The sequence below is a fragment of the Amphibalanus amphitrite genome, unplaced genomic scaffold (assembly GCF_019059575.1).
Source record: "Amphibalanus amphitrite isolate SeventyFive unplaced genomic scaffold, NRLGWU_Aamphi_draft 001244F_arrow, whole genome shotgun sequence".
NCBI lineage: Eukaryota > Metazoa > Arthropoda > Thecostraca > Balanomorpha > Balanidae > Amphibalanus > Amphibalanus amphitrite.
Genome location: NW_024882737.1, coordinates 76,877 through 207,014, shown reverse-complemented (window position 1 = coordinate 207,014; position 130,138 = coordinate 76,877). Strand labels below are relative to the sequence as shown.

Genomic DNA, 130,138 nt, shown 5'->3' with positions numbered 1-130,138 from the left:
GAGAGAGAGAGAGAGAGAGAGAGAGGAGAGAGAGAGAGAGAGAGAGAGAGAGAGAGAGAGAGAGAGAGAGAGAGAGAGAGAGGAGAGAGAGAGAGAGAGAGAGAGAGAGAGAGAGAGAGAGAGAGAGAGAGAGAGAGAGAGAAAGTTTGGGTACCGTGGCCTTTGTTGACCTCTCTAGACCACTCTAGTAGTTTGGTGTCATTTTCACTCGGTGGCTAGAGGTGCCAGCGAATGGTTCTTTCTTACGGTCATTTATTGTTTACCGTAAGAACCCTGTTGTGCGAGAGTTTTAACCCGCGCACCGACGGGGGTCTGCGCCAACTTCGCACCGACGGGGGGGGGGGGCGGATGACCGCCCCCCCCTGAGATCTCGAGAACGAAGCAAGATAGCGACAAGCGGTAAACGGCATCGGATACGCACGGACATGGTCTACAATTTTTACTAAGGTCATTTTCAGGTCAGGTCAAAGATGACGTCACAGGGGTCGAAAAAGTCAAAATGGCGGCGCTAGATTTGGAGAGTTTTTCTCGAATAACTTTCGAATTAGTCAAGATAGGAACAAACTAAGGGCATCATCGTGATCCTCTCGTCAATCCGCATCGAATGATATATATGTTGACCTCGAAAGGTCAAGGTCAAAGGTTGACCTCAGGTCACGTGACCTCGAGGTCATCATGGATAGGGGAGAGTGGGGAAAGATGCCCAGGGTTTTGCTATGTCATATGTTATTCGAAAATGACGATCGGAAAGCATAAACTCGGAGTTTCAACGGAAGCCGACATCATTTTTCTCGAAAAATATCACACTTTCGTGCCTGAAATATGATAACTTTTTTGCTATTAACCCGCGCCCTGCTGGGGGTCCTGGATTTCCACGCCCTGCTGGGGGGGGGGGGGGGTGTTTGAACACCCCCCCTTCTAACTCGGCTCCTGGGCCACGTAGCGATACGCGGAAGGCGGCGTTCGAAAGAGCGTCAAAAATAATGACGAAATCACTTCGGTCAATTTTTTGGTCAGGTCAAAGGTCAGGTCACCAGAGGTCATTGAAGGCAAAATTTCGCCGATTTCCAGGTCGAATGTCGAAAATTTCCAAGAAGCCAACGCATAACTCGGGAACCAATAGAGCTACAGCGCCGCGGAAAAGCGCATTCGATAGCCCTATTAACGCCCTTTCTGAGTAATTTGCTCAGATTTGACCTAACGTCAACGGTTTTGCCTGCAGGGGGCAAAAACTGCAAAAATAGCCGATTTTTTCGGAAACAGTTTTTCTGCAATAACTTTTGACCCAAGCATTGTACGAGCTTACTTTTACCGGCATCGTGTTCCTCTCGTCAAGACGCATCGAACGAACTATAATTTGACCTTGAAAGGTCAACTTGAAAATTTGACCTCAGGTCAAGGTCATGACCTGACCGGAAAGGGTCATGTTGCATATCAGTCGATCCGTATCGTCGAGCTGAACACATCTAAGGCGTTTTCATCGCTCTAGCATGCCTCTATCAAAAGTTATTTGCGAAAAACTGTTAGATACCATTCGTGACCTAAGATGACCTCAGGGCATAAACAGGGGTCACAGACACCATTTTCATGTTCATTGTGTCTAAACCACTTGTAATTCACTGTTTGGGAGTGTTTATAATGTCTTTCGTCCAAAACAGGCGCATTTCAATTTTCTCCCATTGACTTATAATGGTGAGGTCGCAAAATTGACCTGACCTTAGGTCATCGATATCAAAATTCTGAGATATACATTTTGTACATGCTAATGCTCTTAGCAATCGCTGAAAGTTTCAAAGCGATCGGTCACTCGGTGTAGCTATGACAGACATTGAAACTTTTTATGAGGTGAGGTCACTTCGAGTGACCTGGTGACCTGACCTTGAATGACCTTGGTCTGAAATTTTCACAACATGTGTAGAATTGATGTATGATAAGGTGTACCAAAAACGGTGGCGCTCCGCGCCGCCGTTTTTGAGATATTCGCGAAAAACCACAGGGGGGGGGTGTTCAAACACCCTCCCCCAGCAGGGCGCGGGTTAAGCATTTTCCTGAATAAGTGAAAGGGGGCATCTTACCCCACAGGGTGGGAAAGACGCCCCCTGGGGTTGGGGAAGATGCCCCCTTGCACTATAAGTGACAAATGGGCACCTGCATCGCCTGAACGAATCAGTAGTCCCTTCGAGCTTGCAGTAGACACCAAACGTCATCGTAAGGGCCCTCAAAAGTAGTCGTAAGGGGCTTCAGAGGTCATCCATCATACTGCCATCATATACGGCCATCATAGTCCAGCGCGGCCAAACAAGCCTCCGTGGTGGCGTTCGGAGACCACTGTGGGGCCCTTTTAGGTCTTCATGATTCTTAAGGGCCCTCGAGCCCATCGTGGGGACCTCAGATGCCAGCGCGGCCCGTGGAGCCAACGTGGGAGCCCTCAAAGGATGTCGTGAGGGGCCCTGGAGCCAATAATGGGGCCCAAAGAGGCCGTCGTGAGGGCTCTCAGAGTCAGATGCCGCCCAAAAAGTCGCTGTGTGGGCCGAGAGACCGGCATGGGGAGCACCCGACCGTATGTACTGGACTCTCAATAGTCCCACATCGGCTTTTGTCTCTCATCACAAGTATGTAATAAATGATTTGACGGGCTGCTTGAAGGACAGACTACGGATTTAGGGGGGGGGGGGGCGTCTTTCCCCATCAGGACAGGGGGCATCTTACCCCAAGGTACCGAAGTAACATTAAATCAGTACAATTTGTTAGCCATAAAACTACACCCTGAAACAAACTGTTTGGAACACAGTACATGCATGTTAATGTATCACGACTATAGCAAGGGACGTAACAATTATCTACCTTCTTTGATATTTACAATGTTTTGACACAAAAATATTTTTTGAAAGCAGCAAATAAAAAACATACAATCACCAGCCAGCCGTTGCCCAACTGAGCTTCGCAAATTTTTGTGCAGTTAACAAGGCAGGCTTCCGCTTTACGCTAAGAACATTAATTTCCAGGTTCGATTCTTTGTTTCCCCGCTAGAGGGGGTGGGGCGTCTTTCCCACCCTGGGCATCTTACCCCACTCTCCCCTATCATTCGATGCGTCTTGACGAGCTGAACACAATGAGACCATCCGCGCGGCTGTATCTTGTTCCTGTACGGAGTTATTGGCAAAAAAACCTTTGGTGACCTTTGATGACGTCACATGACCTTACAGCTGCCCAACAGCAAAACAGACCTCAAGGTAGTGAAGGTTGATCGTATATGAAGTCATGTATGGTATATGGGGCCATTCCGACCCGTTTTAGTGGTAAAAACAGGGAGTTGATTTTTCCCCCATTGACTTATAATGGGGAGGTCGCGAAATTGACCTGACCTTAGGTCACCGACATCAAAATTCCGAGATATACAAATTGTAGCTACTAATGACCTTATAACATCCTGCGACTTTCAAAGGCCTCCGACATCTACTGTAGCTCTGGCACGGTGACAAAGTTGCAAAAAAGTGACTTGAGGTTGCGTCATTCAAAGTGACCTGGTGACCTGACCTTCAAAGTCAGGAGGTTCAAACTTGCACACCATGTGTAAAATTGATGAGAGAATAGTCGTACCAAATTTCGCGGCGCTACGCGCTGCGGTTTTCCCGCTATCCGCGAAAAACCTCAGGGGGGGGGGCGGATTTCCGCCCCCCCCCCGTCGGTGCGCGGGTTAAGTTGATCTGAGGCGTCCCGAGTCTGTGCTTAATCTGGCCTGGGGCTTACAGTGTGCCGATTTTTAATCCTCGCCCGGCAAGGGGGCTTGATGCAACACCCGTATAAAGGTTGTTCGTAGAACGTAAAAATGGCGGTGATAGCGTCACCAAATTTGGCACATTCTGAAGCATCCTATCGGTACATTCCCTGAAAATTTCAGTTCCTAGTAATTTTATATCAGTTCACCGGGTCACAAAAACCGACGCAAGGTCAGGGTATGAAAAGCCCGCGTTTTGAAGAAGGCCCTCGCCTGACGCTCACGTCGGTTAATATTTCACGGTGACCAGGTCGAACGAAGTCCCATATTCACATATTCACACATTTACACATGCTCACATACCTATTCGAAGAGGGCTTTCAAATGATGTGCTTTGGATCGCAAATATTGAAGCTTGTGTATTCAAAAACTACTATGCAAGTGTTTTGATTTCAGTCTGGACCGTAAATGATATTTGTTCATCACGTGTCGTTTACCTTAACCCGCGCCCCGCTGGGCTATTCAGCCATATGCGCCCTGTTGGGGGGAGGGCAGATTCTGCTCCCCCCCCCTGTTTAACTTCCAAACCAATGGTCGTAGGAAGATGGGGAAAACGGCACTCGAAAGCTCTCAACGAGGCGGATCTTAACAGCTGATTTTTTTGTTTAAGCTGATCAGAGGTCAGGTCAAGGTCAGGTCAAGGGTACAAAATGCAAGTTTCTACAGTATCGGCCTTGCGCCGTAGTTGCCGAAGAATGGACCGAGATGTATTGCCCAAAACGTGTTCTTAGGCTACCAAGACAAGATTCGCTGCATACAATGTCATGCAAAGGTCAAGGTCAAGGTCAGGTCAGGTCGCCAAATACAAAATATAGAAGAGGACATGTGCGACACATGTTTTATGGGTTATTTTATTGATAGAATTCAATGGGCACACTTAATTAGTGATATGGACCACATCTGGATGAATTTCAGGTGAAGGCCAGGTCAAGGTCAGGTCAAGTGAGGTCAAATTTTGAAGTTGATTGTTAAGACCTAAAGAGGTGTCTATCTGATGCAGTCTTTCACGGCAAATCGAGTGGTGCTATTTTTGTTTCCGTTTGAGGTCTAGAAGTTGAAAAAAATCATTTTAAAAAATGTGTTTCGTGACGTCATAAAATTTGAATAACTCCCACATTTTTGAACGGATTCTTCTAAAAACTGGTATGTAGGTGCACATAGACCACGTCTCTAACAAGTATTCCGTTTTTTGATAAACACTACATTTTGGATTTTAATTTTGGGCCAAAATAAAAAAAAATCAATAATCAAGATAGCCATTTGATAGACAAAGTAGAATCACGTATAACCTTTGTGTTGCGTCTTAATTCCTTTAAAAATGAAGATGCTAGCGGCGTTTGACGTTTTGCAGTTTTTGAAGCGAAAATGGCGTGACATGACGTCACTTAAACGTCAATTTCTCAAAAAAAAATAACTCCGACGGATTTCGCTCAAATTTTCAGGGAACTTGTTAAATTTATGTGTGATAAGGCACTGAAAGTTTGACGTCGCTGGCCTAACGCGTTTAGAAATTAATAAGTATTGGCGAAAAACGGGGGGAGGGTCAGATTCTGCCCCCCTCCCCCAGCGGGGCGCGGATTAAGAGCAATATTGATAGCGGCAAAGTAGCCAGGTCATGACGGTGCGAAGTTTTTCACAAACGGAATTTGCATGTGTCTTGTTTTTCAGTAACTATAGGCAGCATGGGTAGCCGCTTTTAGGCACCCTAGTGTTCGTTCAGACGTCACGCTCATTTGGATAACAATACCTGCACAAATGCCCACACGTATTCGCCGCACCGCAACCTGTTACCACTGGCAGTATGATGTTATAATGAACCCTCGCCGGACCTATTGGTTTTCTACATACGCGCCGGCCGAGGGGGGGGGTGGGGTGGGTACGACCCCCCCCTCGCCGTTTCGCCCCTGGTGGAGCTAGCGCGTTGCGGAAAAAAACGAGCGTGTGCGCCGTTACGAGACGCAGAGATTGGTACCCGATTTTAAGGTCCTAGGTCAACCAGTGACCTCTGAGGTCAGGTCAAGTGCCCCAAGGTACGGTTCAGTTTTTGGTGAATAACTTCGCAAAAAACGGCCGCAGAGCGCCGATTTTGGCAGCATCGTGTTCGCCTCGCTCAGGCGCGTCGAATGATATACTTTTTGTCCGGGTCAGGTCAACTTGGGGTGTTGACCTCAGGTCAAGGTCAGGTCAGCACTCCCAGGTCACGAAGTTGGTCGAAAGAGGTCATGTCGCATATCATTCGATTCGGCAGGCCTTCCTGAGTCCATTGGTGCCTTCCCCGACTCGCTAGCTCAATTTGATCAAGAGTTATTGACGAAAAACTAATTTGACCTTGATGACGTCATAAATGACGTCACGAAAGGTCAACATTGCAAAAGTGACGCATCTAACCTGGCAAGGAGTGCATCAAATCACGATTCTGTGTGCTTGAGATAGTTGGAGATCGTTCCCGGCGCCAGAATAGCAGTTTTCATTTTTCCCCATTGACTTATAATGGTGAGGTCACGAAAATGACCTGACCTCATATGACCTTTAGGAAAAATCCGAGATATACAAGTTGTGGGACTCATAATGGATACTAGATCCTGCAAGTTTCATTTCCCTGTGACATCTCCTCTGGCAGTGAGGGCGTTGCGAAGTTGCGACATCTGAAGACCGTGCAGAGGTTCACTTATGACGTCATAGGTCAGTGACCTGACCTGACCCAAAAATGCGGTTGGTGTCAAAAGATGCGGCTTGGATCAAAGGTCAGGTATGCCAAGTTTCAGCTCTCTATCGCCAGCGTGTTCGGAGCTATCGCGAAAAAACCCTATGGGGGGGGCGGCACCCGCCCCCCCCCCCCTCGGCCGGCGAGGGTTTTAAATCATGCTGTGCTTAAGAATGATTAAGAATTTACTTCGGTCAATTTTTAGGTCAGGTCAAAGTTCAGGTCACCAAAGTCATGGAAAGTAGACCTTTGTCAATTTCCAGGTCAAACTTAGACACTTTTTTACTTAAACCGGCGCTTAGCTCAGGAACTGATAAAGCTTCAGCGCCGCGGAAAAACGTTCGATAGCTCTTCTGACCGGCTCTTTCAGGGAACCTGCTCTCAGATTTGATCCAGGATAAACGGTTTAGCCTGCAGTGGCCGTATTCACAATCATGGGTTAAGGGTAGGGGTAGGAGTAACGGGTATCGGATTGTTTTTGTGGCCGTATTCACAATCGAAGTTGACCACTGATGGTTGCCCGGAGCCACGCAGACGGCACCTGGCCTGCGTGGTGCCGTCTGCGTTGCTCCGGGCGACCATCAAGGGTAAACTTCGATTGTGAATACGGCCACAAAAACAGCCCGTTATCCGTTACTCATATACCCCTACCCTTAACCCGTGATTGTGTGAGTACGGCCACCGGGGCAAAAAGTAAAACTGCCATAATAGACATTTTTGCGTAAGCAGTTTTTTCCGAAATAACGTTTGACTCCACGAGTTCACTTTTACCCCCATTTTGCTCCTTTCATCGATACGCATCGAATGGGCTATAAGTCGACCTCAGGTCAAAGTCATGAACTGACCGGAAAAGGTCGATATCGGAAATCGGTCGGTCTACGTATCGGTCGATCTGTATGATCAAGCTGAACACATCTAAGGCGTTTCTATCGCTCTAGCATGCCTCTCTTAAAAGTTATTAGCGAAAAGCTGTTAAATATCATCCGTGACCTGAGATGACCTCTGGAACATAAGGAGGGGTCACGGGTGCCTATGCCATTTTCCGGTTCATTTTGTCATGCTTTATGCTTACGTGTAATTCGGTGTTTGAGAGTGTTTAGAATAACGTTCATCTAAAAGAGGTGCCTTTCAATTTTCGCCCATTGCTGAGTTACAATGGACATGGCGCGAAACTGACGCCTTAGGTCACCAATATCAAAATTCCGATATACACATTTTGTACATAATGTTGCTCCCATCAGTTGCTAAAAGTTTCAAAACAATCCATCACTCGGTGGAGCTATCGCAGGCATTTAAACTTCTTCTGATGTGAGGTCACTTGACGTGACCTGGTGACCTGACCTTGAGAAACCTTGTTCTAATAGTTTCACAACATGTGCAGAAAGGCTATATAATAAGGTATGTATGTATATAAAAAACGGTGGCACCCTGCGGGCCATTTTTAGATATTCACGAAAAACCGCAGGGGGTGTTCAAACATCCCCTCCCCACACCAACCGGGCGCGGCCTAACATTATGTGTAACTGTGTGCCTGCTTTCAACTCAGGGAGGCCCATGCTGCAGCAGCAACAATGGTAATAATAATTTTCGCCGGGGAATATAGCCCGCGCCCTGCTGGGGGAGGGGGGGAGGGGGGCAGCTCACACTTTTCGCTAATAACTTCTAAGCGCGTTAAGCTATAGCGACGCCAAATTTTCAGTATCTCATTATCCAGAATTGGAAGATCAAAAGCATGCGATAGCATGCTTTTGCATCCGGAAATTCCCATTGGTGGGTCGCTGAAAAAAAGTTCGGCTGAACCTGTTTGTCAGTGAGTGAGTGAGTATGTGAGTTTGTCCAAGCTTTTTTGGACCTAAGGCCTCTTGCACCAAAATCCTCTTTTACTGTATGCCTGGCCTATTCAAATACATTAGCCTGAGGGGTGTGGTAATAACTGGTGTAAGCAAATTGACCACGGTCAAAAATGCATTACCAGAATGCACTAAAGCCAACATTTTGGGATGGTCTCGTTCCTAAGTCGGCTAAGAGCTTCGGTCCAGAAAATAAATTTATCGTTGGCATACAGTAAAATACATACCAAACTCGGCCGGTGATAAATTTTCAAGACCTCAGTCCTTACTGATTTTTGAACTCGGCCTTCGGCCTCGTTCAAAAATCCAGTAAGGACCTCGGTCTTGAAAATTTATTTACACCGGCCTCGTTCAGTATTATATAGCACCAATGCTTGGATTATTTTGCATCGTATACCCAATCCAAGACTCAAATGTGACAATTTGCGTGTAAAATTTACCAAACACCTGTAGGATTATGTATTGGGCTATTGCAAACAAATTTACCACCGTTTGATTAGCTTATTCTGAAACCATTTTTTCGATTTTACCTAGCTAGGTAGTTTGGTGCAAGAGGCCTCTGGAGTCAAAATGGGTGGACCGATCGGGACGAAAGTGGGACCGTTTGATTCGTCTCCGGCGAGGTAAACTTTTGATGCTGGCCTCGGTTCGCTCGGTGCTTCGTGGTACATGCTATTCCGCTTCAAAGTTTCGGTGACACGAAATTTTTTGTTAAGGCTTCAGGTCAACCCGAGGTCACGGGCAAAGCCATACTGGCGGGACACATCGGTAACACCTTGAACCAGTTTCCAGGGGGGTCACCGTCTGCGAGGGGTGCAGGCTGCACGTGCTGGGGTCGGAAAACCGTTTTGACGTGAGGTCCTCTGGCTCAAAGAAATTTTAAGCTATCAACCTCAAAATCGGTTCAATGGTAGTCCCAGGCAAGGCCTCCAAAATAATGCACATTTGGTTGAGCTAAACTCTGTGGTGCATGAGCTATGCACGTGCAAGCCGATTGCACCCCTTCGTACGTTGCCACGCCTGCAGGATAAACGGCAGCTCTAACTGGTTCAAAACTTGCAGGTCATAAGAAGAATACATTTGATCACGACATTCCGGCGAGATAATATCCGAGGGGTGCAAGCTGCGCGTGCGGGGGGCGGATAACGGTTTTGACGAGGGATCCTCTGATCCCGGGAAACGTCGATCTAGCGACACAAAAGTCGGTTTTTAATGAAGTCATTGGGCTATGGATCCTCCAATTCTGGCCCAAGGCAACGCACGAGCGCTGCCGGCATCTAGTATGTACATCGATGATTCGATCTGATATACTCCCTGAAAATTTGAGTGAAATGCGCGGGAAAATTGTTGAGAAATGACGTTTTAGTGACGTCGTGTCACTGCAGGGCGTGTTTAGCTGAATAGCACAGCGGGGCACTGGGTAACGGTCATTGTTCGTTCTGCGTCGCAATTCACAATGCACGGCAGTAAAACTCCCAGGGGGTGCCAACTTCCAACATAACTATATGTACGTACTGCTGCCGTTGGCTACGCCACATTTCCCATGTTTGGGCCATGGGTATTGGGTGGTTTAATGTCGTGCGATTAATATTGCATGATATATGTTGGTATGTAGGTGCCAAGTTACAGGTCAAGTCGACGTGACCTTTTCAAAGGATTGCTGTACAATGGTGGGCCATTTCTTGGATGCCCATGTGTTGATTGTCTTGGTTAATAAGTAACTACGGAAGAGCGTACAATATAGGTATGTGTAATGTACCTACATTGTACAATGCCTGGGTGCTGTATAATATATATCCGAATGCATTGCTGGTTAGTGAATACCTTGGCGAGCAGTGAGTACGTTTACCAACTACCTAGCCCGGCCTTTACCAGTCGCCCGTCCGTATAATCTATAAAAGGCACGGCAAGACTGATCGCCGGCCCCACGGCACGGCTGTCTGTGGAACCGGGCCTTACCTGACCGAGTCCATGTGTCTAAGACTTGAGTTCAACTTCAGACTGACCGGGTCCCGTAACAGCGCAATAGTGTAGCAAACTTTGTGGCCGATTTTCCCGGGTCAATGTATAACGCCCGATATTACGGTTCCGAACACGCCCCATCCCTCAGTGTGTCAGTAGTCACAGTCCCAGACTCGTTGGTGAATCCGAGTTCTGCCCGAACTCCAGTCGGGCCCCTGTGACTCATGAGTCATGGAGTACATAAAACATTGTGCACAGATTCCGTACAACCGTGTACCTATACAAATGCCCTGGCCCCCGGATCTCTGTTACGTAATATACATCAACGACGGGAGTGCTCATGTTACTCGGCATTTACATATAAGAACCGGGGCCCGTCTGAGCTGGTGAGTGCGGACTAACAAGCAAGTCCTTTCTGACTCGGCCCCACGGCGCGTTAGTGGAGCCGGGCGGCGGGCCCCGTGGTCAGTCTGTACACGTTTCGTGGCCTTCATTAGAAACGGGTCCCGTCCGACCGGCCCCACGCTCTGCTATATGTCTCCTGTTATCGGTGGACGGGCTGAGCTCCGACCTCCGTCTGGCCGGGTAACTTGCGCCTAAACTTAAACATTTATTAGAATCTTTCCCATCTGACTGACTTCTGCTTCTAGCTCTCAAAACACGAGTACCTACGGGTTTGGGACGATAGGACGTTGGGGTTTGCCGTTTGGGACACTATGCATTCTTAGAACCGGGCCCGTCCGACCAAGATTACTTTACTACGCGTCCGACCGTGCTCCTGTGTTTGAGCCCTTGAACCAGGGGCGCGGGAACTACTTTCCGACTGGGGGGGGGGGGGGGGCACACCATAATAGAGATTAACCTAGGGTACCCCCAAATCTAGTTTTCTCACCGGTTTTAGGCCACTTATTTTTCACCCCTCGGCTTTTTCAACAAAAAAAGAAAACATTTGCAAAAAAAGTGTGGTATTCCGTCTCAAAGCTGTGGGGGCACCGCCCCCACGGCCCCAGAGTTGGGGGGGCAGGCTGCCCCCACTGCCCCCCCGGCTCCCGCGCCTATGCCTTGAACATTGAACATTTCTCAGAATTGGGTCGCATCAGCACCAAACTGGGAATATTTTGCCAGTATATGATATTTTGAAATGTGTTAGGTATGTTTTTTTTCTGTTGTCTTATCCACAGATTAATCAGCATTTTCAGTTAGAGTCCATATTTTTCCGCCACATATAATTTACTATACGACTCTCTATCAAAGTGCGAGCTTTGATAGCGCACGGCAGACAAAACATGGCGCAATGCCGTTTCCAGGCCGCCGTTTCTTCACGTCTATCAATTCAGCAGCAACGAATATCAGCCTCACAGCAGCATATTTCGGGGTCTTTCGATTTGGCTGAAAATCGGTATACAGGGCCTCCTCGATGCGCTGATTCCGAAAATGTATCTCTTTGTGGTGGTATTTTGCACCGTTAACGAGTTAACGACCAATTAACATTTTAACGGGAAACGGCGGGGTCTTTCGATTTGGCTGAAAAGCGGTGTACAGAGCCTTCTCGATGCGCTGATTCCGAAAATGTACCTCTTTGGGGTGGTATTTTGCACCGTTAACGAGTTAACGGCCAATTAACATTTTAACGGGAAACGGCGGGGTCTTTCGATTTGGCTGAAAAGCGGTGTACAGAGCCTTCTCGATGCGCTGATTCCGAAAATGTACCTCTTTGGGGTGGTATTTTGCACCGTTAACGAGTTAACGGCCAATTAACATTTTAACGGGAAACGGCGGGGTCTTTCGATTTGGCTGAAAAGCGGTGTACAGAGCCTTCTCGATGCGCTGATTCCGAAAATGTACCTCTTTAGGTTGGTATTTTGCACCGTTAACCAGTTAACGACCAAATAACATTTTAACGGGAAACGGCGGGGTCTTTCGATTTGGCTGAAAACCGGTATACAGGGCCTGCTCGATGTGTTGATTTCGAAAATGTGCCTCTTTGGGGTGGTATTTTGCACTGTTAACGAGTTAACGATCCGTTAACATTTCAGCAGCATATATCGATTTCATCAGCAAATTTTCGGGGTCTTTCGATTTGGCTGAAAATCGGTATACAGGGCCTCCTCGATGCGCTGATTCCGAAAATGTACCTCTTTGGGGTGGTATTTTGCATCGGTAACGAGTTAACGGCCACTTAACATTTTAACGGGAAACGGCGGGGTCTTTCGATTTGGCTGAAAAGCGGTGTACAGAGCCTTCTCGATGCGCTGATTCCGAAAATGTACCTCTTTAGGTTTGTATTTTGCACCGTTAACCAGTTAACGACCAAATAACATTTTAACGGGAAACGGCGGGGTCTTTCGATTTGGCTGAAAACCGGTATACAGGGCCTGCTCGATGCGTTGATTTCGAAAATGTGCCTCTTTGGGGTGGTATTTTGCACTGTTAACGAGTTAACGATCCGTTAACATTTCAGCAGCATATATCGATTTCATCAGCAAATTTTCCGGGTCTTTCGATTTGGCTGAAAATCGGTATACAGGGCCTCCTCGATGCGCTGATTCCGAAAATGTACCTCTTTGGGGTGGTATTTTGCATCGGTAACGAGTTAACGGCCACTTAACATTTTAACGGGAAACGGCGGGGTCTTTCGATTTGGCTGAAAATCGGTATAAAGGGCCTCCTCGATGCGCTGATTCCGAAAATGTACCTCTTTGGGGTGGTATTTTGCACCGTTAACGAGTTAACGACCAATTAACATTTTAACGGGATACGGCGGGGTCTTTCGATTTGCCTGAAAAACGGTTTACAGGGCCTCCTCGATGCGCTGATTCCGCAAATGTGCCTCTTTGGGGTGGTATTTTGCATCGTTAACGAGTTAACGGCCAATTAACATTTTAACGGGAAACGGTGGGGTCTTTAGATTTGGATGAAAATCGGTATACAGGGCCTCCTGGCTCCTAGATGCGCTGATTCCAAAAATGTACCTCTTTGGGGTGGTATTTTGCACCGTTAACGAGTTAACGGCCAATTAACATTTTAACGGGAAACGACGGGGTCTTTCGATTTGGCTAAAAATCGGTATACAGGGCCACCTCGATGCGCTGATTCCGAAAATGTACCTCTTTGGGGTGGTATTTTGCATCGTTAACGAGTTAACGGCTAATTAACCTTTCAACGGGAAACGGCGGGGTCTTTCGATTTGGCTGAAAATCGGTATACAGGGCCTCCTGGATGCGCTGATTCCGAAAATGTACCTCTTTGGGGTGGTATTTTGCACCGTTAATGAGTTAACGGCAAATTAACATTTTAACGGGAAACGGCGGGGTCTTTCGATTTGGCTGAAAACCGGTATACAGGGCCTCCTCGATGCGTTGATTTCGAAAATGTACCTCTTTGGGGTGGTATTTTGCAGCGTTAACGAGTTAACGATCCGTTAACATTTCAGCAGCATATATCGATTTCAGCAGCAAATTTTCGGGGTCTTTCGATTTGGCTGAAAATCGGTATATAGGGCCTCCTCGATGCGCTGATTCCGAAAATGTACCTCTTTGGGGTGGTATTTTGCACCGTTAACGAGTTAACGACCAATTAACATTTAAACGGGAAACGGCGGGGGTCTTTCGATTTGCCTGAAAATCGGTATAAAGGGCCTCCTCGATACGCTCATTCCGAAAATGTACCTCTTTGGGGTGGTATTGTGCATCGTTAACGAGTTAACGACCAAATAACATTTTAACGGGAAACGGCGGGGTCTTTCGATTTGGCTGAAAATCGGTATACAGGGCCTCCTCGATGCGCTGATTCCGAAAATGTACCTCTTTGGGGTGGTATTTTGCACCGTTAACGACCAATTAACACCCAGTAAACATGCCGACGTCGGCCCAACGTCGGTTCAACCTCGGCCCGACATCGGCTGGACGTCGGATATGCCCGCATGTTCTGACGTCCAGCCGAAGTCCAGCCGATGTCGAGCCGACGTCGGGCCGAGGTCGTTTGCCGAGGTTGACAAGATCGTTTGTCGTTGGACCGACGGGGCCGACGTCGGCATGCCGATGCCGAGTTGCCGATGTCACCCCGACGTCGGCCGACGTCGGGCCGACGTCGGCATGTTTACTGGGCATTTTATCGGGAAACGGCAGGGTCTTTCGATTTACCTGAAAATCGGTATACAGGGCCTCCTCGATGCGCTGATTCCGAAAATGTACCTCTTTGGGGTGGTATTTTGCACCGTTAACGACCAATTAACACCCAGTAAACATGCCGACGTCGGCCCAACGTCGGTTCAACCTCGGCCCGACATCGGCTGGACGTCGGATATGCCCGCATGTTCTGACGTCCAGCCGAAGTCCAGCCGATGTCGAGCCGACGTCGGGCCGAGGTCGTTTGCCGAGGTTGACAAGATCGTTTGTCGTTGGACCGACGGGGCCGACGTCGGCATGCCGATGCCGAGTTGCCGATGTCACCCCGACGTCGGCCGACGTCGGGCCGACGTCGGCATGTTTACTGGGCATTTTATCGGGAAACGGCAGGGTCTTTCGATTTACCTGAAAATCGGTATACAGAGCCTCCTCGATGCGCTGATTCCGAAAATGTACCTCTTTGGGGTGGTATTTTGCACCGTTAACGAGTTAACGACCAATTAACACCTTAACGGGAAACGGCGGGGTCTTTCGATTTGCCTGAAAATCGGTATACAGGGCCTCTTCCATACGCTGATTTTGGAAATATACCTCTTTGGGGTGGTATTTTGCATCGTTAACGAGTTAACGGCCAATTAACATTTTAACGGGAAACGGCGGAGTCTTTCAATTTGGCTGAAAATCGGTAAACAGGGCCTCCTCGATGCGCTAATTCCGAAAATGTACCTCTTAAGGGTGGTATTTTGCACCGTTAACGAGTTAACGGCCAATTAACATTTTAACGGGAAACGGCGGGGTCTTTCGATTTGGCTGAAAATCGGTGTACAGGGCCTTCTCGATGCGCTGATTCCGAAAATGTACCTTTTCAGGGTGGTATTTTGCACCGTTAACGAGTTAATGACCAAATAGCATTTAACGGGAAACGGCGGGGTCTTTCGATTTGGCTGAAAACCGGTATACAGGGCCTCCTCGATGCGCTGATTCCGAAACTGTACCTCTTTGGGGCGGTATTTTGCATCGTTAACGAGTTAACGGCCAATTAACATTTTAACGGGAAACGGCGGGGTCTTTCGATTTGCCTGAAAATCGGTATAAAGGGCCTCCTTCATACGCTGATTCCGAAAATGTACCTCTTTGGGGTGGTATTTTGCATCGATAACGAGTTAACGACCAAATGACATTTTAACGGGAAGCGGCGGGGTCATTCGATTTGGCTGAAAGCCGGTTTACAGGGCCTCCTCCATGCGCTGATTTCGAAAATGTGCCTCTTTGGGGTGGTATTTTGCACCGTTAACTTAACATTTCAGCAGCATATATCGATTTCAGCAACAAATTTTCGGGGTCTTTTAATTTGGCTGAAAATCGGTATACAGGGCCTCCACTGTTTCCCGTTAAAATGTTAATTGGCCGTTAACTCGTTAACGGTGCAAAATACCATCCTAAAGAGGTACATTTTCGGAATCAGCGCATCGAGAAGGCCCTGTACAGTAGGTCTACTAAAAAAGTCCCCCGCTCCAGAGGCGGCCGGCCGGCCGAACCCCCGGATTCCAGCCCCGACTCTATTGCGCAGGCCGCGGCAGTGACACGGGTCAGGTCGCGGCGCCCGGCGAGTGGGTCAGTTGGCGGCGGCCGGCCGTGGAGTGAGGACGCCGTGTGTGGGGCGCAGAGATGCCGCAGTGCAGAGGAGGGGAAGATAATGGCTCTGCACGATGCCGGAAATGATGCCTTTGTGATCTAAATTAAACACCTGCACTGCAGTGCATATCCTCCCTTGCCCCATTCCTATTATATCATAATACTTCAATAATCCGTAATGACCATTCAACGCAAGCAAGCAAACAAAACAACCCGTTTAGCGGCGACATCATCTTGGATAAAAAAGCGACGGTGATGATTAGAATTGACTTAGCGCGAGGGCAAATCGTGGGGTATATATGTATCATATGCCGAGTATTTTATTCCCATCTAGCAAATTAAGATTGGGGATCTTGTCCAACAAGTCAGCGGCCGTTCTAGACACAGATAAATGCTTTGTTTTCGGTCGCATCATTATCTGCAATAATTCGAAGCGAGGTTTAACCCTCGCCGGCCGAGAAGAGGGGATGGATGCCGCCACCATGTATTTTTTGCGGTAGCTCAAAGCACACTGATGATAGAAGGCTGACATTTCATATGCCTTACATTTGATTCAAGCCGGATCATTTGAAATCAACCACGTTTCCATGTCAGGTCACTTAACTATGACGTCTTAAGTAAACCTCTGCAGACTGCACGGTTGTCGGTTATAAAATGATGCAAATCCGTAACGCACTTAGTGTCATATAAGCATAATGGGAAAATATGGAAACTGTTAATTTGGCGTCGGAAATGACCTAAAAACTATACCTCAAGCACATGAAATCGTGACTTCATACATTCTTGGCAAGGTTTAATGCTTCACTTTTGCATTGTTCACCTTGCGTGACGGAGTGCTCGTCAATAGGAGTGCTTCGTCAATAACTCCCGATCAAAATGAGCTAGCCAGTCGGGACAGCCATCAATGGACTCTGCAAGACTTGCCGAATCAAATGTTATGCAACATGTCCTCCTTTCAACAGCTTCGTGACCTGTGTTGCCCTAACATGACATTGACCTAAGCATCCTAAATTGCTTCACCTAAGCAAAAAAGCATATAAATCGACGCGTCTGAGAACAGAAAACACGATTGTATCGAAATGACGATAATACGACCATTTTTTGGCGAAGTTATTCACCAAAAACCGATCCAATGCCTTGGGGCCCTTGACCTGCCCTAAGAGGTCACTGCTATTTTAAAATGGGGTAACAGTCGCTGCGTCACGTAACGACGCAAGCGCTCGTTTTTTCCGCGAGGCTCTAGCAGTTAGCTCAATTATAGGAGCTAAACATGGGGTTGGGGAATCGCTCCCTTCTCACTCACTATTTGGCCGGGATAGTGCTTGCAATTATTGTTAAAATCTAACATTTTAAGATTTCAAATGACCCATTTTTTTCCGCCCAAGTCAAGTCATTCAAGGTCATAGCACCAGGTCACGTTAAGTGACCTTACCTCAAGGAAAGTTCTTGTGCTCATCATATCTAAATACATCGACTAACCGATCGCTTTAGAACCTTCAGCGATTTCAATGGGCAACAGTATATGTATTTGAAACGTTTTTTTTGCAAGTTTGACATTGCTGACAGAAAGGTCGGGTCAATTTTGAGATCGCTGAAGTCAATGGGAGAAAGTTGAACTGCGCTTTTTTTGGACGGAACGCATAATAAACACTCTGAAAACATTTGGTGCCTGATGAGATGCAAAACTGAATGCTAAAATTGTTTGTTTTGTTGGGAGCCATCTTTTTTGGTCTGAGAAGGCCCTTGCAGAGCTCTATGACATAACTATGCTCTGGTGTAGTAATTTGGTTGTGCGAGCCAGCGACAGTGATCTGCGGAAGCGTGACTGTTCCCGTGGGACGATTGCCCTGTCGGGGCGGTCCAGCCGTCTCCCCAACGGTCACCCGAAGAGGATTATGTGTCCTGGAATGGAACCGACATCAACTACAGGTTGGCTGGTGGGGTGACCTCCAGTCCAGAGAGGGAAGCATGAAGACTAGGGGCGATGCGGATTGGTTTTTCCTGAGGATAGCGAGGACGGAAGGAATCTAGCACCCTTGACCCCGGGTAACTTTTAAAGGGGGGAAAAGCGGAATTTCCCCCCTTCAAAAATTCCGCTCCCCTTTCAAATTGTGCGTGAACGGCTAGGGAGGGAAGGGGGAATTTCCCCCTTTCAAATTTATTTTTGAGCCCATTTTCAATCAATTCGCTACTCAGATTCTATAATCATCGTTGATCAGACTCTAGTCACCAATCAACGTTGCTGGCGCTTAGATAATTTTCAATTTGAGGTTCCATCCAACCATTTTACGTTCAGTGCGCAGCGGGAACTACAGATTTGACCCGACACCGATCGGATGGTCGGTGGGACCGTCTCTTGTCTTGTCTCTTCCGTCTCTTCGCAATCACTGACATATCGCTACAGGCGTCGGCGTAGAAACTGGCGAGGGACGGGGGTCATGACCTCTTACATTAACACGCATAACACGCTGCGAACCAGGGGTCTTCCTTCGAACCAGGGTCCTTCAATCGGTCTTGGCCTAGCAAAAATAGTCACGTGTTAACCTCTCTCTATTTAGAAAGGCGCTAATTGATGTTTGGCCAGGGTAATAGGTTGATACTACTGATTGACATTTGCAAGGGCGCAGTCAAGTTGGGACCTCCCCCGCCCCTTACCGCCAAGGTTACCTACGTATATTTTTTAGCTAATTTTTTTTTTTTGCAACCTAACAATATAAAGTGGCCAGAATCCGGGGAGAGAGTAGGATTTGGGGGTAGGTAAGGTTCTGCAGGTGCCATCCTAACAAAAACCTAATGGCATTGGGCCCCCCTTTCAGATGCCCCTGGATCCGCCCTTGCCCCGAACTTAATTCCCCCTCTCGAGTTTTCCTGTAAAAGTAACCCTAGACTTGACCCTTCCTTATACTGAATGTATCTCAGGCTGTTAAATCTCCTAAGCGTTTTTTTTCTCGACATCGTCAGGGTGTCATTAATAAAAATATGAAATCCGGGAGGATAAATTAAATATAGAAATTGTGGCCAACAGAACATTATCAGTTGCGTTCAACATACTCGTAAGCATGATCACACACCCAGCTTACACATGAGTCATGTAATAAACATTTTGATAGACATGCTTAAGTTATGAAATCATCTAAAGTGTTTGTAAAGTTCCACGATACGGATCTAATATCCTGCTATGCATCATGACCATTTCTAGTCAGGTCATGTCTTTGAACATAGGCCAAATTATTCAAATGACCTTTAAAGATCAACTTTTGATTCATTCGAAGCGTTTTGATCAAGTTTTGATAAGAGGAACACGAGGCTGGTAAAATTAATTTCATGCAAGTTTAGCTTAAAACTTTTAGTGTTTGTGGAAAAGCAATTGGTTTTCTCATAATACCGATGGTGGCAGACGGCAGTTGCTGTTATTTACGTGCTAAGCCGTTGACCTTAATTAAATCTGACAATATTATTCAGACATAGCGGTAAACAAGCTGCTTGTTGTGTAAGGTTAGGCTTTTTCGGTCGATTTCAGAGTGGGAAGGATGACAGGAATTAGGGGGAGACAGGGGGCCTGGGCGGGAGTTCTGGGCCTCATGCTCCGCTGGGGCCGAGCCCATCACGTGGGTTGGATTGCCCTGACACATGGATAGCCCTGGGCGATGTTTCACGGCCCCGCTCTGCAGCACGCTGCGCTGCGCTGCCATGCATTGTTGCGGCGGTTGATATGAATTCGGCTCCACGCTAGCGTTACGAGCTTCCGAGTCTGTTGATGTTTCCATGGAAATTGGAAACCCAATGCACCGGTGCGCGCAACGCACCCTGTCCAAGCAAAATTTTACCATCGATGACCTCTGGTGACATGATCTTTTGCTCCGACCCGATCTAAAATTGGCTGAAGTATTTTTTTCTGCTTTTTGCTACTTTTGACGCTACTTCGAATACCACTTAAATGCCCAAAGCTGAGTTATAAGAATGATGCTCAATCCCCATTTCCCCTCCAACAGGGCGTGACAGTCTAGGCATTCCTGTGGGCACGGGCTAACAATGACTATACCATAATCATTGTGGCCATGAATGATTATTCTTTAACACCGGTAACACTGCCATTCTTTAACACCGGTTTCGCTGCGCTGAGCGGTGGCCGTCCCGTTTGTTGGATTCTACGGCTGGCTGGCGGAAAGCGTTACCGGCCGCCCGTCCACCGCCCGCGGGCCGGACCGAGCGGTCCCGCTGACCCTACCTGACCTGAGCCCGGCGCGATATGGGACGGGCAGACGGGGGTTCGGCTCAGCGAATGCAGCGCCCACTGGTGCTGGGGACTTTTTTAATAGACCTACTGTACACCGATTTTCAGCCAAATCGAAATACCCGCCGTTTCCCGTTAAAATGTTAATTTGCCGTTAACTCGTTAACGGTGCAAAATACCACCCCAAAGAGGTACAGTCCACAGCAGAAGTAATGTGCGGTTTAAGTCATGGGTATGTTCTGCTTCTGAAGCTTAGGAACGATTAACCAGACTACAATGAAACTTTGAATGTAGCTTATATGTATCGTCACCCTTGCAGTTGCAACTTTAGCTATTGACATCTCAGATGTTCCGATCACTCCGCATTAAACAATCGCCAGTCAAAGCCAACCGTTGAGATTGGTAAAACCCTACATTACTTTAGCGGTGGGCTGTACATTTTCGGAATCAGCGTATCGAGGAGGCCCTGCATACCGATTTTCAGGCAAATCGAAAGACCCCGCCGTTTCCCGTTAAAATGTTATTTGGTCGTTAACTCGTTAACGGTGCAAAATACCACCCTAAAGAGGCACATTATCGGAATCAGCGCATCGAGAAGGCCCTGTACACCGATTTTCAGCCAAATCGAAAGACCCTGCCGTTTCCCGTTAAAATATTAATTGGCCGTTAACTCGTTAACGATGCAAAATACCGCCCCAAAGAGGCACATTTTCGGAATCAGCGCATCGAGGAGGCCCTGTTTACCGATTTTCAGCCAAATCGAAAGACCCCGCCGTTTCCCGTTAAAATGTTAATTGGTCGTTAACTCGTTAACGATGCAAAATACCACCCTACAGAGGTACATTTTCGGAATCAGCATATCGAGGAGGCCCTTTATACCGATTTTCAGGCAAATCGAAAGACCCCGCCGTTTCCCGTTTAAATGTTAATCGTTAACTCGTTCACGGTGCAAAATACCACCCCAAAGAGGTACATTTTCGGAATCAACGCATCGAGGAGGCCATGTACACCGATTTTCAGCCAAATCGAAAGACCCCGAAAATTTGCTGCTGAAATCGATATATGCTGCTGAAATGTTAACGGATCGTTAACTCGTTAACGGTGCAAAATACCAACCCAAAGAGGCATATTTTCGAAATCAACGCATCGAGGAGGCCCTGTTTACCGGTTTTCAGCCAAATCGAAAGACCCCGCCGTTTCCCGTTAAAATGTTAATTGGTCGTTAACTCGTTAACGGTGCAAAATACCACCCAAAAGAGGTACATTTTCGGAATCAGCGCATCGAGGAGGCCCTGTTTACCGATTTGCAGCCAAATCAAAAGACCCCGCCGTTTCCCGTTAAAATGTTAATTGGCCGTTAACTCGTTAACGATGCAAAATACTCCCCAAAGAGGTACATTTTCGGAATCAGCGTATCGAGGAGGCCCTTTATACCGATTTTCAGGCAAATCGAAAGACCCCGCCGTTTCCCGTTTAAATGTTAATTGGTCGTTAACTCGTTAACAGTGCAAAATACCACCCCAAAGAGGTACATGTTCGGAATCAGCGCATCGAGGAGGCCCTGTATACCGATTGTCAGCCAAATCGAAAGACCCCGAAAATTTGCTGCTGAAATCGATTATATATGCTGCTGAAATGTCAACGGATCGTTAACTCGTTAACGTTGCAAAATACCACCCCAAAGAGGCATATTTTCTAAATCAACGCCTCGAGGAGGCCCTGTATACCGGTTTTCAGCCAAATCGAAAGACCCCGCCGTTTCCCGTTAAAATGTTATTTGGTCGTTAACTCGTTAACGGTGCAAAATACCACCCCAAAGAGGTACATTTTCGGAATCAGCGCATCGAGAAGGCTCTGTACACCGATTTTCAGCCAAATCGAAAGACCCCGCCGTTTCGCGTTAAAATGTTAATTGGCCGTTAACTCGTTAACGGTGCAAAATACCACCCCAAAGAGGTACATTTTCGGAATCAGCGCATCCAGGAGGCCCTGTATACCGATTTTCAGCCAAATCGAAAGACCGCGCCGTTTCCCGTTAAAATGTTAATTGGCCGTTAACTCGTTAACGATGCAAAATACCACCACAAAGAGGTACATTTTCGGAATCAGCGCATCAAGGAGGCCCTGTATACCGATTTTCAGCCAAATCGAAAGACCCCGCCATTTCCCGTTAAAATGTTAATTGGTCGTTAACTCGTTAACGGTGCAAAATACCACCCCAAAGAGGTACATTTTCGGAATCAGCGCATCGAGGAGGCCCTGTATACCGATTTTCAGCCAAATCGAAAGACCCCGAAATATACTGCTGTGAGGCTGATATTCGTTGCTGCTGAATTGATAGACGTCGTTTCTTCGCATGTGCAAAACCAAAAAATATTTTTGACAATTTTGGGATGGTGGATGATGCGGTTTTCTGTTTTCGCTTAATCATTTTAAATAAACCCATCAACTGGTGATTTTGAAGAAGAAATTTAATGTCAAATTCTACTTTGATTAGTGATTGGTATCAGCCATTTTTGATAGCTTCTTGAGTAATGAATTTGAATTGGCATCACAATCAGCATTGCTGTCGTCGTTCATGTTCGTGTTGTGCTTTTCAAAATTGAAATAGGCTGGCAGCATTCGATATTTATTAAGATTGTAGGGTTGTGGGTATTTGTTTACTTGAGGTCCGCAAAACAGACGGATAAATAAAAGCCATTCACAAGATATTCTAAGACGGTCTTAGAATAAAAGAACTAATAGTATACTAATCTTACTAAGACTTAGCAAGATTAGTAAGGTCTTAGTAAGACCTGATTTCATTTTGATTTCTGATACTTATTCTGTCTACAAACAAATTCAAAAGCACCAGTACACTATTTACTCAAGGCCATAGGTACTAGGTAGCGACACTGAGCGATTTGTTTACAGCCAGTTTTGATCCCGATGACACAAATGTGTCGTCACAAGACAAAACAGTATGGCCACCTCTAATCAGAACCAAGTGCAAGCAGTTCCTAGATGTAGACAGCACTGACGTCACCAGGATTGAAACCAATGGCATCAGTACTGGACCTATGGCGAAGCAAAGTAGACCCCCCTTCAGAAGGCATGTCATGTTTGGTTGTTAATGGGTGTGGTTTCTTGTTTTACAGGTATCAAGCTACTAACACACTGCATTGATTGCAATATTGCATAGTGCAAACTGCACATTTTAGAGTTAAGGACCATATATTTACCCAAATCAGTTGGGGAAACTACGAGGCGAACGTCAAAAAATGGATTGGTCAATAAATGGACTTTTGATGACCATATATGGGCATAAATGCAGCCCCGCTACTAGGGGTGAAAAACGGTATAACGAGCCGTACTTGCGGTATCGCGTCCACTTAATGGAGAGAAAAGGCTTCCATTTTTCACTAGGAATTGGTGTGATTTGATTAAATTCGGCGAATTGACTCGAAAATGGCGATAGGAAAACGGCTTTTCTGCAGGTTCTGGGCGTCGCAATCAGCTGGCCATTCAATAAATGGATTGGTTTTATGAAAGAAAACTGTTAAAAAGATTTAATTTAATTACAATAAACAAAAATATTTAATTCTAAACAGTGGCGGCGCCACGAATTTTCGCCAGTGGGGGCAAGCTTGAGACTGACCCGACTGTTGTCTGATAACGCCGATCTGCAAAATCCATGAGCACCTTGTCCCTAGATGTTGTCATTCAAAATTATTTTGGTTTCAGGTTTCATGCATAGACGTATTGAGTTTAACCATGCATTAACCCTCGCGGGCCCGGAAGGGGGGACATGCCTAAGAGCTGGACTTTTTGCACGCGTTCCCCGCCAGGGGGCGCCACTGAGGAAGCACCCTCTGACGTCACGATAAAACTGCGCGCACTGTGCGCACGGTTCTGTAAGCAAGTAATATAGTGGTGGTTTCATGGTGGAAATTGGAATAAGTATTTTGACGTTGTAAAATTTCAAGCCGTTTTTGTGAAATGAATTAGTAAATGCATTTTAAAAGTATTTATTAAAAGCGTGGAAGGAGAATAATTAGAAGAAGATGCATATTTTTGTTCCAATAGCTTATTATGTGAGACATGATCGGTAATAACGGGTACTTCTAAGAAATAGTGAACAAGTACCAAACAGCCTACTCGGCTACGATCGTCAGCTGTCCTTTGGAGCTGGACTTCAACGCTGTAAAAAAAATGTGTGCTGAATTAATTTTTAGTTTCACCAAAATATAAGCAATTTATCATCTCCTTTTCACTTTTGTAATTATTGTTGAGTGAAGAGACATGTTGCTAGTTCTGACAATACAAATTATTAAATAAATAAAAAAACGAAATGCGACGGTAAGTATCTGCTACTAAATTATCACTTAAACTAAATACATGGAGAATCTTGCTACCATTGCTTATAAAACGTGCTTATCAATACACAAATGTTTTATTTCAGACAAGAAGGATTTATTTGCCTGAAGTCTTGCGTCATGTGCTACTGCTTTGATTCCAAAGACGCTCTCCGGGTCGGGGTAATTTAGTTCTTCATCGATCGATAAGAGATTTTGATTCCATTGATATCCAAATTGATAAGCTCGGCACCATGGAGTAAGGGCGTCCCCACAGGGGTGACGCAGGAAATATGAATGGCGTTTACACCGACAGTAGTTTCCCACAGCCGGCAATGGGAATCTCCTGTCGGTGTAAACGCTACTAGGTATAGTCCCATCCAACTCAAACACTGGGGAATATCCCCGCACTTTTGAGGACGGAAATATATGGACCTGCTCGAAAAATAGCGGACAAAATACGGCGAGCTTTCAGTTTTATGGTTAGGTCTCCCTTCCGAGGCACATATTTACGAGGGTCATATTCCCCCGGCGTCCTGATGATCGGCGCCCAGCTCAACGTCGAAGGCGCCCTGATACGCGGCACTGCATCTGTGAAGGTGCCCAGGCTGCTGCTGGTCGAATTTTGGTCGCCTACTTAACAAAACCTCCGTTGGTGCCATCTCAGTTTCCTCGAGGTCAGGCAACCTTCCCACGCCGTTGGCTACCTTGGCTGGCCGGCGACTCGTTCCCCTCGTGGCGACGCTCTTGACATCCAGTCAAAAGTTGGAGTGGCTGGCGCCCCCAGTGGGGGCCGGGGAAGGGGCAGTGGGCCTCCACGTTGCTCTCTTCCCGAGCCTATGGTGACTTGGCTCAACTCTCCTCAATAGAATCTGGATTCTGCACGCTGTATGAACATGGGCGTATTGTATTTTATTGTATTGAACAATCATGAGCGATCCACATTCTGAAAGTGCGTGGCGATTACTGCTCAGACACCACTACGGACAATACGGACAGTGGCCGGGTGTGACAATCAGTAGTGCCATTCATATAGAGGGTGTCATATATGAGCGGAGAGGCAACAGCACAGCTGAGCGGAGAGACAACATTAAAACAACAGTACAGCTGACGTTGCATGGAGCTGCAGGCAACCGGACAGCGGAAGCTTGCGAAAAATAAACAATTTGTCACTTCAACGTATAAACAATAGTAAAAGCAACATAAACACATATTCTCATGGTCGAACCCATGCACTAGCGGCTCACGGCGGGCACAGGCGCGCAGAGCGGTAGCGGCACCGGATCACACGTCATGGGCGTTGTCTCAGCATAGGTTGTTATGAGCGGAGAGGCAACAGCACAGCTGAGCGGAGAGACAACATTAAAACAACAGTACAGCTGGCGTTGCAATGGAGCTGCAGGCAACTGGACAGCGGAGGCTTGCGAAAAATAAACAATTCGTCACTTCAACGTATAAACAATAGTAAAAGCAACATAAACACATATTCTGATGGTCGAACCCATGCACTAGCGGCTCACGGCGGGCACAGGCACGCAGTGCGGTAGCGGTACCGGATCACACGTCATGGGCGTTGTCTCAGCATAGGTTGTTCGCAATCTAGTTGAAGCCTAAGAAGACGGCCAGTGGGGTCTCACTGCTGCTGAGGCGACCTCGGAGACGATGCGTCGCCCCTCCTGTCGGCGACCTGCGGTGAGCAGGACTCCAGATAGCTGTCTGGCACGTTGCCGACACTGCCAGACGCTGTCAGCAGGCCTCACTGCTGCAAGTGATGTGCAGATGGACGCCAGGTGACTTCGTCTGCAGGCGATTCCGGAGACCGCGGCCTCACCAGGCAGCGCCACCTGCATCGCCATGTCGGTGTTTCTAGAAATGGAAAAATAACAGTATCGGTGAAGGACAAGCAATACAATGTATTCTGTTTTCCTCTCTTGCAGGTATACGTAATCTACAATTATCATTGTTCCTATTTCATTCAACTGAACCTGAAAATTCCATATTGGCACATTGTTTGACTAAATTTGTGTAGTTGGGAACAGGGGCGACGCCACGGTGCGACGACTGGAGGGGACATTGACCATTTTGGAGGGGACGAGGACCATTTCAAGTCGATTCTTTCCATGCAACGCCATAGGCGAAATGTTAAAATTTTAAAAAGTGGAGGGGACGAGATCCCCTCCGTCCCCCCCCCCTGTGGCGACGCCCTCGGTTGGGAAGCAGATTGTTTGAAATACATGTTTGGCTGAACAATGCGGAAAATATTTCATTGATCACTATAGCTGCAACAAAAATACTGAGACAGAAAACATTTGCGCTTACCTGGCTCCTTAGTCAGTCCCGCACAACGGAAGTGGTACCATTTATCGCAGCCGTCGCATCCGACCATCGGTGCTGCACTGATGCTGCTGCACTCCCCACATTCCCAGTACCTTAGGAGCGTCTTGGCTGTGAAAAGATTACATGAGTCATGGCGCATACATGAATAGTAAGATGTTTTATATGTTTAACATCGCATAGCAAAGACACAACAGCTGGGAGTCAAGTGTAAGCCAAAGTGTAAGCCCTGCCATGTTTTGCAGACTGGATTTTAAGCAAGAAAAGCGTTGCTAAAAATGACGCTTGACGAAGCCTCATCCTACTGGGCTGTCTGACATGTCTCCCTGTAAAAAGCATGTGGCCCTTATATTGTATATATGATGAATATGTTAATAATGCAGAGAAAACACAGTATAAATTATACCCAACATTTCATCTTAATCGACTTTGTCAAGGGTGTTTGAACAGCTTGAGATGAGTGAAGTGTAAGGGTACCTAGGTACATCTGAAAATAAACTGAATCTGCGTTCAATAAACATTGATTTTGATAATACATTTCACAAAACAACTGCTAATAACAATCATACTAAAATAGCACGACAGATAACTAACAATCGCATGAAGAACTTCTTGATTCGCCTTGACATCAACATTTGTCGTCCGAACGAATGTTGTGAAGTTACACATTTGTCTTTTCTGCGCAGCATTTGTGTTTGCCATTTACCGCACCAATGTTCGCCAGCGGTGGTGACTTTTCCTTACCTGCTCACGAAACGTCACACACGACATGACGTCACCTGAAGACGTCATCAAAAAGTCCAGCTCTTAGGCGTGTCCGGAAGGGGGGGGGGGCGTTTTTCGCCTCCCCTGACGAATATTTGCGATACCTCACGAACGCTTCGGGATAGAAAGACGAAGGGTGCGTTCGGAGAGGCAGATTCCCGGGGAATATTCCACGCCGGCATGAAATTTCCGCCGAATGTGCCGTTCGGAGAGCGATTCCCGGGGAAAGTTCCACGGAACGGACGCGGAAAGCGCGGAATCTAAAAAGCATCTCACGCGTCGTTCCCGTCAAGATGGCGGCGCCCATCGGTATGCTCGAGTGAGTATATTATTGAATATACCTAAATGGATATTTCTTGCGTTTGTTTCCACCCTGATCAGTTTTATTGCAAATCCAACAATTGATAATGCTTACTCAGTTGTGTGATTGTCCTCTGAAGCAATGAAAACGATAATTTGAAGTGTTGTGTTGTGTGTGTTTGGGGTGGGCGGGGAGGGGGGGGGGGCACGGTACAGATATGGGACTTTTTGAAAATAATTGTGATTTTTCTTAGTTGTTCTTTCTTCAAGAGCTTCATTCTTATTACATCTTGCCAAAGATGTAGCGTTCCAAATAACCAAATAACCCAAATAACCCAAACAAAATCCCACGAACTCAACTTGGCGCAGTAGCGGCGATCCTTGAAATTGGCGGTATGGAATGTCCCTCTCCGAACGCAACACGGGGAATTTTCACGATGACGGGGAATATTCTGCGCTCTCCGAACGCACCCGACACTTGCTGTACCTTATCCCCCCATTAATTTGACATCTTTTGAAGCAAAAAATTTGCACCTAGCCTCCTTGATAATGTCTCAGGGCCGATTTTTCTAGACTCCTGCACGGCAAACTTCGGCGTCACAGACGTGAACTTCAACCAGGTGCCAAAAATTGAGTTTTAGAGATAAAGACAAATTACGAGCACGGTTGTGTAGCATTTGACCTAGAAAAAAAATATTTAAGTAACTTTGGTGACCTGAGGTCAGAGGTCAGGGCAACGACCCCGAGCTGGGGCTTTAGTTTCTTTTTTCGCAAATAACTTCAACAAAAATGGTCCTGGAGCTACGGCAGTGGTACCTTCACATTAGTCTTGTCGAGACGCGTCGAATGACATATATTGTTTGGAAAAGGTCAAGTTTTATGTTGACCTCATGTGACCTCGAATGACATTTGGTTGATTTTTTACACATGGAAGGTCATTTGTGATGATTTCGTAGCCGCTGATCACGATTCTGGGCCTCTGGCATCCATTTTGCTGTAAGCATTCATTTAGAGCCTCAGTATGGCAAACATGGCTTAATTATTATGCCTGACTTGAATAGTGAAATAGCCTCCAGCAAGGATACTCTCTTGTGACTTTGACCTTGTAGCAGCCTTGTATCGTAAGCTAAAGCACAAATAGGGGTCCGCTAAGCTTGAAAACATATTAAAACATCTCGGAATTTAGTATACAAGATATAAGAAAAAGTGCAAAGTTTGTGGTCAATTTTGAGCATGATCGTGACCTTGAATTTGAATGTTATGCACATCATCGGAATCCACGGATTCTCTTCTTTTGTCCAACATCCCTTTTAGCCGATTTTATGCACCATGCCGTCCTCTGGAACACGTACTTTGAGACCACTACATAAATGCCGGTTTTTGCCTTTGACCTTGAACTCTGACCTTGAAAACTGACCTGAGGTCAAAAAGTTTAGGTGCTTTAGAATCTTCTCATAGATACTTTTCGTTTGGTACCATTTTTGTTTCCGTAGCTGCCTTATTAACCCGCGCCCCACTGGGGTCTGTGTATAACACGCCCTACTGGGGGGGGGGGGCTATTCATAGCCCCCCCTCCTAACTCCAAAACTACTGGGCCGATCGTCAAAATTCAAACGGCGTCTGATAGCCCCGGAAAAACTGTCGAGCAAAACCTAATTTCATTGACCTCGAGGTCACCGATGACGTCACAGGTCAGGTCAAAGTAAAAATTATTAGCATTTTGGCTTGTTCACATTTTGGGCTCTGGCCGCCGTCTTACAAGTCAGATCAGGCTAATTTTTGATTTCCACACTCGTGAACAGATGTTCTAGATACCTTGAGGGTGCCGAACTTGTACTTTGATTTTCAGGTCAGGGTCAGGTCATCACAGGTCACGAAAATATTATATCATGCGCCGGTCACGTGACACATGTTTTATGGTCCATTTAGGCCATAGATTTCGAATTTGATGTCGTCTGTGTCATTCGAGGTCATTTTGAGTCGAATTTAGCTTAGGTCAGGTCACTTTCAGGTCAAAAAAGGTCAAATTTTGAAGGTAAAATTTTCAACAATAAAGGTGTCTATTGGATGCAGTTTGAGCTCAGGAACACGATGGTGCCATTTATATTGGTGTACGATGTCAAATACGTACTGAAAAATTGATTTGAAAAATTAATAATTGTGAATTTTTTGCAATAATGCGTATAACTTGGCCATTTTTGAAGATATTTAGCTAAAACTTGCTAGAGTTAGTCATGAACATGCGTTCTGTCACATATATTCCGTTTTTTTTCGAAAAGTCAAAAACGTTTTGAAAAAAAAAAATATAAAAATATAAATTTTGAATATTATTATATACAATTTTCGAAATTTTCAAAATTTTGAAAATCCGAGATAGCAGTTTGATAGCGCGGTCAATTCTGAGTCCTTTCATGCAAGGAAATTGGATCTAGCTTAAAAACTGAGCTCTTGGGAGCGATTGCCGTGGTTCAATGTTTTGCGTCGAAATCGGACGAACATGACGTCACTCTGACGTCATTTCCGGCCAGCCTATGGTAGCTACGAAGTTCAAATTTTGACACAAGGTGTCAAATTGATGCAGCCGAAGGTACCGAAAGTTTCGCGTCGATCCGTCAAGCGGTTTGGAAGTTATTGCAGAAAAACGGGAGGAGGGGCTATAAATAGCCCCCCCCCAGTGGGGCGCGGGTTAACGGAGTTAAATAGGGGGGGGGGAGGGCTACCCCTGGCTGCGGTGGTTAGGATTACCCCCGGGCCCGGCCGAAATAAAACTATAAAACTAGATTGCGAGACACAAAACTGTGAAAACGTTATGTTGTTCGTTGAGATGTAAAATGGTGTGTTCCTCAAAACTATAGTCAGTGCCTATTTCTCCTTTTCCCCATAGTACGTATATATGTGCGATTCTCTCACATACGATTGATATAGGTACGAGAATAAGCTCCATTAGGGCGACCCACATACAATTCCAGATAACCCGGGAGATACATACCTATCACATTTTGTCATACCTCTCTGAGCTCAGTCTCAGTCTAAGGGTTCCCAAAAGAGGGTGATCTCTTCTCTGGCCGACTTTTGATAAACTGCTTCTCAACCTCCTCGAGATCAAGCTCGAGGGCAGCCTTTTGGTGAATGAAAATGAGTAGGAGAATGAGTGGGAGTATAGGAGATATGCGACAGACGATCCGAGAACGAACGTTCTGCTGACGCACTTGATACGAGGACCGTCAAAAACAGGCGTACTACCATAACCGCCTATAATGAATGTTGCACCGGTCTTCTGTTCCCATACATCAGCCAAACTTTGTGGGGGCAAAAACATAGTCTTGCCCCCACGGCCTCCTGCCAGTGGGGGCAGTCTGCCCCCACTGCCCCCACGGTGGCGCCGCCCTTGATTCTAAAATAATAACTTAACTACAATTAGAAAAACCATAAACAAAATAATAAAAATAATGACATTTTTAAACCACGGTACTGCTTACATTTTTTTGGCGCGTGTGTTTCAATCCGCCATATTTGCCAATCACGGTTTGACCTTGCGTTGTAACTCTGCGATTTAGAGCCGCCAATTAATTATGCACCGGGTGAGTGTAGGCCTTGTGTGGTTAAAAAACATCCTTATGCCTTATTTTTTCATTTGAATGCTAAAATTCATTGAAAAGATGAAGTTGTCTGATTTTATGACCATATATGGTCATCGCCCCGCCCACTCCAGACGCTGATTGGCTAATCCAATTTTTGTTTGGCTCCTCGTAGTTTCCCCAACTGAAATATGCCAAATATGGCAGAGATGTCTACTGAGTCAATGTCGGTTCCCATCACTTGTCTTCATGTCATTGATAACTTTCTACTTGTTGGTGAGTATGCACATGTATATTTTCTTTTATTCATGCTTTCTTCTAAGCTGTCCCACTCTTTTCTAACTCTGTTCTTGTCGTCTCCACACATTTTGTTTTGACATCTATTTATCAGTTTTTGCAATGTTAGCTATGATATTGAACTGACTGCAGTTTTGTATGTTTTGTCATTTGTGCAGCCACATATGGAGCATTATTGAAACAAATTCGTCCTGTCATAGCCCATTAGGGGAAGGATAGTAATTAAGGTAAACGTGTATTACCTAGTTAGAATAAATCATGGGTGTTATTACATATTAATTAAACTATAACTTGTCAAAGTTGCTATTACTTGTCAAAGTTGCTAGCAACCTTAATCCTCTGAAAAGATTCCCCTTTCCTTCAAAGTTCAAAGGCACCATGTTCATTCTGAGCTCAGCTGATGTAAGTCCCTTGTCTCTGTCTCACAGGGGAGGGTGGCTGCGTTCGCTGCTATCAGCTGGAGAATGGCCAGGAGCTGAGTCAGCTGACTGTGTTTACCGGTGCTCGGGTGCACGGCGTCACCGAACTGCCAGTGCACAATGCTGACGACAGCGGAGCTCCGCCCGAACACCGTCAGCTGATTGTCTATGGTGGCAAACAGCTATGCCAGGTGTCCCTGGACACGGGAGGATGGTGAGAGTGAAGGGCCAGGGGGCTGCACAGCCGGGGTTTGGAGGCTGCTAGATCATGAGAAAACAAACTGATCATTCGGCGCTACTTTTCACATATTTGATCATTTGATCTTGTGCAATGTGCATCATTAGTAGTTCCATGATTTATTTTAACTAGGTAATAAACATTTACCTCAATTAGCCCTCCCCTATGGGCTATGGCAGAACGAATCATATCATGTGCATCATTAGTAGTCCCGATACACAAATCCGGCAGTGTTACCGACCCATGTAATTACCGCCCGGTGTCCGTCTTACCCGTAGTCGCAAAGTTAGCGGAGAGTGTAGTGTGCGTTCAGCTGCTCCGATACTTGCTGTCACATTCGATTCTGACCGATGTGCAACACGGTTTCCGGCCTGGCCGACATACCGAGTCGGCGATGTTAGATGCGGTTAGCCACTTCATGGATTGTTTAGATAAGGGTCAAATTGCGTGCTTAACAACAGCTGACACCAGTAAAGCTTTCGATAGTGTTCAGCATCAGCGGCTAATTGAGAAAATGGGATGGTATGGTATCCATGATCACTGGTTCAGAGATTGGTTAGAAGGGAGAAGTCAGAGGGTAAAGGGGGGCAAAAATTTACTACCCATCACCCATGGCGTGGTACAGGGGTCTTTGCTCGGACCCGTTCTTTTCACAATTTTTAGTAACGATTTGCCGTGTTATGTAGATGACTGTAAACTTGTAATTTACGCAGATGACGTGCAATTCGGTCATAGAGGTGAACTGCAGCAAGTGTCGGAGCTCGAGAATAGGGTAGAGAACACTTTCAATTCTGCTCAGTGGTGGTTCATAGCCAACAGCCTCAAAATTAATCCCACGAAAACGGATCTCGTACTAATTAAATCTAGCAGAAGGAATGTAAATTACCCATTTGCACTAAAAATTGGGAACGTAAGAATTGAACCTTCTTTGTCAACGAAGGTTTTGGGAATGGTAGTGGATAACAACCTTACTTTTGAAGCCCACATTTCAACAGTCATTAAACGTTGCTACGCGACGATAGGTGGTCTCGCCAAGTTTTCCCGATCGTTGCCAGACAGTGTCAAGAAAATGTTAGTGGAAACTCTTGTCATCCCCCATCTGAGTTATTGTATGACCGTCTGGGCAGGTTGCGGGAAAGGTCAAAAACGGCGTTTGCAAAAAGTTTTGAACCACCGTGCACAAATTGTAAAGGGTGTTCGTCGATCCGCTCATGTGACCCCGTTGCTACGCGAATTAGAGTGGCCGAGCATCAATGACCTGATCGCGGAGCGAGACATGGGAATGCTGCACTGGCTGATGACAAACCAGCACGCGCCTGTCAGTTTGCGAGAGAATGTGGTACTCCGTGAGAGAGTATCAGTGCGCAGTACCCGAGCAACCGAGGCTGGCCAGTTGCAGCTGCCGAGGGTGCGCACGGAGCACGCCCGCCGCTATTTCAATTTCCGGGCAGTATCTCTATGGAACGAGGCTCCAGCCGCAGTAAAAGAAACAACAAGCACTGCACTTTGCCGTAAGAGAACTAGGAAATGGCGCCTCGAGGCTCGAACTAGACGATAGGTAGACAGGGGATATGGAGCCATGGTTAACGCAAGCTTGTTTTTAGCTATGTAATAGGTGTATTATGTCTTTTGTTTTTATTAGATTAGATTTGTAGTTGATGTTTTAATGAGTGTATGATCCTGTAACAATGACACAAAGCTAGAAAAGCCGCGCAGTGCGGAAAGCTTTAAGAAATAAATGATGATGATGATGATGATGATTAAATAAGCTTATCAAAGTTTTGCTCGAGTTGTCGCTGTCGGAAGATTATGTTGCATTGACGTGGTCAGCAGAGTCCTGTCTACCTTCCAACTTCATAACACTCAACCCCCAGAGTTGTCACCCCATTGCGCGCTCTGACCCGCCTCACTCCCACCTCTCCTCCCCCAGTCTGCACGTGGTCCGGCCGGCGGTGCACCTCACCAGCTGGCTCCTGGACATCGCTCCCCTCCCTGAGGGCGCTCTGGCCGCCCTGGACACACACGGTCGACTTCTGCGGCTGGCCAGTGACCTGAGCGGCCAGGTGGTGCCACCGGTTCGCTGCCCCGACAGGTGTATTCTGTATAGTGGAGCGCTGATGCCTCCGGCCACATGTGCGGATAGTCTGCTGGCCTTTTGTGGTACAGTATTCTGTCAGGTCAGTGAAGTGAGGGGGAGGTATGCTTAGGTTTGGCTATGGTTACACGTATTAGACTATAGACTGTAGCGGTAATTTTTTTTACAGAATTTTAATCTGAGGTTGGTCATGATAGAACCGTTTGGTCCGTTTTTTTCCCAGTCTTTGATTGGATTTCTTAGGTGGTTGCGGGCTGCTAGCAACAATTTCCTTACTTCAGTCCTTGCAGTGTGCTGTATCGTTTATCCATCGAAGGGCTTTTTTGACCGACGTCCACCGTTGCCGGCAGGTGCTGATTTGGGAGCCTGGTAACGGCGACTGTGACGGGCCGATCCTCCACCGTCTGACCGGTCACACGGGGGTCATTTTCCGACTGACGCTCTCCCCAGCGCGCGACTCTCTGCTCTCCTGCTCTGACGACCGGTCGGTGCGGCAGTGGCGGCGCGTCGGCGGCGATTGGCTGCGCGCCGCGCCCGCCGCCGCCGGCGCCCTGTTCGGTCACGAGGCACGCGTCTGGTCGGCGCTGCCCGTGGGCTCCGGTCGTGTCGTCAGTGTGGGTGAGGACTCGCGGGTGTGTCTGTGGTCGCCGGAGGGCCGGCTGGTGCGGAGGTGGCGCGCTCACGCCGGTGCCAGCGTGCGTGCAGCCGCGGCGGACCCGGCCGGCCGCTGGCTGGTCACCGGCGGCGGTGACGGCGCGGTGCTGGTATGGCCGCTGGTGGGTCCGCCGGCGCCGGCCAGCCTGCTCGCGGCGCCCGCCGGGGACAGAGCCCGCACGCTGCGGTCGCTGGACGGACACAGACAACTGCTCGTCACGGACGCCGGCCGGTTGCTGCTGCTGAGACGGGGCGGAGACGGAGGGGTGACCAGTGAGCTGGTGCTGCACGACCCGCGACTGGCCAGCTACGCTCTGCTGGCGGTCAGCCCGGACGGAGAGCGGGTGGCACTGGCTGGGATGCAAGGACACGTCATCACACTCAGAACAGGTCAGTGGAATTGCGGATTTGGTTTGGAGAGCTGCCTTACTGATGTGTCAATGATCAAGGCCACTTCAATAGTTTGTGCTTTCTTGTAAGAGGCTGTAATCTTTTGATTTGAAGCACTAAAACGAAAAAAAAATGATGGATATATTACAATGTCTGGTTTATTTATCTCTTGACGACGGCAATCAACGTCATTCCTACAAATTTTATTTGACGCTCCGCCTGTATCACGCCTGTATTTATGCAACGCCAGCTGCACTTGTCGCTATTCTCCTTGACCTATGGACCTGTCCCACTGACCCCTTGTGTTGTGCCGACCACAGACGGAGACCGCCTGGTACCGGCCGCCGACCGTCAGGTGCTGGACGGAAAGGTGTACAGTCTCCACTGGGTGGACGCGGGGCAACTACTGGTCTGTGACGGCGCCGGACAGCTGCACGTTCTCACAGGTGAGGTGGGTAGGACTGGGTTGGAGCTCAAAGCTTATGCCACTTATTATGGTGATTGGTGAAGGCCAGGATGAAGTACAGGGCCCTATGTATGGGATTGTAGAGAAATTAAGTGATAAGGTGGCTGGAATACAAAAGCTATTTTGGAGTTCAGCGGATTCTCGACAAATTTCGTCAGCTGCTGTAACTGCAGCTTCGCCCGTTTTCCGACAGATGTCGGTGGTGCGCTGTGTGTGAGCCGCCGGCACCAGCTGCCGCCCAGCAGACAGCGCTGGGTGACGGCCGCTGCCCTCTGTCCACCCGGGACACTGGTGGCAGCCGACAGAGACGGCTGGTTGTACGTCTTCCTCCCGGACAGGGTGAGAGAGTGTGGGAGATAGGCTGATGGACGATCAAGCATCTAGTACTCACCTTCGGGTCCAGTCGACGCACAGTTTTTGGCTCGTGGGCACATGCTTGCCTTACGACCCTTGCCACAAGGTTTGTGTGCTCCCTTTTGTTCCTATCGAGTCAGGTAAGTTACATGCTCTCTTCTCAGCATGCGTATATTGTTGGCTGCGCCTATACCAATTGCGGAGCTCGTTGTAAAGCTATAGCCTAATTCCATTTGTTTGCGAGCCTGGGCCTAGAATCTATAGTCAGCGCAAGACCTATCACCTACAGTACAAAAATTCTGTTTCGCAGCCATTTGCGAACCAGTGAGGTATCGGTCGTTGACCCCAATTCACGTTTCCTTCACAGATGGAGCCAATTCAAACCCTGCGGCGACTCGTCGGGCGCTACGGAGCTACCTCCATCACCCACCTCTCTGGTTCTGGACCAGATGTCGCTACCTGTCCCGGCCCGTCCGACTCCGGTCCAGATGTCGCCACCAGTCCCGGCCCGTCCGACTCGGGTCGTACGCTGCTGGTGACAGCTCGGGACGGTACTGCCCGCCGGCTGAGGGTCGCCGAGGACGGCCTGCTCCGTCAGACCGGCTGTCTGCGACTGCCCTGGGACTGGGCGGCGGCGGCTGTTCAGCTAGACGGTCAGCAGGCGGTCGTCGGATTCCATGGCGTGAGTTTGGGCAAGGCACTGATACTTTTTGTCTCGTTTTTCGTCTTGTCCGAGTTCGAGTAGGAGAGAATGGCTGGTGTGATTGTTAAGTGGTAGCTATCGCTTCATGGTAATCATTGCTGCACTGGATTTTTTTTTCGCTCGCAGAGTTATTGAAGAAGCAAAAAATGGAGAAGTGAACTCTAGATGGTCTGTTCAAAGAAATCCAGTCAGGCCATCTGCACTTTCCTGAGTGAAATTCGAGCCTTGCTAGCACTTTCCCCATCCCCTACTTTCATACACTATTCTGACACTCTTCATCTTCATCTCCCTCCTTCAGAATCAGCTGGTGTTGTGGTCGGTATCTGCCGAGCGGGAGCTCTGGCGAGTGGACTGCGGCGGCGGACACCGCTCCTGGGCACTCTCCGTCTCTCAGCGCCACTGCTGGCTCAGCTGGGTGACTGAGGGCAGCGTGCGGCACGTGACCTGTCCCCTGGCGCACCTTCGCACCACAGTCGTCATGGTAAGAAACAGGCAAGGTGTGTGGGGTGGGACAGACGACACGTGACCTGTCCTCTGGAGCACCTCCGCACCACAGTCGTCACGGTGAGAGACAGGCGGGGTGGGACAGACGGCACGTGACCTGTCCCCTGGCGCACCTTCGCACCACAGTCGTCATGGTAAGAAACAGGCAAGGTGTGTGGGGTGGGACAGACGACACGTGACCTGTCCTCTGGAGCACCTCCGCACCACAGTCGTCACGGTGAGAGACAGGCGGGGTGGGACACACGGCACGTGACCTGTCCTTTTGAGCATCTCCGCACTACTGGGCCCTGTTCATGAACCCCGGCGGTCGCTGCGGCCGCTGCGGTCGCTGCGGTCAGCCGGGTTATTACGTCACGGAAAGGGGCGGGGCTCATGTAGTATGACGAATGTATGACGTCACCTTGCTGCGGCCGCTGCGATCTCTGCGGCCGCAATCCAGCGACCGCCGAGCCGCAAGAAAACTAATTGCACTGAACTTGGCGCACTGAAGTCAAATAGGCGCAAGCCGTATTGCCATAGAGACGATTTTGTAAACAAATTATCTAGCGGTGTGCTTCAGTTGTAAACAATTGTCGGAAACTATTTCGGCAGCAGACGCTGTTCATAGAACGCTGCCGCGGCCGAGTGAGTGATGACGTTTCAAAAATGGGCGGAGCTTAGAGCCTGCGGCCGGCCGCAGCGGCCGAAGGGTTCATGAACAGGGCCAAGATGTGTGGGGTGGGACAGACGGCACGTGACCTGTCCCCTGGAGCACCTCCGCACTACAGTTGTCACGGCGAGAGATAGGCAGGGTGTGTGGGTGGGGGCGGTAGGGCAGTATTGTTGGATGCAGTGTACTGTATATTATTCTTAATCGTTCTTTCTTGCGGTGTCCCATAGAGTAACGTTCAGTGCAGTGGTACCTCTGACTCGTTTGTCCATGTCTTTCAGGCCGATATTCAGGGTAGCACAGTACCATAAGGTGGGGCTATTTGAGACAGTGGGGCTATTTGAGACAGTATTTAAAATCGCTATAAAATGAAGATCGTTTGATTTTTGTGTGATATTTTCGCTCAGGGAGGTGTGGAATTGAGCAGTAAATCGCCTGAGCAAAAATTAAGCATAAATATCAAATGGTTTTTATTTCATAACAATTTTAAATACTGTCTCAAATAGCCCCACTGTCTCAAATAGCCCCACCTTACGGTACTCTTACCTGCCTATGTCCCTACAAATGTTGGCATTCAGTTTAGCGGTACTTCTGGGCTCTGACCTGTCTGTTCTGCCTCCCCAGGCCGGTATTCAGGGCGGCGGCACGCTGTCGGCGGCGCTGCTCGGCTCCGCTCCAGACGGCGGCTCTCTGGTGGCTCTATCCGGTCAGGACGGCACAGTCCGCCTCATTTCCGCCGGCCCTGCGCTCTCTCCGTCCCTCCCACCCCTCTCTCCGTCTCTCCGTCCGCTCTGCACTCTGCGCGGTCACATTAGCGCCGTGCGAGCGGTGTGTGCCGCCGGTTCTTCCCACCTAGTATCGGCCGGCGGCCGAGGTCAGGTGCTCCTCTGGGGACTCACAGACGGCGGCACGGCGGCACTCCAACTCAGCGAGCGCAGGGTCAAACCGGAGAGTCGGCGCCGGGTCGAGGATACACCAGAGACCCGGTACATGGACCTGGCGGCACGTGTGGACGGCGGGACGGTGACTGTGGCCGCCGCCGGCTCCGACGGAATGGTCAGGTACGGATGAGAGGGAGAGGGAATGCTGCTTTTGGCTTTAGAATCATGCACAATGCTCCAATTTCTTACTCTATCATAAAAACATCGGATTTTTGTAACTTTTATGCGCTAGAGCGTGACATACGAGTATTTAGTCGCTGACCACGTGGCTGTATGCCCGCCACTTTGCAACCCCATGCTGTTCACTGTTCATGCTTAGTAACTACCTACTTCCCATTCTGTTCGCTGACCTGCCCATGCCCTCGGACTGTTCTCCGTACCGACTCCCCCAGGCTGGCTCATGCTCCTTGCTGACTCCCTGTCCGCACCCCCCAGGCTGTTCGCGCTCCGAGCTGACTGAGTGCGATTCTCACCCCCAGGCTGTTCGGGTTCCGTGCCGACTCCCCAATCCGTCCGTACTCCGTGCTGACTCCCTGTCCGCACCCCCAGGCTGTTCGGGTTCCGTGCCGACTCCCCAATCCGTCCGTACTCCGTGCTGACTCCCTGTCCGCACCCCCAGACTGTTCGGGTTCCGTGCCGACTCTCCGGCGCCACGCCTCTCGCTGCTGGCCTCTGTGCCCGTGGCCGACCGGTGCCTGCTGAGACTGCGGTGGCTGGGCTCGGAGCGGCTGGCGGTCGCAGGCACTGATGGCGCCCTCTGGCTGTGGGATACGCCGGTGATGACTCCAGGAGAGGAAGTGAGCGGGGTCGGGCGGGCAGGAACGGGGTCGGAAGAGTCTGATACGGAGTCAAGACTCAACTCTGGATTCGAACGAGGGTCGACACATGAGCTGGAAAGAGTGATGAAGGAAGTGAGACAAAAGTCTGTGGAAGAGTCGGCACTGGATTCAGAGGAGAAATCAGAATCTGTTCGGAATTCAGTACCAGACCCTCGCCATGATAGCAGCGAACCATCAGGCGCTATGGACCTCAGGTCTCACCCATCACACCCTGCACAGTCGCCCAGCGATCCTGTGGATCCTGTGCGTCTTCCATCGCTGCACCAGTCGGGCATTAACGCTCTGGAGGTGGCGTCCGACGGCGCGGGCTGCGCCACAGTTGTCACTGGTGGCGATGACGGCGCGGTCCGGCTGAGCGAGCTTTCTTCAGACGGGCGGCTGACGCGCCGAGCGGAGCTGGCTCCGGCGCATGGATCACAGGTCACTGGTGAGTTGGGTTGGGTGAGAAAAGGGTCTCGAGGGAGTTGGAGAGACTGCAAACTGTATAACAGAGTTACACCCCACACCCCTCAGTGTGAGGTGTAACTCCGGCTGTAGCAAGTTATTTTAGTTGTCTTTTATTGGTGTTCGCTTACTTTCCGGCTAGTGATCGATTGAAAGTGTTTGAATTTTACGGACGGAATCAGTCGTATAAAGGCAATTTACGACACGGCTGTATTCTTCTTTCATCGTCCGTTTGTTCCAACATAACATCTCTTGACCCATCGTACTTATGCCGCACACCCTGCACCGCATTGTGCCTTGTTTATAAAACAGTGAAGCGACTGACGTAGTACGACTACATGTTTATGTTTATGCACACAATTACAGAGCTAGACCGCCCCAGCCCGATGCCCTACTCTGTCGCAGATCTCCGTTAGAGGTGTACGTTACACCCCACCCTGTCCCCTCTGCGTCCAGGCGTGGCCATGCTGCCCGGCGGCAGTGTCCTCTCTGTCGCTATCGACCAGCGTCTCTGCGTGTGGCGGCGCCCGGCCGGCTCCGATATCCTAACGATGGAGGCCTGTCATCTCACACCGGTGGCCGACGTCAAGGGACTCCTGCACTGGACCGATCGACAAGGGTCAGTTCAGGCGCGACGCCGGGCTGGGGAAACGTGGTGGCGGTGGGGTGCTTTGTGCGCGTGGCTTTTATCATTTCTTTTATGGGCTTCCTGTTAATAAATAAATAATTTTGTAATCAAAACATCGCATTTATGTAGCAAAATATCTCCACTTTTTATATCCACTGCTACAATTTCCAATAGCACTTTGTTTCATTCTATTTTTACTCGTTAAATCATCCTAAAAGTTAATCATTGTGGCTGAAGTTCTTCACGTTCCCTGCGGTGCTGTGCATCTACTGATAGTATCGCTGACATCCGTCCGTGCCTGGTCCCGTTTCAGCCGCGACCTGGTACTGGTGTATGGGGAGGGTGTGGAGCTGGTGCGTCTCGAACTGACCGGGTCTGACCGGTCCCCCAACATCTCAGGAAGCCAACACCGGTAACACTTAGTGTGCTCTGTCCTGAAAGTGGCCTGTGAGCGTTCGGGAAAACACCTCCGGTAACACATTATAGTGTGCTCCGTCCTTGGGCGCAGTAGAGGAGGTGCCGGTGCCCTTTGTTAAGTGGCGTCCGCTCAGAGTCAAAGCTCAATGCACTATGCTAGTCAGTCACGACGTTACCATCATAACACTGCCAGAATGAGTCGCACTTGCGGTTCATTATTTGTCTGAATCATCAACTACAGTGTTGTGATATTGCTGACAATAGTTGTTAGTGTGTTACGACTTGTGAGTACCGGGCTGACCACATTAAGGCTGTGTCATTGTTCGTGGGTGTTTGGAATTGTTAGGGCCGTGAAGGGTGGATGTTGGTTGCTGTTGCCTTTTTGTGAACTTTGTACAGATAATTTGAGTGATAAATTTACTGATAAGGGACCAGCTGAGCTTGAGATGATTTTCCACGCATTTTTGTGCAACGGAAAGGAGATTTGTCACGGTTTTAAGCAGTACCTGACACCTGTCGCTCCTGATGTTTAGGTGCGAGGCGCGTGTGTTGTGTTTTGTATTTGTGTGACAAAATTGCTAATAATCACCATTGAAATTTTACCTGACATTTCCCTACGCAGTATAAACGAGCGGCTACCGTTTGCTTACGCTGAGGCGTCAACGATGAACCGATGAGCTCCAAACAAAAGCATGCCTACCACATCAAGTAATGAACGGAGATAGTTAAAATATGACAATCAGCGAGAGTTCATCTGCAGTTGTTCAAGGGATATTTGGGAGGAAGGTAATACAGGACGTAGAAAGATCGCGAGGCCTCTGTATTTGACGGATTTTTGGTAAGTCTCATCTGAGGTCAGATTTGTGACATGATCTCGGTATTAAAAATCAACGGGGAAACGTCTAAACTGTTAGTTTGGCGCCGGAAACGATCAAAGACCACCTGAAGGATATGGAACCGTGCTTTCATACAGTGTGCTTGGAAGGTCTAATGTTTACGTTTTGCATTGCACACCTGGCGTGACGCCATATATAACGTCACCGGTCATTCATGTCGCTTGAAGTCCTTTCACTTTTCATTAAAAAATGTTCGTTCAAATTGGGCAAGCAAGTCGGGGGAAGCCACCGTAGTACTGAGAAAGACATGCCAATAGTCAGCATGCAATGTGACATCCCTAGGCTAATTTTGTGACTTGAGCGGCTTTGACCTGTGATTGATCTGAGGTCAACACCAAGTTGACCTTTTCAAAAAAGTATCATTCGACGCGCTATACGAACATGGTGATGCCAAAGTTGCCGTTCTGCGACCATCGTCGGCCGAAAGCGAACCCCTAGTCCCTACATTTAGGAACTTACCTGACCTCCGATGTCACCGGTTGACCTGATGCATTAAATTGGGTACTAGCCGCCGCGTCTCTTAGCGGCAGTTTGGCTCATTTCTTTCCGCGAAGCTCTAACTCACTAAGGGGCGAAATGGCGACGGAGCTTGCACCTCTCCAGCCCCACACCTTGGCCGGGATGTACAATGTACATAAGTAGAGAAGCGAATGGTCCTAGGATGTTGAACACTTTTTTTCAAACACCTTTTAATTATTACGGAGTTAACACTCTGAAATCAGTTCCAAGACCATATCCTCGCCGCCGCCTGCCCGTATGTAAAGCTTCCGGTCTCGCCGTAATGGTGGCAGTCTACCCTCAGCACTGTTTCTGTGTCGGTGTGTCCACCAGGAGGGCCGGGCGGCGACGGACCGTATCTATGGGACCGGGCGGGGGGGGGGGGCAATTACCCCCGATCGGTGACCATGAGTGTAATCCCCCCCCCCCTCCGACTGCGCATCGCTCCTCGACTACGGGCTGATCGCCGGTGCGCCGTCACGGCCGGGTATTGAGTGGCATGTGAATGGATCCTGAGCTCTGCGTAATGCTCAGGGGGGCCGCCGTCATTGTCACTGCTGATTGGCGGTTTGAGAAATGACTGTGGCGCTGGTAATTATTCGCTGAGGTTTGTGTCGAATGGAATCCAATGAAATTGGATTTGGATGAATATCCAATGGATGTCTGATAGGGTTGATGATGGACGGTGATTATTTAGCGGAACGAAACACAACGCCATTTCTTATATAAGGAAATTGTAAAAATATCCATAGTAACGAAAAAGTGCGAGGAGGCGTAGCCCCCTCCGGCCTCCCATGTGGCGTTCTTATGACGTTCGGAAGTCACTGGCGGATCTAAAGGGGTTGGGAGTATGCCTCACCCGCAGCAAGCACCTAATTTTGACCCGCAGAGTCTGAGACCGTCTTTCTAGATCCTCTCGATCCTTCTATGTCCGCAGTTGGCTTATCCCTCATATGCAGCTGATAAATAACGTAAATATGACGTCATGATCGGTGGATGCGCCAGTTTCGACACTCCATGGCACAATCAGGCCGGGAAGTAATACGTCATACAACCATGAGTTTGAGGGTACCGTGAGAAGCGAGCACATGTCTGATCGAGTGCTGCCATGGGCTGGCACCGGGAACTGACGTCCGTCCCTCTCACCATGGGCATTCGGCTGGCTGATCTGATCAGTGGCCACGGATATTTTATATATGTGTATGCCTCTGAACACCTTCATGGCTCTGACGGTTTTGATTTGAAACGGCCGGCGCAGTTTGAGATTCTGGTCGCAGTTCAGAAATGCATACGTGTATGATAATTTGATAAATCGCTCCTTCCAATATGTTAACTTGAATCGTAAAAAAAACATTGAAAATTTTAGGAGGCCCATAGAAGACATAAAGGAGTATTCAATATCTGCAATAAACTCCACACAATGAGCTATCGTATGAACGCCCTCGCCCAGTAAAAGTGTGCGAATTCAAATTGCAGCTGAAGAATAATGAATTAAATGAATTGTATTGCCCTTTGACTTTGATGTATTGAGCGCGGTACAAGACGTTTGTAGGAAGCGACTATTTTTTTTTTCAACCGCCTGCCAATATGAGACTAAATTGTTGGCTTTCTGGGGTGGCGTCTACTACCGTTTTGTCAAAAAATATGTCTACCGTCTATCAGATGATCTATGTATAGGATGACCCAAAATGACCTGGGGACTCCCTGTGCCGGCGAGGACTAAAGACAAAGACACTGTTGGTTTGCGCTTCTCTCTGCTCAGTCTCAGTTTATCGTGACACTATCTCAGCTGTAGCCTGTAGGGGTTATCGATTGGACGGTTTTTCGAGACTCCGACCGCTACTCTGGCTTTAAAAAAAAATAGACTCTTCCGAATCCAATGCAGAATCCGGGTCTTGCATTCTCTGAATATCCGTTCACAGTAAATATGTCTGTGATGCTCTTGATTTTACTTTTGCATGCCTTTGCGCATTCCAAAAGGCACCACTGCAATAGCGGATAGGTACCAGCGTAGCCCCCGTGTTCTGTCTTTCACACTCCCCCAATCCTCTGGAGCACGAGCAGGGCTTTAGCTTCAGCCTTCAACAAGGTCTGCCCTGGGCCCAATCTTACCAAATGCCGTAAATGCGCATTCACGGCATTTGGTAACATTCATAACTATTCAACAATCATTTATCCATTCATTCAGGCAACATTCATAATCATTCGCACCATCAAACGGGTCCACGTCAAAACAGCTAGTGACATTTGAGCTAGTGACTTTTGAGCTAGTACAGATCAGCTAGTGCCTCAAAACAGCTAGCGACAAAATCGCTAGCGTCAAAATAGCCAGTGAAACAAAATAGCTAGTACTTCAAAACAGCTAGTGCTATAATCGCTAGCGTCAAAATAGCTAATGAAGCAAAATAGCTAGTGCCTACGAAGTGCGAGCAGCTAGTGTGAATTCTTTGCCGACGGGTCCTTTAAGAAGATTGTGACATGAACATTGGCATTGAGGTGCAGGCCATGGCGCCAAAACGCGCGAACATTTCTTTAAGGCTTCAAAGGAAAAGAAGAAGGCTCGAAGGCTATGCACCAGAACCGGTTACTAGAGCAGGAATCCAAACGCCACAAAAAAAGAATTGTTAGGCTAGGAGAAGCAGTTGTAAGTACGACCTAATGACCGAATCATACTTTTGCGACCGATCAGATGCTTGACGAATTGGTGAAGAAGAATGCATGGATGCTCGAAGGTACTTTCAAAATCTGACCAGTAACTTTCAGTTTCAGTCAAATATGCAAGATTAACGTGGTTGTGCGCGGTGCTTTAGAGGGGCGCAAGTGGTCTCAGAGGGGCGTTTACGTCTTCTGGGAAAAACCTTTGGCAACATAGGTACCTACCGAAAATCTACGAAACTAAGTCATTTACGACAACGCACGTGTATACTTGACTTTGAATTTGGCCAACCTAGGGCCCTCCGCGATGTCTTTCCTACCATCTCAGTAGAGGGATTTTTTTCATTTGACTCAAGCCATTCTGCCACTAGCTATTTTGATCCACTAGCTATTTTGCTTCACTAGCTATTTCGACTCTAGTGATTTTGTCACTAGCTGTTTTGAAGCACTAGCTATTTTGCTTCACTAGGTATTTTGACGCTAGCGATTTTGTCACTAGCTGTTTTGAGGCACTAGCTGCTTTGCACTAGCTGAAAAGTCACTAGCTCAAATGTCACTAGCTATTCTGACGTGCACCCCCATCAAACACATTCGGCGGTATTAGTTGGGCACGAATAAAAAGAGAACATTCTATATTATTGCCGGTAACTTCGGCCAGTGCTGCCAAATCCTATTCACGGCATTGGTAAGATTAGGCCCTGGAACGGCCAAGGAGAGTAAGACTTTCCGACAAGCAACTTAGAGCACAAATTAGAGGAGATAAATGTCGACTCCGATTTTGGAAACAGAGTGGGAAAGATTTTGGCGACTCCGCCGACTTAAACTGTCAACTCTCACCTTCTCCGACTCCGACTCCACAGCATTGCCTAGAAGTTGAGTCAATTTCCATTTACCACTGATTAGAATATTGATCTTCTCTCCGTCAATATCATTCGAAGAAACACAATGCTGGAAACTTTTGCGAAGCATAGTGGCTCGAGTCGGGAAATTCTTCCAGTTGCAACCCTCTCTTTCCCCATGCAAAGCAGTGTGTCCAAGATTGTAATGTTGCGGGGAAATCCACCCATAACGAAAAGTATAATGACATCCTAAAAATGTAAATCAAAACATCCATACGGCAGTCACGACTCATAATAATAACCTCAAACCCAAACGTCTAGGAGCAAGAGAAACACAAACCTCGCAAACTCTCACAACACGCCAAGACAACCATTCGAATAGGTAACCAAAATGTTCAAATATATGAACCGACTTTAAAACCTCATTTAACATCCCGAATATCAGAATGCCTTCAAAGTTTTATCAGCATTTAATATTTCTACATCATTGTCTAGTGACATATATATAAAAACAGTGCTTAAAAATGGTCGAAGTAAGTTTTATGTAAATAACGACATCCTTTTCGGTCTTTTTTTACATCCTCCCCCTAACGTAAAATGAATTTAACCACACTGATGCAAAGTATTCGTTCCTAAGGAGATTCTTTTCCCGGTCGAGAACTCTGCTATAGCCGGCATTCTCCGCACTTCAAAAACCCTATGGTCGGGTGTGTCCCAATCGGTACCCGGTGGTTTTTGTTTGCGGCTCCCCTGCAGCCCGCCGTCTGCGGTCGGCCGGAGCCAGGGGCGCTCCCATCCTTTGTCCCCGGGCCGCGCGCGCCCTCGGGCGGCTCCGGCGGCCATCGGACGTCCTTGCCCACCGCGCCTCCCTCCTGATGACGCGACCTGCGGCCTCCCCGGCGGCCTTGTCCAGCGCGCATCACTGAACACGGCCGGACACAAATTGGGCCGGCAAATGACCGAACGTCAATGCCGCCGCCGCCGCCGCCGCTGTGTCGTCTGATGGACTGCGTAATGAACAGGACGAGCGGCGCGGCGCGGAGCCGTAATGCAGCCCGTGCGCTGGGTGGCCGAGGACACTACTGTGGGTCCGCCGGTGACCTCTCGTCACGGACTGTGACGGTCGCTGGTCACGGGCGTGACGCCGGCGGACGCTGCTACCGCCCAGTGACGACTACAGCCGTGAGTCTGAGTAATCACGGACTGCATATCGACCCCTTCCCGTGCGCGGTTGGCTGGGCCGCCCAATACTGATCGATCGCTGGAATGTGGTAATGGACCGTGGGAGTCTGTGGGCAGACGGAGCGTCGAGTGGGGAGGGGGGGGGGAGCTGAAGGGTGGCAGCGGCAGACGGTGGTCGCTGGGCAGTCCTGGCTGTGGGTCGTCCAATGTCCTGCGGCAGGGAAGGGGTTGGCAGGTGATGTCTGAGGACCACCGCAATTAGGGCGGCGGATAAAAAACTGCTTATTAGGTGGATATGCAGCTAGATTTGTGATATCTGACCAGTGACCTAGTCTGAGCGATAGCCAAATACCTATAATAATCATCAATGCAGATGATGGTGAAGAACATTTTTTTCAAGAACATATTTGTAAAACACATGTGTAGGTGATGATGTGAGAGGGCTTTTGGAGTGCGATGCCACTCTATCATACCATTTAAATTTAATAAAACCTTGTAAAGGCACTTCCCCATTTTTTAGTTTCATTCACGCCTGCCAAACTTCAAAAAACATAAATGCATCGGTCTCTTGAAACTACGCGCAGCACCTGGTGAAAATTAAAGTACCTAAAGAAATGACAAACCTTTAAAAAAATGATAAATCCAAAAGCCAACAAATAGGGCAGGCTTCAGACTACTGCAAAAAAAAAAAACCACTCAGTTTCATTCATCCTTGCTCCAGATATTAACTTGGAGCGTGAAGAGCCAAACCTTTTGATGTGGAATTGTAATGCTTGTCGGTTGTCTGAAATCTGAAAACATACGTTTGAAAACCGATAGTTACTATCTCAATATGTCTCAAAGAAGTTTAATTTTTGAAACACAAACATAAGCGATTTCGAAAGTCACTGAGTTCTGATTCCGTCTCACGCAGCCTCACTCCCGTCTGCCGTATGCTCTGCAGTTCCTCTCTTGTTCGCCGTTGCAGTCTACCCGGCAGATGCCTGGCGGGGTAGAGTGTACCGCAGTACACTGCGTTGCGGTGCAGCATACCATGCCAGGCATTCGCGACTCCGCCGACTTGTGATCAAGAATTGGTGCGGCTGCTGCCGTTATGAGAAATCTTTTGTTTATCATTCATTCCAAAACACATATCGACCCGGTCTCATCCTTAATCCGTCCAAAGTATCCATTTTCCGAAATGTCTGATGTAGCAACAACACATGTAGGTAGGCGTTGTCTTCTCTTATCCTTCACCCATTCTTGAAACGTTCCCCGAGTTTACGATAATACCGTGACCGTCATGTTTTCAACTGCTCTAAAAGCTTTCCTTATTTCAGCCTCACCCGCCGAGGTATAAAAATGCCGCACTTGATCGGAACTTAGCATTACTCAGTCACTAGTCACTTCAGCTTTAGCACAGATTGACTGCCAGAATAACATTAGGAAACTACATTCACGCACAAGAGCGTAACTGCCGAATGGTGAGAATGCAAACATGCACAGGAACCTAGCACCAGAAGTGAATCTCACGCGAACGCAGTGCGTGGCGTGGCCGCTGACTGGGCGTCAGGCATAAATGTTTTTACATGTTTTATTGACTATACCGTCTATACGGATTCGAATTTATCCACCGCGCCGCGGTCCGTCCTCGTAACATTACCGCGCGGGTCCTTGGTCGTCAGTTTCCGTCCCGCTCACTATAAAAGCCGGCCCGGCCGTAGGACGGTCATCAGTTGCTCGACGCCAGTCGACAGTGCCGCGGTCCAGGGATGCTCAGAGTCACGGTGAGTTGTCAGCGACTGTATTGAACTGGCACGCGTTTTTGGTCGGTTTGTCAAAACCGATTAAGAGTCAGTGTGGGGTCCACCCAGTCCCGCTCCAGCCGCGAACGGTAATGGAGACGATTGGACCGTCGTCCAGCGCCGACAGGGTGGTCGGCGCCCCCCGGCGCAGGGTAAGGCGCCACCCACCCCGCCCCGCCCCCGACCGTCTACGGCGGTGCAGGAGGCTCTGCGGCGGGGGGAGGAGGAGAGAAGGGCACGTGAGGCGAGGAGGGCTCGCCTCGTCCAGAAGGCCCTCGAGGCTAAGGAAGCCTCGTCTGCCGACTCCGCCTCCGGGAGTGCCAATGCGGCTGTCGCCGCTGACACCCCGGAGACACCTGAGGCGGGGACTCGGCCCATCATGGGTCCCCCGCCGCCTCCTCCACCTCCGCAGCGGCGGCCACCACCGCCGCTGCCAGAGACGCCTGTGTCGAGGACACAGGCCGCCGCCTCGACATCCCCGTCGGGGCGGCAACAGCCCTCCGCGGCTCCAGGGCGCCTCGCCAAGCGGCAGACGCCCCCGAGCTGGTCACCTTCGGAGGGCGACGCCCCCCGGTCGAAAAGGCCCCAGCCGGGCCCGAGCCATGCCCGATCTGCCTCTGCTGAAGGGAGGCTTCACCGAGAGGGCTCAGGGCACCCCCGTATCCGCTACGGGGGGAGCGCCTCCTCGGAGTTAGAGGACCTAGTCTAGTCTTTCAGTCTAGTCATTTCCTCTTTTATCCTTTTATCTTTTTCGCGCTATTGCGCTTTTTTACCAGGTGCATTTCTCTCGGTGCTTTTTACCTTTTTTGTGGTCAGTCAGGTATCTGTGTGCGCCTTTGCCTCATGTTATACGCGCCCTTTTTGCGCCTTTTTAACCACGCCTTTTATTCTACAGTGGAACTGTAGAGGCCTCCGGGCCAACTACCAGGACCTACAGTCTCTAATCCGTTGGCGCACACCCCTTGTTTTAGGTCTCCAGGAGACCAAGCTAGCGCCAAACGTTACCTTTGCCATCAAGGGCTACTCTGTTTTTAGAAGAGACCTGGACACCCCTACCATTGCCCATGGAGGTGTGCTTCTGGCGGTTCACCACAGCGTACCTGCTCGCCAGGTGCCGCTGCAGACTCCCCTGCAGGCGGTGGCCGCCAGAGTTGATTTCAACCACCGGGAACTGACAGTGTGCTCTTTATACCTACCACCAGGTATAGCGCTCCCGGTGGTTGAGCTGCATCGGCTTGTCGATGAGCTTCCACCTCCGGTCCTGGTAGTCGGCGATTTTAATGCCCATAGCCTGGCGTGGGGATGCGACACGACTGGCACTCGTGGTCGACTTTTAGAATCTTTTATCCGCGATGAGGCGCTGTGTATTTTAAATACAGGACAGCGCACCCATTTTACAACACCCTCCGGTCAAACATCGGCTCTGGACCTGAGCTTAGTCAGTCCGCGGCTAGCTCAGCTTCTTACCTGGTCCGTCCATGATGACCCACTCGGGAGCGACCACTTCCCAGTGTGGCTGGAGCACCAGGAGTCCCCAGTGTCAGGCAACCGTCCACCTAGGTGGAATGTTCGGAAGGCCGACTGGGGCGAATTCCAGGCCGCCGTAGAGGCCACGGTTTTATCCAGAGCCGACGCCTCTGTGATGTCTACAGAGGATTTTACATGTTTACTCATTGACTCCGCAAACGGGTGCATACCCAAGACGTCGAGTCAGCCTCGTCGTCCTCCGGTCCCGTGGTGGACCAAGGAATGCGGAGATGCGATTCGTGCCAGGAAGCGCGCTTTTAGAAAGTTTGACCGGAGTAGTACTACTGAGAACCTCATCGCTTTTAAGAAAGCGCGGGCTTTTGCCCGTCGCGTTTTAAAAGAGGCAAAGGCTGTTTCATGGCGCACGTACGTGAGTTCCTTAAACCGTTTTACTCCTACGACTCAGATATGGGCACGCATGAAGCGCATTGAAGGCCGGTTCAGCTCTGTTCCGCTTCCGGTTTTAAGAGTGAACAACACGGACATATCCCACCCTTTACACGTCGCAGAGACGATAGGCCGTGCACTCTATCAGCGCTGCCGAGGAGAGCCGTCCTCACGACCTGCACCAGCCGCCGTGGACTTCAGCACAGCTGAAAATTCGATGTACAATGAGCCTTTCTCTATGGCTGAGCTCACGTCTGCCATCAGCTCGTTGCGCAGCGTCTCAGAAGGTCCGGATGCTGTCCACAACGACATGCTCCGTCATCTCCCAGCAGTTGCCCTCGAGGCGCTGCTAGCAACTTTCAATTCGCTTTGGGAGACTGGCACTTTCCCTGAGACCTGGCGGGAAGCCACTATCATTCCTATTTTGAAGGCTGGCAAGTCGGGACATGACCCTCTCCACTATCGGCCCATCTCTCTCACATCATCGCTTTCAAAGCTGATGGAGAAGATGGTCAATGTGCGCCTTAGCTGGTTTTTGGAACATCACGGTGTTTTTACAAACGCCCAGTGCGGTTTTAGAAAGCACCGCAGCCCTGTTGACCACATTTTAGCCCTCGACACCGAGATACGCACCTGTTTTACTGAAAAGAAGCACCTTGGAGCACTGTTCTTTGATATTGAGGCGGCCTATGATACAGTGTTACGACACAGAATACTTTCCAAAGTACACAAGTACGGCATACGCGGCCGGATGGGCCTCTTTATTAAGAACTTTTTATCGGGTCGTCGATTCAAAGTCCGAGTTGGCAGTAGTCTTTCGAGCAGTTTTACTCAAGAGAACGGAGTTCCCCAGGGCGGGGTGCTTAGTGTGGCTCTCTTTGCAGTGGCGATTAATGACATCGCTGATGATCTGCCGGTCTCGATCGGTAGATCGCTCTTCGTGGATGATTTTGCCATTTGGTTTGCCGCTTCAAGCGCTCGGCATATGGCCAGACAGCTGCAGCTTGCAGTGACGCGGTTGGAGAGATGGAGTCGTGACAACGGTCTTCGTTTTTCAACAACGAAGACCGTCGCTATGCACTTTTGCCGCCGCCGCTGCGGCGACCTTCCCTTGGGAATCCAGCTCTATGGACAGGTGATTCCTACTCGTCCGGTGGCGAAGTTTCTTGGGATCTTTTTTGACAGTCGTTTAACGTATAAAGAACATTTTAGAACGCTTCGGGAACGATGTTTTAAATCCCTGAACGTTTTAAAATGTGTCGCCCGCACATCTTATGGTGCGGACCGCAGGACCCTTCTTCTTCTATATCGATCTATTGTACGATCGAAGCTAGATTACGCTTCTTTTGTCTACGATTCAGCGAGTGAATCTAGCAAGAGGGTCCTGGATACAGTCCATCATGCAGCACTCCGAGTAGCCACCGGAGCATTCCGCACCTCGCCCAGGAGCAGCATTCTTGCTGAGGCGCATGAACCGCCACTTTCACTCCGCCGTCAGATGTTGGGTATGCGGTACGCGCTGAAACTGCGCCAATTTCCTATGCACCCGACGTACCCATACGTTTTTTCACGGCATGCCACCCGATGTAACGGAAGGTTACGACCCTCGTTCGGAGTGCGCATGAAAGAACTGTTTTCAATAGCTGACATAGCATTGCGTAACGTTCGTCGTACCTGGGCTGCGCCCCCTCCACCGTGGAAAAGTGTCAGTCCACAGGTGGATCTTTCGCTTTCTGCAGTTCCAAAGGGCAAGTTGCTGCCTGCAGAGGCACGAGTCCGAGCCTTGGAACACCTTGCCTCTTACGATGGTTTTATTCCTGTATTCACAGACGGCTCTAAAACACCTGAGGGAGCGGGCTGTTCTTTCGTCGCTGGCGACGATACCCGTTCATTTTCGTTGCCATCTTTCGCCTCGGTGTTTTCATCGGAACTTGTTGCCATCGAGAAGGCTTTGTGTTTTATTGAGGTATCGGACGGACCTTTTTACTTGATTTTATCGGACTCCCTAAGCAGCCTGTTGGCCCTGCGGAGTTTTAATCCAGCCGACCCGATCGTTCAAGACATTTTAGCTCGGCTTCAGTCAGTAGAACAATCGGGTAAATCTGTTCAGTTCTGCTGGATTCCCAGTCACGTTGGCGTTCATGGCAATGAGCTGGCAGACGCGGCTGCAAGGCGTGCTGCTGCAGCACCCTGCACTCGTTGGTTGCCATTGCCGGCGCGTGATTTTTACCCTGCTGTACGATCTTTTATTCTAACGGAGTGGCAGGCAGAGTGGCGCCTGCGTGGAGGCAGGAAGCTCCGAGAGGTGAAGCCGACTCTGGAGCATTGGAGGTCTTGCTCGCAAGACAACAGGTCAAACGAAGTGATTTTATGCAGGCTCCGCATCGGTCATACGTATGCGACGCATGGCCACCTTCTCCGCGGAGATGAGCAGCCCGTTTGCGGCGGGTGCGCCGTGCCTCTCACCGTCGCCCACGTGCTTTTATCTTGTCGACGCTTGGAACCGGACCGGACTCGCTACCTGGGCCGCATCGCTCCGGATATCACCGTCCGCCACTTGCTGGGTGACGAGTCACCCTGGGTTTTATCTGGCAACATCTTTTCCTTTATCCGTTCAATCAAATTCCAAGTAATCTACTCGATCTGATACCAAACCAACTAGTCCATACGTCTATACTAATCTAGTCCTTACGCCTAGTCAGCTGTCTTTTACGATACGCTTGGAGTATTTTACCCTTCTTTGCTCTTTTTAACCAGCTTTTAGGCTTTTTTAAGCCTTTTATTACGTCGGTTTTCTCGTGACACACTTGCTTTACTTGTATATAGTTATGGGCGCAAAATGACCTTGTAGTCGGCGCGCCCTTAAGCCCCAATAAACAACAACAATGGTCGGTTTGTCATGAGCCTGTTGTTTGTACTTTGTTAAAAGTTCATTGTAGCCAAACAGAAGCAAAGAGACGTGGCATTGATAAATAATATTGGACCAATTAGTACCTAAATAGTTAGTCCTGGGTGCTGATAGTTTTGACTTACTTCATATTTGCTCACTTTATCCAATTACTTTTTAAACTGTATAAAAATACGCCACATTACAATGTCTAGAAGCTGCGTACAGTCTTGCCTAATATTTGGCCATATGGTTCGACACCAGTCAAATGTAGCACTGACGTGTCATGACGCTGGACGTGGACACGCTATTTTTCAACGCGTTGCTATTTTTTGAACGCCTCAGAACTCAATCATAGACTGACTGGTCGATCATTTGACATTTATCATGCGGTGCCGGTGACTGTGCTATTGTGTGTCCGGTTGTTCGCGCTGCTGGCGGCAGCGACTGTGCTGCTGTGTCCAGTTGTTCCTGCCGGTGATTCTGTACTGCTATGTGCCTCGTTGTTCCCGCCGGTGACTGTATGCTTTTGTTTGCCCAGTTGTTCGTGCTGCTGGCGGCTGTGGCCGCCGGCGACAAGCCGGTGCCGGCCCCGGTGTCGTACACGCCCGCCCCGACGGCAGCCGGCCCGACTCTGGAGCTGGTGGAGGATGCTGCGCCGGCCGCGGAGGAGGCTGCTTCAGTGGAAGAAGCCGCTGCCGAAGCGCCTGCCGAAGAACCTGCGGTAGAGGAGCCTGTGGTGGAAGAGCCAGCGGTGGAGGAAGCCCCTGCTGAAGCCGCCGCTGAAGCACCTGTTAAAGCCGTCGTTGAAGAGCCTGTCGTTGAGGAGGCGGCCGCCGAAGAGCCCGCTGCCAAGGTGGCTGCCGAAGAGCCCGTAGTGGAAGCGCCTGCTGCTTCTGAGCCTGCTGCTGAAGAGCCTGCCACCTACGAGCAGCCCACCAGCTACCACCAGCCCGCGTACGGCCACCGCCAGCCGGCGTACGGACACCACCAGCCGTCCTACGGCCACCACCAGCCGGCGTACGGACATCACCAGCCCGCTTACGGACATCAACAGCCCGCATACGGACACCAGCCTGCGTACGGGCACGCCAAGCCGTCTTACGGACACCCTCAGCCGTCTTACGGCAAGGCGCACAAGCCGGCGCCGCCCGCCTGTTCTGAGAACACCACCAAGGCCTGGTGCCTGGAGGACTCCGAGTACCCGACCCACCGGATTGCCAAGGCCATCGCGCTGCACTACAACACCTTCGTGCTGCAGTACCAGGACGTGCTGGCCGACACAGCCAGCTCCGTGGACCGTCTGCAGAGCCTGGAGGAGGAGACCTACCTCTGTAGCAGCGCCACCAGCTACGTGAGGCCGCTGCGCGCCCAGGACACTGACGGCAAGTGGAGGATCATCGTCAACAACGTCCAGGTGCACGACTACACGTTCACGCAGACGGCGCGCCTGGAGGAGTGCTCGGCGGCCGGGGAGCCGTGCCCGCTGGTGCCCAGCTGCTACGAGTCCACCTGTCTGCAGAAGTCGGTGGTACACCGGTTCCTGGTGTACGACGAGTACGATCACTACTCGCCGTTCGCCATTGAGACCTTCAAGCTGCCCTCTGCCTGCGCCTGCGCGCTCGGCGCCTACGAAATCAGTCACTAAAAGAAACGGCCTCAGATCGGATTCATGGATTAATGAATTGTTGGATATTTCAAGTCGGGATCCTGTGGTTTTCACTTTGGGACTTATTTATTATATTTATTTACGCTTTGCGAATGAATCCTTGAGTGGCCGTGTATTATGATATGCTGTGATAGACGTAGTAAAGAATAATTTACGTTTGTGGCGTTCTACATGTGATCATATTGTGATTTGTTGCGTTTTTGTGTGTTTGATTTATGTTCTAATCAGAGCTGAGCGCGACCCATTGCCGCCCGCTCAATCAGCGTTGTCAACCGGTGTCTCGTATTGTCCAATGCTCACTGTTGTTCCATGTATCGTCCTGAATGGCCAGTGCCAGTTGACCTTGTGTGACCGTCCAAGATCCGGCGGCGCGGCGGCAGTCTCTGGGGGGAGCTCTGACGTCATCACTGCGTCATCAGTCATCACATGGTGTCTGTGTCTGGACTGGCCGCTGGACATTTGAGTACCGGTACATTATTACTCAGATACCGTTCGTGAATCTACCCGCGCTGGTAGAATGCGTTTATTGCTCAAATAAGACTGTGTATTTTCTGATGCGTAGTTAGTTCGTATACCTTAGGCTAGGACGCACATTTTTATCGCGATTTTTACGACTGTGTGCTCTATGGTGAAGTAAAATGAATATATTATTAATGCAGCATATTCTTGGAGTATGAGAACGATCACACGATCACAATCAGTGACCACACAATGCACATTGTGTGCAGTTGAGACAAATTGCTTTTTCACCACCACGTTCAGGCCAGAAGTCTAAAAAAATATCAGTCCATTTTAATGTAGGGTTGTAGTACAGCAGTGTCGGCATGCCAGCAACGTCAGCAGTGCACGCAGTTCAGAAATAGTGTTAACAGCTTAAAAATTAACCATAACGCATACAAATGTCGAAGTGCTTCCTAAGAATGTTCATACGCTCAAGATTGTTCACGAAAAAGAGACGAAAATATGAAAGAGGTTATTTATATTTGCATTGTAACAGACGCCGCAATGCACACTGGCCACTCCTTACTGAACTGGAAGACGACACTGTATGATTAAAAAAAAAAAAAAAACATTTAAAGACATGGGTTTTGAAAGACTAAGCTCGCACTTTTTGATTTTGAAGATTTGCCCAAACTTCAATTAACACTCCACGCTTCACTGCAACAAAAGGCCCCAATCTGACAAGGTACACAGAGAACTAAACAATATCTGAGCTCATTATGAAAGAAACATACGATCCTTCAATGATATCGAAAAACGTATTATACGAGTCAATATCATTTCGGGTAACTGCGAGCACCGATCTAACGCATTGTAGTAGCATCGGACACTACAACGTCGCCTTCAACATAAATGACCATGAATTCGCAGCACGGCGCTACGAAGCGACACATTAGATACCTAGCATTAATATGTCACACATGGACCAAAATCGCACAGAAAACAACAAATTCAGCCTACCATAGCCCTGCTTCAGTAACAATGGTCCTGTTGAACGACCAATAGGTTCTCCAGGTCAATGTCACTCGCGACGAGATTTACCGCAACTCGCTGCGCCGTGGAGCTCTTTGCCCTACTCCGTCCTCGGGACTGTCCCGTTCGCTGCCGGCGTTTGGAGGCAGGGGTGGGATGGGGATCACTCTTGGCATTGGAGGTCTGCCCTCCGTCCTCCGTGGAAGGCAGCAGCACCGGGACTGGTGTCTGAGGACGCACCTCCAGTGCCACAAGGCGTTCTAAAACGACCAATTGTGCAAGGATGCGCTGGTAAGACTCCTCAGACAGCGTGTCCGGCAGTCTTTCGATCGCTGACAATGCCTCCTGCATTTTAGTGACGACTTGCTGCCGTCTCGCGGCACCTTCCTCGGGACGGCTGGTGGAAGGCGTCACCGGAGGTAGCTCGCGAGCCGGCGAAACACATGGCAAATCGTCCATCTCCGCGGCGCCTGGCGTGTCATCCAGCTCAGCGAACCCCGGCGCATTGTCCTGTTCCTGGTCTGGTGGAGCTGGAGGACCAAGCAGGTCTTCCACCACCATGCACAGATAGTGCATATGTCTGCACGGCAGTTTGTGAGACACCCAATCCTGGCACTGACAGGTGAACTGGTGCGCGCACACACCACAGTCCTCACAGCGCAGCTGGCATCCGAACGGACACAGCCGGTGGTGCTGCTCGATGCGGATGTACTGGTGGTCCGTCTCGGCGAACGGGCCTACCAGCCACGTGGGTCGGGCCGCGTCCGACAGGCGGTGAGCCGCTGCGGTACGGGCGGCGACCAGCTCGGCGGCCGCCGCGTGACGCTGCCGGATCTCGGACAGCCGGGCGGAGGGCCCTCGCCACAGCTTTTTCCGCTCCTGCCACAGGTCGTCCACCTGGAGATGTTCATGACTCGCATTACTTCAGCATGCAGACTCAGCGACAACATATAACTAACTACATACTACATCAAGAGAAATAGACATATTAAAAACTATTGTCATATTATACTTTATTAAATGCACACGAGCCTCCTTCTTTACTCAGTTATGAATTCTGCTGGTGCGATAACGGATCGGTTAGTAATTATAGTATTGTCATCCAGAACCGAACAACTACAAGCGCCAATTTATTCCCCTAAAAAAATCATAAAACAAACCTCTTTCGGAGGACGGATTTCTTTATTGTCCAGTTCCTCACTCGACATTTCAACGCGCTCCTTTTGAGTGGAGGTCTCGGTCTGTGGCCTGATCTTGAGACTGTTGCACATGTTCCGCAGATCTCTTCTGCCGATCCAGAACCCACGGCGAGTGGCAGGATCACCAGTTTCCTCCAGGGACTTACGGATGTCATTAATGACGCGAGACGCGGGCTCTCCTTTCAGGAGTTTCTCTGCACAACACAAATTGATCGCCGCTTCAGAGACATGCTCATTGCTCAGTCTCGGAAGCTACCGATTGGAACATCACAAAAATTCCCTGTGTTGAGAGTTTCATCCGTCTCGTTGGGTTCCTGACTCATTGCCTGCTGTAAGGGATATTTTTACACCAATAATTGCAATTCTACTTCGCAAGTTAATGTTGAATCCAATGAAAAACTAGCACCTACTAGACGAAAAAAGAACCAAACTCCAGAGCCGGTTTGATTGGTGACTTTGAAACGGACGCCACTCAGAACTATCGACAAGAACAGACTCCAACTGGCAATCCCGCAGACCTGGCGAAGGCTCATGAAATCCCAACAAACCCTGACACAACATTCATCGATCAGATAAATGTTTTGTCGGGGTTTGTTACTCAGTTCCCCGCTAGAGATTTTGTATGTGTTATTCCTCTAGCTGTTTCGTGTGTAGAATGCGGATGCTCAGTCTAGGTGAGACAGGTTATTCGACTTACCTTGTGCGAAGTCCCTGACTGTCTTCGGTAGTCGTATATAAGGCAGATCGGTCTTGTCCGTCGCGTGTCCGTAGTGGAACGGATGCACTGTCACGCTGACCTTGCCCTCTTCTGATGTCCTGGCACACATCACCGCCGTGCAGGTACTACCCATCTTGGAAGATCCCTGGGATTTCAGCTGCCGCTTCCGGACTCCTAGAAAGCACACAAACCATTGGGAGCTTTCTGTCACTGCCTGTTAATTCTGTTGGATAACCTTACACAATATCGTGTAAATATAGTTCTTAGTGTATGTCTAAGATGGTACCTTTCAATTGAGTTTAGGTAATACATAAAAGCTATGCATCAGGACCGACTTTAAAGTATCACTAAGATATTATTTAAGTCACCTAAAAAATCAAATCACTTCAATACAGTGAATTATACTGGATGCTTTTAGCACGGCACAACCTGAAAGCCCACCGAATGTGTGGTCTTAAAAACAAGCATTTTTAGTTGCAAATCGCATTTACCTTTGACCTTCGACACATAAGTCCCTGAGCGTGAGCAGGCGTATATGATCGTTTTTTTCGCCTTCTTTCAGCTTCCCGCCGCGCACGTTGTATCTTGCACACGTGTCGTCCTCAAACACTTCCTTCCATCTCTTAAAGTCTGAAAAACAAGTAATTGTATGTAAATTGTAAATCGCAGATTTTAACCAATTAATGCGTTACCTTCTACATGAATTGCGCTTAAACGTACGAATGAATCGCATGCATCTCATCACACATTAGTCAATCGACGAAAGATTCCGTTTCCTATTTCGCGCTCGCTCGTATGTTGTAGGTGCCATTATGCTCACCATCTACCGATCCAAACTCCTTCGTGACCTCATGGCTAGCTTCCGTGATGCCATGCACATCTGCTAGGTGCTGTCGCAGGCTAGCCGCACGCTTAAACTCAGCCGTGCACGGATTCAGTGATGTACCAGTTCGAGTCGATTCTCGGCAGGCCTGCAATAATGTGCAACAAATGAGAATGGAGAGGGAGAAAGGCAGGAGAGAGAGAGAGGAAAGGTGTGAAGGAGGGAGGGAGCGGGAGGAGGAGGAGGAGGAGGAGGAGGAGGAGGAGGAGGAGGAGGAGGAGGAGGTGGAGGAGGAGGAGGAGGAGGAGGAGGAGGAGGAGGAGGAGGAGGAGGAGGAGGAGGAGGAGGAGGAGGAGGAGGAGGAGGGGGAGGGGGGAGGGGGAGGGGGAGGGGGAGGGGGAGGGGGGAGAGGGAGAGAGAGAGAGAGAGAGAGAGAGAGAGAGAGAGAGAGAGAGAGAGAGAGAGAGAGAGAGAGAGAGAGAGAGAGAGAGAGAGAGAGAGAGAGAGAGAGAGAGAGAATGAGCGAATGGATAGACAGGCAGACAGACAGATGAGGAAATATTGATGATTTAAGCATTCCAAAGGGGTGTCACTAAACATTATATTGTCTATTTGTCTACATGTTATTAATGTTAAGGCACTTTGGTTTGCATGTTTTAAACCATTTTAATTTACATGACAAAATAATGCATATAACAACATGCATTTATGACCGTAGTGAACTTTGAGCCAGTTAAAAAAAACAGCGTAACCTACCAAGATTTCTAGAGACAGAACTTACGAGCTTTAATTGCTCTTTGGGCAGCACTTTGTGATATTGTTTCTTGTGGTGACACAGCGCAGGAGAGTTGAAACCCACGTAGCTGCAGAGGTCGCACGGAAAACACTGAAGAAAAGAAGGGTAATTTCAGACTAATGCTAATGAACATTACTTAATAATACTCATTGAAGCAATATGGTAAGCCGCAAGGCATCCCCAACGGCCAATAGTCAAGTCCAGCTATTCTGGATGGGCGGGTTCCCTGCACCCCAGAACCCACGCTAACCGATACTTGTTGCGCGAGTTGTTATGTCGACTACCCGATATTAAAATTCCCGGCGACGGTATAAATTGTAATTTAGTGGAGCTAACTGGCGTAGCCGCACCCGGCCCAGCCTGCTAACCGACTTCATGTGGCAAGCAGCGCGATTACTAACACTGACATAAGACCCAAGGTAATCGCAATCACGAGTAGGTAGCTAAATTACTCCGACCGGGTTCTGACAACCGCGACAGTCGATCGATCGATCGATCGATCCAGCATTTCCGAATGATCTACTGAAGTGGAAGAAGTTGAGATGGATAAGGAGAAAAAATCATCGTGCTTCAGAGCAAATTCGACCGACTGTGCGGGTCGGAACACAGAAGGGACCCCCCCCCCCCCCCACACACACACCACCACCACCACCACCACACATGCGCGAACCAAATTAATGAACAAATTTTGAACATAAAATGGCTGAAACAATCAGAGATAGGTCATGAGAGGTAACTCATGGCACAGTTATTGATAGGAATACAGCTAAGACTTAAAAAGACTCACATCATCTGGATGGCAAAGCTTCATGTGCTCCTTTATTATTCTCAAAGACGGCACCAAAATGTTGCAGACGCGACATCTCCTTCCCTGGAACAGCAGAAGCGGAGGAATATATTACCATCGGATAAATACTATATTGGAGAAATATAGAAATATATTCTGAAACCTTTCCACGAAGAACCTCAGAGGAAATGCACCAATGTGGAATATGGCCATGATCCATTTTCTAAGAATGCATATGCCTTGTGGTGTGGCTGCATGTGATAAGACTGACACCTAAAAAAGATGCAAGTGGTAGGAAGCATTTGTTATACTCTACATATATGCTAAGCAGTGGACGGTTAATCTAACTATCCCCCGACCTATTTCATTGGTTTTCTACATATCTATGGCGAGGGTACGAACTTCCTTTTGGCCGCTTATTGAGCCAGACCTTCACAGAAAACAATTTTGTTCATTGTTTGCGGTCACAAAACGTAAAAATGGCCAATTTTCAGGCCTCAGGTCAGTTGGTCCGCTAGGATCACGCCAATGATTCTAGGGTCGGAGCCCGGCTTTTGGTAAGTATTTTATCAAAAATCGTCGCAGCGTAGCAACTTTGATATATCGTTATGATACATTGTTTGATACAACATCGTTGATTGTTTTAGGCTTGTCCAGGCGCGTCAATCGATACAATTTTTGTTGGAGAAGATCAAATTGCCTTTTTCGAAGTTAGGTCAAAGCCTCTCAGGCAAGTGCCTGTCCCGTATTCATGGATTAGGTATTCCATGCCGGAATACTTCATCCATGCCGTATTTCAGCTGGTGGAGCGTTGTACTCCCGGTGGTGAGAGCCCAGGTTCGTGTCGCTCCAGCGCTCGATATTATGAGACTCCTGACGGGGATGGTCTGCGGTTGGTGGAAGCAGCCGTAGCCAGCTGAAGTCAGTTGCGTCCGTGACCGTCCTAGGACAGGGAGGTCCGGCTTTGAAGGGCGTTAAACATCGGCATCCACATTCTCAAGTCACCTGGAATTGCGCGACCGGGGGGAAGGGATCGGGGCCTGAAAAACGAGCTCTGCTGAGCGTGGGCTCTGAATCTTTTATTGTTAATTGGGGCTTTAGGGCGCGCCGACGACTAAGGTCATTTTGCGCCCTTAACATCGGGCTCTGACTCTGACAATCCATCCATTCAAATATTCTAACTCAATTTATAACAGTAAACCTAAGGGGGCCGCGTTACGGCGATACATGAGATGACACCGCTTTGCCCTTTCATCGCACTATGAAGCGACACACGCTGGCTAGCCGCTGTATATTACGATCGCAAACCGTCCGCGAGAGACAAGGACAGCTGGACGCCTCCGAGGCCAAGTATCAGTGGCCAGTGGGTGCCAGCTGCTGATGGAAGGAAGATTAGAAAGAACTGTGTGCTAGCAACCACAACTTCTAGTAAGAGAGACTGGCGCTGAGGTACTTACTAACTGTCACTTATGGTCTATGGACCATCACATGCTTTTGTAACACCATTATGTCCACAATCATGTCTATTACCATTTCTTACAGGTACCAATTATACCATTATACCAATTAATACCTTTGGATGCTTTGCTGAATTTTTCATTTCCTTTAAAAGTGGTCCAACTTTTCTGTCTGAAGCACTGCCAGTCACCAGCATCAAGTTCAGTGTTCACTTATTCATATATGTCTGAAAAAGTATAGATGAGGTGTCAGGATTCTCTCATGGTAAAAGTGAGACACATGAAGCAGAATGTTAGGCACATGAATTTGAATATCAATATTCATTTGGTAGGTAGGTAGTAGGTACCTATTAGATTTATATAATATATAAGCTTGATTTCTTGGGCATCATCTTACATTTGCCTGGAAGTTGCCTGTTGCATGGTAAGAATGGCTTTGGTATTCTAAAATTACCCATGAGAACCTTATGCTGATCAATTATATTATTTATTAAGGTGACATCTTTGCATTATTAACTTGTATTGTTTGACTGGACCAAAGCTCGTCCATGATTCCCATCTTTCTGCTACACAAAAGAATTATTTTTATACTGAATATTTTGTTGAATAGTAGTTTCCTATTATAATTGTATATGTTCAAACCTTATTTTATTGAAGGATTAGTCATACAATACAATGTCCTGTGTGCCTATAAAGATGATCTAGATAATATACAATGATCATTATCACAGTAAATGATAGTGCCAAACTAATAAATAACATGCAAGGGGTCTGTTCCAGTCACACTTTCAAACACCTCTGAACTTCTCCAAGAGCAGGATAGAGGAGGTTGGAGCAGAGGACATTAGTAGAGCAGATGTCACACAAAGGTTTTCCAACCAAGGAGAGGCGCTGTAGGTTTGTAGGTTGTAGGGTAGGTTTGTAGGTTGTAGGGTAGGTTTGTAGGTTTGTAGGTTGTAGGTTTTTAGGTTGTAGGTTTGTAGGTTGTAGGTTTGTAGGTTGTAGGTTGTAGGTTAGGTTAGGTCAGGTTAGATTAGGTTTGTTAAGGTTTTGTTAGGAAGAAGTACCTCCAGGCATAGCGCCTCTCCTTGGTTGGAAAACCGTCGTGTGACGTCTGCTCTACTATTACCGAGCACAGCCCTCCTTGGCTTTGTAGGAGCTAGAGCTGCCACTGGAAAGTGGAACATGGAAGCAATCTTAGAGGAGTTTAGAGGTGTTAGGAAGTGCGACTGAAACAGACCCAATGTGACCTATGATGACCAATGTGACCCGTGATGACCAAGGGGACTTGGTCATCACGGACGGTCACTAAGTACAATCCATGAATGAATCGCTATTCCAGCTCCTATTAGGACTCCAGTCCTAACGGCTCAAAAGTCAAAACTGTGTCTTGCATCACATTGGGTCATGGACTTGCATACGCAATACAATCCCAGTGAATTCTGATAAAGTTTTATATCTACAAACATAAACCTGGGAAAAATATGACTCTAAAACAACACACACAGCATCCAAAAAATACAAGCACACGTTCGTCGTTCGGTGTAATCTCAGCGACATCCTTCGCTGAATTATGTTCGTTCACAATTGTCATTCACCAGAACACTGCAGTTCCTCGACTTTTCATTGGTGGCGGTCGCGTAGTTTATGCCAATCACCAATAGCAGTTGCTAGTAAAATGAACAGTAAACGAAGATTTCTGATTTCCAAATCTTCTTTGAAGAAGTTAAAAGAAATGACATCATCAGGTAAAAAGCTAAACAACGAATCAGCTGTTCTGTTACGCAAGTGTAAAAAAAGAGTCTAAAAGACTGCTTTAGTTTTATGCCTAACCAAACGAAACCTGAAAAATCCTAATCTATTGAAGCACGTTAAAATTAAAAGAAAACTAAAAACTCTAAATTTGATACGAAAAAACTAACACATTCATTCAAATATTTTGTATCTATGACGTCATTTACGTCTAGCTGATGTTAAACAAACATGAGATTTGAAGCATGTTTGAAGGCATTTGAGCAGAAAAAGCGGCGAAAACGGTGCAGTAAGTTGGTGGTGGGTGGTGGTTATTATTATATGTGTATTTAGCGTTTTGGCAAATAGGTACTTCAGTCGGGGAAACTATGGTAAAATCTGCTATTTTTAGCAGTCTGCTATTTTTAGCAGAAATCTGCTAAAAATGGGTACGCATGTGACGTCATCGTACCCAAATATAGCAGATTTGGGTACGGCCCCATACAAAAGCAGATCAGAGGCCAGTTTTACCAACAGAAAAATAGCAGCCCGGCGCAATTTTTCTGTCAAAAACCAGCCAACGAGTTTCACCAACCAGGCGAAAAAATATCCGCCGGCGTGAAAAAATATCAGCCATAAAAATAGCCAACGAGTTTCACCAACGGCAAATGCGGCATTAATGGAGTGTTTATCTGCGCCATTATATGTAGAAAAACAGCCCAAAAAAATAGACAGGCGACCCCGTCTATTTTTTTGATGTCTTGTGGGGATGATTGGCCTCATTTGTTACTAATTATCGTGATTTGCGCTTCTCAGTTGATATAATAATTTAGTATCATTCATGGCCAATTTGTAAAGCATCTGGGCTTCAAGATTAGAAGAGGAATACTGATGATATTGCGTAATGAAAGAGCCTTTGTCACCAGGCAGGACCAAAAGGAACCAACAAGACGGGTGTTTGGTGTTGTGGTGTTAGTTTTTTCGTTTTATATTATCTTTTTGCTACCAGCACCCAACAGCAAGATGATAGCGCATTAACTAGTGGTCAGCTTACAAGTTCATTGCTCGCACGGAAGTGGAAAATAATGATGGAAGGTCATTTTTGAAAATCGAAGGTGATTGAAGAAATGCTGGAAGGAGAGGCAGAGAGGGTAGGCTCATTGGACTCAAGATTTTAAATAAATATGTCACTGTTTTCACATATTCATCTACATTTGACATTGCAAGGTGCCAGCTACTGATACCACTACTACTTTTGGGTGGAACTTACTCGAGCTGTGCGGCATGGTGCATTGACATTGCTAAGACCAAAATGGCAAGATTTTCAAGATATAATAATTCAAGATAGTAATTCAAGATAATTCAACTCAAGATAGAATAAATTTAAAAAAAGAAATTGAATAGCATGAAAGAAATGTATAAAGGCTTGTTTTTTAAGCAAAACGTGCAAAGTTTGCATGGTTGCGAACCCGAACAAACTTGCTGAATGCTGTCATAAGATTGTCCCACTGAACTCAGCAAGTCATGCTGCCAATATTGAAGGAAAAGAAAATAATAGTAATGTTGTAAAATGTAAATGAATCCATAACTGATGTGTGTGCAGTGTGCACTGTGCTGATATTGAATGCATGTGTATCTTGCATGCATGAGTCATGCAGGGATCATGTTAAAACTGGCTGTAAGTATTGTGAGTTAGTTTTGCTAAATTGTGGAGGCACCAGGCAAATTGTCAAAATGTTATTTGTTCACCTCAGCGCTGAAATTTCTGCACACAGAGTTTTCAGATCATGCGCCGAAATGTTCATGCAGCCCATCCGTTACGCTGGTCATGTTGACAGTGACAAGGATTTTTTCCCAGTCTTATGTTGAAATACAATAATAATTCACTTAGCTTGATTTTAGCTTATGTTTTTCATGCCAGTTCCTAGAATAAGGCAGCCAATATTTTCTGTCATGTGAGAAATAAAATGACAATATGCACAATTGCGGGCTGTGGCATGTTGTGATGTTTTTCCTTGTTTATTGCTGAGGTTTTTCCAGTCTCTGCTGCAAAAACGGTGGTGAATCCACCGTCGTCCGACGGTTTCGATGACGCCAATCATCGGCGAGTGTTGCTGTGATAGCCGACCTGACTGAGCGCACAGCGGCAGCCGCCGTCGCCAATAACGACAGTGAGGACACCTCCGAGTCGGACGGAGACGCCGCCGCGGACGACTTCACCGTGCTGGACGAGGTGGAGCGCTCGAGCCGACAGGCCGTGCACCGCGTGCGCTGCCCGACTGGCTGGCGCACCCGCAGCCGATTGGCGACCGGCGGCCGGTGCCGGCCAATCTGCCGGCGCTCTGCCCCGAGCTGCGCGCCCGGCTGGCCGCCGAGGGCATCGAACAGGTGTTCCTGGTGCAGGTGACGGTGCTGCCCGAGTTGCTGGCGGCCGCAGAGTCGCCGCTGCCACCGGCCGACCTCTGCGTCTCGGCGCCGGCCGGCCGCGGTAAGACGCTGCCGTTCGTGCTGCCGCTGGTGCAGGCGCGGCGCCGCGGTGCGCCGGCCGCCGGGTGCGCGCGCTAGCTGTGCTACCCACACAGGCGCTGCCCGCTCAGGTGCCCGCCGTGTTCCGCCAGTACGACGCCGACACGCCGCTCTGCGTCCGGCTGCTGGGTGGAGACGAAGTATACCCAGCGCCGAGGGCTTCTCGCTAGCGCACCTGCGCTACCTGGTGATCGACGAAGCCGACCGGGTGATCGAGATGGCCGAGACGGGCTGGCTGAAAGCGGTGGAGCGGGTGGCGGCAGCCACGGCCCGCCGCCCTGCATCGCCGGCCGGCTGACGGCCGCCGCCGTCTGCGCGCCTCACCTGCCGCTGCAGAAGCTGCCGTTCTTGGCTACCCTGTCACAGAGCCCGGAGGCCGGAGAAGCTGGAGCGAATGTCGCTGTTCCAGCCGCGACTGCTGGTGGCCGGCACGGCCGGCCGCCGTCGCACTGCCCGGTCAGTTCGTCGGCAGGTTCACCACGCCGGCCGAGCTGAGCGAGTCGTTCAACGTGGTGGCGCCGCAGCCGCTGAAGCCGCTGCTGATGCACAATTTGCTCCGACAGCCCGACTGGCGGCGCTCGCTCGTGTTGGTCAACTGGAACGAGGCAGCGCACCAGCTGGAGCTACCGCTGTCGGTGCTGGGCGCGCGCGAGGCCGAGTTCCCTGGGGCAGTGCCGGCGGGCCAGCGCGGCGGCGGCGCGCGCCAGCTGAGATGCTGGTGTGCTCGAGGCTATAGCGCGCGGTATTGACGTGGACGCCGTGGACGTGGTCGTGTCGTACGACATCCCGGCGCTGTTGAAGGCACACTGCGTGCGTCGGACGGCGCGCGTTAGCCGGGCCGTCCAGGCGGTCACGCTAATGTTTGAGCGGCAGCGCAGCCATTTCTAGCGGCTGATGGCGCAGGCGGGCAAGGTGGACGGCCGGGTGCGGGAGACGCCGGTGCCGCTGTACGAGCTGCGCCAGTACGAGGCGACCTACGTCAGTGGATTTCCACGCTAGCTTCTAGTTGATCGCTTTTTTCACCTTTTTTACGCTCATCGCTCATGATTTATTTACATTTTAGAAATATTACAATGAATAGGTGTTTACCTTGTCATCAGCCCAGAAAAGTTAAAGTAGGTAAGGCGTTTTTAGTTGCATAATGTATATTTGTTCATGAACACGGATTTAACGTGTCCTAACTCCCAAATACTTCGATATTAGACCCGAGTTTTGCAAACCAGTCGAAAGGCTTAGAACGATCATTTGGTTGGGGCGTAGCCAGACGGCTCGACTGGGCGTGGAAGCCGGCGAAAAGGTGGTCACCACGCGATCATCATGTAAAGCGGTCTCCGTCGGACGATTGTGTCCGTGCGCAACGAATGATCTCGGCACACGTGGACGAGTTCGGCAGGACTCTCCACTGAGCGGTACTGGGCGCAGTCGAACGACGGTCGACGAAGCTAGCGCAGGTATTGTTACGAGCCGGACCAGTGTAGCGGGGCCGGAGCTTATATTGTTTGCTGTGTGGCGTTCCTTCGTCTTGATCGGGCCCGGCAAACGGGGCCTGCATATCGGCTGAAACCACCTAGCCGGGCAGCATGACCTCCACCTCGCCGAAGTGGGGCGAACGACCGCCCTCAGCCCTGCAATGACCGCGGTGCAGTTAATCTGGGTAGGTATCTTCCTGAGGTATGACACTCGCCTTGGCACAAGGCTTTACCCATATAGGCTTTGGCGAATCCTTAGCCCTCTTGGTCCTAGATGGACCTAGAAGTAGGTGTAATGCAGTGCGCGCGAAGCCGCCTCGCAGCACCGCAGTTCACTCGCTCGGCAGCGGAACTGTCCGTCCAGCTTCAGGTGGCGCCTCTGGGAACAATGTTTGCCGCTTCTTCCCCACTCTTTTGACATCTAGGAAAGAGGTGCGACTCCCGCGTCGGGAGCGGGTCCCATCTATTATAGTCCCCACCTCATAAAAGGTGGGAGTGGGGGTCCATACATTGCGTGCACGTTCGACACGATTATTTTCTACAAGGTGCAACTAAAAGTAGACAAAAAGGTTAATTGCAAGTTGAAGGTATTGTAAAAATGAAAAATAATAGGCTGACAGGAAAAAAAGATCCACTAAAACGCACGCTTCCTATCGTGACCGTCATAAATGACGTATGTTTACAATTTGGTGGTCTTGTATTGGCAAGTTTATTATGGTCTATTTTGTGGTTACAACTCTTGAAAATATATGTTATGTTTTCCAATAATAATATTTCTCAATCTTTGTTGTATTTGCTTTAAAAAAACACGCTTAACTTTATTTGAAACATGTTTTAAATAATTTATCAATCTCCTTGACCATTATCGATATTAAAATATCAGCTGACTGCCGGCGACAAATATTTCCGGCCGATGTTGGCTGGAATTTTTTTGTTGGTGAAACTCGTGGCTGTGTGGCGGCTATTTTTTCGGCTGGATATTTTATTTCGGCGGCCGGCTGCTATTTTTTGGTAAAACTGGCCTCTGCACCCTAATTGAAGCAAATGCGCATCAAATGCCTGGCAGATTCATGATTAGAATAGTGCTGAGGATGTCCTCTGATATTTTTGTTCAGATCCGACTATTTTCAAATAATGAATTTGAAAATAGTCGGATCTGAACAAAAATAGCAGAGATCACTCTCAGCACTATTCTCATCATGAATCTGCCAGGCATTTGATGCGCATTTGCTTCAATTAGGGTGCAGATCTGCTTTTGTATGGGGCCGTACCCAAATCTGCTATATTTGGGTACGATGACGTCACATGCGTACCCATTTTTAGCAGATTTCTGCTAAAAATAGCAGACTGCTAAAAATAGCAGATTTTACCATAGTTTCCCCGACTGACTTCAGTCCCACGCACAAGGGGGAAAAGCTCAAATTATTGAGCGCTCAAAATATTGAGCGTGTGACGTCAGAGGCTCCCATAGGCGTAATGCTGAGGGCTCAAAAAATTGAGCCGTTTCAGGAACACGTTTTGCAAAAGCAACTCGCAACACCTAGGGAGAAATGGCAACACCCTAGGAGAATCACTAATGATGCAAAACAGATTAGGCTTTCATATTTTTCACTGCTCAAGCTTCAATGATTGGGGGAACACCAATTTATAGGTCGAAATCTTACGGCATACCAGGATGACTTAAAAACAGGCCAATATTTATGTCGAAATAAAAGTTATTTTTTGTCCATTCACGTTTTTTACTAGGGTTCTGTTGGAAAGAGCATTTTTCATACTACCCAAAATGATTGCGATTCAATTTCACATTACCCATATCGGAGAATATTTTTCATTTGGCGGCGCCGTTTGTTTATTTCGTCGCGACGTCTCCGGTCGCGTGGTTGTCGTCGTCCTTGTGTTGAGGGTAAGTTTTTATCGTTTTAGTTGTACTTAGATGTTAAAAGGTACACTGAAAAGTTTGAATATGCTGTGATTTTAAATTTGGAAACACGTAAACGTCAATCAATTCACGTTTTCCTCGATTTGCGTGCAGATAAGTAACTGTCGACGAAAGTGGCGCCATCCGATATGATGTTTTGAAGGAAGGAGACACAACATATTTACGTGAAAATTTTTGTTTTTTAGTGGTCTAAGTGCTTCAAAGAGGCTGTGAATGTTTTCTTCACACAATTTTTCATTAGTTATGATGAGGTAAAAGGTAGTTTCAGTCTTAACTTTCATATAAATGACATTAAAACATATGATAGTCCACTGCTATCAGTGATTGAGTACCTTGATATTTGGCATTTCTTATTAATTTGAATGTATTCTCTATCCATATGTCCTGATAGTAAGTGACAATACTCTGCCAATATGTTTCCATAGTTTTCACATTCATTTTCCAGTCCTTTACATAACATCACAATTTATAATCAACAAAACTCAACTCCTTCATTACTTCACAACACTGACAGCATGACAGACTGACAGTCAACTATTGTGTGGGTGAATGCTGAAACAGGATAGCCACTTTGCTGACTGGCTCGCTCATATGAAATAAGATAAAAATGATCCTTTATATCATTTCCATCTGGAGGATCGGAGTCAACGGAAAAGGAAGGCCACTTTCAAGCCTCAAGGCCGCCAGACGCCAGTCGGCAGTCACCACCAAATTTATAATCGATCAATTCATTATTATACTTTGAGACCCTTAGGTCACTGGATCAGCATCACATTTTCAGTTTCAATATAGTAAAGGTTTTTATTTGTATGATGTGCAATATTTTCCTGAATCAGAATTTAATTATCTATAGGTACCTGGTAGAGGTTTTGGATTTAATGCTCATTGTTGGTGTGCAGTCAGGATTTTTTGACAGGTCCAGATAGGGAATCCTGAGCAATTTTATAGTAAAGTGGTCTCCTTATAATCACCACACATTTTATTAAAAGCATTTGCAGAATTCATTCAATGAATAATTTTATCAATGTTGCACCCATTTCTTAGACGACCTAGGCTGCATCTTTTTTTTAGTTCCTGTTGTATGACATATTTTCCGTTTTGTTCCACTGCATAAAGAAAAAAATCGTTTGAGATCACCAAACAGCTTTTCTTTTTCTGGCAGGTCTGCACAACCAAGCGGTCGCTGGCGAGGACGTCGGCCGTCTCTGTGGGTAAGGTCATCTGCTCAGCCTTTGTGGAGATCAGCAAGACGTCACTAAGATGAAGACTTCGCTGGAGCAGAAGCCGCTGACCCGTGTCCGATCGGGCAGGTCATGCTCGACGGCACGAGCCACAACTCGAACGACTCGGTGACATCAACAACATGGTGGAGCAGGTGAATGAGTTTGGCGACGTGTTGTGCGACTGCAAGAAGGGTTGTCTGCGTGTTCTGGCCGGCGGAGCGGCGACGCTGCGCAGTCTGTGCTGGCGGTGAGCAGCTGGCCGTGGTGACCGCGCGCGCCCACATGCGCCGACAACCTGTGCGGCTTCGACGGCCCGGAACAGCCCGATGCCGCCCACTATGCGACGCCGACCGCGCACTGTCCGCACGGCCACATGGAGGTGTGCCCGCGCCTTTTGCCCGCACGCCGCTACCTCGCAGCTGGTCTGCAACCACGCCGTCGCCGCCTGTAGCCCGATAACAAAACGGCTGTCTGATAATGCCGCGTGTTCTTTGTGATGTTGCTACTGTGATCGTTGCTACTGCTGGTCTGAGACTCGATGTTTCCATTCGTCTTTTACATGTTAAGGATTTGATAATGATAAGCTTAGTCCGAGCTTAGGTCATTTATATCATTTGTTATATGGCATATTTTGGATCAAAGCAGTACGACACTGCCTCCTGCTTTTGTGATGTATGCTGGCAAGACGCAGGTTCCGGTCGCAGGTCACCCGGACCCGGTTCCAATGTGGTCGGGCTGGCATGCGATAATGTGATGTTGTTTTGCTCGTCTCTGTGTTCCACACTTGATGATGTTTGTGAATCTAACCCACATTGTATAGTATTTTTGTTTGTTTGCGGCCGATGGCCTTGTAAGTTGTAACTGTGGCAATACAGTTTTTCCTGCTATAATTCTCCAATATTCAAGGGTGGGTGGATATCTCTGTATTCACGTATTCCCTTCTCCCAGTACAGTCAGAGAATATCAATTACAGTATTCATACGGATTATTCAAGCCTTGTATAATTATTTGAGGTGTGCCGAATCCGAAAGACCGATAAAACTACTAGCGGAAAATGTGACATGATGCCATGGGTTTGTGAAAAGTTTAGGTACCACGTAGCATTCAACTTCCTGCATTTCTGTTTCAACTCAGTTTAACGTATTTCAACGAACATAACATCAAAAATGGCAGCCAGTACCGGCTTCACCTGTCACGGAGAACGCTCAAAAAATTGAGTGTAAATGCTGGCCGGCACTCAATTTTTTGAGCGCCAGCTGACTGTCGTCTGTCGTGGCGCTCAATTTATTGAGTATCGCGGTCCCGAACGACAAGTGGCGCTCAAAAAGTTGAGCGTCTTTAGGGCATTTGCTTTCCAAAAACACCGATGTAAATTATCACGGCGAGTGTTCGAGAAGAAACCTTGTTGCTCTCTCTTGCCATTGATACCTTATTTGGATACGATATTTGCCGTAGTGTGACGCTAAAGGCATTGTAAAATACCATCGTTTCGCCTATTCCTTCATAATGGGGCCCGCTCAATTTTTTGAGCGCTCAATTTTTTGAGCTTTTCCCCCTTGTGCGTGGGACTGACTTAGCATTAATTTTACCATCGGCAAATGCTAACAATGAACAATACAAGCTCTTTCGAATGGTATATGAATCGTATGGTATTCGCTAAGAAGTGCGAAGATTTTGCTGTCTCACCGCACAAAGATGCTGATGGTGCTTATGCGGATTACTCTGAAAGCTGGCCAGCGTTGTTCAGTTTCTTGTTTGATTTGATTCTTCTAAAGTTAGGCTGGTATTTGAGGCTTCGCCAAAGAGCTGTTTGGCTGTGCAGCAAAAATAAAATATGCTGCAGCATGCTGTACACTGTACAGTGAGACTGTGAGAGATATTATGCCCTTTAGTCCCGCCCACACTGGTGGCGGCGCATCATTGCATGACGCATGTGTGATGTCACCTATCACAGCATGCCTGGCGACATGCTTCTCAAATGTGCGGCATAAAAAATTGATGCTGCAGGAGACAAAAGTGGGCAAGTGCCAAGTTAAAAGTACCATCCTTTATTTCCTGTAAGGAAGTTTTATCTTTATTTTTGTTTTTTTTTTGTTTCATTGTGACTTTTCAGTGGGACATTGCTAGTTATTTACTATATTTAATCACATTTAAACCATTTTTAATGTAAACTACCGGTCCACCTGTCTCACTGTTTCACCACACATTGAATATGCTGCAGCAGCGCTTGGCCTGCCGCCTGCATGGCCGGCAGAGAGTGGGCGAAGCCAGGTGGCTGATGCCAGCCAAGTATGATGCATACAGCACATATCTATTCTGAATGGACCGTCCAGAACAGCCCTCAGTGTTCTTAAGGCACGCTCTGTGATGTGCCTTTGAAAGCCCTTTTAGCCATGCAAGCTTCTGAGGCATTTTGTGAGCCATTGCCTGTTGCTGGCCTCTGAGGACTCAGGGTTCTGGGGCCCCAAAGCCTGCATCTGAGCCTGGGGGCTCATCTTTGCTGGTTAGTGGGGGAGGGTTTCAAGTTCCAGTGGTCCCAACCAACTGATGGCCCTGCATATTGTCATAGAGTTGGGCAAGGTCCTATATACCTACCAAGTTGGGTGTCTAACATAGGTTCTGGATGGCACCTCATAGACCACTGAAGGCCCTAACTCCCTGTTTAGGTTCTTGAGGACTCATGCTTATCTCTTAGGCTTCCTCATGGGTTTCTGGGGGCTGCACACCAGCCCCTGAATGACATGTTCATGTGAATGTCTGAGGATTGTTTGATTCCAAAACTGGACTTTTGATGGTCTCCACACTTCACAGAGATCTCTCAGGCCCCACTCCAGTCTCTAGCAGGTCAAAACGGTCCTATGAAGGCCCCACAGTCCCCACAGCCTAAGGTGGTCTGGGCAAACCACTGAGGGCCTCACACTGAATTCTGAGGTTCCATGTAAGGCCTTGAGCCATGAGGGGCTGATGGCCTATTGCAAAGATATGCTGAAAGACACAGCCTTTTTCATTTTTGGTGATGAGGAATGGGAAGGTGATAAGGTCTACCAAAGGATCATACCATTTTGACTTTTTCTAGTTGTTTTTGAATGCAGAAACATCAGGAAAAGTGTAGAAAAAGTATGAGTAAAGATAAAATCCATCTAACCAGACCTAACCTTACCTAGGTACTAACCTACTAACCTACAACCTGCAAATCTACAACCTACATACCTACAACCTACCAACCCAAAACCTACCAGCGTACAACTTACTCAGACATTTTATATACCAATACCAAAATATCTAAAAGATTTGAGAGTCTGAGGCTACATGTCTGGCTGGAGTCAGTGAGTGTCGTCAAAACTTATTGGCTCTGACTCTGCCTGGCGTTTTCAAGCATCTCAGGCTCGTGTTCCTACCGTCAGTGTACGCCACATGGCACATGCTGATTCTGATACCGAGTGATGAGACCAGTTGGCCCAACACGGTCTCAAGTAGGGCTGGAACCTGTGGGGAGTCCTGTGGGGAACGGGGAGTCCTGTGGGGTCATGGGTTCTGCGTCCCATTAGCCCGCTAGGCAGAAACTCTTCATTCCTCTCAAGCCAGTGCAGTGTGATGTCCTCTCATCCTAACATGGATCCTCTTGGGCCGGTGCGGGCCTTGCCAGGCTGGCATGGGCTCTCTGAGGCCGTTGTGGGCCCGCTGGAACTGGTGTGAATCCTCTGAGGCCGATGTGGCTTTCTTAGATTGGTATGAGCCCGCTGAGGGCGTCACGGACCCTCTGAGGCTGGTGTGGGTCCTTGTAGGCCTGTGTGGTCCCTCTGTGGCAGGTGTGGGCCCTCTGAGACTGGTGAAGGCCCTTTGAGGCCGATATGCGGCCTCTGAGGCCGGCTTGGGTCCTCTAACGCTGGTGACACCGGCCTTAGAGGACCGGTGTGGGCCCTCTGCGACTGATGTAGGCTCTCTGAGGCCGATGTGCGCTCTCTAAGGCCGTTGCTAACACTCATGGGACGGGTGTGGGGCCTCAGCTGAGACTGGCAGGTGATCTTCTCGTACGGATCAAGGGACCTCTGTAATCATTTTGATGGCCTTTCCGGATTAAGTTTAGACCGTTTGAAATGTAGAAACTTGACCGTCGCCCTCCCCTCACATACTAGATGATCCACAGTGCCCTGGTTCGAATGTTTGCGCTCATTTTTGAGCTCTGTCCTGTTGTCGATGAATTGGGACTAGGCACGAAAGTTATTTTGATGAAAGCTTTGTCCGGTAATTCATAAAGAAAAGTACCTACCTAGGTAAATCCAATGTGTGTAACTTGTAGCTTATGTAAGTTGAACCTCCTTTGAATGAATGAACCTCCTTTATTTCAGGAGTCCAGCGCAGTTGATTGAACCCCAGCTCGGGCATCCTCGACAGTGATTTGACCAGCCGTGATGATGTCCTCCAAGTCAAAGCCGAGCATTCTGGACCGGCCGCTGAGCCGCGGCAAGAGCGAAGTGAGCCTCAGTCTGTTCGCGCTGCTGTTTGCCGAAATAGTGCACTACACCCACAACCGGGTGCAGTCGGTGTCCGAGCTGCAGAACAGGTGAGAGAAATCAGGGGTGGATCCAGGAATTTTCGGGAGGGGGGGGGGGCGGCAAGTCGAAATAGGGGCGACCTGGCAATCCGGGGGCGCTCCATACAAAGGGAGCGCCAAACCGTCAAAATCGGGAGCTAAAAGCCCGCGCCGTGCTAGGGGGCGTTATCGCGCTCCCCCTCAGGTTTTTCGCAAATATCTGAAAGACGGCTGCGCGCAGCGCCGCCATTTTCAGCTTACCTTATCATGCATCTTTTTTGCACATGTTGTAAAAATGTCTGACGCGGGTGATGGAAGGTCAGGTCACCAGGTTATGCCAAGTGACCTAGCCTAATAAAAAGTTCAAATGCTTACCATTGCTATACCGACTGAACGATTGCTTTGAACCTTTCAGCGATTGATGAAAGCAACACTACTCATGAAATGTATATCTCGGAATTTCGATATCTGTGACCTAAGGTCAGGTCAGTTGTGCGACGTCTCCATTAGGTAGGTAGGTATAATTAAGTCTTTGGGAGAAAACTGAAAGGCATCTCTTTTGGACGAGCGCCATTTTAGACAATATCAAGCATTGGGATACATATAAAATTAACACACTGAATAAGAACATTGTACCTAGTGTGACCATTCATTATGTCCCAGAGGTCATCCCATGTCATGAAAGGTCCGCAGCAGTTTTTTTTTTTTTTAAATAGCTTTTGATAGATTCAAGCTAGAGCGATAAAAACACATCAGCTGTGTTCAGCTCGACGATACGCATCGACTGCTATGCAGCATGACCTTTCCCGGTCAGATCATGACCTTGACCTGAGGTCAAATTCTCAAAATTGCCTTTCATAAGGTCAACCTTTAGTTTGGTCGACGTGTCTCGACGACAGAAACGCAATGCTGGCAAACGTAATGTCGAGACTCTCTTGAGTCAAAAGTTAGTTCAGGAAAACATTGTTCGTAAAAAGGCTATTTTTAGTCTTTTGCCCTCTGAAGGCTAAACCGCTGACCTGAGGTCAAATCTGAGCGCAGCTTGCAGAAACACTTTTAAAAGGGCTATCGAATGCGCTTTTCTGCGGCGCTATAGCTCTATTGGTTTCCGAGTTATGTGCCGCTGCTTCGAAAACGGAAAATTGTTGAAACAGGCAACATTTTACCTTTGATGACCTCTGGTGACCTGACATTCGACCTGACCTAAAATATGACCGTTTTGTTTTCGTCCTGTTTTTTGACGATCTTTCGAATGCCGCTTATCGCGTGTCACTACGCGGCCCAGGAGCCGAGTTAGACGAGGGAGTGTGTCCCCCCCCCCTCCCCAGCAGGACACGGATAACTCAGACCACCAGCACGGCGCGGGTTAAAAGTCGTAGATGGGCACCGCTACCCTAGCCAAAGATATTAGCAAAAAGATGGCCTCCATTTACTGGTGCAGTCCTTCTCCCGGTGATGCCCCCTCCTTGTTCTGGAAGCGTCTCACTTATGCTGGTATGCCTCACTTCCCGGGGGCGCCCAACCTCTGCTTGGATCGCCTAATCCATTATGGAGAGACCCACTTTGCTTCAGTCGCCTCATTTCTTGCTTCTAAGAACGACCAATTTGCTGTAGGCGGCCCACTTATCTGGGACGCCCATCTTCTGCTTGAAGTGCCCCTCTTCTTCCTGATGCGTCCCACTTCTGCTACGAGTGCACCTTTTCTGTTAGGGCGCCCCTTTGCTACTGAGGAGTCTTTTTTCTCCTGTGAATAGGGCGGCCCTCTCCTGTTGGGCGACCCCAAATTCTGCTGGAGGCGCCCCACTTCTGCCCAACTTTGGTGGGGTGTCCCTCTCTTGCAGGGGGCACTTCTCTTTTGCTGGAGACGCCACTCTTGTGGGGGCGCCCTTCCACTGCGGGGAACGTCTCTCTTCTGCCAGAGGCACCCCTTTTCACCCTATTTTATATTCTTGTAACGAGACGCCCTCTTCTGCTGGGGGCGCCCATCTGCTGCTGGGGCGACTCTCATCTGCTGGGAATAGGCAATTGGGCGTCACTCTCCTGCTTGGTGAGCCCAACTTCTGCTGGAGGCGCCCTATTTCTGCTGAACCTTTGCTGTGTCGCCGCTCTTATGCTCGGGGCGCCCTCTCTGCCGCGGGATATGGGCGCCTTTTTCGGATGGCGGGGGGGGGGGGGGGGGCGGCCGCCCCCGTCGCCCCCCCCCCCCTGGATCCGCGCCTGAGAGAAATCACACCTGTTTCAGGTGTTCACTATTACTTCAGCTGCTGACGTTCGCTGAAAAGCTGAGGTGATTGAGGATTGAGGCGAAAAAATGCCTCCGTCAGAGCTCGAGTTAAGAGGAATATTGCAAAAGAAATAGACATTCCTTACATTTCCTGACACCAACGGGTATCAGGAAGTCTTTACCGCGTCCGCATGAAACCTTTGTCCATCTTTTTCACAGGCTGTCTGAGATGGGTTATCAGGTCGGTATCCGCATGTTGGATCTCATTGTGGTCCGAGAGCGGAACCTGAAGAGAGAAACGAAGATACTCAACATTCTGCTGTTCATCAAAGGCACATTCTGGAAGGTAAATGATATGTCATTGTCTTGTTATGCGACCTGTTTTGATAGCCTCCTCCCAAATGTTTGATCAGAGAAGATAGCAGTAGTCTACAAATCACCTATCGGATCAGGGGAATATTTCGAGGCCGAGCGGTATGGCACCTACATTGAACCACTAATGTTTTGATGATGGAACACTCATGGCCTAAACCCACAGCAGTTACTGTTTGTCACACATGTAGCTACAACAACTATTCAGATATTCCTCCAGACACTTTTGCCATAACGTTGTCCTTCACCCCACCCAGACTTTGTTCGGGAAGGAGGCAGACAAGCTGGAGCACGCCAACGACGACCAGCGCATGTACTACATCATCGAGAAGGAGCCGCTGGTCAACACGTTCATCTCGGTGCCCAAGGACAAGGGCAGCCTCAACTGCGCTGCATACGTGGCCGGCATGATCGAGGCCGTACTGTGCGGATCCAACTTTGTGAGTTGGAGACTACTGGCGGGAATCTTGGGACAAGGACTCGTGAGTGGGTGAGGCCGGTTGAAGTTTTAGTGATCAGATATCAGCATATTGTGGCGAAGCTCGTCAGATCATCTATCATGTCATTTCAATAGCATGGCCTTTACCGGCAGTCTCTGGATCGACCAGTGGTGTTCTGTCATTCGCTAACGTGACACGATCCCTGTCCAATTGAGTTGACCCGTGCACACCTTTCATCTTAGTTAATGCCAACAAACTGCATTTTCTCACTCAGCCCAGTGAGCCACCCGCCCATTGCTATAGCTCTTTTGCTGTCCCCTGTCCCTCATTGTTCTATTGGTTCTTTTACCCGGCTCCTTTTTCATCCCATAACTGGTGACACTACGCCGCTGTTTCGGCTCTCGTTCCACCAGCTATTTGATGTTTGGTGCTTCATTGTTTGCACCTCCGCCTACTTTTATTTTCGATGTTATTTACTGCCCTTTGTTTAAATCTTAGGACGTATCAGTTGGCTACTTCAATCCATGGCTGCTGATGTTTGCTCAGCTAGCCCCCATCCCCCCCTCTGTTTCAGCCGGCTAAGGTGACCGCTCACTGGCACAAGGGTACCACGTTTATGGTGCGGTTCGAGAGCTCCGTGCTGGCCCGGGACGCACAGGTGGACACCCGGTAGGACAGCCGTGTCCAATCCACTGTGGATACCCCGTCCTCGCCGGTGGAGGGTCGTCTCTCCCGGATAGAGCGGCCGCTGAGGCAGGATGAGTCGCCTTGGCAGCCGCCGCCTGTCGCCCGCAGCTGGGCCGGACATAGCTCCACTGGTACAGACGCGATCAGTGTGGACTGTGTGTACTGTGTACCAAGATACAGCCCAGTGATACGAGACCGAGCCGAACGGACGGACGGTCCCAGAGAAGCTGAAAGGGCCGCCGGAGATACCCCAGCGAGGCCTGAGGTGTTGGGACAGGATGCATCTATGTGTGCTGCGTCATGATCATGACTGCAAGTCCATTCTGCGACACTAGGACCATCTAGGAGTCTTTCTCTCGTTTGTGTCTGTGTCCCGGACAATGGTAACTCCTACAAACAGCAATTGGTGAGTTGCCGGCTCGGGCTGTATGTTAATGCGGTTGCATTTCGGAGTTGTCTGACACATTATTTGGGCTTTGATGTGGGACGTCGTCGTTGTCGAATGGTTTGTGTTATGGAGAATATGTCCAGCGAAAGAATATATCCGGAGGTGAATGTATGCAAGCGAAGGGATGTATCCGGCACTGACTGTGTCATATCTGCTCTCATTTGTTGATGTCTATGGGTGCTCTTACTTGCATTGTTAGACCTTCTCATGTACTTTCCTTGTTTTGTTTGTAATCATGCTGCAAACATAGGAACAACTGCATCAATATAATGAATGCATTTAGGTCAACCATTATCTCTACTTTGTGGTGATTTTATCAAGGCTCTGGTAAGCATGAAGCATTGGGCATTGGACTTTGGTGTGGCAGATTTCTCCAAACACACCCGAGAACATGACGAGTTCTGTCGATCATCTCCTTGGAGTCATCAGCGATTTATGTGATCTTGTTTGGGCTTCGCTGCGCGCTCAACGCCGTCACTTTTTTACCCACGGTTGCGCTAAGTTCTGCTCCTACTAGGTACCAAAAACTCAGTATCGCTCCTACCGCTGGCATGATGCTGGGCCACGCACAATTTTCTGTAGAACTGAACAAGTGCCGATGCCGGCCTGAATTCAGTCCGTGCTCCTCCCAACACAGCCGGCACGGTCGCATTCGATATATTTAACAAATCATAATATAAGTTCGTTCAAGTAGACCACTCATATCTGTACAGTGAACACTGGCATGTCGAGGGAGGCCTCCCCTCCTACCCACCCCTGCCCTGTGCCATCCCCGCGCGACCCTCAGGCGAACACAGTATAACGCGGCGCGGCGGCTCCTCTGACTGAGGCGGCGCTGCCGGCCGGGAGATTACCTAACAACGGTGGGCGGGACGGCGAGAGCCGCGGCACGCGCCGTAGCAGCTCGCCACACACGCGCGAGCACCAATCAATAGGACTGAATCAATCACACGGGCCCAGCGGGCCTACACCGGCTGACTCGAGACGCACATCAGAGTCATACGAGTCATGACATCACGCTGAGGACCACTGACGCGGGGACTCCCGGCTCATGGACGGTCCACGGTCAGCCGACGCTCGACCCTCCTATCCACGGCGCCGGCGGCCGAGGGCCACCCAAACCGAGCACAGACCGCCCCTCCGCGCACACACACGCGCACATACCGATCACGGGCTGGGGAGGTCGGGCCGAGTCCCGTCCCCGATCACAACTGAAAGAACCGGGCCAGCCGACCGCGCCCCAGCGCAGTGGCGCGATGGGCCCTGACGGGTGGCGGCTGCATGAAGGTCACCTGATATTCGGTCATATCATGTCCCAAGCATCGCAATACATCCCCAGATAGATACCAAACAAAGTCAGACTCGGTAAAGGAACAGGCAAAGACGAGAACAACGGTAGTAATCTATCGAGGACACTGAGGCAGACGAGACTCATTGTAAAGACAAAATAAAGAACGCAGATTACCAACAAGAAGGACCATGCACAATCGGTTGGGAGGAACTGGTTAGCACGAGCACCAATTCACCCGTCACGGAACGCACTTTCACCATCAGCGAGACGCAGCGGTCCCCGAGTCGGCACATAACACATCCGTTATCCAGCGCGGCGGCGACGGCAACTGAACGGGCGACACGGCAGGCGATACTCACTTTTCTGCTTTTTTTCTCAAGATATGCCTGGAGTATAGCCCTAGAATAATGGAAGCCGCACTCGGTAAAGAAAGCAGCCTTAGCATGCAGTCAGTCTGAGGCGATAATGAACAGTCTATGTTACTTGAGACACATGGCTGCCTTATCCATGATATAAAATCGGAAGATCGGTGGATAGCTGGAAGAGGAGCTACGTGAATGAATAAAGACGGGAAAAGGCGAAGAACCAAAAAGCGCATAGCTCTTACCGTGTGGCGGGCCTTCAAACCTGGCAGCCACTTCGTTCCCCTCCCCCGGTACGTTCTGCCCAGCCCTAAACTGAGGGACGAAGGCCCCACTGCGTGTAAGCTCAGAACGGCCGCTGGCGGCGCGGCCCTGCCCGGCCCGGCGACCCGAGGCGACTGGCCGACCGAAGCTCCGCCGGGCCCGGCACGGCCGCGCCGCAGCGGCCAAACACAAATAACAAAACGTCTTAAATACTGATTAGGTCAAAACCGCAGACCCCGTCTCTGTGCGTTCTGTGGCGGCGCCGACTGTGGCGGGTCGGGGAGCGACACGCGAAGACTGAGGTCCGCCGACTCATCACAGAGGACCGCCCGCGTTAGATCACACAGGAGGGGATAGCCGCGGGTCGTCCTCAGACAATATCACACAAATATCGAGCACTTACCACGCGCCCAGTCCTCTCGCTCGCATCACATTCAATATCACTCAGCTGTCGGCCACCTATTGCACCAAACTTTCACGCTACTCACGTACCTCAGATAAGAACTGACACTCAGCACGCAGCACGGGGTCGGGTCGGGTCGGAGTCGGCCGGTCGGTCGGCCGCACCGTCCCGCCGCGGAGATCACACTGGCGTCCTGCGCCGCCACAGATCACGTCAAGGCCTTCGGAGCGCGGGCGGAGACGCGTCACCGGGTCTCCGGCCGGCCGGGAGGCGGGCGGGGAGGAGGGGGTCGCCCACCACCGGCCCGGCGCGGCTCGCCCGGCGAGCAGCCGTCCGCTGCGGCACCGTCGGCCACTACGGCTCAAAGTTCAGCAAGTACTCCTTGAGCTGTGCTGGCAGCGGCAGTTTACTGACGTTGGGACCGGGCCGACGTCTCAGCGCACCGTAGATGGTCACACGACAAATCTGTTTTAGAGTCCGCGGGTTGGTCTGCAGTTGACGCAACAGGCTGGCCAGCTGCCACTTGATGGGCGCCAGCGTGGCCTGCGTGTGCAGCAGCCGCAGACAACTGTACAGCACGCTGTGGTCCATACACATGTAGTACAGCCGTATGATGCGCTCAAAACGCCTCTCCGGGTCTAGGAGCAGCTCCTCGCGCCGGATCAGCCGCTGGATGTAAAAATACAACACCTGGTGTGACGACCGCTTCAGGAACACGGACGACTGTGAGTGGCAGATTTTCGGCTCGTTGCTCGTGCTAATGGCGACGTTCGGGTCGGCGCCGTACTGGAGCAGTGTCAGCGTCAGGTCACGCACGTGCCCCAGGTCGGCGGCGCTGCGTGCCGACGACACCATGTCGATGACCGACAGTAGGATGTGGTGCGACCGCTGACTGAAGCGCACGTTCGGATCGAGTCCGTGCTGGAGCAGAATCACCAGCAGCTGCCGAATGAAGTCGAACGCCTGCGCCTTCTCTGCCTCTCGGCTGAGCGCGATGTTCTCCGAGGCAGTGAACATGAGCACGTGCAGCGGCGTCAGGTTGCTGCGCGACGAGCAGTTGGGGTTGGCGCCGTGCTTGCAGAGGATGCGCACGCAGTTGAGGTAGAACACCTTCATGGTGTGGTTGAAGTGGTGCAGCGGGTCCTTGTTGATGAGCGGCACCAGGCAGACCATCAGCGGCACAGAGCCGTCACGGCCCACGATGTTGGGGTTGCCGCTGTTCTGCAGCAGCATGTCCAACAGCTCGTACCTGGTGGCGCAGACAGGGAGGAGGCGGGACTCAGACGGATGTGTGGCAGCCGGCAGGAGCTGGTTAGGGGGCCGATCAAAGTTCGTCGACAAATCGCGCAGCTATGTAACGCAGAACTTTGGCACACTGCAAATCACGATGGATATTTCTGAAAAAGTACGTCATTATGTCAATGCATGCAAAAAAAAAAAAACTAGGCTGTGCTTTGCGTATTGGCCTTTCCTTCATTACCAGTATTCACGTCCATTTCCTCACGCACATCCATCCGCCCGCCCGCCCACCCGTCCAGCCCGGTCCGGTCCGGTCCGTCCGTCCCTCACCTGAACTCCCAGTCCCTGACGTGCCGCAGCACACAGGCCAGCGCGCTGTTGCCCTGCTGGTTGATGCTCGGCGCGGCGCCGTTCTGGAGGAGGTAGCGCACTAGGTGAAGCGTATCCCACTTAGTCCACGGTGGCGGCTCGTGGTCGTACCCGTAGCGCGCCTCCTCCAGCGCGTACCTGGATACGAATTGGGATAGGGGGTCAAGGGCGTGCGGTAGAGTGCGGCTTTCAGGACAGCGGGGACGGTCAAGGGTTGAGTGCAGCTCCGATGACTCGTGGGGCTTGGGCTCACACTACGTCGTCCACTCCAGAAGTTTTGAGACTGGCCTCGTAAAACCCATATGAACAGTGCTAGATACTTGTTGTTCTCACAAGTCCTTACCACAGTTGTTATAAACGTACTTGCGTAATTTTGTTTTTCTACGTTGCAAAAGACGGCAACGGTGTCACCCTGAACATGGCAAGTCGCACGCGGCTTGTCACAGTGAACAGTGTAGAGCACAGTCAGGCTGTTCATGTGAAGACAACTTGGAGGGTCGCTGTGCAATAAAATTTTGGGATTAGCTTGGCAAAAATGCCCGAGAAACATAGCAAATTGACTCTAAGGTGACTTGAGACGAAAGCTGGATGTATTTTTACCATCATGAGACCAAGAGACAGAAGGTCCAATGAAAACACACTGACTCCTTCAGACCCAATAAAGACAGCGGCGCAGGTCCACTGGGAAGTTCAAATTAATCCCTTACTTAGAACAAAAAGGCAAAAACTTCATAACCTGGGTCCCCTACACGGCCAGATGGTCAATAAGGAATGATTCGTGAAGGTTCTGAGGGAGTTGAGAAAGAGATTTCGCCGCAAGAGGTCGGAACTCTTCAACTGTGGCCAGGGGCTCCTGCACCTGGACAGCGCACACACCCACAAGTCCACTATGGAGACGAACTATCTGACACAGATGTGCGTCAAAACCGTCCGTAACCCTTCCCACTGTCCTGATCTGGCCCCCGTGGCTTCTGGATGTTCCACAGACTGACAGGGAAGCTCAGAAGACAGACTGACAGAAGCTCTTTCGGAGGATGTGGAGGAGATGAGTGAGGCTGTGACAGAGGCCCTGGGCACCTTCACTTTGAAGGCCTATCAGCAGGCCTTCAGGCAGTGACAGGAGCGCTAAAGCAGGTGCATTGGACTCGGGAGGTTCCATTTCGAGTCATACAAGTTTCATGCTTCTCTGAAACAGACAACTGTCTCTACTAAAGTCTCAAAACTTCTGGAGTGCACCACGTAGATAAGCGGATGCAGTGTTTTGTTAGAGACACACATACAAATTACAACGTGGCTTGACCTAAAATAAAACACGACTGAGATCCAGAGCAAAATTAAGTGTACAGTGAGAATCCCTGGTCACAGGTCTCGACAGCTAAGCAATGAGTCGTTGAACAATACATTAGCACCAAACACAACACTGAAATTCGCCGTCGTCAGACCAGGAACGTGTACTCACAAGACGTCGGTCTGACCCCACTGTACGTCGTCGTCAGCTTGATGTGCGCACCCACCTAGCGATGAGTGCGTGCAGAGGCGTGTTCCCCAGCGAGTCCGGCTCGTTTATCAACTCCCGCAGGCCGTGGTCGAGCAGCAGTTTGGCCGTACAAAGCGTGTCACTCACAGTCTTCTTCCCCAACAGAAACACCTGCAAAGAGGGGGCGGGGACGTGAGAGGAAGGCTGCTGCGGATGGTGCTCAGCTTCGGACACCCCATTAGGTCATCCACTCAGTCTGGTTGCCCACCACCTTTACTACATGCAGCAGTGGCTTGTTCTTAATGACTGGCATACCCTCCAAGACAGTCTTAGCCTTGTGAAGTTGCCCTTCTCCCAGGTCATCTGGACAGCTATGTCCAGGTATCCTGCTTCGCCTCACAAAATGCATCAGAGTTTTCTGCTGTGTGGAGCTGCTGGTATTTACTCCCTCTCTAGTCCCAGCCACGTCCCAGTCCCAGTTAGTCCCAGGCCCCACTCCCACTCACCACGTGCAGTAGCGTCATCTGCTGTGTGGAGGTCCGTACTAGCGTGTCTGCACCGCACGCAATCAGCCTCTCCAGAAACTGGACGTGATGTAACGCCGCCTGGTGGATGGGGTAGTACTCGTCGTAGCACTGATTTATCTCGTCCGACCTGGAAGGAGACCAGGCCCGAAAGTGGTTAGTAAGGACGATGGGTTTAATTTCAAGGAATTTAGAGCGATCGCTTTGTATTGACTAATTATTGTGGCCAGTAGCTTGCGCACGTAGGCAGAGCTTCTTGCTCTGGTTCTTGCCTCCTTCGTTCAATCGGAAATGCCAGATGACGGCATGATTTAGGGAAGAATGTGTATGGCCTGCACAACCCACAAACACATTTTGTTACCGCACCCACCTCTCTGATACCAGGTACTGCACGCAGTTCCAGGCGCCCCGTTCGCAGGCAATGTGTAGCAGAGGCCGCTTCTGGTGCCAGGGCAACCAGTGGTCCTCGCCCTGCTGGGTCAGCAGCTCGAGAATCTCCACCTGAATAGCGGGACAGCCGTCAGACACCAAACACAGGCCGGCCGGCTCCAGTGCACTAAATCGAGCGGCCGATATGTCGCATAAATTTAACGACGATAAGTGATTGACGGGTTCATTGCGATGGGATATATTTGTTAGCTGATACCGAGACAGCAATCCGGAAGCTTTATAGGAGGGCAACAAAACAGCTCAAATGCTTAGAACGAAAAATCATATTATGGCATGAATCTGTAATGATGCCCCGTATCTTAAAAATATAAGAATAACATCCCAACTATAAGTACAAAACCACGCCACTACACCAGCTCCGCCCGATCCCAATATCTCCCCTGTCTCATCCCCGTCCCACCATCCCACACACCCACCTGATCGCCGTCAATGGCGTAGTAGACGGCCGACTGGAGCCGGTCGCTGCTGCGCTGGTCGGCGCCGCCCGGCTCAAACGGACTGCAGTAGTTGCCGCGCTGCTCGCAGTTCTGGTTGTGCGGGCCCGGCCAGCACATGCGCGCCTCCACGTCGATGCGCGCGCCGTGCTTCAGAAGCATCTCCACACAGTCCTCGTACCTGCCGGACCGACGGGGACTCAGCGGCGTCAGAGGGTGGGGAGGAGGCGTGACCCGAATGGAGAAGAAGATAGCGCAAACTACAAACTTCTCGGCCTTAGTTGCCACAGCCTGTACCAGCCTTGACCGCTAGAAAATTGATTATCTCAATCCAAAATATCGGAAACTGAGCAGATGATTTTCATGTCCTTTGTTGTGACTTTTCACGATTCTAATGTCATCAAATAAGCCTGCCATGGACAACAAATTATTCAATAATGTTATAGCAGCCACAGATCATGAAAGCGCAGGTACTATCCAACAGCTTTTTCACTTCTAGTGATGCATACAAGCTGACTTTTTTCTGAAGCACTAAAAACTGGGTCAAATGCTATAAAAGATCATTTTATCTAAGCATTCCAAAAATCCTCCTAAATCTCGTCCATTTCTCCTACCCAATTCCCACCAGCCTAAATCATGCCCAGCCACAGTGTGGTCCTCTCCCCCCGCCCCCCCCCCCCCCCAGCCAGCCACCTTCCGTAAACACTCACCCTTTGAGGCAGGCGATGTGAAGTGGTAGCGAGCACACTCCGCGGTTGACGTCCAGGTTTCGGCTCAGGATCCAGCGCACCATATCCAGGTTGTTCATGCCGACACACTTCTGCAGCAGGTTGTAGCCCTCCTCGTTGTGCACCTGAAGAATGTTCTCTCCCTGTGGTAGACGAGCGGGTTAAATGTGTGGACTGGAGAGCCATCCTCAATATTGGTGAATGTCGGTAACGTTCATCAGAGCAGAAACCCATGGTCGAACCACTGCATCTTCGCAATTGGACACATGTAATCTAAATGATAAATACCGCCCAAATCAGGAGCAAACACTTGATATCGTAACCACTAACCGCATTCACTTTTGTCAAAGCACAAACAAATGAGTTTCCGCACGGCATGGTCACGCCGCACGCCTACCTTGTTGATCTGCGAGAGGACCGGCTGGAGCCGATGCACCATGTTGCGCGGGTTAGCCCGCAGCGTGTCGAACAAGAAGCGGACATTCTTGGTGGTCTGCTCGCTCAGTTGGCGGTGGTTTGAGTTGAGCAGCGCGCTGCCCGACTGAAAGAAGCTCGACAGCTGATTGCCCATGGTGGCAGTCGGCTGTCGACCGCTCCCGTTCGTCCTGTGAACAGCGGCCGCACAATGCAGAACAATCAGTGTTCTGCTGGGGCTCGTAGCTTCCAACAGAATGAGCTGATCAGTGTGTTCGAAATGTGATGAAACACGTAAACTGTCGCTTTTTGTAGAAATAAAGTCTGAACGGCTCAGGGCGGCTTTTGGGTTCGATTTCTCGCGATTCCGTTCAACATTGACTTGACGTTTTGGAGATCAGCCATTCACTCGTAACTTTGTTCGAGATTCGTTCGAAGATAGACGGTCTGTTGTGACACGGGCCATTGGTAGTTGCATGTCAGTGAAGGGAGGCAACATGTCATTTATAGAGAACGTCACAGGGCTGCGGAGTTGGAGTCGGGGTCGGTCTGAGTCGACAGTTCTAATAGGAGTCAGAGTTGTAGTCGATTTCGGAAACCGGAGCGGGAATCGGAGTCGGAGTCACCGGAAATCCATCGACTCCGCAGACCATGCAGGGCTGCAGAGTCAGAGTCACCGAAAATCTATCGACTCCGCTGCCCTAACTATAGATCGATGTGGCGTTACTCACGGTACTCATGTTATAAACACAAAGACATTCAATGAATGGCACTAGTTTGTCTCGAGTATGTGGCCGTAGATTTTCCGAGATTGCTTTTTGTACCTATTTGTCATGCACCCAGTAAGTGATGTTGATGTGTGTATTGATGCGTGCTTATTTTTCGAAGATGAAAGCGGAGAATGTCTCAATATGTCCTGTGTAGGTCAATGGACGCGCCGACCGGCGGTCAGCTGCAATACAGTGTCCTTGGAAGACAGTGTGTGTTAGCTGCAGCCATTACTGATTACACCCAGGAGCCACACCTAGCAGTGCTTATTGAGAATATCATTCACTGTTACAATTTTAGCCTTAAGTTTGACACATCACGGGAACATAGTGACAAAGTCCTCATCTAGTGTGGCCCTCTCTTGCCAGGTATCAGCTGGCTCAATACAGAAACGTGGGTCAAACAGCATTGGAGATTCCCTGCACGAGCCAGCACTGAACTCACTCTCAGCATGTTAAACAGCAGATTATTTATCCACTAAGCCACAAGGTGGACAATCAGTAACTGTCTTTACCAAGCTAGGTAATACTTCCCTCAGCTATTTTCCAACAGCTTTTTTCATAACCCTCACCGGACCTATATGTTTTCTACATACGCGCCGGTCGAGGGGGGGGGGGGCGGGTACGACCCCCTCGCCGTTTCGCCCCTGGTGGAGCTAGCGCGTCGCGGAAAAAACGAGCGTGTGCGCCGTTACGAGACGCAGAGATTGGTACCCGATTTTAAGGTCCTAGGTCAACCGGTGATCTCTGAGGTCAGGTCAAGTGCCCCAAGGTACGGTTCAGTTTTTGGTGAATAACTTCGCAAAAAACGGCCGCAGAGCGCCGATTTTGGCAGCATCGTGTTCGCCTCGCCCAGGCGCGTCGAATGATATACTTTTTGTTTGGGTCAGGTCAACTTAGGGTGTTGACCTCAGGTCAAGGTCAGGTCAGCGCCCCCAGGTCACGAAGTTGGTCGAAAGAGGTCATGTCGCATATCATTCGATTCGGCAGGTCTTCCGGAGTCCATTGGGGGGCTTTCCCGACTCGCTAGCTCAATTTGATCAAGAATTATTGACGAAAAACTAATATGACGTTAAAGGAAATAGTTCACTTTTTAACATGGGTTTTGAACTGGAATAGCAGTTCTGTAGCTTAGGCTGAGACGAGCATAAATCAGGAGATTTTACAGCCCAACGATCACCCTAGGCAAAGATATTCTATTTCTCGTCCCGAAAAAGGTGTCTTGCGTTGAGGATGTGTGCCTTGCATATATTTCCATCCAGTATGAAAAGAGCATGGGTCCCGAAAATTATTCAGAAAGTAGAGAAATTATCTACGAGAACTCTAGAGAAATTCTCGTACTGATCAATTAGGACATTCAGGGGAACATTATCAGATCGAGCAGATCGCCCAAATGCCGGTGGCTGCGATAATTTCTCTGTTTCTGAAGAATTTTCGGGACCCATGCTCTTTTCATACTGGATCGCCTGTGCCTTACAGAAACTGAAAAGTTCTTCCTATAGCAAAATATAGAAAAAAAATCTTTTGTTATAAAAAGGTTTTATTTTCTTTGCTGATTATTTTGAACATAAAAAATCATAAATCGTTGCAAAAAAAAATAATTTCGTGAAAGTGAACTATTTCCTTTAAAGGGACCCTCCCACCTTCAAAAAAGTTAATGAATTGGCATGAAAGTGATGTCGCTCGGTTCAGAAAGAGCAAAAACGAATATCTACCAAATTTCATCGAAAAATATTCACCGGTTTTCAAGATATTAGACTTTTACTTTTGTTTACTTTTTGGGGTCTCCGCTGTTCCTAGCGACTTTATTTGAAAGTGCGGCATTTGTTGCGCGCAAAGCAGCATATACCACCGCGTGCTACAAAACGTTTTAGTCAAACATTTAACGGACGTTCGAAAGCCTGATGACGTCATCAGATTCCCGTAATGGTTAAGAGATAGGGACCACGCTGGTCCCACCCTGCAAGTAAAGGGAAGAAATTTCTTGAACACCATAAAGCTGCGGGGGTTGCGACCAGGATAAATGGTGGTTTCTGAGCCTGGCCGCAAACTTGGCTATCTCAACTCAAAACTAATGTTAAGGTGGGAGGGTCCCTTTAATGACGTCATAAACGATGTCACGCAAGGTCAACATTGCAAATGCAAAAGTGACGTGTCTAGCCTTGCAAGGAATGCATCAAATCACGATTCTGTGTGCTTGAGATAGTTGGGGATGGTTCCTGGTGCCAAAATAGCAGTTTTCATTTTTCCCCATTGACTTATAATGGTGAGGTCACGAAAATGACCTGACCTCATATGACCCTTAGGAAAAATCTGAGATATACAAGTTGTGAGACTCGTAATGGATCCTAAATCCTGCAAGTTTAATTTCCCTGTGAAAGCTCTTCTGGCAGTGAGGGCATTGCGAGGTTGCAACATCTGAAGACCGTGCAGAGGTTCACTTATGACGTCATACGTCAGTGAACTGACCTGACCCAAAAATGTGGTTGGTATCAAAAGATCCAGCTTGAATCAAAGGTCAGGTATGCTATGTTTCAGCTCTCTATCGCCAGCGTGTTCGGAGCTATCGCGAAAAAACCCTATGGGTGGCGGCAACCGCCCCCCTCGGCCGGCGAGGGTTAATGGAACCTTAGCTTGTAACATGGTAATTATTTTAAGAGTAATGTGTTCCACTCCAAAAGAAGCTTGAGCTTCACTATCCATCAATAATTGCAATGGTTCCTCGCAAACGCTGACATGCTGCAACTATACTGCTATACTTGTAAATTACAACTGATCACAATCAATAATGGCTATATATGTAAATGCAATGACAGCAGTAGGTAAAGATAATGTGTACATCCCATTGTTAACTCAAGCAGAATTCTTTAGTGCCTACCAACCTACCTCTTTTTAAATGTGTATTTGATTTTTTTTTGTAAATACTGTACAAAATCCAAGTATTTCTTCTACCTATTTTCTAGCTTAACCCTATTCCTGGCGGGCTCCGCCGGGACAAGAAACTGGCGGGAGGGGGGCCGATTCGGCCCCCCCCCCTTCAGATCTCAAAAACTACACATCGCAGCGACAAACGGTAAACGGCATCGGATACGCACGGTCAAGATCTACAATTTTTACTAAGGTCATTTTCAGGTCAGGTCAAAGATGACGTCACAGGGGTCGAAAGTCAAAATGGCGGCGCTAGATATGGAGAGAGTTTTTCTCGAATAACTTTCGAATTAGTCAAGATAGGAACAAACTAAGGGCATCATCGTGATCCTCTCGTCAATCCGCATCGAATGATATATATGTTGACCTCGAAAGGTCAAGGTCAAAGGTTGACCTCAGGTCACGTGACCTCGAGGTCATCATGTATATCATTTGATGCGTCTTGACGAGCTGAACACAATGAGACCATCCACGCGTCTGTATCTTGTTCCTGTACGGAGTTATTGGCCAAAAACCTTTGGTGACCTGTATATGGGGCCATTCCGACCCGTTTTAGTGGTAAAAACAGGGAGTTGATTTTTCCCCCATTGACTTATAATGGGGAGGTCGCGAAACTGACCTGACCTTAGGTCACCGATATCAAAATTCTGAGATATACAAATTGCACATACTGGTACCCTAACTAAAGCCTGAAGAGAAGAAATTGATCGGTCAAAAACTCTAGCTCTGGCGTGATTGCAAACTTTTCTGAGGTAGGGTCACCAAACCGCCTCTGGTGACCTGACCTGAGGTCAGATCAACTCAAAATTTTCAGACATGCGTAAAAGCCTTTTAGGAAAAGTCAGAAAATTTGAGCTTCCTAGCTCAACGCGTTTGGGAGAAATAACCAAAAAACCTCAGGGGGGGGCTCCTGAGGCCCCCCCCCCCCCCCCGCCAGGAATAGGGTTAATAAAAGAGTGTTCTTCCTTTCCATGCATTCACATTACCAATGCCTGCTGCTCTTAGAGTAGGCTAAAGGCAGATAGATGTAGTCCTAATATCCTTGACAAAACATGATATTTATCTATATTGATATCATGCTACATGCACCATTCAATATTTTGCCATTTATTTTCCGCCTATCTCCCAAATCATGTTGCACTTGTACTCCGTGCAGTTACTGCAAACTATGTTGTAGATTGGGTATGGACATCACGTGAAACATATTAATCACATAATCGTGTAGAACAAAACTGACAAGCGACAACTGACAACCGCCCGTCAAACTAAGATTATTGTTATGGCGTAGATTAATTCTACATTAAGTTGTGGAAATGTAGAACAGTAGTCATAGCTGGCAATTAAGTTTCGTTGCAGGAAAGGCATGGCAATCAACACAGATTTCCACATTAATAAGACATTTCTTCAACCTCAGACGCCGCGGCAAATCCAGCGCATCGTAAATATAACACTTTCCACAGAAAAACACTCACCAAAGACTGAAGCAGTGCTTAATGAGCACTCAGATGAAAATACTTAAATTCTACACAAGACATTCCCATCGCAAAAAGCTTGCGACAAACCCACGGAGCAGAAAATCATGGAAACACTGCAATTCATTATCAATTGTTCGCCATCGACGTCTCGAGTTCTCAGTTGAAGTATTGGGGATCAGCACTATTCCCATAATAACAACAGATTTAGCGTTACTTTGCAAAAATGATGCAAATAAATGATTCAATTTAATACTCGAAAGTTCAAGGAAAAAGTTCCTCAAATACGTAAAGCAATTAAAGATTTGAATCAAAATCACGGCCGTCCAGCAGAAAATCAATATAAGAGAGTCCTTTCTGTGCTACTTTTCTCATCACTAGCATGAAGACAGGGGTCTGTACAGCTAAATAATAAGCTTGAAAAATACATGTAAAAGCTAATGATTAACCCGGTTTACATAGCATTTTTGACGAGGCTCTAGCTCGTTAATTTGGCGATAATTTCGATGCAGTGGTCTTCAAATATTTGGAGGGTATCATTTTGTAAAGTGTTAGGCACCATTGGCATCTTTTGCAACATCATGGACGGAGATATAAGCTTGGAACAAACCCTATGACGCGTCTATTTATCCAGTGCTTTCCGCGATAACTAATTATCGGACCTGCGATAACGATAAAACGATAAGAAAGGTTTCCGATAACAACACACGATAAACGTGAAAATTTAAAAAAAAACAGCGATAGCGATAAAACGATAAAACGATAACGATAATTGTTCTTAACAGCGAAAACGAAACGATAAACGATAAAACGATAACGATAATTGTTTTTTAACAGCGATAGCGAAACGATAAACGATAAAACGATAACGATAATTGTTTTAAACACCGATTACAAAAGCGATCAGAAGTACTTAGTTTATTTAAAAACTGTAGGTACCTACCTACTTAAAGTTTATTTGCAGTAGGTATATATTCAATACTGGATCATACAAGTAAAGGAAAAGGAAGAAGCACATTTTAGTCAAGCTCAGCATAGCTGTCTCATGCTCTGTGTCAGTATTGGCCAGTGGACTCCATCTTCTCTCTCTTCAAGATAGCCTCCAGGAGGGCCATGTTGCCCTTGGTGAAGACCAGTTGCTGAAACTTGTCGCTGGTCATGCTGGCGCGCTTGGGCCTCAGGACATCCCCGGCCGTGCTAAACATGCGCTCCACAGCGGCAGAGCTGGGCAGGGGGGTGTAGTACTTGATGAACAATGCGATCCACTTGTCCCTGTGCAGGCTGGGGAAGTGCTCTGGCTTCACCTCAGCTTCCTTGCTCCCATGGCCCATGCAGCTCCTTCCTGATGAGCTCCTCATCAGGAAGGATTTTATCGTTTATCGTTCATAATTTTTGTAACTTGCGATGTGGATGCGATAAGTGAATGAGCGATAATTTTGAAAATTTAGCGATAAACGATAACGATAACCGATTTACTTAACAGCAAAGATTATCGTTTATCGTTTATCGCTCATCCTATCGCATGCGGCAACAACTGGATTTATCAATCGATAAATCGCTAAAATATAAGTACAAATTAGGAATGTCACAAGAAAAATGGCTTCTGTGAAAATTGATAAACATTTCATTCAAGCCGACTTTTATCATCAGGGTTACTGCCGCTTTGCTCAGGCCCTACTGGGGGTCATGGATTTCCACGCCCTGCTGGGGGGGGGGGTGAACATCCCCCTACTAACTCGGCTCCTGGGCCACGTAGCGATACGGGAAAGGCGGCGTTCGGAAGAGCGTCAAAAATAAGGAAGAAATCACTTCGGTCACTTTTTTGGTCAGGTCAAAGGTCAGGTCACCAGGGGTCATTAAAGGTCAAAATTCGTCGATTTGTAGGTCAGATGTCGACAATTTTCAGCAAATCGACGCACAGCCCGAAAACTAATAAAGCTACAGCGCCGCGGAAAAGCGCAGTTGAAAGCCCTTTTAGCGCTCTTTCTGAGTAATTCTCTCAGATTTGACCTACCGTCAACAGTTTTGCCTGCAGGGGGCAAAAACTGCCAAAAAAGCCGATTTTTTGGAAACAATTTTTCTGCAATAACTTTTGACTTAAACCTTGCACGAACTTTCTTTTACCACAATCGTGTTCCTCTCGTCAAGACGCGTCGAATGAACTATCAATTGACCTTGAAAGGTCAATTTGAAAATTTGACCTCAGGTCAAGGCCATAACCTGACCGGTAAGGGTCAAGTTGCATGTCAGTCGATCCGTATCGTTTAGCCAAACACAACTAAGATGTTTTCATCGCTCTAGCATGCCTCTCTCAAAAGTTATTCGCGAAAAACAGTCAGATACCATTGGTGACCTGAGATGACCTCAGGGGCATAAAAAGGGGTCACGGGTGCCATTTTGGCATGTTCAGTGTGTCATACAATAGTGATTCAGTGTTTTAGCCCTCGCCCGTATTGGTGTTTTTCCAGCCGCGAACGTATACCTAAGGGGAGGGGTTCGTTGGACCCCCTGCCGTTTCGCTCCTAATCGAGCTAGAGCTTCGCGGAAAAAAAACGAGCGTGTTGCCCGTGACGAGAGGAAGCCAATAATACCCAATTTTAAGGTCCTAGGTCATTGGTTGACCTTCCAAGTCAGTCACCCAAAAGTCGGGAAAATCGGGACCTGTTAGAAAGTCGTAAAGCGTGGCTGCTATGGGGTTTTCGGGGTGCTGATCACGAATATCATGTTAGTTTTGATCACAGATGATGTCTTCATGCATTTAGGTCAGGTCGGGTCAGGTCAGGTCAGGTCAACTAGTAAGGGTATTCGCAGTAGGTGGCAACCGCCTCTGACAGCTTCGTAACATGTTACGAAGGCACCAAAACTACTTCGTAAATGTTTATTTGGATGCTAAATCCGAATTCAGCTCCAAAAACTGGCCTAGAAATATGTACCTAAAACTCGAAAAAGTGAACCGAGGTCATCAAAGGTCAATGACCTGACTTGACCTTCCGGTGACCTTGACACTAGTGATGTCAATTACGGAAAATCGGAATACCGATACCAAACCAAATACCAACCAAAACCGTGGAGCAATACCGAAACCAAACCAAGTTGGGAACTTGAGGATAATACCAACTTTTTACCGATTTCTTAGCCTCTTAAACATTTGCGAGGGTTCATGATACCAACAAAATACCAAACACATTAGGATTGAAATACCAAATACCGAGTTGGTATCGGTTTGGTATCGGTATACCAAAAAGTTGGTGTCCGATTGACATTTCTGCTTGACACCCACCCTCATGCATGGGAGCAACATCATATCCCATGTTTGAACGCTTAAAACCACGAAAAGACTGCAAACGCGCTGCTAATGCGAGCCGACATACGCCGAATCGCGATTCCGGCCAAACATGGTCTCGAAAAGTAGGTTACAGGTCAAAGGTCATTAAGGGCAGGGTCATGAAAATTTCAGGGTAGGTGTAAAATTGATTAACGCGAGGGTACTGAGAGTTTCATCGCAATCGGCCGCTTTTTACGCGAGTTATTCGCGAAAAACCGAGGGGGGGGGGTCCGTTCGACCCCCCCCCCCTATACAGGCGAGGGTTAGAGTGTTTAAAATGACTTCCGTCTAAAAAAGGCGACTTTCAGTTTTCTCCCATTGACTTAGGTATCTATAGGTCCGTGTGGTTGAGATAGTTTGAGATCGTTCCAGGCACTAAAATAGCAGCTTTAATTTTGCCCGCATTGACTTATATGGTGAGATCACGTGACCGACTTGACCTCATATGACCTTCTTGGAAAAATCAGATATACATATTTTCAGACCTCTGGAGTCTGGAGGGTACTATACATCCTGTAAGTTTCATCTCCCTAAGGAAGTTCCTCTGGCAATGAGGGCGTTGCGAAATTACGACACCTGAGGTCCGTGCACAGGCTCACTTATGACGTCATATGTCAGTGACCTGACCTAACCTGGAAATGCCAGTCGGTGTCACAAGATACGGCTTGGATCAAAAGTAATGTACCTATGTCAAGTTTCAGCTCTCTATCACCGGCTTGCTCGGAGCTATCGTGAAATAGCTTATAGTGGGAGGCACCCGCCCTCCCCCCTCCCCTTCATAGAGATCTTATACACATAGAGATGACACGCCTATCCTATGTTAACCCTCGCCGGACCTATTGGTTTTCTACATACGCGCCGGCCGAGGGGGGGGGGTACGACCCCCCCTCACCGTTTCGCCCCTGGTGGAGCTAGCGCGTCGCGGAAAAAACGAGCGTGTGCGCCGCTACGCGACGCAGAGTTTGGTACCCGATTTTAAGGTCCTAGGTCAACCGGTGACCTCTGAGGTCAGGTCAAGTGCCCTAAGGTACGGTTCAGTTTTTGGTGAATAACTTCGCAAAAAACGGCCGCAGAGCCACGATTTTGGCAGCATCGTGTTCGCCTCGCTCAGACGCGTCGAATGATATACTTTTTGTCCGGGTCAGGTCAACTTGGGGTGTTGACCTCAGGTCAAGGTCAGGTCAGCACCCCCAGGTCACGAAGTTGGTCGAAAGAGGTCATGTCGCATATCAATCGATTCGGCAGGTCTTCCTGAGTCCATTGATGGCTTTCCCGACTCGCTAGCTCAATTTGATCAAGAGTTATTGACGAAAAACTAATATGACCTTGATGACGTCATAAATGACGTCACGCAAGGTCAACATTGCAAAAATGACGCATCTAACCTTGCAAGGAGTGCATCAAATCACGATTCTGTGTGCTTGAGATAGTTGGAGATCGTTCCCGGCGCCAGAATAGCAGTTTTCATTTTTCCCCATTGACTTACCTATAATGGTGAGGTCACGAAAATGACCTGACCTCATATGACCTTTAGGAAAAATCTGAGATATACAAGTTGTGAGACTCATAATGGATACTAGATCCTGCAAGTTTCATTTCCCTGTGACATCTCCTCTGGCAGTGAGGGCGTTGCGAAGTTGCGACATCTGAAGACCGTGCAGAGGTTCACTTATGACGTCATAGGTCAGTGACCTGACCTGACCCAAAAAAGCGGTTGGTGTCAAAAGATCCGGCTTGAATAAAAGGTCAGGTATGCCAAGTTTCAGCTCTCTATCGCCAGCGTGTTCGGAGCTATCGCGAAAAAAAACCGCGAAAAAACTCTCGGCCGGGCGAGGGTTAAAGCACTTGATTTCGTGGCGATTCAGTGGGTCTTTTTAAGCAAGGTTTTCTGGGGTGCCATGGCCCGTGACTTGCATTTTGTAAGGATCCGGTCAAGGAGGTTGTGTTCACATCCGCTTATTTTTAAGTACCTACAGCTTTTCTTTTTTGTCTAGCTGTGACGCTTTCGAGCGTTATTATTGAAATGAAATTAAGCATGTTTAACCTTATGCTCGTATCAGGTATTACACGTATCATTAACCCTCGCCGGCCGACGGGGGGGGGGGGGCGGGCGGGTGCCGCCCCCCCCATAGGGTTTTTCACGATAGCTCCGAACACGCCGGCGATAGAGAGCTGAAACTTGGCATACCTGACCTTTGATTGTGACACCAACCGCATTTTCAGGTCAGGTCAGGTCACTGACCTGTGACGTCATAAGTGAACCTCTGCACAGTCCTCAGATGTCGCAACTTCGCAACGCCGTCAGTGCCAGAGGAACTTTCACAGGAAGATGCAATTAGCCGGAAATATAAAGCAAATATAAAGCAATAAAGCAATAAGCCGGAAACGAGGATAGGGGATAATTTGTCTGTATAAGCGATTGAATACAAAACAAAATTTAAGCTTCTGCATGCAAATGAATATTGAATGCTCTCGAGATTCTAATCCATTTCTGATCTTTACCTATTATTTACCAAACTAGAAAGACGTTTGTATCGGGACTAATGAGTGCAGATCGCAATAGCGAGCCTTACCAACGTCCGAAATGACGACGTGACCACCCCCCCCCCTCATCAACCGGCGTATGCATGCGGGACATTCAAATCATTGCCGGTCCCGTAGCTCAGTTGGTTAGAGCGTTGGACTCCGCGTGGTGAGAGCACGCGTTCCCGGTTATGACAGTCCGGGTTCGAAGCGCGGCGGGCGCTCGACATTTATGGGCCTCCTGACAGGTATGGTTGCGGTTGGTGGCAGGCCGTAGCCAGGAGAAGTCAGCGAGGGGACCGGCCGTGCGCGGCTTTGTGCGCACGTTAAACTTTGGACTCTAAATTCTGCCATAGAATCGGAATTTCGCGATCGGAGGGTAGAGGGCAGGGTCATCGCAACAAGCTTCGCTTAGCGGTGGCTCTGTCCTTGTGAATCCTTCCCATCAAAAGGTTCGGACTAAATTTATAAAAAAAATCTAAAAAAAAATCGATCCTGTACCAACTGAGCGCAATCGGTCCAGCTTGAGATGTTGTAGCGGTCCGGCTCCACGTGCAATGGCCACGCTCAAGGCCGCCTCTCAATGTCAGTTGATTGTGTGGGCTTTTCTCTATAGTCTCCGGGGATGAATTTGCCAAAGTCCACGCGCAGCCGTTCTAGAAATGTAGAAACGGCCCATGGTACTTTTGCTAAGTGCTTCGCACTCGCTCGTAAAATTGAAACGAAGTTTCATAATAAGCTTTACAAAATTCTTTTATTTAAAGGTTTGTCATCTTATCTTTTACATGGCAAAGGCGTCTGCCGATTGCTCTGCAGTGGGAAGCTGTTGCGCTAGTAGTTCATGCCGCTGACGACAGAGAGCGTCTGATGTCTGTCAGCGAAAGGATTTTCCGTAACAGAATGGCTTCTAGCACGATCGTTCACTTCGCCATACGAACTGGTGTGCATATACGAATTACGATACATTGGGGTATGTGCGTCGGTGCTCGGTGCAAAACTGTGGGATGGACGGTTGCATTAAATTCACTCAAATTTTACCATTTTAGGTCAGTTACCGGATGCAGTTCTTTTTTATCTTAATCCAGACGCCGAAGTGCAATTGTTTCACCGACCGCTCGAAACAAATATGTCTTACATCAGCGGTTATTTTTATTTTGCATGGTTAGTAAAACATGTAGGCATGTAGCGGCCCCTCTCGGCCCCTCCATCGCTGTCACATCGGCCGTGACTAGCCGTGCCAGCCAGCAGAGGACGGTCGCGGCGGGCTGACCCGCATCACACCCTGTCTGCCGGGACCGACATGGCACACGTGACCGCTAAGGTGACCCCCGTGACCTCCTGTCTCAACGGGCCGGGTCGGCCACCACTCGTGCCGCGACTGCAAGAGCCTTTACCTGGAATATCTCATAATGCACCTCACTTGCATACACTCCCGGCCTAGGCATGAGGACGTAGCCTGACTGTGAATAAGCATGCAGCATCCAAAATGTGCAGTGCTTGTTAGAACTGCAGTCTACGGTGTCGGCAGATATGTTGAAACAAAACTCATGTTTTTATTTTTTACTTCTCAAGCTCATTTTTATCTAGAGGTTTGCTTTTCTATAGCCCAGAAATTAAAATTGTCATTTTTCGCGTGGCAGAGAAGAACAAAAAAATAAAATAAAATAAAGTGGTACCTAGCTTTGGTCGGGAAGTTTAGGTATGGGCAAGATTCTTACAGATATAGGTATGGGAAGCTCCAAGATACCTGAAGCGGTTCAACCTATGTTGTGCGCACGGTCTATAGGCACTGTACAGTGTACAGTGTCCGAGGGTCAAAGGGCTCACTTAAGCTGTCACCATCTACGTATGTGCTGTGTCAGCCCTAATGGAATAGGGATCGACTGTCTGCATTTGACCAGGCACGCTTCCTTAGCGTCTATTGACGTTTCCATGGCAGCATGACGATGCCGGCACCTATTGTTGCCCTTAAGTCCGGATGATGTCGGTTGCATTCTGCAGTGTGAGACCAAGGTAGGTGACACTCGGAGACCATGCCATCCTGCTAGTCTGCTTGCCGCTGCTGATAAATCTCCTGTTATACGTACAGCCTAAATCGTGCATGGACGGGTGGTGAGAGATCGTGAATCAACGAACGGACCGACTCGGGGTAAGTCACCGTGTACCAAAGACGCACTGGACTGAACAGCCCTCACAAGATGGCCACTGCGTGACGCATTGATATGTGACCTCATGCACGACGGCCATCTGGTACACATTTGGTGCACATCTGGTGCAGATTAGGTACAGATTTGGTCAAATTAGGATTAGTGTGTCTCTTAGTAGCTATCAGCTATAGGGTTGCACTGATTGCTTATATGCCTTGCTTTGTAATATCAGAGAGTATCATCGATTAAAACACTGAAATAAATTCATAAAATAAAGATATTTGCTGTAAAAGAGAGATAGGTACAGATTTGGTCAAATTAGGTGCACTCGCCGGTTACCCCGTCGTGAAAACGGCTATTATAGCATTCGACATTTATTTCGGCATTGAAAGGCATTGGAAGCAGAGAAGTGCTAAACAGGCTTATTTTATAGGTGAACCACTTTTCAGGGAGAAGTCACACTGTATTATTTTATTCATCCCCAAACTTTTTTGTCCCCAAGTTTGTGCTGCTATACCTATGTTTTCTATCGATTATGTGACGAGCCGTCGTCGGCACTAGCTCTTCTGCATTCTTCAATGGCTAAAGCACCCTCTGTCAACCTCTGTCAACTGGCTGCACCCTCTGTCAACACCTTTAAATCCCGACTGGACATTCACTGGGAAGCTATCCGCTTCTCCTCTACCTTCGACGACCAGTAACCTTCCACGAGCGAGTACTTAGAGTAAAGATCCGGACCAACAGGTCTACACAGGCCTCTAAATTCCGTGTACTCCTAAGGTAAGGTAAGGTAAAGGGGCGTTGGTTGATACTGCCCTCCATCGAGCTTGCCCCCTAATTTGGCTAGTTTGCATAAATGAAAGAGGGCAGTTACTTCTTGTCCTGTAATTATTCGGTTATAGTTCCTTTGTCTTTTAGAGTGAATTTAGTACTTTAACTGAGCAGAAAATGACCGAAATAGCTTCTAAGATATTCATTGTGTGAGCGACGATATCGGCCATTCTTGTGCGAGCTAACGTAAAGCTATAAATGTACCGTCAATGTAGCGACCTAACCAGCGAGCTAAACAGTAGAAAAATAACAATATGATGCAAAATAAAAATGTTTCCCAGTTACACCTGACCCACAGACCACGCAGTAACCCCGCGACTCGTGTTGCAGCGATGGACGCGCTGACGGAGCCGGCCGTGTGCCGGTGCGTGGCCGAGCTGGTGGCGCGCCTCCACTGGGGCTCGGTGAGTCTGCAGGCGCCGCCGGGCGCGGCGCTGCTGCTGGCGCCACTGCTGCTGGCCGTGGCGCGGCGCGGCGTGTTCGTCTCGGTGGCGCCGGACGCCGAGCGGACCGCCGACGGCGCCGTGCTGCCGACCGACTCGCTGGCCGCCGTGGCCAACGGGCGCGGCCGGCCGCTGCTGGTGCTGGCTCTGCGCGGCGCCACCGAGCGCCGGCTGGCCGGCCTGCTGCGCCCGCTCGGCGGCGCGCTCGTGTACGACGTGCTGTCGGGCGCCGTGTACCGGACGGCCCGCTACGCCGACGTCGGCCCGCCGGTGCAGCGGCTCGGCACCTGCGACCGGCGCGGGGTACGGCTGAGCGACGATATCGGCCGGCCCTCTCCGATCGGCTGGCAGGACCTGCGACTGGTCAACACAACACTCAGGTCAGCGGGACGGCACTCGATGAGCGACTTCGACCAAAAAGCCACTTTTGCACTGCACTTTGCAGTTGAAGGCATGTTCAAGATACTAGAAGAAAGAATGGATTTCAGACTAAAAGATATGAGCCGGACACAAGTGACATTCTCTCGTCTTTTGGAGGCGGTTCGAAATGACTCATTGGACACGATTCTGGACTACTGTTTCGACATTCCTGAGCGCCGTCAGTACCTGAGCTTTCCCCTTCACCTGGGTATCTCGCACAGTTCGCTGTATTTCGGCCGGCCAGCGCCCACCAGTCGCGTGCCGCTGCTGGGCGGCCCGTTCGCCGGGTCCGCCGGCCGGCTGCTGCTGGCCGGTATCACGCTGCTGCTGGTGCTGGCCAGCTACCTGGCCACCCGCGGCAGCGGCGCCGGCCCGGCCGGCAGCTGGCTGCAGGCGGTGGCGCTGTTCAGTAACCAGGGCCTGGCAGCGCGGCCCGGTCGGCTGTGGCAGCTGGTGGCCGCCGGTGTCGGCTGTTTGGCCGCCCTGCTGACGGCGCAGCTCTACACGGCCGGCCTTCTCAGCCGCGTCACCACGGAGGTCACCGAGCTGCCGTTCAACCAGCTGGACGACGTGTTGGACGCACCCGGCTGGCAGTGGGGCTACGCCAGCGGCACCGCCACAGAGGAGATGCTGTTCACCTCGACCCGACGAGGCGCCAACTTCGCCAGCTGTTCGACGACCCTAAAAAAGAACTCCCGCGTCGGATTGGAATTCTTCTACAAACGAGCAGAAAATGAGCGCATCGCCTTTTTCGCACCAGCGAAGGGCGTGGAAGAGCGCTGCACTTGGAACTCATGTCCCAAGCTGTGCCGACACCCGGAGCGCCTGTACCTCAGCCGGTACTCCGTGCCGTTCCGCCGCGACGACCCGAACGTCCCCACCTGGCGTCTGGCCTTCCTCAGGATGCTGGAGACGGGCATCTGGACCCGCCTACGGCGCCGCCACGAGCCGCCAGCGGGCGTGGCGAGCTTCGAGTGCGAGTTCGAGCCGCGGCCACGGAGCCAGTACGCGCCACTGGAGCTGGCCCAGTGCTCGGCGGCCTTCCGCGTGCTGCTGATCGGCGTGACCGTCTCCTGCTGCCTGTGTCTCGGCGAGGTGGTGGCTGCTCGCCTCTGTAGACAGGTGACATCAGAGGAAGGTGGTCGGCTTCGTGCGCCCTCAGCTCTACAAGACGACCACCTGGATACGTCTCCTGGCCGTCTCCAGTGGGAACCGAAGCCAGAAGAATGCGATGCTTCTTCGTCTGATCCTAAGAACTACCACGACCAGATTACTGTCATGGATTAGCTAATAAGCTTGCCAATGCATGTGAAGGGTTAGTGGGATCTGAGCATAGGCGTAGGAACAGGGGGGCCGGGGGGGCCATGGCCCCCCCACTTTCGGAGGTGGGGGGGCCAGCAATGTTAACTGGCCCCCCCACTTTTTGCTGACTTAAGTGTCTGTCTGTACCTAACCTACCACCCGGTAACTTGACAACTATTCAGCTTGCCCTTTAATGAGGATTCCTTTTTGTTTCTACAGCGTTATTGACCGCAATTTCCTTCACTCAATGAAGGAAACCATATCAGAGACAAGACTGTGAGTCCTGGTGACAGCATTTTGTTGAATACGAGGCGCGGGACAGCGAGCACTAAAAAGGTATAAGCAATACTAAGACAATACTAGCACGGTGCAGGAGAATGCGTATACAAACGACCAACGCTTGACCTTATCTGCTTGGGGTCGGCATAGTTCGTCAAAGACGTACTAGCTGGGGGCCAGGGTGACCGTGCCTCAGCCTCGTTTCAAACAGGCTGGGGGCCAGCAATGTCTGTTTCTGCCCCTCCCCCTTCCACTTTCAGTGCAGTGACGGTCGCAGAGGGGGATCAGGGCCATGCCCTTCCCCCCTCCAAAGGCTAATCAGGGGGCCATCATATCATTTGGCCCCCCCAAACAACCATTGGGCCCCCATGGGCGTATGGGGCTCTGGCCCTTATTCGATTGTCACGAGACTCAAGAATCCCACGCTAGCTATTAACAGCTCCCAAACCAGTCTTTGAGGGTCCTACACTGATCTCGGAGGGCCCTTCAGTGGCGGTCAAGCGCCCACATTGACCGCTGAGAACCCACATTGACCTCATTTGAGGGCCCCTAAACCGGCCTCAAGGGCCCAGCCGGCGTCTGAGGGCCTCACACCGGCCTCTGGTGGCCTCATTTCTGTCTCTGGGGTGCCTTTAGGTGCCTTTGAGGGCCCGCACTGAATTCTGAAGACCCGATGCCGGCCTCTAAGGGTCCGCATCGGCCTCTGAGGGTCCACCTTGGCCTGAGGGGTCCAACGCCGGCCCATGCCGGTCTTTTAGGGCCCCACACTGACCTCTAAGGGCCCATGCTGACCTGTAAGGACCCACATTAGCCTATGAGGCCTTGCACGGGATTCTGAAGACCTGATGCCGGCCTCTGAGGCCCATCTTGGTTTTTGAGGGCCTTCTGCTGGTCTCTGGGTTCCAACACTGGCCCATGCCGGTATTTTAGGGTCCCACATTGACCTCTAAGGGCCCCGCACTGGATTCCGGAGATCCGATGCCGGTCTCCAACGGTCCGCATCGGCCTCTGAGGGCCCACCTTGGCCTATGAGGGCCCTCCGCTGGTCTCTAGGTTCCAAGTCCCTCCCATGCCGGTCTGTTACGGCCCCACACTGACCTCTAAGGGCCCATGCTGGCCTGTAAGGACACGCATTAGTCTCTGAGGGCCTTGCACTGGATTCTGAAGACCCGATGCTGGCCTCTGAGGCCCATCTTGGTTTTTGAGGGTCTTCTGCTGGCCTCTGGGGTCCAACACCGGCCCATGCCGGCATTTTAGGGTCCCACACTGACCTCTGAGGGCCCATACTGGCCTGTAAGGACCCACATTAGCCTCTGATGGCCCAAGTCGGCATCTTAAGGTCTCATCCTGCCCTTTGCAGGCCCTGTACTGGTCTCTGAGGGCCTTAACCCTCGCCAGCCGGGGGGGGGGGGGGTGCCGCCCCTCCATAGTTTTTTTTTTCGCGATAGCTCCGAACACGCCGGCGATAGAGAGCTGAAGCTTGGCATATCTGACCTTTGAATCAAACGGGATCTTTTGACACCAACCGCATTTTCGGGTCAGATCAGGTCACTGACCCATGTGGTCATAAGTGAACCTCTGCACGGTCTTCAGATGTCGCAACTTCGCAACGCCCTCACTGCCAGAGGAGATTTCACAGGGAAATGAACCTTGGAGGACCTAGTATCCAATAGGAGTCTTTCAACTTGTATAATGTATATCTCGGATTTTTCCTAAAGTTCATATGAGGTCAGGTCATTTTCGTGACCTCACCATTAGGTATAAGTCAATGGGGATAAACTGAAAACTTTTTCTGGCGCCGGGAATGATCGATCTCCAACTATCTCAAGCACACCGAATCGTGATTTCATGCACTCCTTGCAAGGTTCGATGCGTCACTTTTGCAATGTTGACCTTGCGCGACGTCATTTATGAAGTTATAAGGGTCTTATTAGTTTTTCGTCAATAACTAGGTACCGATCAAATTGAGCTAGCGAGTCGGGAAAGCCACCTATGGACTCAAGAAGACCTGCCGAATCGAATGATATGCGACATGACCTCCTTCGACCAATTTCGTGACCTGGGGACGCCGACCTGACCGTGACCCGAGGTCAACACCCTAAGTTTACCTCACCCAAACAAAAAGTATATCATTCGACGCGCCTGAGAGAGGCGAACACGATGCTGGCAAAATCGCGGCTCTGCGGCCATTTTTTGCGAAGTTATTCACCAAAAACGGAACCGTGCCTTGAGGCACTTGACCTGACCTCAGAGGTCACCGGTTTTTGTTTGTTTTGTTGGGTTAGGCCCTTTCGGTCCAATGAGACCATTTCAGAGCCGGAAGGATGATAGGATATAGGGGGAGACATTGGTCTGGGCAGGCACCCTAGTGAGTCGCCGGGGCTGGGCCCGTCCAGAGGACAGGCCACCCAGCCCCAAGGCACTCACTGCACCCGGCTACGGGGTGCGCTCCCTCGGGAGCAGCGGTGCCGCTCCAAGGGAGCAGCCCGCATGAGATAAAGTTGCCTGTCCAGCCCGGAGGGGGTTGCGGTGTGGAGGAGAAGGATTTCAGTATCCTGAGGATAGAAGCACGGAACGGTGTCAGAGGTCACCGGTTGACCTAGGACCATAAAATCGGGTATCGATCTCTGCGTCCCGTAACGGCGCACACGCTCGTTTTACCGCCCGACGCGCTAGCTCCACCTGGGGCGAAACGGCGAGGGGGTCGTACCCGCCGGCCCGCCCCTTCGGCCAGCGCGTATGTAGAAAACCTATAGGACCGGGCCGTGGAGGGTTAAACTGGCCTCTGAAGGCCCAGACCGTCTAAAAATCCCACACCGGCCTCTGATAAGTGATAGTCAATCAGCCCAGTTGCAGTGGTCGCTGATATAAAACCTCTTAAAAACGTTATAGGCCTGGCTGAGCCTAGCTGGGCCGTTCATGCTGATTTTTATAGGTATATTGAAAAGACTCGCTTTGCACGTTTCACGCTTGCTCGTAATGAAAAAGTTGCTGGATGCCTCTGGAATTTGCATGGGTGCCAACGGCTGCGGAGGTCAGGGGAACGCGTCCATCAGTTTGAGCTTATGGACGGGAGACTCCCTGAAATTTCAACCAATTTTTTTTTCTTTTTTTGTCTCGATTTTTTTTTTACCTCTGAGCATGTTTGCGAAAACAAAGTGGCCGAAATCCGAGGAGAAATCGGATTTTGGGGGTAGGTTAGGTTTTGGACCTCTGGGACCCTGGCCCCCCCCACTTTCGAAAACGTTCCTACGCCTATGGATCTGAGGAATGAAATACCACGAAGAGCATTTGCCTCGGAGAGAGAAGAGAGAACACCAACCACAATAGCAGATGCTTGTTACATTGCACAACAAAAATCGCCACGCACGCAAACCCCATCTTGAGATTAATTTAACGCTCATATAAGTACATAGACCCAAAGAAAGTCGCGTTATTTGTTTGCAATTCTTTTCATTCATTAACTTCGTGTGAATATCATTGAGTTATTTATACATGTTTACGGTGATAATGACTAATGCCTAACGCTACAAATCAGATTTTGCAAAGTTCACTTTATGGCATTAGGTAAAATATACATAGGTGCGCCACAGCACATTCTGAGCGAAGCCTTATCGTAACAATTTATAACCAAGGTCAACCTAGGCACTCCAAAGGTCAAAACATTTGCAGGAAGTTGTAGCGAGCATTCTGACACGTGACTTTGATCTCATCGGACGCTACTTGTGGCGGAATTCCGAGCCGCAGCCTAGAGCTCGTGAGTGTCCGTCACAGGAGATGAAACGGAAATTGCGCCCCGGCATTATGACCTGCGGTGCTGGACTTCCAGCTGGCAAGGAAGGAGTGATCCCATCCAAACTCCGTCGGCGTGTGATTCTGATAAACAGAGACTTACGCTCTCACTTTTGTGTTCTTCTGCTCAACCACTAGCGAACCTTTAAATGTTTTTTATGTAAGCTACAGCTTTCCCATACATGCAACATTGCACGTTTAAATCGAGAAAGCCAGGCATTAAAATGGCACGTGCATTATCCTGCACTTTTGAAACATACAAGAAGTCAATGCTGATTGGTTTCCGAGACATGCAGGAAAATATGTTTTCCTGCACCTTTCGACGTTTTCCTGCACCCCTCGGCGTTTTCCTGCACCTCTCAACTATATGACGTCATTATGAATGACGTCACATCATAAAGTTGAAGAGCATCACTTTGCTCCTTATAACTTCATTTTATCTATCGTCCATTTTATTTGATTGGCTTATGATATACCTACCTACATTGTGTTTGATGCAAGGATTTTATTATTTGTCATGAATAAAGTGAAACATCACCATATAAAACTTTGACGCTATTTCGCAACAAACCATAACCAGGAAAGACTCAACAAGGTTGAAATTGGGGGCGTTTTGGTTCCTCCAAAACATTTGCAACGCTCCCTATAATGGTACGCATGTATGGGAAATAGCTTCCTGCCCTGAGCTGGGAAAATTTAATAGTGTCACCTCGTATTTTAATCGAAAGTACCTCGGGCCTACCGGCCCTCGGTACTTTCAATTAAAAAACTCGGTGACACAATTAAATTTTCCCAGCCCCGGGCAGGAATGTATTATCTTAACATCATGTTCTTTGTCGCTTGATCGTGCGATCGTGCATCGAAACATGTATAGTTCGTTTTTTCTAAGTTCGACCCTCACTGTAAACATCTTTTTGAACATAGCACGAGAATTGCTAGCTGAATTACTAAGAAAACTGGTTAGCGCACATTGTACTGTAGACATGAATAATATTTTCCAAATAAGTTTTAAAAACCGATGATATACCGTTCTGTTAAACGCCGTACGATCTATTGATCAGTTCAGTTATAATTTCTGACAAGAGGTCTATCCCTGTGGGGTTGTAGGTATATAAAGGCAACTACGAGCTAAGAGTCTGGGAAATAAGAGCCAGGAAGAAATAATTTTGAGTAAAATTAGTCGTCTGTGAAATCAATGTGCGCCAGCCAGTTTTCTAAGTAATTCAGCTAGCAATTCTCGTGCTGTGTTCAAAGAGACGATTACAGTGAGGGTCGAACTTAAGAAAAACGAACTATACCAATTTGAATACGTTAAATATATATATATTTTTTTTGAATTGATGAAGAGCTGCACAGATTCAGTAAAAATAGTGGCTTCCAGAAACACGTAAACGATAAAAAATGCAGGATATTTTTGCTTTTCCATATCATTAATAGATCGAATAAATAAAGTGCAGTTTACCAACATTGAGAAACCATAATGGTATGTCAATCGATAGGGGTTACAGATTTTATATTTTATATTTGTGATATTCCGACGACCTAGGCCAGGCTGAAGACATCCCGCCGTCAGGTTCCAATCGCCAGGTCTCCCCTTTCACCTTGCCTGTGTCCTTTTCCTACATCACTAGTATCCGTTCGCTACCTCCTTCGCCACCATGGCGACCGCTCGCTACCTTTCCGTTGCCCGTGTCTGCTCCCGCTCGCTAGCTTCCCGTTGCCCGTGTCTGCTCCCGCTCGCGATCTTTCCGTTGCCCGTGTCTGCTCCCGCTGGCGATCTTTCCGTTACCCGTGTCTGCTCGCTGTCTTCTCGCCTCGTCGCCGCTGTCTTCTCGCAGCCTCATCCCACTGCACCGTCTGCCCGCCAGCTGGCAGCCGACACACCCTCTCTCAGAGCCGACCATGCGGATATGGCCCTGTACGCCTCCGATATAGGCTCGGAAGGAAGACGACATCGACGACGACAGGAACAATCATCGCTGCTCCTCCTGTGACCTTCAGCGGCGTGCCACCCCTGACCCAGATGTAACCCCCCCTCCCCAGTCCTGTGACGATTTCATCGATCTGCCGCCCGCCGTGCCGGCCGGCTGCGCAAGCTGTGTATTTATTTCTGCAGGAGGACAGATTGCCGGCCGATACAGGGTGATACGGACACCACTGGGACGCCCATTGACACCGTTCGCTGTCCGAGTTGGGTATGTAGGGATTAGGGTGTGTCGCTAATTACATATCATGGTGCTCCTATGGTTAGCTCCTTCGTTTCAGACCAACAAAAAACCAGCTGTACAAGAAAAAAACTTTCGAGAAATTAAATCTGGTCCTGCCGAGTCATGTTAAAATTTGGATCAAATAATTTTTCAGCGTTGCAGTCTGTCCGTACACAGCCTGTTTCTTGCTTCTTTTCCGAGACATAAATGCCTTCGCTGACCATCTTTCTAGGCATTTTTGCTGACGCATCAGCACAATACGAGCTTTGTGTCGTAGCTATTCATTTTATCCCCTTTAAGTTTCATCTTTCATGCCTTTAAAGTTGACTTAAAAATTTACTAAAAACCAGTAACTGAAGCAAAATCAATATCTATGTTTTGTATTCACACCTCCTTGATGCCAAATAGAATAAGCATGCCACAGCTCCTTGCAATACACTCGTGGCCAGTCAATGCCAGGTCTGCCGGACCAAGCAGAGGTCACCGAGGTCACCCGCAGGGGTCACAGCAGACGGAGGGCGGCCAGCAGCCCGGCGATCACTACCAGCAGCGCGCCGCTGGCCTTCTCCGCGGAGGACACCATCACCGGGCCGAAGTCATCGTACGCAGCGCCGGAGCCAAGCAGCGCCATCAGCAGAGTCGCCATCAGCAGAGCACGCACGTCCAGCATGGTGAGTCGGGGTACAGCCTGCGGCAAACGGGCCACAGAGTGTGAGGGAAACGAGAGGGTGAAGGGAAACCAGAGAGCGAGGGGAAACGAGATGGTGAGACGGAAACGAGAGAGCAACAGGCGGGTGGCTGGAGGTTGTATAACGTGGAAAAAGGATTGGGGAAATGCGAAAGTATAAGTGCTCAAAGCATTAGCAATAACTTACCTCGCTCAATTTAAAAAGCAGACTCCTCTCGGTGTCTCAGCTCACTCTGAACTGCGACATCCACACGCCACAAGTCATCTGGAAAAGCCAGATGTCCTGGCGTCTGATGAATTGTATACATTATTCGATACAAATCCGTTTTTAATACATTTGCCAGACCATACAAAACCAGGAATAGCATAAACACTGGGAATGCACGCCAGCACGACAGACGTAAAAGGAAGGGTAGGGTATATAGCAGCAACTGTTCAAAAACACTTTTGCTTCAAGGCAGGATTCAGTTAAATTGTTTGTACTGAGTTAGAGCCAACAGCCCTTCTCACACGGAACATTGTGCATCTATTATAGAATAATTATTTGGAACAAAAGAGCACAAGCCGATCAACATAGGTGCCAAATGTTTCGTCGTGAAAACTAGGGCTAATGATAAGGATTCGTGATCAATTTTTTAGCTGAACCATGATTACGAGTATACTCCGATTAAACCCAGAAATATCGTCAGCCGTCGGGAATCGATTTAGTTTTGATTTTCTATATATAAAGACGCCGCTGACGGGGCTCGGCGCACAGATCACTTTTACGAGAACATGTAAAAACTTCCTTTCCGAAAACGGACACCGATTTTTCTCAAATCAACCAGTCATGCATACAGACTGGAAAGTCTTCGCACATCCAGGCGTCAACAACATAAGACAACACGGCGTAATCACCTTGGAGGTTTCAAAACAATCTGCGTAAAACTGAGATCTCGGCGATCCACATTCACATCTAAAAGCACATCCACATACCCGCACCATACATCAGCCGCGTGTCTTCTGTGTATCGTATTTAGGAAACAAACATTGCCAGCGGCTCACCGCGGAGTGCTCCAGCTGCCGACCGACCCGACCGGCGAGCGACCGCTCTCCGTCGGCCATTAGGCGATTGTACTCACGGGGCGCAGCGTGCAGATGACGAGTTGATCGGAGGAGAGCGAGATTGGCGTCGTCTCCAATCGGCACCCCATCCGTCGGCCGACCGGCTCGTCCATCAAACAAACGGCCCTCGCAGGCCCGCCGGCCGCCGTCTGTGCCGGAGTATCGAATACCGACGCAGCACCGGAGCAGACACCGTTACCGGTGCCGACACCGATACTGACACCGATACCGATACTGACACCGATACCGATACTGACACCGATACCGATACTGACACCGATACCAATACTGACACCGATACTGACACCGATACTGAAACCGATACTGATACCGATACTGACACCGATACCGATACTGACACCGATACTGATACCGATACCGATTCCTATACTGATACCGACTCCGATAACGATACCAACATTTACATCGATACAGATACAGATACAGATACAGATACAGATATTTATTCGGCACCCCCACTGCGTAGATCATGGCCACGTCATACATGTCATACACATAAATGAATAAAGACACACCAGTAAAACACTTGATACATGTGATAAAAGCAGTAATAAAAGCGACAAATAAAGGTACTCCAGTGCAGCGGGATAAAAACAACGATTTGAAATGCTACGAAGAAATACGCTGGTTCCACACTGCAGTCGCTCTATAGAGAAAACTCCTCTTCGCTAATTCGGTCCGAACTCTCGGCAACTGCAACTGTCCCGATATCAACACCGATATCGATACCGATACAGATACCAATACTGATACCGGGAACGAAACCGACACTGATACAAACACAGACACCAATACCGACACCGAAACCGAATCCGATACTGACACCGACATTGACATCCGCGCGGGCACTAACATAACCACTGAATGAAAAGCCATACAGACACTAACAAAACCCACTGATACCGACAATGATACCATTAACGCCGTTTTCGCGACGGGCTTTCCGGCGAGTGCACCTAATTTGACCAAATCTGCACCTACTGTCTTTTACAGCAAATAGATATCTTTATTTTATGAATTTATTTCATTGTTTTAATCGATGATACTCTCTGATAATATGACAAAGCAGGGATATAAGCAATAAGTGCAGCACTAGCTGATAGCTACTAAGAGACACACTGAACCTAATCTGACCAAATCTGCACCTAATATGCACCAAATGTGCACCAGATGTGTACCAGATGGCCGTCGTGAAAACAGCTATTATAACACTGACATCGACACCAGTCTGCGGACGCTGAAGACGCAGGTCACACATGGTTGTGCTGTTGTGTGGGTATTCATTCACACATTTACTGTAGAGCATCACTGCGCTAAGTCGCTACAATAGTTATTGGCGGCTTACTAGTAGTGGCTTATCTGGATGCACAGTAGGGAAAATGTCGGATCCCGAGCAACAGGCAACGTTTGGAGCGTGAAAAATGCTGCCGAGAGGAATAAAAGATGCACCAGTGGTTGCCGATTTCCATGTCATGATTTACCGAGAGAATCTATCGGTTGTTGGCGGTTAAGGTTATTGGTTGTCTCGTAAAACAGAGGATACCCTGCCGATTTTATGGTCATGGAATACGTTATCATGCAGCGGAGACACAGCTTGGGGTTTATTGGTTTCCACTCAATGATTTCTGAAGTGGAAATCATTCGTCAAGCGGGAAAATCACTGGAAGAGGATGAACCTTTCAAAGCTATCTGCTATACCTTCCCTTTCAGTCCAGTCCCATCCCACTGTACACCACAAATTCATCAGAGCAGGGCCATCATCCGTCGCTAATGCTGCCACTCAGTTTCAGCCGACTCCGACCCCGCACCTGACCAGAAGTTAAGACATCTCCAGTCAGACGCCAGCGAAACGGGCTAAAGCCGCCGGGCTGCCCCGCAGCTGCACCTGCTGCTCGGAGCAGAGCTGCGCCAGCTCGCCGCCTGCCTTCCCCGATCTGCAGAGCTGCCTACACAGCCGGCAGCGTGGTCTGGACAATCTGGAACAGACGCGTGAACCGCGTGCAGAATTAGCTGTTTGTTCTTGACGCGGCCCGATTTTAAATGGTCATAATCCGAACCACGAGAGCGAGCAAGAGAGAACGCTGATTCAGAAACTAGAAGAGAGCAAGTTGTTGCTTAACATTGCATTGTCGCCATATTCTGGCAAAACTCTGATACTGACAGGCACATTGCGCAGGAAGTGGCTGTTTGCGCGGCTGGATGGGCTGTCCCAGTGAGTGTCCCAGTGTCCCACCGGGATATGCCTGCCCCACGGGACACGGGCATCACGGGACTCAGCCGCAGCCATGCACCAGCCGGCGGGTCGGTTCACTGAATAACTACGTCTTGTCTTTTCGTTCTCATCCGATATGCGGCCATGAAATGGTCTAAGTAAACCTTAAGAGGAACTAGAGAACTCAAAAATAAATGACAAGTAAGTCTTTAACAGCCTATGACTTTCCTTTTCGTAATCCTCTCTTCATATATTGCACTAACTATTGATTCAGGTTGGTAAATCTTGGACCATTTCGCATGTAGGTGCCTCTAAATCTGGCTTTGACCAGCTTTAAACTGGGTTTGCTGACTGCAATCGGGATCCTACTTTTTAACCTTCGCCCCAGTTGGGGGGGGGGGGGCATATGTTACCACCCTGTCGCGTTTTTTTACGTGTGAATAAAAACCGCGCCGCTTGGAGTAGCTTTCTATACATCAATTTTGGACAATGTGTGAAATTTTTGACCCTAGGTCATGTCAGGTCAGGTCACCAGGTCAAGTTAACTGACCAAGCCTAAAAAGTTTGCAATCATTTCCAGCCTGCAGTGTTTGTCAGAGAGGTTTCAAACTTGGTGGATTGCATGATGTTATGGACGCCTATAACTTGTATATCTCGGATTTTTTTTTATATCCGTGACCTAAGGTCAGGCCAGTGGCGTGACCTTACCATTATAAGTCAATGGAGAAAAATGAAAATGCCTCTAGATCCGTGTGTACGCATAGGAACAGCCGAAATATTTCAGAATCGCGATGATTTGGACCACCCGTGACGAACAAGGTGTCTTTTTGCTGATAGCCTCTAGAAAGGTCATCCGAGGTCATTTGAGGCTACAAACAGCTTTTGCCAATAACTCTCGATCGGAAAGAGATAGAACGCTGGGGATGGCCTCATTGTGTTTGTTTTGTTGAGACGCATCGACTGATATGCAACATGATCTTTTCCGGTCAGGTCATGACCTTGGCCTGAGGTAAAATTTTCCAGTTGACCTTTCAAGGTCAAATTATAGTTCATTCGATGCGTCTCGGCGAGAGGAACACGATTCTGGCAATAGAAATGTCGTGGCTTTTGTTTAGTCAAAAGTTATTGTCGCAAAACACTTTTCGTAAAAACAGCTGTTTTGGAGCTTTTGCCCTCTGGAGGCTAAACCATTGACCTGAGGTCAATTTTGATGATGACCTTATCATAAGAAGAGTTCAAAAGCTATCAATTGCTTTTCCATGCGTTTTTTGGCTATCATAGTTCCTGGGATAACGGCATGTTTTCTGAAAAATATATTGAAATTTGGCAAATTTTGACCTTTGATAACCTCTGGTGACCCCAATATTGCTCTAAGATGAAAAATGACTGAAATGCTTGCGAACGTACGCATTGAGCGCTATCGACTGCTTTTTACCGTGTCTTTCTAGCCCTCTTAGTTTTTGAGTTAGAGGTGGGTGGTAACATATGCCCCCCCCCCCCCTCCCCACTATGGCGAAGTTGGCTGAGACCGCCACTGGGGCGCGGCCAATTATGACTATAGTTACATTGGTATTGACCAGACACTTCCCGACAATTTTCAAATCAATTCTCACTAGTGATCCACTAATTCGGCAAATTTCTTTCAACCTCACCAAATAACAGGTCACATTGTCAGTAATAAAGTTCTGCACAATATGTAGATCAGCTGGCATCTCGGAGTTGCCGAAACAGTATTGGCGCGCTTCCAATGTTTGGACTCGTGTTTGTCTTCGCCAAACGAGGCTGTAATTGGACGGGCAGCCGGGCCGGTCGGAACTGGCAGCGACCGTCTCCGCGGGGTTCTCCGAGTGCCGCCGCATAAATCGACCTCGGGTCCCCACGGAATTCGACAAAAAAATGGACGGTTAAATCATGTTCTGACCGATTGATGAGTTCTGAAGAGGGGATGTGAAGAGTGCCATCGATGAGAAGCGCAGTTGTGTTACAGCATTCCCAGGAGATTTCAGGAATCCTTAAGCCTCTCTCGCTGCTTTCCTTGACGCTCGTTTTGCCAACCTCTCTCTCTCTCTCTCTCTCTCTCTCTCTCTCTCTCTCTCTCTCTCTCTCTCTCTCTCTCTCTCTCTCTCTCTCTCTCTCTCTCTCTCTCTCTCTCTCTCTCCCTCTCTCTCTCTCTCTCTCTCTCTCTCTCTCTCCCTCTCTTTCTCCTTCTCTCTGATCTATCCCTCCCACGGCAACAGCGGCAGGTGTGCAGTGCCGTATATTGTTCCGGTACCCCTTTCCGTTAATCATTTGTCAATAAAGCCTTACTGGCAGATATGTATTTGTGAATGGCATGGCAGCGTGTCCACTGTCCAGCCAGTGCGGTCAGGAAAAGGACAAAGTGGCCACTCGCGGAACATAACATTTATCCGTCACCGGGAGGGGGGTGGGTGATCGGCTAGTTTTTTTACGTCCACGAGGTGCCGCGCAGTTGGCATTACTTATGCTTCATCCATCTGATTCTTGCGTGAAATTTTTAAGCTCAATTTAAGGCAAACTCACCAGTTCCATTTCCCGTCCCACTGTGTTTCCACCGGTCGGCCCACTGCACCATGACGACGGATCGGTGTAGCATAGGTATACTGGAAGGTCAGGCACGCGGATTCATGACCTTACCACTATAAAACAATTCGGAAAAGTACAGATACCTACCTCTTGCTTTGAACAAGCATGTGAAACCCAGAGAGCATTTTCAGACTATGACATTTACCCATATAGGTAACATACCTAGTTGTGTGGCGGCGGGAGAGAGTAGGTACACCGACCTCTGGAGACCCCCCACAGGTTCCGAGCTTTCAAAATTGGCATCTGAGGGCCGCGCGCGACTCCTGCGGGGCTTCGCAGCGGCTCTATTAGGGCTCACTCAACCTGCCTAGTCTTACTGCTAAAAAGACTGGCCCTGAGCCCTAAGGACTTCATCAGTCTCTGCCAGCCCCAGGACCCACACCGGCTCATGGGGTCCCGACGTCGAAATATGAGGGAATCTGCGCGGGACCATCAGGACGCAAAGTAATCTCGATCAGGACCAACGTAAGGCTGTGCCGGAGACTGCGTGAGCCCTCTGATCTTCAGAAACCCACCCATGTATGTTTTCACGTAGAGGCCAGTTTAGGGCCCTCAGAGACCAGTACAGGGCCTGCAAACTACAAAGGCCAGTAGTTTGAGACAATCAGTGACCGAGTTGGGCTCTCAGAGGCTAATGTGGGTTATTACAGGCCAACATGGGCCCTCAGAGGTCAGCGTGGGGCCCTAAAAGACCGGCATGAGCCGTCGTTGGACCCCAGAGGCCAGCAGAGGGCCCTCAAAGGCCAAGATGGGCCCTCCTCAAATGCCAATGCAGGCCCTTAGAGGCCGGCATCGGGTCTTCAGCAGCCAGTGCGGGGCCCTCATTGGCACCACTGATGTTAGTTGTCGGACTTTCGTCCCCGTCTTGAGTTGAGATGTTAGTTTCACAACGTTTCGGCCAGTTACTTCTCCGGCCGTCGTCAGGTGTTCTTTGGCCCTTAGAAGGACCTGGATGTTGGTGGCGTTGCGCCGTACGCGTCATACCGTTCGAAAGCTCCTGTAGTCAGCGGGAATCGAACTCGGGTTTCCCCGGTGATAGTCCACGGTTCTAACCACTCCACTATCGAGGCAGACATCGTTATGGAGCTGGAAACTTGGTGTCATTTATCCCCCAGATGTTTTTGTGATTTCCTTAGTAGTGGGAGCCATATTGGGCTGATGTCAACGCTTGGCTTGCTGATGGGGTTGCTAGCCAGCGCCATGTGTGCGGCTTCCTTGATTTTTCTGATTTTCCAGTGTGGCTCCTTGTCGATGATGGTGGTATCATCCCAAGCAGGTCTGTGATCTCCTTCAGACCATGCATGCTCCGCCACACCGGATTTCAGTGTTTCGCCTCGGATGGTGGCCTTCCTGTGTTCTTCGAGCCTGACCGCCAGTGGGCGGCCAGTCTCGCCCTTGTATGACCTGCCGCAGCTGCACGGGATGTCGTATATGCAGTTCTTTGTTTGCTCCTTGGTGGTTGGCGGTCTGACCTTTGTGAGTGACCTGCGGAGGGTGGTGGTACTTCTGAACACCGTCCTGATGTTGTATGCTCCGCAGATTCGCCTTAGCTTCTCTGACAGTCCTCTGTTGTATGGGAGGGATACTGTCGCGATTGGCTTATCCCTTGGTTGTTGTTGGGATGCTTCCTTGGGTTTGTGTTTCATGAAGCTCGTTGGGTATCCGTTTCTCCTGAAGGTGCTGGTAAGGCGTGACATTTCCATCTTTCTGGCTGCTTCGTCTCCACAGATGTTGGTGGCTCGGGTCTGCAGGCATCTTACGATACCTTTCTTGACTGTGTCTGGGTGGTGTGACTTGAAGTTGAGGTAGCGGTCGGTCGCTGTTGGTTTGCGGTAGACCGATGTTCTGAATGCTTCCTCAGATTTCTCCACTTGGACGTCAAGGAATGGTAGTTTGTTGTCGACTTCTGTTTCCATTGTGAATTGGATGGAGGGTCGGAGGCTGTTGAGGTGGTCTAGGAACGGTGTTATGTCCTCGCGATGGTCCCACAGGACGAATGTGTCGTCGACATATCGCAGCCACAGGGATGGTTTCAGTGGTGCTGTTTGTAAGGCCAGTTCCTCGAAGTGTTCCATGTAGATGTTGGCGATCACCGGTGACAGGGGTGAACCCATGGCCATTCCTTCAGTTTGTTGGTAGTAGTCATCGCCCAGTTGGAAGGCGGTGGTGGTGACACAGAATGTCAGGAGTTCCATGATGTCATCAGTCGGGATTGTCGTTCTTTCGGGCAGTGTATCGTCGCTCTCCAGTCTTGTCCTCACTATGCTCAGAGCTTCGGTAGTGGGCACATTGGTGAACAGACTCACCACATCGAAGCTTACCATTTGCATGTTCGGCGAAGGTCGCATGGCCTGAACCAGTGAGACGAAGTGGGCTGAGTTCTTGACATATGTAGGTGTTTTGCCACTCAGTGGGTTGATGATCTTGACGAGGAACTGGCTCAGAGGATGGCAGGCTGAGCCACGGCAGCTTACTATTGGTCTTAGCGGTACATTGGTCTTGTGTACCTTTGGCAGCCCGTACATGTGTGGAAGTTTGCTGTGATGTTGGCTCAGCTTTCTGTACTGGGCGTCCGTGAGTTGTTCCTTGTCCTTGTTCTTCTTAAGGAGCTTTGTTAGTTTGCGTTCGCAGGCCGGGGTTGGGTCTTTCTTCAGTTTGGTGTACGATCCATCTGTCAGAAGGGCCCTCATTGGCACCTTAAGGTTCGTCTTGGGACACCACAGACAGAAATAAGGCCACCAGAGACCGGTGTGAGACCCTCAGACGCCGGTTGGGACCCCTGAGGCCGGTTATGGGCCCTCATAGGCCAGATGTGGGGTCTCAGAGGTTGATGTAGGCTCTTAGCGGTCAACGTGGGCACTTGACCGCCACTGAAGTTCCCTCAGAGGTCAGTGTAGGGCGCTCAAAGACCGGTGTGGGAGCTATATTAATAGCTGGGCGTGGGTTTTTTGAGCCTCGTGACGATCGAATAATTGCCAGGGCCCCATACACCTATATGGGGGCCCATTGGTTGTTTGAGGGGGGGGGGCAAATGATATGATGGCCCCCTTTATTGACCTTTGGGGGGGCATGGCCCTGATGCCCCCCCCCCCGACCGCCACTGTGTACACATTACACACATGCCTCTGAGATTACATACTAACTCATGCAAACTCTATGCAGGCCCCGGAGTTCCCACGCTAATCCTTAAAGGGACTATCCCACCTTTAACATGGGGTTTGAGTTGAGATAGCCAAGTTTGCGGCGAGGTTCAGAAACCACTATCTATCTAGGTTGCAACCCCCGCGGCCTCTTGGTGTTGAAGAAATTCGTTCCCTTCATTTGAAAATGGGCCTTGTACAAGGCCCTATCTTCAACATGGAGCGACCGTTAGTGTGACGTCACCTCGTTTAGTCATTCTGATTTAAATGGGTTTGTTCGTTGAAAAATCGCTTAAAACTTGGTCTGAACTTTGTTGTGGTGCCTACAGAGTAAAACGAATCAGCTTTATGACAGTAATGTGGCCTGGGGAAGGAGGTAATTTTGGGCTGTGACGTCACATATTTGAAAGTTTGTGATTGGAATATGGGAAGCCTAAGATGTTAAATGAAAAATAAATGCCAGAACCGTGTTCCTGGTCATCCAATCTATAAAGTCGGGCACAATTTAACTGGTTTTAACAACATTTTAGAAGGTGGGATAGTCCCTTTAAGAAACCAAGCCGGCATACGGCGTCACCACCGGGCTTCTGAGGTGCACAGCACCAACCCATGAGGTCTTACTCTAGTGTCTTAGAGCCAATCTCCTTTAGCAGGGCCCACCCACCACTGCCGAAGAGGGTCTCATGCCAGCCATTGCTGGGCCTACGAGAGCCTCAAGTAAACCACGCTGATATTCCATATAAGATCCGGCCATACTCGTCAACCGGTGCCAGCGACGCTGACCACCAAATTGACAGAATGCGAAACTGAGCCCACTCATGAGTGAAATTTATGTCCTTTGATGGCGCAAGAAAGAAAATGAAACATACGAAAAGCTTTTCTAGGACTTTTGTTCGATCTGAAAGGTGGGGCCAAAAGATAGTATGGCCCCACCTTTCAGCACCAAAGGGGTGCACCTTTCAGCACGGGGGCCATGGCCCCCGTGCCCCCCCCCCCCTGGGACCGCCAGTGACTGGATAGTTGGCAAACTCTGCAACAGATCTGCAAGAAAAGTGTCCCAATCCTGCTTTTTCAGAACGGGCTATTTGTGAAATATGTTTTTATCAAATGCACGCCAAATGCCGATGGACTGGTTTTTTTTTTCTCATACATCATCATTTATTACGACAAACCACATTTTACATGATCTCATGTCACAAACGCACGACGTTCCAGCGCCCTCAAAAAGCTCCTGGCCCCTGTCTTCCGCTCACTCCGCACCAAACTAGCCAACATAATATAACATCCATAACAAAATAGCATTTGCCTACGAGCTGACCTCATGTGGCCCCATACCGGACTGGACACCGGACCGATTCCTTCTACGCACCGGTCTCTCTCGCACGCGCTCTCTGACTGACCACATACTCTTTAACCACAACGAAACAGTGACAAAAGCATGGATATGACAAATCATAAACCCAGAGATGAAGATCTAAACAACATAGTTAGCAGAAACACTGACACAATCGTCCGTAGTGCGTGGCGGCGATGGCGGCGCCGCCGGCGGCGGCAGCTGCCCGGCCGACCAGACGACGGGCGCGGCGGCGGCAGCGTACACGGGACCTTCATGCGGTCACCTGTTTAATCAAATATCGGGACTGCATGCCCTGCCCCGCCCAACAAACCGACGAAGCTCGCTGCACATGGCTGTAGTAGGTATTCCAATTTTATTTTGTGTTTCTGCGATATGTGTAGTGTGCTGACTTTTGATTATTAGTCACCGATGATTTTCCTAGTTTGTTGAGTTTTGGTTTCTTTGTCGGTCACCCATATTTATGAGTGACCCCCACTTCTTTTTGAAGTAGTCTTGCTTGCCGGTATGTTCAGCTGCTTTGCTTTCTACTTCAAGTTCTTGTTTTATTTTGTTGTGTAAGTGAATAATATTTGGTGAGATCTCTTTCATACGTGCTGAATAAATGACTAGCTTTGCTAATGTTATTATGCATGTTTCTCTTGCGCTTATGTCTTTGGGAAAAAACCACAGTTTAGGATCTAAGCTTAAGTTGATGTTGTATTTGTCCAATATGTCCGATTTCACCGCGTTGATAAACTGCTTTGTTATCGGACAGTACCAGAACAGATGAGCTAGTGTTTCCGGCTCCATGTTACAAAAAGTACAACTTTCACTAGCTTTTATTTTTATTATATTTAAATATTTATTTGTAGCGAGGATACGATTAACGAGCTTATAATGGAAAATCCTTATGTGTGTTGACTTTGTGGCGTTATTAACCTCAAGGCAGCTATGTTCGTCATAGCATCCAACATCTCTTATCCATTTCTGTTTTTGTCTTTCGTCAGATTCTCTTAGCTCTATCTTTCTATGTTGTACTAATTTAGTGTAGGCTAAACGAGAGAAATTAGCCTCGTTCATTACCAAATTCATTCTGAATGGAATCGTCGGTTGACATATTTTGTCCATTACTTCTGACTTCATGGAGCTGGGTAAACTTCGAATCAAGCTGGTATAACAGAGAATGGTCATCTTTATGTGATACGCTCTCTGTAAGCTCTCTTTTGTGTGCAACCGCCCCGTATTTTCGTCAATCAAGTCGCCCAGAAATCGTAAACCTTTTGTTTGCCAACTTTTTATGATGGAGCATGTAAATTTGGTATAGTCTGAAAACCATATGTTTTCAGACATTATTTCTGGCGTATCTAGTCGGTATATGCTAGTGAAATATGCAAATGCGCCCAATACATCTCTCCAGAACGGGTTGCTCGCTTTACTACTTATTTTGTTCAGATATTTACTTCCATATGAAAAAAATATCTTGTATGTTTGTTACCTCTAAAGCAAAGATGTTAACCCATGGAGCCCGACTACTTACTAATCTTTTGAGCCATGTGAGTTTCATGCTCATTATGAACGCTTGGATGTCAACCATCTTTAAACCTCCGTCTTTATAGCTTTGGGATAATTTGGCACGCTTGATACGGTCGTTCTTACCTGCCCATACGAATGAGTACAATAAATTATTGAGACGTTTCAAGTTAATCTGTGTTGGGTTAGGCAGGGCTGTGAATAAATGCACAAATTTTGCTATGAATAAAGACTTCACTACCGTGATCCTTCCGAGAATAGTTAAGTTTCTTCTACGCCACTGTGCCATTTCTTTTTGCAATTGCAATAGCTTTGGCTCCAAGTTGACACTAGTTATATTGGTACTTTGGTTATTAAAAACAATACCCAATATTTTCATATCACTGACGCATTTAACACCATGGATGTCTTCCATATTCTCTTGAAACGGCCCTATTGGGAGACACGTTGTTTTGTCTATGTTAATGTACCTATAACCCAGATGCTTCGGAGAAGATTTTTAATTCATTCAAGGCTTCTTTCACACACCTTGCGTCCTCGAGAAATAATACGGTGTCGTCGGCGTACTGCGAAATTCGTATTTCGACATGATTTGTTAGCGTGATGCCCCTCAACTGTTTGGATTCCTTAATTTTTATTGCCAATATATTGACCGCCAAATTAAATAAATAACCGGAGCTTGGGTCTCCCTGTCGAATTCCGGAATTAAGCGTTATCTTATCCCCTAAGTAGCCGTTTAGTAAAATTCGTGAGAAGTTTTCGCTATTGAGATATAAGAGATTAACAGTCTCTCTGAAAACCGGACCAAAGTTATACTTTTCTAAGACTCTGTCTATGAATTGCCAAGATATAGAATCGAATGCCGCCTCAAAATCGACAGACATAATTAATCCTGGACTTTCGTTTTCCAACAGCTTACTAATGACGTCAAATACTAAACGTGTATTTTCTCCAATAAAACGGCCTCTGATATATGCCGTCTGGCAGGGATCGATCAATTTATCTATTACTTTTTGGAATCTGACTGCAATAGCTGTTGATATGATCTTGAAATCTACATTTAATAATGTTATCGGCCGCCATCCTTTTAAACTATTGGGCGATTTTCCAGCTTTGGGGATCATAGTGATGATACCCTCTCGATGAGTCGAAGGCATCTTACCTTGCTCGTAAGAGAAAATTAGAGTTCTATACAAAAACGGTCCCAATTTGTCCCAAAATTTTCTGAAGAAACACGCTGTATATCCGTTCGAGCCGGGTGACTTTCCTTTCTTCATTTTGCGCAAAGCGTCTGTCAGTTCATCAAACGTTATGGGTTTATCTAGCAGTGCGTTTTCATGTGCACTTAGTGAATTTGACGAAGTCATTGTGAGGTAGCTGGTCATTGATGGCAGCAATATGTGCGGTTTATTATATTTCTTCGACATGTCTCGAGTAAATTCGTTTAGTATTGCGGATGTCTTTGATACTTTTTTGCCCTGAATTGCAAGAGATGTTACAGTTTTTTTCATGGCATTTCTCTTTTCAAGTCCAAGAAAATACTTTGTCGATTTTTCGCCCTCTTCGTGCCACTTTGTTTTTGATCGGACGATCAGGCCATTAATAGTGGGTTTTCTCATTTCCTCAAGCTCCTCCTTAAGTGTTTTCAAGCGAATATAATTCTCTTCCGATCTTGCTATTGTTAACCTAGCAGCTGCGTCTGTAATCTTGTCAGATAACTCTTTCTCTTTTTCTCTGATTCGTCTCGTCTTTCTTTTAGAATATTTGACGGTTTCGCCCCGGATCATTAACAGTAGGGTTTCATAGAATAAATTATCATCGACCTTGAACTGTATATCCTTATAGTTCATCCCATCTGAAATAAATGTCTGTGTGTATAATGGGACGGCATATTGCTGTATAGTATTCTTAATGCATTCTTCTACCGTCTTAACATAGTCTTCATCATCCAGTAGGGACTCGTTGAACTTCCACAGTCCCGGTCCTCGTGATTCACCTAGGACCAACCAGACTGAAACTTGACTATGATCTGTGCGATAGCCCGGAAAAATTTTCACGTCATGACATAAACTAACTAAATGTTGACTAACAAAGAACATGTCTAGCCTGGCACCTTTGTCGTAGGCTGGTGTGTGCCAGGTATATTGTTTATCTCCGGGGTTATGAATTCTCCAAATGTCAACAAGATTATGTTTCTCACAAGCTGAGAGGAATTCTCTTCTAGCGTTAACGTTATTTTCCTGGACATAGCCGTAGCAATCGATGTCAACATTCAGAACGAAATTGAAGTCTCCACCAATGATTGTGTGGTCACAGTCCACACTGTCTAGGATATCACCTATACGTTCATAAAAGCTTGGACTATCGCGATTCGGCCCGTATACACTGCCTATAAGAAATGTTTCTGTTCCGATTTTACATTCTAGAAAGACATAATTTCCTTCACTGTTGGTAAATGTATTCATTACATCATGTTGAATTCTTTTATTGATGAGTATTGAAGTTCCTCTACTGTTATATTTATAAAAGGAATGATATGCTTTTCCCTTCCATAAACTGTTAAATGCACTTACTTTTTCGGTTGTTAAGTGTGTATCTTGAAGTAACACAATGTCACTGTTTTTACTTCTTATGTAATGCATCACATCTCTACGTTTATGTTGAGCGCCTAGGCCTCGCGCATTACATGAAATTATATTAATTTTAGCTATCTTTACTTACTAACTGAAAGAAAGAGAGAAGAAAGAAAGAGAAAGAAATAGGGGATGTTTTAACTGCTGTGTCCGTGTCGCTTGCGGTGGATTTGTTAACTAGAGTACCAGTAGCGCTGCCACTGCATGTAGAGACAAATTCAGTAACATCTAGGGTTAATTTATAAACTGTTCTACTGCTTACCAAAGTCTCAAAAGGATGCGGGAGGATCGAAATGCAGCGAGCTTCGCCGGCCGCAGGCAGCACCGGTGACTGCGCAGTTCGACAAGGAGTTACTAGCTGGTGTTTCTCCGCCGCCGCCGCGCACCGCCCAGAAGCCGAAGCAGATGCCGCCACCGGCCACGCCGCCGACACTACCAGCAGCCCGGCGAAAGTGCAGCCCACCACAACTATCCTGAGGACAAATGAAATGCAAGGGACAGAGCGGAACCAAACATACTTTACACAATAGAATGAGCGCATCAATGTAGAAAGAACTGTTAAAGTATGACAAATGTAAAATGGATCGTGATTAGACATGAGACACCAAAAACAAAGACAAACCAAACAAACTAAGCAAAACCTAACCATCAACAAAGGTTAAAAAAAAAGAAACATGGAGCCTGCGACAATTCCCACAAACTACCTCCTCTTCGTTCCTCGCAAGGCTGAACACAAACTCGGAATCAGAATATGTTAACATCAGTCCAAGCGGGAACTAAACACTTACACATTACAGTTATAGCAATGATTAATGCAAACTTACGCCCATCATGAAAACACGCTAAAACTTTACAGGTAGGGTAGCATGGGGCAAGACGCCCCAGATAATTTATTTTGCTACATAACTTTTGTCCCACATCACCTGGAAGGCCAAATTTGTGCTCAATGCGTTCTTTGGACATTTTACTTTAAATTCCATCCCTCAAATTCATTCACTTGTGATTGGACTCCAAGCCAGGAAGTGATTTGTGAAGCAACTGCAAATGGGGCATTTTGCCCCAACCCCAGGGCAAAACGCCCCACGGCCTGGGGCAAGTAGCCCCATACTCTAGATTAAAGATTACACATGGTAGTTGGCTAAATCTTTTATGAGAGGTCCGTTAGACCTCGAGAGGCACGGCACTGAAGTTAGCACATTCCATCCTATCAGGTGTTCAGCTATGACACTATTGTATGAGCAGGTTTTTCACCTGCCACATAAGGCCAAATAATAAATTATTGCAATGCAAATGTTAACAAAATACCTCATTTGTCTTCCAGCTGCTGAGAAAAATACATATAAAGGCATAGAAACTTACTGTTCGCCAGCTACCGAACATTAGAAAGTGGGTAGTCCGAACAACACATGAGGTAAAACGCCCCATGGGGCTTTTTGCCCCGCGACCTACCGGGGCGTTTTACCCCATCACGTAATTCGGCCAGAGCACAACGCCTTGCGCTCTAGTAAGACATAATTTAACACGAACTAACCCGGCATTATAAGCGTTAGACAATAGTTGTTCAGAATGCATAAAAGTCGTTAACCTGATGTGGACCATAAAAGAACGCCATGATGCATAATCAGACAACAAAACATAAAAATCACACCAAAAACACATTTTTGGCTATATCTCCCCAAAGAGTTATCACAATTTCTTTCCACTCTGCTCATATAATGATCATATAGTGCACGTTTTATAGAAGACAGGATGTTTCCCCAGAACCTTGCCAGTTCCGAGAAACATCGGTGAGGCGTTTTACCTCGGCGGGGCGACTTGCCCCGGTCTACCCTACAGTACAAAACAGGTAACAGCTACAACTATACGTTTAAAGGTAACTCAAGGGTGGACACATGCAGCTGTTGGGGATCGGAGTTCCTTGCCTGGTGTGGTGTGGTAGCGAGGTAGCCGGCAAGGGTCGCCGACTCGCCACCGCTCGTGCCGTCCGTCGTCCGCGGCAGCTGCCGGTCTCTAGCGTTCGAGTACGCCGAAGCCCAGCTCTCGCACTCGCTGCAGTGTGTCCACTCTCTTTCCCACGCCATGCTTCTGTTCCTTGAAGAACACGTAGCCACCGCGGGAATACACTGTGTATATCTTCTGCTCCCGCTTGGCGGCCAGCAGTGACCTGAAGATCCGGCTTCTAAGCTTGGTTAGCGACTCGTTTACATAGAGTTCCTTTCCGCGTAGCTCCATACGGCGACCCATCACGCGGTCACGAATGCTCCCCTCGCCCGAACGCACGAAGCGCACAATCACACGATTGTTCGGGCCAGGCAGGCGGTGGGCGCGGTCGATATCGCTGGCGGTGACCTCCAGTCCCGGCAGACACTGGTTCAGGGTGCTGATGACGAGACCGTTGATGTCCTCTCGCTCTTCCCACTCGCCGGCTCGCCCCGCAGCCCGCCCCCCGGCACCGCGGCCCGCCGACTGACCCGGTCCGCCGCTGTTCGGGCGATCAGCTGACTCTGACGTCACGGTCGGAGAACCCCGACCTGTGTCAGCCAGCGCGATCGGCCGAGGGTCGACCGCCGCAGGCGCTGTCTGGTTCGGCAGGGGCGGCTCCAGGCGGGGCGCGCGGCGGGCCGCCATGGCGGCGCCGGAGAGGATGATGCAGGGGAGTCTTGAATTAATCTCAGCCTCCTCTACCCGGGTCTCCAGCGTCGACACCACCGAGCGAGACCGGCCGAGCTCCTCGCTTAGCTGGTCAATAACGCCATCTCTCTCTTCCACGTGCCGCTCCAACTCTTTCACGCGACCGTTGAGCTTTTCGATCTCCGCCGATAACGACGTGCGGAACTCGTGGAGTTCTCTGGAGAATGCGGCCATCAGTCGTTCCTCCAGCCCGTCGATGGCGACGTCCAGTTGCTCTCTGAAGCCTCTGTTGCCGCCGAGTGTCGACGGGCTGCGGCCCGGCTCGCCGTTCCGCTCTCTGGCCCCGCGCTTGCAGGCGGGTGCAACGTCTCCAGACTCTGATCGGTCCCGCTTCTGTCCTTCACCGGCGGGGTCGCTGTAGTTGCGCACCAACTCACTGACGGATCGCTGATCGCAACTGGTGTCGGACGGGTGACCACCCGTCACACTGTCACTGTCCTCGCCTGTACACTGCGACGCGGCTCGGCGCGGCATGGCAGACGCACGTGTCTGCAGCGCGTTGGCAAAAATCGAAGGCACTAATGTCGCAGGCTCCACGTAAGTCTGAGGCTCACACTTTCATGTGTTCACTGTGGAGCCAACAAAAAGCCACCGGCACAGCAAACGAGGAGTGCGTGGTCACGCTCGGGGACTCCGCACTCTGCGTGGCTCAGCGGAGCAGCGCGCGCACGCGTCCTGACCCGCCCGCTGTCACCGGCCGACTGACCGATGGACTGGTTGACAGAGTCTGCTCTAAGCACCAAACAAACTTTTTTGGTCATTTCCAAAGTCAAATTTAAAGACAAAGTTCAATGACATTTTATTTTGAACTTACTTATTACTTAATGAAGGGAAACATTATATATGAAGCGAAAGAGTTGGTTTAATTACACGCAAACATAATAGGCAGTTGAATAGCGCGTGCCGGAACAATGACTGCTTTATACTTTTCGGAGAAGCTGTAACTTACTGTACGGTGAACAAACAACCCCAACTAACT

At 48.8% G+C, this 130,138-nt stretch overlaps 6 protein-coding genes and 1 long non-coding RNA gene across 18 annotated transcripts; 3 read left to right on the top strand and 4 right to left on the bottom strand.

Annotated features, from left to right (window-relative positions):
- Positions 1–23,427: 23,427 nt before the first annotated feature.
- LOC122371440 (WD repeat-containing protein 6-like) lies at positions 23,428–42,241 on the top strand. The gene is made up of 13 exons (XM_043347779.1): positions 23,428–23,515; positions 31,800–31,877; positions 32,327–32,531; positions 34,486–34,732; positions 35,001–35,694; positions 36,015–36,140; positions 36,354–36,499; positions 36,882–37,196; positions 37,516–37,698; positions 38,995–39,431; positions 39,931–40,577; positions 41,051–41,213; positions 41,536–42,241. Exons 2-13 carry the CDS (start codon positions 31,802–31,804, stop codon positions 41,636–41,638), a joined length of 3,342 nt encoding a protein of 1,113 aa, XP_043203714.1. The 5' UTR covers positions 23,428–23,515; positions 31,800–31,801; the 3' UTR covers positions 41,639–42,241.
- A 7,182-nt stretch (positions 42,242–49,423) lies between these two features.
- LOC122371435 (skin secretory protein xP2-like) lies at positions 49,424–56,626 on the top strand. Its single transcript, XM_043347767.1, has 2 exons — positions 49,424–49,475; positions 54,836–56,626. The coding sequence occupies exons 1-2, from the start codon at positions 49,461–49,463 to the stop codon at positions 55,940–55,942; spliced, it is 1,122 nt and encodes a 373-aa protein (XP_043203702.1). The 5' UTR covers positions 49,424–49,460; the 3' UTR covers positions 55,943–56,626.
- A 299-nt stretch (positions 56,627–56,925) lies between these two features.
- LOC122371434 lies at positions 56,926–65,115 on the bottom strand. 4 transcript variants are annotated; one of them, XM_043347766.1, is made up of 9 exons: positions 64,815–65,115; positions 63,333–63,443; positions 61,760–61,843; positions 60,958–61,062; positions 60,174–60,324; positions 59,845–59,983; positions 59,333–59,527; positions 58,597–58,829; positions 56,926–58,333 (listed from the first exon to the last, which is right to left on the bottom strand). In XM_043347766.1, the coding sequence occupies exons 7-9, from the start codon at positions 59,484–59,486 to the stop codon at positions 57,437–57,439; spliced, it is 1,284 nt and encodes a 427-aa protein (XP_043203701.1). In that variant the 5' UTR covers positions 59,487–59,527; positions 59,845–59,983; positions 60,174–60,324; positions 60,958–61,062; positions 61,760–61,843; positions 63,333–63,443; positions 64,815–65,115; the 3' UTR covers positions 56,926–57,436. The 4 variants fall into 4 exon arrangements, with proteins under 4 accessions (XP_043203701.1, XP_043203699.1, XP_043203700.1 ...); XM_043347764.1 differs by lacking the exon at positions 64,815–65,115 and adding an exon at positions 64,747–64,805; XM_043347765.1 differs by lacking the exon at positions 64,815–65,115 and adding an exon at positions 64,739–64,801.
- LOC122371436 (trafficking protein particle complex subunit 5-like) lies at positions 65,113–81,097 on the top strand. 8 transcript variants are annotated; one of them, XM_043347769.1, is made up of 5 exons: positions 65,113–65,257; positions 76,454–76,668; positions 79,082–79,208; positions 79,492–79,674; positions 80,249–81,097. In XM_043347769.1, exons 2-5 carry the CDS (start codon positions 76,517–76,519, stop codon positions 80,345–80,347), a joined length of 561 nt encoding a protein of 186 aa, XP_043203704.1. In that variant the 5' UTR covers positions 65,113–65,257; positions 76,454–76,516; the 3' UTR covers positions 80,348–81,097. The 8 variants fall into 8 exon arrangements, with proteins under 8 accessions (XP_043203704.1, XP_043203707.1, XP_043203705.1 ...); XM_043347772.1 differs by having other exon boundaries at positions 65,255–65,316; XM_043347770.1 differs by lacking the exon at positions 65,113–65,257 and adding an exon at positions 69,833–69,875.
- A 353-nt stretch (positions 81,098–81,450) lies between these two features.
- On the bottom strand, positions 81,451–94,309 carry LOC122371433 (ankyrin-1-like). Of its 2 annotated transcripts, XR_006254733.1 has the most exons (10): positions 93,932–94,099; positions 88,748–88,955; positions 88,333–88,493; positions 87,605–87,803; positions 87,109–87,239; positions 86,721–86,868; positions 86,252–86,385; positions 84,699–84,875; positions 82,910–84,378; positions 81,451–82,828 (listed from the first exon to the last, which is right to left on the bottom strand). XR_006254733.1 is itself a non-coding variant. In XM_043347762.1 (9 exons), the coding sequence occupies exons 2-9, from the start codon at positions 88,919–88,921 to the stop codon at positions 83,484–83,486; spliced, it is 2,019 nt and encodes a 672-aa protein (XP_043203697.1). In that variant the 5' UTR covers positions 88,922–88,955; positions 93,932–94,309; the 3' UTR covers positions 81,451–83,483. The 2 variants fall into 2 exon arrangements, 1 of the variants encoding a protein (XP_043203697.1); XM_043347762.1 differs by having other exon boundaries at positions 81,451–84,378; positions 93,932–94,309.
- A 17,255-nt stretch (positions 94,310–111,564) lies between these two features.
- Positions 111,565–113,028, bottom strand: LOC122371442. Its single transcript, XR_006254734.1, has 3 exons — positions 113,010–113,028; positions 112,076–112,153; positions 111,565–111,888 (listed from the first exon to the last, which is right to left on the bottom strand). It is a non-coding gene; the product is annotated as an uncharacterized LOC122371442 (long non-coding RNA).
- A 1,819-nt stretch (positions 113,029–114,847) lies between these two features.
- On the bottom strand, positions 114,848–120,519 carry LOC122371439. The gene is made up of 3 exons (XM_043347778.1): positions 119,595–120,519; positions 115,247–115,256; positions 114,848–114,989 (listed from the first exon to the last, which is right to left on the bottom strand). Exons 1-3 carry the CDS (start codon positions 120,517–120,519, stop codon positions 114,848–114,850), a joined length of 1,077 nt encoding a protein of 358 aa, XP_043203713.1.
- Positions 120,520–130,138: the final 9,619 nt, after the last annotated feature.

Bases quoted from the DNA above. Each gene is read 5' to 3' on its own strand.
- LOC122371440 (XM_043347779.1), top strand. From the start codon at position 31,802: ATGGCAGAGATGTCTACTGAGTCAATGTCGGTTCCCATCACTTGTCTT. The intron at 32,532-34,485 runs GTGAGAGTGAAG...CTCCTCCCCCAG, and splicing joins TCCCTGGACACGGGAGGATG to TCTGCACGTGGTCCGGCCGG. The intron at 34,733-35,000 runs GTCAGTGAAGTG...CGTTGCCGGCAG, and splicing joins GTGGTACAGTATTCTGTCAG to GTGCTGATTTGGGAGCCTGG.
- LOC122371433 (XM_043347762.1), bottom strand. From the start codon at position 88,921: ATGGGCAATCAGCTGTCGAGCTTCTTTCAGTCGGGCAGCGCGCTGCTC. The intron at 87,240-87,604 runs GTGGGTGTGTGG...CCCGCTATTCAG, and splicing joins ACGCCATTGACGGCGATCAG to GTGGAGATTCTCGAGCTGCT. The intron at 84,876-86,251 runs GTGGGTGCGCAC...ATTCGTATCCAG, and splicing joins CTGCACGCACTCATCGCTAG to GTACGCGCTGGAGGAGGCGC.
- LOC122371436 (XM_043347769.1), top strand. From the start codon at position 76,517: ATGATGTCCTCCAAGTCAAAGCCGAGCATTCTGGACCGGCCGCTGAGC. The intron at 76,669-79,081 runs GTGAGAGAAATC...TCTTTTTCACAG, and splicing joins GTGTCCGAGCTGCAGAACAG to GCTGTCTGAGATGGGTTATC. The intron at 79,209-79,491 runs GTAAATGATATG...CACCCCACCCAG, and splicing joins TCAAAGGCACATTCTGGAAG to ACTTTGTTCGGGAAGGAGGC.
- LOC122371439 (XM_043347778.1), bottom strand. From the start codon at position 120,519: ATGAGGGCCCTTCTGACAGATGGATCGTACACCAAACTGAAGAAAGAC.
- LOC122371434 (XM_043347766.1), bottom strand. From the start codon at position 59,486: ATGGGTAGTACCTGCACGGCGGTGATGTGTGCCAGGACATCAGAAGAG. The intron at 58,830-59,332 runs GTAAGTCGAATA...TGTGTTGTGCAG, and splicing joins AGTCAGGGACTTCGCACAAG to AGAAACTCCTGAAAGGAGAG. The intron at 58,334-58,596 runs GTTTGTTTTATG...GAACATCTCCAG, and splicing joins AAATCCGTCCTCCGAAAGAG to GTGGACGACCTGTGGCAGGA.